The following is a 144,179-nucleotide window of genomic DNA, read 5'->3' as shown; positions in this document are numbered from 1 at the left end:
GTTATCATCTCTGATTAATAAGTAAGGGGTCAATGCTGATGTTGTTTTTCTCTATAAGCCACCTTTTTCATGTAAAACACATCGTGATCCTGAGACAAAAGAGGGCTGTTTGCAGTGGATTCTCATATGAAGAATGGAAAAATATTTTACTTAAAAAACAGGAGCTGCTCTTTCTATTTCCAAATGCTTGCTTTGTTTGTTAAAAGCAGCGCTGGTGCAGCGCAACAACAAAGACGTTCTTGAGCTACATTTACAGTCTTCATGGCATCGTTTTCTCTTGACTTTTAAAATGTTTTTACAGAAACTTAAAATGTGATCAGACGAGATGTTACTTGTTGCATTTGCTTACTCTGTGTCTTTCTCACACAAACACATGCACATCACATGCATATATATTCACATACAAAGCGTGGTCCATGCCCCGCACCCACACACACTATTATCAGCAGATATGCTCAGGCTTTTAGAGTCCTGCCCCCTCACTGAAACAAGGTAGAGGATTAGTGAGCACCATTTAGGGATTCCTTTCAGCCCTCCATTTCATTTCATTAGCTTGTGACCTCTCCAGTTAATTATTTTGATCTGGCCAAAGGCTCGGCCTGCTTTTGATTATCCTGACTGACTCACCGCCCCCATTAGAATGCACAATACTTAACACACCCATTGAGGGCAGGGAATAGCAGGAGTGAAAAGGAAAGAGGTGAGAAAAGAGAAAGATGGAAAGTGGCATTTACCAGTCACTGCCGGAGGCCGCATGGAAGGGAACCTGGTGATGGCTGGGTGGCTTAACACCCTCAGACTTTTTTGTCAGAATATGCTATTGTCCCTCAGTGATGGAGTGGCTCTTCTCTTTAAAAGACAAAATCATTGCAGAGTTTGACGCTGACTAGGAGAAAGGAGGAACTGAAAGAGGGAAAACACATTTCCTTCTTTAAAATAACAGATAGAAATAAAAGATATCTTCTTTCAAGCTGTTTTTAGGAAAATGTTTGCCTAAATAAACATTTTAATGTACTGTTAAAGGTTTCTTTGTGTTTAAGGACATTCAGAGGTTAGATGTACAGTATAGTTATTTAGATCCTCTCCTCTCCTCTCCTCTCCTCTCCTCTCCTCTCCTCTCCTCTCCTCTCCTCTCCTCTCCTCTCCTCTCCTCATCCACCTGCCCTGCTGTTGCTGCGCTGCACTAACTGCCTATATTTGTTCATCCTGTGGGTGTTTGCGAAGGGATAGCGTCCGTTTACCCATGGCCCCCCAGCTTCATATTGAATGCAAACACAATAAAATCCAAGCAGCTTGCACTATTTAATGCCTTACAAGTGTGCCATCCGATGCATTTCTCATTTCAACCAAACACGAAGGATGAAAAGTTTTGAAGGTGGAGCAAGCTGATGTTAGGGCTCGTCTTGTTTACCATTTTTTCCTTTTTTTAAATTTTTTTACTGCTCACTAAGTCTGTTTTGTGCCTTGTATGCCTCGCCTTCCTGGCAGCACTGCTGGCCAGTTTACTCTGTCTGGCTATGCATGTAAAGAGTGTCCCTGCTTTGTTCCAGCCCTGGGCCTGCAGCCAATCTCTCCCTTCAAGAACTTAAGCCATGCACACATGCACACTCGTGCACACAACACCCCGCTCACCCCTTTTTTCACTCTCTTAAACAACTCTCCCCCTCTCTGCTGTGCTGCCCTCAAATTGCTCATAACAAAAAAGGAGGACCGAACTGCACAGACAAGCATCACTTTAAAAAGCAGGTGTCCCCAACTTTTCAGTGCTTGCCGATTTCAAATGGAGACCCTTTAACCTTCGTGCTTTTCTGGCTGGTGGCTGAGGTAGCCAGTCAGAAGCCTAATCAGTCTTGTCTGACAATGCTGGGAGGTTGAGAGCTGTCAGTCCTGCTTTTTAAACAAGCCTCCAACGAAGCCGTGGAAGGGGAACCCCTGATTGATTAGCGCTTCTTTATTGGAGTGTGTGTGTGTGCGAGAGAGTGTGTGTGTGTCTATAGGGGCCCTGCCAGAAAGCTTTATTTAAATCCAGCCAGATAAAGTACTATGATTATGACTTTCTCTTTCTGCTGGCAGGTTAAAGCTGACAGAGAGGGTTCTTATGGCTCACTTCACCCTCTCAAACTCCTAAAGAGAGATTATTACTGCCCCTCAAAAGCCAGGACCAGTCAGGCTCATCAGAGTGGCTTTGTAGACCTGAAACACAGGACCAGGTCCAGAGCAGGACTCAGGCAGAAAACAAGGGTGGAGGACTGAGATGAAGACAAGTCACTCTGTAATCCCATTTCAGCCTTTATCAGTGATGCAAGAGGGCTGACTAGTTTGTGTGAAGCTGGGTTTTAAATATATATAATGAAACAGACTTCTAACAGAGAACACGGGTTAGTTCAAACCTATAAAAACACCTCCTATCACATAAATATATGCTAACTGAGGATCACACACGTTAGTAAACTGTGTTTGATCCTGTGTGGTCGTGTTTGTAGGAGGTCTTCCATCTCTCTTTTACTCACTCTATCTGTTTTTAACAGGTCAGCCACTATCAGTTTGTCTGCTGTCCTCTTAGCCAATGCTTTACCTCTATTGTTCAATGACACCTCCTATCTGCTGGCCATTTTTAGATGTGTGTGTATGTATGTGTACTCACCTGCTTTGTAGGAGGTTTAGCTCACAGTTGGAAGATTTCACTTAACAAATTACATTTGTAGATTTGATTTTATTGCCCTTGCTTTAAGATAAGAAGGTAAACACATTCAGGTTTGGGGAATAATGTTGGTGTCAAACATGGGTGAAGAAAGTAATTAGACTCAATTAGTGAATGGTTTAGAGTCACTAAAGAGAAAGTTCATTCATTGTAAAGTAGTAAATTGTGATATAGTCACCATAAGGGAGAGTGATTTGTTTTGACAGGCCTGTAAAAAACATGAATGACAGGAAGTGTCAGCACCAGCATGCCTTTAAAGTTGAAAGTAAACTCATTATTGCTTCCTTTACCTAAGTAGAATATTACGTTTGTATAGCAGTATCTATGTAAAGCCATATTTTTAAAAAATCATATTGATTTTACTTATTTATAAGCTTAATTTTCAGTAGCGCTCCCAGTAGAAAATGCCATTCCCAGTCATTGTTTGTGAAGTTCCCCTTGCACATACAGAGACTTTATGGGATGCAATGCTTGCTCCGGTGGATTTTTTTTCTCTCTTTTCTTGCTCTAGTTGCTACAAACGCAAACAAAGTCTTTCTACACATGCAGTTTTGAAGTGGAAGGTTTGTTAGTCAAAATTTCTCCCACAGATCTGCAGACAGATCAGTCCAGTACTTGTACCCTCTAATTTCTCAGCCGTGTTTCTGTAATGTCTGCAGAAAGTGGTTTTGTTTTTTTTTTTTTTTCATGACAAAAATCCATTGACTTACCTTAGTGCACAGAAATGTTTCAGATTTTTCTTCTTTTATTATCTGTGTTTTAGTGACTGTGTTGAGTCTGTTCAGGTAGAATCTGAACCATTAAAAAAACTATACTAACAGTTTACATGCTGAGGCCTAAGACACAGACATACCCCTCCAGGTTACCCTGCGGTCCTTGAACCACATGCTCTTGTGGTTTTACTGACAAAAGAGATCCCACTTACTGTCACTTTTAAAAACTTAGAGCTATTATCTGATCCTGCACAGTGCCTAAAGCTCTGAGTGATGTTTACTTGTACATCAATAATTCAGTGAGTATGTATTTTAATAGCATTTATGACTTTGCCAGTATTTTTTTTCATTTTTTTTCTTTAAACTCAGTCCAAATTTAAGTCAAGCATCTTCTGTCAGCTCGGTGTGAAACAGATTTGAGATGAAACTATCTGCATTGAAAGCCGTCATAGTCAACATAAAGACTCAGGTAGACCCACCTATAGAATAAATTTTTGTCTGCTTTCTGGGTTTTTGTTGCTGCGGGCTAACAGTTTTAGGATTTTGTTCATTGTGAGTGGACAAGACAGGCAGCCCTTGTCATCTGACTTTTCAGATTAAGTGAGAAAAAGAGTGTAATCCAAAGACTTTGAAGTGTGCAAGAGATTAGCGTCTCACATTGCACAGAACACTCAAAAATATCCATGATTGGTATTGAGCTATAGAGACTGTCGACCTATTTTCTTTTTATTCTTTCTATTTTCTTTCATTTCTTGAAAAGTTACAAAGACATAAAGGGCAGAATGACACAAAAGACCTGACTCACCACATTCATTCAATTATAATGATTCTTCAAAATAAGCATAAACAGGGTGTGAGTTTTCCTCTTTATGTCCCATCCAGGTTCATGGCCTGCTCAGATAGACAGGATTCACAGGCATCAATTTTAAACACCTCCACCTGCTTAAACATTAACCATGTCAACTATAAGTGAATAAATGCACAGGTCCTCACATATCCTATCAGTCAAACACACACACATGCACACGCACCTGTGGTTTGCATGACTTTTAGTTAGAGGGGAAAAATTCCAACATGAGCCCATTTATCAGGGGGAGAAGCTCAGCGATTAGATGTTGGTGATAAAGATTTTAAGTCAACATCCCACCAGGTGTCGAGTGTGTTTTTACTGCACAGAAGTTTCTCCACTCCCGGGCAATAAAAGACAAAACGAGTTTCTCTTCATCCCTCTTTCAACCCACATTCCTCCTCGCTGGACAGAGTTCAAGCCAGGCCACTACCTCAAATACTAATGCATTTAAATCAGCCCAGCAAGTGTTAAGGTGCCCTCTTATTATTTAATTTATTCATTGATCTTTATAAAGTTTGCATTAAGTAAGCAAGTTGCATTTGTTGAGCTACTTATTACAGTGCTGTAGTAAATTAAATCACTTGCCCTCATCAGTAGTAATATACAGAAAATAAAGTGCATCTTAGTGTTAAGACAGAAGCTGAAATAAGTAAAATGTGCATCAGTGGGGTTTAATCTGTAGGTTAAAGGTGGATCATTCACACCAAACAACGCTCAGTGATTCTTATTCAGCTGTTGTAACCTGATCTCATAAGAAAATTTGGCATACAGAAGCTGCATTGGTCCACAATGCAAAACATTGCATTTCACAAAGCCTCAAAAATTGAAACATTAATAAAAAGTTTATGGTGATATAAATATCTCATAAACCCATTTTCTAGTTCCCAATAGAACATAGAAAACACCTAAAATATTTTCTAATTTCTTTTTACAGACAGGTTTTGCAGGTTGCTGAGCCACTGAGAGACTTTGCCCCTCTAAGGTACTCTTTTATTATAGCCATTCATCTTACTGACTTGTTGCTTATTCCCCTGATAAGTTCCAGCATGTTCCTCCATCCGATGAGTTAAGATTTTGCTTGTGTATTTGGCTTTAAATGTTCATAAGGGCGTCAGAAAGGATGGTGGAAAACACTAACCTCTGGGTCTTTGTATCACGCCGACCTTCCTTGTGTAAGACAGTGCTGGTTTGAGATTCATCTTGCCTGCTATTTTCAAATATCACAGAACTGTATGTCCCCCTTCAGCTCACATTTTTCCACTGCACTTTTACCTGTAAATGGTTAAGGTGTCAAAAGAGTTAGGGTTGGAATTAGTGTACATGGTTATACATGTTACAAAATACATGTTTAGATGAGTCTTATTTCCATGAAAGCATTATAATGGTGTGGTATAAATAAGCTTACATTTATTTAGTTTGATCCTGTTTATGAAACAATTGAATAGACTGCCTCCATGTTTGTAAAAAATAAATGATGTGTGTGATTTTAAGGGTCATTTTATTTTCATGCTGCTTTCAGGCTGGTTAGCTCATAAAACCTGTGGAGGAGTTAAATGTTGAGGGAATGTGATGCCTCAGAGGAGCCTAGAAGCATACAGTGCTTCTCATGCTGTGACAGGTTCTAACTCAGACTCTATTACACATCCCTTACGATTTATAATGTTATTTAAACTTTGTTTAGATGTTGAGTTGCTAGTCGGCCTGGTTGTGATTGCTGAGGCAGATCTTTCTGGACCATTTTATAGAAATCAGTGTAGTAGCTCATCAAATGAGAGGTGATGTACTCCAGGGGTTGATGCAAACACGTGTGCCTGTTTGACCTGGAGGCATCTGGTATGACTTCAGTGATAAGTAATCTCCTTGTAGACACAGGAATGTGTGATGTGCTTTCACCTCAACTGGGGGGTCTACATTAACTCATGTCAAAGACAACAGCACAGAGCTACACCAGCAACAGTAGCATGTTTGCAACCCCCCGACATCAAGCTTCACGAGAGCCACCTACTGCAGCAAGCCACTCCATCAGACTTTGACAGGGATGAAGCCACAAGCTGTGGAAATTAACTAAGTTAGCCATTCAAATGCTATTCTTTGCAGAGGAAGCCAGGCAGAGAGAATCTGTTCCATTTGTTCCCTGATCAATCAAAGTCCATTCCTGGTCGTCTTTTGGTTTGACATCAAGGAATTAGGTTGGATTGTCTTCCGATTGATCCATTCCTGTGATAGTTTCATCTCAATAGACAACAAAAGAATACCAGTTGGTTTTCCTGCAGGGATTCTTTACTTTTTTTTAACAAATACAGATGGAGGGACAGCATGGATTTGAAGCTTTTGTTACATGGTAGGAAGGTTGTCTTGCATCTCTTGCCAACTGGGACCAGTAACGTCAAGAAAAGTCCAGCAGAAAATCTATTCATTTAGAATTAAACTTATGCTGTATGAAATGAGGAGCCATAAGTTATGGAGTTCATTATGGATGAGTTATCTTAGTCCTTTTGAATCACCTTGAGAAAAAACATAACATATAATGAAACTCTTGTTTTTCACCCAGATATCTTCTTTTCTTCCTCTTTGACTCCTGACCACATTTAAGTAAGAGTAGTAGAAAAAGCTAAACAAAACAAAATAAAACAAACACACACACAAAAAAAAACCACATAGAGACACATTCTATGTCTTGGTTCACTTGTAAATAGGAAAGATGCATTTTTAATAACCCCTTAAAGATAGCACAAGGTCAGCAGAGTAAACAGAAATATGATAAAGCAAAGAGGAACCAATAGTTGGTGGGTTGGCCTGGTGTGCTGCCACAGTTTGCTTAATGTTAAACCAATAAGATAATAGAGGGACCATGTTGTCTGGACTTGTTCCATTTGGAGATAGAGGTTGGACCAGTACTGTATGGCGTGTGGTCTCTCTTCCTGTATCAGTGGCTCTGATTTTCAGTTAGATAGTGGGGCCAGTGTGCGTGTGTGTGTGTGTCTGTGTGTGTGTGTGTGTATGTGTTTGCTTTGGGTTAAACGATTGTGATTACAGCCCCTGCTCATTGGCAGGTGCCACTTTCAAATTGCCTGGTGAACTTTGCTTCTCAGACTTTGGATGATCCTCCACACACACACACACAGACACACTTTGTTTCTCGAGACAGGTGAGGCCGTTTGGATGAAGATACAGCAAAAGAGGAAGGGTGGTGGAAAATAACTAAAATATACAAGTAGAAGACACTTAGAAGAAGATGAATGGTAATTCTAGTGGAAGAGAAAATGTTAAAATATGAAATTAGCAAAAAATTGAATTACTGTACTATCACCCTACCAACTCTTTCACTACTCATCTTCCCTTCCCGATGCCTCTGGCTGCTTTTTTCCACTGCATTTGTTGGCTTCGGGAAGCTTCTGTGTGGCTGAGCGAGTGGGGACTTGTTAATCTGTGACCAAGTGAAGGAAGAGGGATGACAGTCAGATCTGATGGAGAAATTTGGCACATGTCCACAGGGAGTAGAGTCAGTGGGCTTTCACAAATATGACACACAACCACAGGCTCAGGAAACAGGGCTGAATGAAGAAAAAGAAGAAGACAAGTGGAAATAAGGAGGATTTTTATTCTTGGCTGCTCCAAGAGCAGCTGAGGTTGTTTTACTGTAAATATAAGATAAATATTAAATATGAATTTGGCATATTGTGTGTTTGGTTTAGTAAATGTGTCAACATGCATAATAAAGGAAAGTTCAAACTTTCTCATTGGTCCAAGTGTGTTTTTTCATGCCCTGAACACCAGTTAGCTTACAAGGAGAAAAGAAATGAGCGACCCTAAGGCACTGGTGCACAAACACACACACACACAAACTCAAACACGCCCATGTTTTTCCTCAAACATGGTGGGATTTTACGTTGCTGTGCTTGCAAATTAAGATTCTCAAGTACTAAAACAATTTTCCGTTTGGAAGAAGGAACACAGGTCTTTGTTTATCCCCTGCTTCATTCAATTACCCCCTCTTTGGTTTGTTTAACATTTCATTCTCGTGATCTAATTTTTCATTTGGTTGCTCTTCAGATCTGTAAATTAATGCCTCAGCTGAGCACAGAGGCTGCATGTGGTGCAGAATTCATTAAGCCTGCTTGTCTTCTGCGCGTGTGTGCACACACATCGCATAACTACGGGATCCCCAGAAAGAAACTGCGTGAGTGTGTGTTTGCGTGCACGCAAGTGTGATGCTACGGGGAAAGGCACCATCTGTTCCATGTGACAGTAATGAAGTGAGAGGCATTGTGGTACAAAGCTTCAGACCCATTCATTACTGCTGTAGGCAGGCCAAGCATATTCCCTCTGTCTTATAGGGGATACCTCCACACACACATACACCCCCCCCCCCCCCCACACACACACACACTGCAACCCAAAACATAACCGTATGCTTCCATTGAGTGTTTGTCTGAATGATGCGTAAATGCAAACACTTGTAGAGCAGTTATTCTAAGCAACAAAAATGTGAGTAACAAGTGTTATCTCTGCATGAACCAGAGCACATTGCATTCTGACTGGGCTTTCATTTGCTTATTATCATCACAATATGCCGTTATATGACTCATGTACTTGCTGTACTGTAATGGAAACTCCTGCAGTTAGTTTGTGCTTATCTGAATTCACAATCTTGGGTCCCATGAAAGTAGAGGCTTGTAAATCATTTGGATAAAAACAAACTGTTGAAACACAGAGATAAAATTCCCCTTGCAAAACTAGTTTGATAATTATTTTCTCTCAGAGTGAGCTTTGTAATGTGTCTTTTGTTTTATTGCATTTTTATTAATATTAATTGCTTTTAGCACAGCTATTGTCTCTCTCCTTATAAGACCTTTGTTAAACTACACATCATAAAAAGTATCTTAGTTTTAGGTTACATAAAGATAAATTCAGAAGTGTTGTACAATTAAGTTAATATAAACATTATAGATAAACCCCACTCCATACAGAAAGACACATGAAGGAAAGTCTTGTCACTGTCAAATTTTTTTTTCTGTGTGTGTGTGTGTGTGTGTGTGTGTGTGTGTGTGTGTGTGTGTGTGTGTGTGCGTGTATGTGATATAAACAACACAACTGCAAAGAGCCAATCAATTCCATGACATTCCTGCATGGTAGCAGGATTTACACTATCCATTTATGAAGTTTGATTACTGCATGAAACTTGAGCATCTGCAAAAAGTGGATACACAAGTGTACATACACAATATGCAATATTTTCTTATAAAAAGTTATATTTATCACACACCTAATCATGTTTCATGTTATTGGCATGCCTTTAAGAGGAATACATCTAGCCCTCTGATTTTAACTTGACTTTAAGCATTTCGTGTGTTATTTTATTTTATTTATTTTGAAGAAAAATGTAATACAGTGCAAGGTAACTGCATACACACTCTGTTCTGCCACATATTTGGTAACTATAAAAAGTCCTGTTAAGAAAGCTAAGATCAGCACATTGAACTCAAAAAGGAAAAACTCTAAACATCGTCACTGTAGCCAGATTTTTTAAAGCTAAAAAGAAACTGGACAAAGTTCTGTTTACATGTGCATGACCGAATAGAAAAAATAGTTTTGCAAAAATATTCATGTTCGAGTGAACAAAACCTAAAACCTCAGATTTTTTAGATCCTGTCCTGACAGTCGGAAAGAACCTAATGAATGTTTTTGAACTTGCTTTGAAAAAAGAAAATCTTTAGCTGCTTGGTTGTTTGCCTGCTTTAGTTATCTTGAACCCCATTGAACTGGCTTTTGTTGGCTTGTCAACTTCTTCAGTACATGTTTGTCCATACAAACATACTGACATGGTTAAGAGAAATCATGCCAAGTCTGGAAGTGCCCTCAAACAAGCCTGGTCTCTCAGAAATCCATGACATGACAATGGCACCTTGACACCTTCTCCTTCATTGCCTTGGTAACCAGGATGGTGAGATGCACCCCAGACCGTGTTGGTAAAGTGACTGTTTCCAGAGATCTCTGAGAGCTTTTGGAATATAATTTAAGTTACCGAACCAAAATACAGTGTGAATTAATATTTTTCAGGTGAGACTGGATTGGCCAAACCACTGATGACACCAGGACACATAACACGTTGGGCAATAGATTTGATTAGAGATAACTTTGAGTTTATAAGAGGACAAATTCCAGTTTAAAAATTCATTATTTGGCTCTTGTCAAAGCAGATTAGGTAAATAATACAATTTTTAAAAAGTATTTTTTCTACTATTGGAAAAAAAAAATCTAGCTGATATCAGCTGTAACATGACTTTAACAGAAAACAGAACATTTCATTCATTCATGGATAACAAAGTCAATCTAGTCATTTTAAATAATAATACACTTTAGAAATAACGGATAGACTGTATGAGGTCGAGATCAGTTAATCAAAAAACCTAAACAGCAACATTATGAGAGAAATGTTCAGAACTGTGGATCAAATTTTACACAAAACACCACAAATGCTCAGCATAATGCAAACGTTTTCATTATGCTCCAGCCACTCAACAAACTTCTACATCTCAGCCACAGTGGAACCGCGGTGGAGTACTATCACTAACCTGCACAGGTACTCTATGTACTGGAGCTCAACCAAAACTGATTGTGTTTAGTTTTGTGCAACTTCGGCTCTGTAAAACACATCTGCAGCAGACAAAAACCTAACATAATAAAAATGTAATTGTGACTTACTACATTTAATAATGATGAGTCGAACCGAGTTTAATCCAGGTGCAGATGATCCAGAGGCAGAGGATGAGGCAGGACACATGCAGCAGCCGCAAGGTCTTCATTTCATCGATATTTCATTGCTCGAGAGAGAAGTTTTCACCAATGATGACAAAGCACATAGGAACTGATTACACTTGTGATGATTTCGTACCACTGTGAAAATAACAGTTGAATAATTATAAATGAAATTTGAAGATTTTAAAGATTTAGAAGTATATAAATTAAAATAAAAAGGCTAGATGGGAGAGCCTGACTTGTGAATGGGCAGGCCTTGCCCACTGGGCCTGTACTGGGCCTGGGCCAAATCATCTTTTCTTAAAATTAACTAGGACAGTTGCCTTAACCTAACAAAATGGCACCTGAAAATCAAAGTGTTGTAATGAGATAAAAAAACAAACAAACAAACAAAAAAAAACTTAACTACTGGTCCCTCATGGGAATCAAACTTTAATCTCCTGATTGAAGGTTTCTTAATAAGCAACACCACCACAAGCTGCGTATTGGCTTTCCACTGCCATTGTTTCAATGGCTCTGGCATTTATTGACAACAAAAGCATAAAGGATGTAGTAAATTCACAAACACTGACAGTCACTGGCAGATAAAGACGAAAAGAAAAATGTCCTAATAGCTGATTCAGAGAAGATCTACTTTATAATTCAACAATTCAGTTTGTTTCAATGCAGTCTCATACAGTAGTAATATTCCTTTGTCATTTTACATATTATTATTTCAAGGTACAGTAAAACAACAGTACTTGAAAGTTTCTTTTCTTTCTTTTTTAAAACTGATGTGCTCTTCAACTTACCGGAAAATGAGGCAATCATACAAAGAAATTCTCCTTTCATTGTCATTTAAATGATCGGTGCCATTCTAGATCCAACACTATAGTTCAAATCACAGGACTATTAACTTTAACCTTCAAAACATCAAACAGGTCAGAAATAACTTAACAGAGAGCACTGCAAAGATGTTCCTTCACTCTATGATCCTTTCTGTCTGATAAGCTGGTCACTTGTTCCACAACTCGCAAACCGATAGAAGGACTCAGTAAAAAGTATCCAAAGTACTCCATAATAAACCTCTTTCTTTTCATTATTGATATAGTCTTAGCAAAACACAAGTTACTAAACTTCCATAACACGATTTATTCAAAAACTATCTGTTTAATTTATGATTAATTTATAAAACATAACATCAGTTTAAAAAATCCTGAAAAAAAAAAAATGTGTGCTGCTTTTAGAAGTGAAGTTGCAATAACATACAGGCGTACCATGTTCGGTCAGATGCTCATGTCTGTCTGGGGTGGTAACCTATGGAACAGCCTAACACAAACACTGAGAGATGGCTCCACATACAACTGTTTTAAAGCTAAACTGACAAAAATAGCTGAGATCAAACCAAGATTGCACTCACTTAAAACTACTGGAATAAGGTTGTGATATAGTATGTAGATATGTGGATAAATATTTGTGAAGGTTGTACGTGAGTGTTTAGTATGTCACTGTGTATGTATGTATATAGGCAATTAAATAAAAATCAGATATAGTATTTTTATCTTTGTTATAGCCTGCTTCTAACAATGAATGGAAATTAGCCTTTGGTCATGGTGTTTATATAACATTCTTCCATGTAAAGTTCATTAACATTCACTGTCCCTTCCAAATAAACTTGAATAGTAATAGTGAAACAAGGATTGTAGAAATATGGCCTTTGGGTTAAAAAAACAAACAAACAAAAAAGTTCCTGTTGCTCAGTTTGCCTCAGGTTAGGACTTAATTGATCCAAGTAGATGTATAAATTACACCATCTGGGGTTAGACTACTGAATCTGAATCAAACCCATGTGAAATTTTAAAGATAATTTACACTATTTTAACAAGAGATTTTATCATTGCAATTTCTTTTAGGTTGACTAAAAAAATGAAGTCAAACCAAAACAATAATGAGATAAAATGTACTTTTTATTATCTTTAAATTAATGAAACAAATTGAATACCAAAGGTGCAACCTACTAAATAGGTGAGGTGTCTCTGCAACGCTGGCTCAAAGTGGCTGAGGAAGTTCTTTCTGTCCGATGTGTCCATTCACTTTTGCTCCTGGATGTAAGCAAGATGCATTTTTATCTGTACGTTTCATGCCTGAATAAACTGACAAAACAAAGTGTTGCACAATATCTATGGCCTGACTGCTGAAAATGTTGTGCAAGCTGGAGAAAACGCTATTCATTTGCATTACTTCATGTCTTATAAATTCAGTCACACAACTGGTGTCCCAGTCATACTGTCTAACCTTTTTATGTGAACATATTTTCTTAATGTTTATTCACTAAACACAATGTAATCCAAAGGTAAATGTAACACACCATTAATGCAGATCTGAGCCAGTTTTGAAATCTCAGCAGTCATCTATTCAATGATTGAAATATAGTTATTATTGTGTGAAAATTGTAGAAAATGATAGAGCTTAAAGTAAATGTTCAGCTAAATAACAGTGCCTCTGATTAATTAGGATATGTTTTTAGCACTTTTTAACCCACTGGTCTATTCAGAAAACTGCTCTTCTTTCATCCCCACACTGCCGTGGCTGATCTATTAGACAAACCAAGACAGGCCTCATCTCTGTGCAAATGATTAGAATCGTTGTTTAAACATTGACATCAGCTGGAACTGCTTCATTCCCAGAGCTGTTTAGACCAGGCAGGCTTTCCCCAATGCCACTAACACTAATATTGACTCTCATAGCCTAATCCCTCAACGTCTTGCCTTGTCTAAAAACTGAATGCTATCATTAAACAGCCCATTTATCATATTTTCAGACGCTCACTGGAGGTGTCTTCTGTGTGTAACCTACACTCCCGCCTGCCTCTGCCCGCTGATTGTTCAGTGACTGCACAGTCCAATGCCACTGCGCACTTTGAGCTTTGTTGTTTAGCTCTAGACACCCCCTCCCCGTCACCACCGCTGCCACCCCACCATGCTCAGCATCTCTCTAACGCACATACAATGAGGTTCATTCTCTCCACTTGTTGCCCTCTCCCTGCATGAGTTGCTTGTGTGTCCTCCATCTTTACACTATATCAACAAATGCTCTGTGCATAACTGCCCTCTATGACCCCCAGACTGAGGAAACTCCCTTCATCTGCCGCCCACACACAACAACACTCACATTTACATACTATTGTGACCACACATGATTGAGTTTGTGTTGCTGCTGCTTATGCTGTGTGTGTTTGTTTGGATGTGATGTATGAATGTGGGTTTCCCGTGTGGACTTTTTCTTTCCAAACTCACCGTGAAGTGTTGGTTGACTTGTTCTGTGCAGGTTGACCCCTCCCATCTTTTTAAATCCCCCTATTTGGGCTTGCTGAGCTTCCTTCCTATCAACAAGACCCATCTTTCTTGAACTGTGTGTAAAATTCCCACACCCTCAAAACTTGACATGCAAAATTACAGGAGTACAGTTTTAATGCCTCTGTTTACAGATGTTTTCCATGAAGCACTGTTTACCTGTTAAATGACACACAATAAAAACTTATAAACTCCTTTTGCATTCTCGCAGAGCATTGTTGCTCCTTGCAGCTTTACAAATTGCTGCTTGAATCTTTTAATTGTTCTTCTTTTTGGTCTGTTGGGAGCAAGTTTAATTCTTCTCTCCCCTCACTGCCCTTCTTCACTCCTCGGATCTCCCTATGCACCTCCTCCTTCTTATTTACTGGGTTGGTGGTGTGCCTCATGCTCTGTATAGGGCCCCACTTTGCATTTCCCTGCACTTGTGTGTATGTGTGTGTGTATCTATAGGACCCCCTCCCTTCTTTTGCGAGCTGAAAGCGTAGACAGCGTCCCTCCCCTTCAGTCCTGAGGATAAGTCTACTATCATGCTAATGCTCATGTTCTGAGACTAATAGGTCCTATTACACTGGAGGTTTTCATTCCTCTTGCCTCTCTAAAGGGTTTAGTGCCAAAGCCCTTTCTCTCCTTCCTAAACTTTTAAACAGGATAAATATTTCTGTGATTCCCCTGCCTGTGATGGGTTTGGAGACTGTTCTTTAAGTAATTGGCTCCAGAGACCTTGAAACAAGTTCTGTAAATACACCAAGAGAAATGCAAGAATTCACAACCAAAAAGGAGAAGGGGAGTAAAAATGGGTGGGTGGGTGAGGATTCACACCTGGCATGCAGCAGAAATATCTGTTTCCAGATTTTATTAATGGGTGTGATGTAAGTAATAACCTGACTGGTCTCATTTCTGCCTGTTTTGTATTTCATAATTACAAATGTATGATTACATACCTAAACTAGTAATAATAATATGTAACCCACATAAAATAAAAGCCAAGTAGCTGCAAAACCAATTAAACGAACTAAAGTCAGAGTGGAGAGGATTTGAGGTGAAGAGAAAGGGGGGAAAAATACAGGTCTGCACTTTTTTTGTTTGACTGTAAAACTGGTGTGAATATTTGATTTAAGTGAAATTGCCTGCAACTCAAGTGTGCAGCACTGTGAAGTTGATATATCAACCAGACTTTTAACTCTTTACTCAATGGAAATTAGTTCTCTCTCTCTCTCTCTCTCTCTCTTTTTGCTGTTACAAATCCTGACGCCTGTGTATTCAGGTTACGCGAGTAATGGCATTAAACCAAAAATGAAATATGTTTCGGACTCCTGAGTGAGCTGGGGTAGACTTGCAGAAATACATGAAGTGTACACAACCAACACATTTGTTTTAGTGGGACATAATGTGTTGAAACTACCTACAGGTACCATAGAAAGTGACAAGTTTCTTCTCCATACAGTGTTCTATGCATCATGAAATCATGTTCATTTCACATACACACATAAATGACCAATCTGTTTTGGTTACCAGTGTGATTAGCATCACCCCAGGCAGTGAGATTCATCCATTCAGAGCAGAAATAAAGTCGTATTGTCATTTTCCAGGTAACATCAGACTGCCTAATCCTGTTTTGCCTAATCCTTGTCTACTCTGTGCTCAACTCATGTTTTCCAACACAATTAAATTTTTTTTGACCACCATGCTAGATGGTAATCATGCTAAATGTTTATTTATGTTTGGACACATTGTGTGCCAGCATCTATCTGGATTGTAAAATACGAAGAATAGCTCCACTATTTTAGTGAGGTCAGGTTTATCCAACTTTATGTGCTGCAAACTCAAATCTCCAAACCAAGTTTTTTAACTCATTCCACTGCAAATTCTACCACATAAAGCAGTTTTTTCACTCAGTCATAAGGCATCATTGCTTTTGCTGGTACAAATCCAAAGAGAAGCTTCCAGCTTTGACACAATGGCAGTATTTGACATCCACGGAAAAAGATTGGTTGTGATCCTTGAAACAGCATGGCACGGTTTCATTGGCTTTCAAATGTTCTTGCTACAGAAGTGACCTCTCGAGCAGAGAAAAAAAAACCTGCTATATGACCAAGTATTGTTGAAACTTGGTCAGATTCTAGCAATGTTTGTATTGCTTCCAGACACGCCTGCCTACTCCAGGTAGAGCGGATTGCCTTCAGAGAACCTGAGCAGCATTCCACTGAAGACGATGAGCGTTGAACTGAGATGGGGGTATTGTTTTAGGTTTTTCTATCTTGTTATACAGTAAACAATGTGTTGGCAGAAGATGATCAAAGTGTGGGCCAACTGTCTTATCTTACTTAATGAAGCTTGCAAACCCCATAACACTGATTTGTAAAAGGAGCCAAGCAGTGTTTTTTATTTACACTAATCACGAAGGAGGCGTTAGCGTGTTGTTGTTGTGATGGGCCACTGCTGATGACTCAAGCCTGGTGACTAAACAAGAGTTCAGCTATAGCTTCCTCCTAAAATCTTCACTGAGGGAAGACTCCTGCCAGTTTTCTTCAAATCGATGTGTTTAGACAAAGCTTCTTCTCTTGGCTTCAGTCCATCTTCAAAATTCTGCACTAAGTAACAAGAGTCCATTAAATGAGTTATGAGTTTTATGTCATATTTATGGACAATTATTAAACTTTAAGGAATGTAGTTGTAAAACATGATTGATGTGACCCTTTGGCAGCGAGTTCATTTGCAGTTATATAAGGTATCTGATGCTGCTTTCCTCCTGATCTCTTTTACTCTCCTTGCATTTATTACAATCAGCTATAACAAGACATTAAATGTGTGTCTCTGCTGTCTTGTTTGTGTTTCTTTCCCTCTTGTACCATTTTGTGTGTGTGTGTGTGTGTGTGGTTCTTAATATCTTTTTGTGGTTATACATTTGCCCTTTCCTGACTCCAACACTCAACCTCATACAAAGCAGAAGGTCTCCAAACAGTTGCTAAGTGGCTGTTCAAGGGAAGTTATTGGGTTTCTCTCTAATATTGTGAGGTCAAAACATCCAGGCAAAAAGGGAAATGAACTGGTGGTAGTCATGGCTGAACCTGCTTATTGTGTGGCGTTTGCATGTGCTCTGCATAGAATTTTTGCAGTTTCGCACTAAAGTCCAGATATTTAACTGGCCATAAATCAGCATACATGGTTTGTTTCTTCTCTGCAATGAATTTTCTAGGGTGTTCCCTACTTTTTCCCATACAGTCATCTAGAAAGGCCTTGTTTTTGTTATCATCAGGACATGTAGGTTTTGTTAAGATAAAGTAATTAAATTAACTGATATAATGGTGGAAAAAGTAGTTTGTATATTGAAGAACACATTGCTCCACTTTAAGTAATCAGCATAAAGTTATTTGCATACACATATGAAAAATCCGTTGGCAGTTACATTCATTCTCTTGCTGTAATTTGGGATGTGACAGGCAGGTCTGTTCTTGTCTCATCATACAGCACAGACTGAAAGTCCCCCAGGGGAATGATGGACTCAGCTCTCTGAGCAAGCCAGTGTCAGAAGACAGAGCGGAGTGGACAAAACTCTAGTCTCATGGTAATGGCTTAGGATAACCTCCAGAAAGATTTAAAAACTTTACAGAACAAACGTTACCAGACCAAAGTGTCACACAAATCTTCTGTCCTGGTGTACAAAAAGAACCAGTATGAAGCTGAGATGTTTCCTGGGCTTCAAAAACAGTTTCCCACTCAACTGATTCACACTGTCAGATTGTGTATGTCTATGCTACCTTTCTACTCCTAAAAAATATTTGTCCTCAAGGATCAAGACACCTCTTTGGGTTCATCCTTCCATTCTCTGATGGAAGGGAACATGCCCTGCACCACCAAAGCACAGGGGACAATCCAATGCATTCTGACAGCTCCGTCAAGCACAAGAAATGGCTGCTGGCTGTCTCTCATCCTGCTGGGCTCCCAAACTTCTTCACACACTCAAGCAAGTAGACATACAAGAATGCATGCATTCTTGAAAATATTTAAGTTAATATAGATTAAATGAAGTGTAATAGTTCTTTAAGCTATTAGACATAAGATATTGATAATTGAATTTCTCTCATTTTTATCATGATCACTATATATTGTTTCTTGATGCACATATAAAAAGAAGTCAACTGAAGTGGAAGCCAGTAAAAATGTGCTTGTTAAATGTTAAGTACTCAAAATATATTTTAATTGGAGTGTTTAAAAATGTCTTAATTTGTAAAACAGAACTTATTTTGCATTAAATATCTAAGGGGCATAAAGTTCAAGAAGCAACTTAGAATTAATGTTTTCATTTTCCTGTCAGAGTTACAATATAAGTCAAGCAACAGTCTCATAGGAATTTAACCCTTTGATGCATAGTGTCCACTACAGTGGACACATATTTAAAGGCTGTTTTTAAATGTATGCATGGGTGTGGACCGTACATTAGCAACGTCATTGGACATTAGTGGGTCACCAATACTCTGCCACATATAAAGAATAACTACATTTTGTATAGTATATATACATACATTGTAATTACCAAGTTTGCCTCAGTAAAACAGGACAAGAAAGTGATCCAGGTGTTTTTATAGAAAATTTATATTATATTAATATGACAAGATATTATATTATAAATATTTTCATAGACCAAATAGAAAAATCAAAACACTGCATAAAAGTTAAAGTAAGATTAAAATACAGAAAAGCATTAATGTGCGTGTCTGTAGAAGTAAAATGTTTTATTTTAAAAAATGTGGTACTGTTTTGTAATAATTCATGCACCAGAAGGTTAAATATCCAAAGTTTAATTATGACGAGTAAATATGCATAGTTGCTGTCAGGAATTCCAACTTCTTAAAATGACCCAGTTTAGGTTCCCAGAGTTTATTGCAGTTTGGCAGTTTTGTTGAGGCTGACCTTAAAAAGTGGACTGTGAATGACAGGAGGAAAAATGAGAAGATGAATATCAGGAAATGAAGTGACCCTCCAGGCAATTTTTCTCCATTTTACCACTAAACGTTTTTCAAGGTGAAATATGCATCAGCATGGAAATGTGACAGATAACAGTGTCTTATTTGGATCTTTGACCTTTTTAACTTTCTCCTGTTAGCTTTAGGTCAAACAGAAATGCAAACAGAAATAACCAAAGAAAAACAATCAGTAAACAGAAGATTAGTTTGTTTACAATGAGAGATCAAGTGCTTTACATTTTGGGTGATTTTATGATTTTAATATAAACATTGCTGTATATGTGTGTATAACATACACATTAAGGTGATTGCTGTCTGTTGTTACATGCCATTATAGTGAGTGATATAATTAAGACTGTGTGAGCACTAATCCCTAGTTTACTCTGAAGCATTAAAGGCAGTCTCTTTGAGCTGTGTCATTCTGATTGGCAGCTTACCTGCAGGGAAGCGGTCCAGGTATGCGCATGACTCTTCCCTCCATCTCTACATGTGTGAACACCTGATATTTTGTGACAGGAACCCACACAACCCCGACTTTGTTCTCTCTTTGTGTTTGTTTTTTGAGTATAAGTGAGATTAAGCTGATCTATAAACACTGCAACAGCAAAATAAATTATCTATTAATCTTTATGTAGGAACATGGCAAACAGTAAAAGTAAAACGGTAAAAAAAACAAAGGGATTTAGCTAATGATTTCTCAACATACCTAGAATAGCTTTCGGGCATTGCTATCCTGATACCTTGTAGCAAACCGTTACCTCCCACTTGCCAATCTCCAAGAAGACACGAAAAAGTCTGCACACAACCTCAGACATCCTGACTGTACAAAAATAATGTGTGTATATAATTTGCTGTTTGCCTCCATGTGTCAACAGACAGTTGTCTCTAAGTCTGTTTATACTAAACATGAGTGCACACACACTACTGCGACCGTTAACTGCTTTGAGTGTATGGTTACTGAAGGGGAAAGATAGAAAAAGGAGTGAAGAAAATGACAAACATTTCTTTTTTATCTATGTTAATGAGATAGAAATGATAACACTTGAGTCTAAAATACAGGAGAACAGCAGCATCCATTTCAAAGCAAGGGAAACATTAAAGCTGCAAGTGGCGATGAAGACACTCACACCTTCAGCGCCTGTTTGGCATATACAGCAAAAGCATCCCCTGTCGATCTCCCTGCCACAGCCCTCTTCTGCTCGCCTGCAGCCGTGCACCTACTCGTCCAGGGGGTTCTCCACTTTAGATGGTCATTGTCTCTGTCGTGGGTACATTGGCATTACAGTATGCCCAATGTTGACATCTGATGCATTCATGACCTTGTTTTAGACATGTCGTGTTAAATCCATACACATGGGAGGATGCTTTTCACATCAGGGTAACATCATGTGTCCACTATGTGGCGCTTTAACTTTGGGTGGGTAGTCATGTGCAAACATGTTAAGGATGACACTTTTATGAAAACTGGATAATTGCCTAAGTCAACACAGTCCAAAGTTACAATAACTTCCTGTTTCATAGCGAAGGACTGAAAATCTGACAGGAAGCCACTTTAATCATGACGCTGCAAGAAGTCAGTTATGTTTTCAAGCCTGTCTTCAGCAAGGAGGAAATTTATGTGTTTGATTAGGTTGTTAAGATATATAAGGGTGAAAAATATAGGACTTCCTGTTTTCAGTGGGTGGGGCTATGGTGAAGAAAGCACACTGTAGATATTACTAGGAGGTCACTCACGTTAATTTTGATGGACATTGCATGGTGGGAAAGATAGAAACACTTCATGTTATAGCTTCTTTTACCCTCTCCATCAGAAGGCTCTCCTTTTGCCACATCTCACTGGTAAATATCAATTCTTAATCTGCCTGGCTTGGTTAAATAAAGGTTTGAAAAAATGTTAATGTCCACAGCAATAACAAAACCACAAAGACAACATGTGTCACTTAACTCAGGAAAATTGTTGACTTTTCAGTTAACTCCAAAAAATGAGCTAATCTCTCATTTGAGTTCCTACACTTGTGGAAGTATTCTCCCCAAACTTAACCGGCAAACATGAGAGGGGTAAAACAGTTGCATCAGTCCTGGTGATTGGCAACAGTTTCCCGAGGAACTTAATAAACTGAAGATACTGAAATCATTGCTCAGATATTTTAACAAGATTTAAAACTGGTGTTCCTACATGATCAGGCAGCAGTACAGACTTTTAAAGGACTGAATCCCTTTTATTAGCCCAACGCTTTTCTTGTTAAGTTTCCATCCATGGTGCCACTGGCAAGTTTAATCCAAGGTTGCTTCAGGTTCTCGAAGGTACAACACCCTGTCATACATGTCCTCTCTTTGTTAATCCCTTTTTTTAGGTATTTTTGTGGCTGGGGTAAAAAGCCCAAGGGGCCATATTTAGACCACGGGTGAAAGTTTTCCCATAATATATCAATAAAGGGTATATATCAAATGATAAGGGTACAGTTGTTCTGGTAGATTTGAGTTTAAATATGCTTTATGGCAAACAGCCAGCATTAACCGTCCACTTGAAAATTACCCATCAAAGAAAAATTGCATCGTTTTACACCACGCTAGCTGATAAGGAGTAATGTTTAACTTTTGCAATGGGTTTTTCCTCCACTTTGCGTTGCTTAACTAATCTTTTTTCCTGTGTATTATTTCTGCTTTCAGTTGTGTTAGTGGGACCTCAGTTGTGACCTGAGGCAAAAGCAAAATACTTTTTATTTCAGAAGAATAAAGTCACTCACCACAGTGTGGTCACAACTGTTTACTTTACACAATTTGTAGACCAATGTGATTCAGCTTGGTTTTCCCCGAGATGTGGACTTTGATAATGGGCCAACTTCAGTTGGTCTGAAATGGATGAAAAACAACTGCCACTCCTTACAAACACACCCCCCCTTTCTAAGAAGTAGGCAAATGAAATCCCAGGAAGGAGGACATATTTTTGTTCTTTGAAGTGGTCCTCAGGTTGACATATTGGGTCACTTTGATCTATTCATTTTGAGTAAAAAGTTGTCTGTGACAGATGATTACATCATAACACGTGTTCCAAGTTATTTGCAAAGAACATCAAATACTGAAAATGAGACATTTTAACATTTTATGAAAACTATAAGCTCTACTTCCAGTTAATGACAGCAACATTTTAAAAGTTGGCAAGGGTCATCTTTACCAGTGTTAGCATCCTCTCTTCTTTTAACAAGTCCATAACATCAGAAAACTAGAAACCAGTTGCTTGACCTGCTTCTAAAGTTGCTTTTAAACATGTTCTTGTGCAGCCTCTTTTGAAGAACAAAAACTTCAACCCAACTGTTCTCTCCAGCTACAGACCAATATCTAAACTACCTTTTCCCTCCAAAGTTTTGGTAGTAGTTTTAATCAACTCCAAAAGTTTCAAAAACAGATGATATTTGTGAGGTGTTTCGGTCAGGTTTTAGATCATGCCACAGCACAGAGACGGCCCTTAACATTCGTTAAACTGTAGACTCAGGGAATTTTTTTTAACTTATCAGCAGCCTTTGATAACATAGACTATTTTGTTATTCCGGTTAGAACACCTTGTTGGTATTAAAAGTACATCTCTGTCCTGGTTCAAATCATACCTCAAAGGCAGGAGCTTCTATGTCAATCTAGGGACTTTCTGTGTATTCAGTTACTACTCCACAAAGCTCGGTGATACTGTAAATCACTGATGCTGTTTGTTTGTTGATGAACTGTGTAAGAATAAGAGTAGAGATGTAAATGGTGAAGATCATGATAGAGTCTGATCTTTCATTCACTGCTTAGTTCTGATAACTTTATAATTATAGGAGCCTACAACAAATTGGAGACAAGAATGAGAGTGTTGTGCCCCTTCCTGCAATCTACAATTCCTTTTGACATCTGGATGAAAATTTACCAACTACCTGCTTGCTATTTGGACAGAGGGGCTGATTGGCCTGATAACTGAAACATGCACTGCTCCTTTACTGCTTAGGCACCAAGGGGCAATGTGTATTTTAAACACTTAAGGATGGAGGCACAATTTATGTCTCAGCTGTAACTACATTGCTTGCTCACTTCAAACCAGCAACAAACGTTGTAGTAGAGAGGCACAAGTTTAGACAAAGACTGCAGAGACTGCAAAGACTGTAGCTGAGTAATGAGGGCACTGAGCGAATTGGTAGCAACATGTGAGTTTGCTGGAAATACAAATGAGATGATATGTGACCAACTCATTGAGCATGGTAGCTGTTATGTGAGAAGCTGTTGGTGCAAATGGGAAAATCTTACACTGGACATGACAGTAAAAATTTGTGTCTGGTGGAAGCAGCAACCAGGCGTGAGCAGACTTGCACAATGCAGCCTCAGGCTCCCGTTCAAGTCGTTAAGGCGAAGCCAAAACACCCATTCAAAGCAAAAACAAGGAATAATAACCCTGCTGAGCCCACTGCAGCATCGAAATGGGACCGATGTTGTTTTAGATGTGGCTCATCAGCTCACTTGCAGACGCTCATGTGTAACCAGCTCAGTCTCTGTACTGGCTGGTCCAAGCAATCTTTAAACTCATTACTCTGCGTTGTGTGTATGAAAAAGAGGAGGGATGGCTGGCTTGTCATTCAGGCTGCTGTTTATTTTGAACGAAATAAAAATGCTGGACTAACCTTAACTCTCTCACAGGCAGTTGACATGCAGCACACCTGGGCGTGTCTGTCTCATCACTCAAAACAATTTATAAAACAAATGCATACAGAAAATATGTACCTGAACACACATGATTGGCTCTTACAGGTGGTTCACATGCAGCATACTCCAAAAAAAAAAAAAAAAAGAAAAAAGAAAAGAGGGAACCTCTTTTGCATGGGGAGGATAGCTAGCTTACATCACCACTAGGGCTTAGCATAAAAGTATAATTGAACCACTCATTATATATCTCAGTAGTAGTTACAAAATATACTAAACATCCATGTTCATTAAAAGGCACCCGTACAACTCATAATACAAAATAGTGCAGAGTGCTGCACCAAACGATCTACCCCAGGCATGTCTGTCTCATCACTGACAAAGTTCCACAGCCAGTGGCATGACCAGTGCTGAGAGAGGGCGTCCGACAGCCAACATGTCATATGAATAACATATTTCAATATCTCAGGTGACAAGTGGAATCATAGCACATTAAGTCTGCTACACCTGCACGCAAAGGAACCTGCCAAAACTGCAACAAAACAGGACACTTTGGCTGTGTATGCAAATCAATGCCCCAGTTCACAAAGTGGGATAAATGATCACAATACTGATGTTATGAGAAAGATTGTTAGATCACAAGATTACCTGTGCAGTGACCATAAATGCAAAGCTCCTGCCCTGCTGAACTAGTGGTGGATACAAGTTCTGCTGTGTCTATCATTCCTGAGCACCTCTGCAGAGAGCACCTCAGTAATGCACCTCTGGGTGAGCCACTTACAAGGTTAGTGACATACACTAAATCCAAAGTCCCAGTGCCAGGCTGCCTATCAGCTACAGTGAAGCATGCAAATACTACAGTACCAGCTAAATTATATGTTGTGAAAACAGGCACAGATCTGCTGGGATTGGACTTTACTGAACACAATGCTGTGCTTCCAGATGCAGCCTCCTCACCTGCAATTACCTCACCTGCAACTCCTCAAAGCTGGATCAGTGACTGGGGAGAATCTGGGTCTTGGTAAAGGTTTAATTCACAAAGTAAAAGTGAGAGAGGGTGTTAGCCTGGTCAACAAGTTATGAAGGCTCCCAGTCTCTGTTAGACATGCTGTTTCTGCTGAAATTGAGAGGCTGCTGGAAATAAATGAGATTGAGATGATTGATGCAATTTCGCAGATAAAATGAGGATGTTTGTGGACTATCTTGAGCCAAATAAGGCAATAATAATGGACAGTCACCCACTTCCCCATATGGATGGCATTTTCTTTGACACTGGTGGAGCCAGTCTTTTCTCTGCTATCAACTTAGCAAATGCTTATTATCAGGTGTTAGTGGAGGAAGGAAGCCGCGACATAACTGCATTTAAAAAGGTGTAACAGTTTGTTGTCTGCTGATGGTGTGGATTGAAGGGTTGTTTCCTTCTGTCTGTGATCTTTTTGTCTCCTTTCTTCTTTCCCTTTTGCTCTTTTTGCTATCTTCCATCTTTTTCTGTCTCCTCCGGTCAGGTCCAGCAAGATCACATAGATTCCGTGATTCAAAGTAAATAAATAAATAAATGAATCAGATTATCAAGAGGAGTCTTACCCATAGGCCTCCCCTTGGCAGAGCAAATTTGTTCAGCATGATACAGCAACCAGATGATCATTTTGCTTGCTATGATGCTGGACAGGACAAGCTAAAAAAAAAAAAAAAAACTGCATTTAAAACACATAAAGGAGTTCAGGTTCCACAGAGTTCCTTATTGACGGCATCTCCCTTGGAGTGAGTGTGAGTGGTTATTTGTCTCTATGTTGGCCCTCAATGGACTGGTGAACTGTCCATGATATACCTTGCCTGCTAATTGCTGGGATAGGCTCCAGATTCTCTGCGACCCTAAATTGGAATAAGCGGTGTAGAAAATGAATGAATAATGTTACACAGCGGATCTGTCATATTCAAATGAGTTACTTGTGTGTGCCACTCATGCTTTTAAAATGCTATTGAGATGACGTCAGGGCAGCAATGTTAATATATGGCACATTGGGGTGTACATTTCCTCTCTCCATTTCCCTCATAGGCTCTCCTACTCTTTGTGGTTGATTGAGATGATGTGAAAGTAGACAGATGGGGTTGGCAACCAGACAACAGCCTGTCATCCTCTGGGCTTCTTTCCTTTACTCCCCTGTGTCCTCATTGCTCTCACACTCTCTCTTTTGCAGCCTTCCCACTCTCAGGCTGCTCGCCCTATCTGTTTTTCTCACTCGACCAAAGCATTCATTGTCAACATGTGTCTCAAAATCTGTCCTGTTCCCCCTTTTTTATCCCTTTCAACTTTCACTATTCTTTTACTCAGTGCCATTATGGCCCCACGCTAACACAGGCCTTCATTAAATGTCAATTATACACCGGAGACCACACAGTGGAAGGAGAAGACACAATGATTTCTGACCCCAAAAGGTCAACACGCTTATGGGCATTCAGCTCTTGTTGGAGAACAGTCTGTATACTCTGAGATCTTAGATGTTAACTGAAGTTTGCATCACCAAGAGTTGGATAAAAACACAACCACACAACGTGTTTAAAATGATCTTTTCCTCTCTCAGGTAATGCAGTGCAGTAATGCAGAACTGTGGAGGAAAAAACAAACATTAATGACTGCAACTTTAGTTCAAAGAAAGATTGCGACTACAGTCAAATAAATGTTATTGATGGCAGTTTTTCTTGAGCCATTGTCAGATACAAAAAAATTAAATGACATTTCACTATTTTCATTACAAGCTCAACACATGCTAATAGAATTAGAGATGTAAAGGAGGAGAAAAAATGGGATTTGGTCAAATTAAGAAAAAAAAGTGTCTCCATATGTGCATAACCATGGGAATATCATGACTGCACATCTGTGCAGTCTCTGCTGTGTGACTTTCATACTGCAGAGAGGACCAGGCCAGATGGTGTGAATATGTGTGTGTGTGTGTGTGTGTATGTGGAAGGGGGGGAGGGATGTGCCACATGTTGTGAGTATCCATTCACGCAAGCTGTGCAGTGTGAACATACCCCCAGATCTAAATAAACCTGTGGCAGCACCCAGGGTGGAGTCTATAGCACCAAGAGCAGCAGATAGGAAGGGGAATGGTGAACATACAACAGAAGCCTGCTTGTTGTTTCGCTTGCATGGTGTGTGCTGTCACATATTTTGTCCTGAGCTCCATTTTGTTCTTTTATATAGTTTCAGTCTCATAGAAAACCATGGTGGCGTTCCACATCTTTGCACTTCTGCATAACTGCCTTCACCCTTTGACCCTAAGCGAGCTAAATCCCTCTTGTCTTTTGTGCATCCAAATTACATGAGATTATTTGCTCAAGATTTATGTCTGTGTGAGGGAGAAACATGGGGAAAGTGGTATGCATTTGCAGAAGCAGACTGGGAGACAATAAATGTGAAAGAGCGATACAAAGATGGAGAGCCATCTGGCAATTTTAGCTGGCCAAAGTGAAAAAAAGGGGGTAAAGACGGATTCCGTGCACAGCTCTTCAATGAGTGCAGAATATTTCTGAAAGAGGATAAACCACAGCAAGACTGACGTTTGCTTAATTTCTCCCAGAACAGGGTGCATATAGATAAAAGCACCTTCATCACTAGAAGCATGTACCACAGGGAGGTTTGTGAAGAAAGTTCTTGGGGCAAATGTAAACCCACAGGCGCAGCAGTTTTATCTTTTCCCCTTCTTTCCAGGGAAGTACTCCCAGATTACCAATGCATCTCCCTGTCAGAAAGGGCTGAAAATAGGTGAGTGCTGACCCATTTAATCAAACTTGTACTGACCCCTAACTAAGGTGAGAGCAAATGTTTGGTGTGGAGTTGCAGGATTGGCTCAGATCATATGTGTCCTGCAGCCTTTTATCTGGAAAACCAGCAATATGGAAATCACATGTAGCATTTGATGGGTTTGGTTGACTTTGGGATAATCTAGTGATTCAACACAAAGGTCATGGCATCCCTTTTACAACACTTTCCCACCCTCCCTGCTCGTTTATAGATAGAATTTCAGACCTGCAGCATGTTTGTTGAACTAACTAGTTTAGTAGTTTCTGAAAGGTGGAAAGAAGTGACACAGGAAAGATTCTCGTGGGAGACTGATGGTTAAGTTCAGCTAGCTCGTTGACCCATGTCTATCCCTTGTACTTCTCCCTCTGTCCATGTAGATGCCCCTCCTGGCCCCTGGTTTCCACCTCTGGCCTTCTGGCCCCTGATGTCCACCCCTAGTGTGCTCCTGTCCACCCACTGTGTACACTCAAAAAGCCCAAGGGTCAAAGCAGCAGCAGTGAAGGTGAAAATGCATCTCTTTCCTGCCCTATTTGTTCAAGCCTGCCATTATGCTGAGTGTGATCAAGCAACCAAGTTCAGCTCCAAGATAAACTAAACCCCTCACCACCAACACCCTCCCTTTTTTTCTGCATCCCCTGGGAGATGCACCCCCAGGCTGTGTCTTCTTTCTTCAAATGGCAGAGGACCCGCTCCCCGTTTATTCTCCTTTAAGTCCTTTCTTTTTTGTATCCCTTATTTTAGCTCATACGCTGTTTTGCCCAATATTTGTAACTTTATCATAACCCTACCACTTCAAGGGGTCTTCATGCTCCACCTTCCTCTTCTCTTTCTCACCCCTTCTTCATTCCTCTTTACACCCATCTTATCATTCTCCATCTCTTTTGTCTTTAATCTTCTGTCTCTCTATCCTCTCTATGATCTTCTTTCCTGCTTCCATCTCTTTTTCAGTGTGGCCTAGACACCCCATAGTCTGGAAACTGGTCCATCCCAGCCCTGCCCTTGAGGCCCTCCGTACAGCCCCGTGGGTAATGGGCATTGTGTATTCCTACTGATCCCTGACGGGGCCATATTGTGCCTCAGCGGGATGTCAGGAGCACAAAGCCAACCGGCCTGCCACATTGTCTCACACTCCAAATGAAGAAGTTCCTCCTCTGGCTCCCAAAACAGCCTTGAAATGTCAGAGAAGAGGGAGGAGGTGTGGTTGTGGTGTGCGTGAGGGTTGGCTTGCTGTTTTTTTTTTTTTTTTTTTGGCTTTTTTTTTTAAAGAGACCAAGCATGTGTGGGCTTTTTGTTAGAGTCGAGGGTTGTGTGTTACTCATTAATGCACCAACACTCAACTCATTTAGGTCCAAATCCTACGGGCCTCCAAAAGAAACACACAATTTTGGGAGCTTGCTCTCACGTAGTATATGGAGATGAACACACACACAAAGACACATGTTTGAACTGGATTCACTAGTCCACTGACAATCTGTCAGCTCAATCATGCTGATCGTCTGTGCTGTCACATCTACACAACATGACTATCAAAGGTATGATGCAGATGCTACTCGTGTGCGCCAGATAAACAGAGATAAGGAGCTTCACAGACAGGTTTTTGCCTTCACACATATCACGGAGCAGGAGTGATTGGGAAGAGACGTGCCATTCAGACGTTTCTGTCTGCTCTATCTAATAAAAGTCAATATTAACCTTTTTGAAGATAAACTGGTACTTTAACATGGCACCAGTGTCTAATTTTTAGTAGCTTCTTTTTCCTGGATCTGGATCTGGACCTAACTGATTCCAGACTGCTTTTAGCTTTATTCTTACAATTCACTACAAGTATAATAATAATAGTGATAACATAAACAGAATTTATATATAGCTTTTTCCTTCTTTTTGTTAGCCATGAAGGACTTCTTATTTCATGTAAACTAAGAGTGATTTTCAGCATGATGAGAAATTGTTGTTTATTACATTTGTAAACACAGGTGCAGGACTTGGGTACGTTCTCATCAGCCATCTTTGGATGGTGCTGAATAAATTACATATCTTCCATGAGGCAAGAGAAGTTAGCCTATTACAAACCTTTACAAAATACACTGCCTTGTCACGCACATTCTAATCTTTCGTTGGACCACCTTTAGCTTTGATTCCAGCAGCATTTGCTGTGGCATTGTTTCGATAAGTTTTTGCAATGTCACAAGATTTATTTCAATCCAGTGTTGCATTAATTTTTCACCAAGAACTTGTATTGATGATGGGAGAGTCCAACCACTGCGCAAAGCCTTCTCCAGCACATCCCAAATATTCTCAATGGTGTTCAGGTCTGGACTCTGTGGTGGCCACCCATGTGTGAAGATGAAATAGATGGAAGATGGAATAACCTGCTCATTCAGTATATTCAGGTAGTCAGCTGACCTCATGCTGCTGAACCTATATTTGACCAACTGCAGCAACCCCAGGCCAAAGCTGGGTTGTCGGAGTGCGCCCGGAGGAGGGACCAGGAATCTCGACACTGTTGTTTTTATTTTTATTTGATTTCACCTTTAAATGATCACAACGATTTAGCATTTTTTCCAACCACATCTCTTAAGATGATGGTTCCCCACTAGTTTAAATTGAACAGTTCTTAACCCAGTTTTAGTAGTTAGTATTCTGCATCTCCTAAGATGTTTTCTCTGCTTGATGCCAATGATTTAACCCTTAAATCCGACCACAGGATGTGTCTTTCCACATGGTTGTTCAAGAAATGAGAAGCTGCTCATTGTATCAGTTGGGGTTAAAGAATTTGTTGCCAGCTGAAAGATAATTGCCCATGAGTTAAATCCAAGTGGCAACTTCTTTTGTTTTTGACCAGGCAGTGTATTAATCACTCCTTTACCTGTTGACTATGTTGGATTATTTGCTTTGACTTTGACCGCAGACCGCTTCTGTGTATCTATCTATCTATCTATCTATCTATCTATCTATCTATCTATCTATCTATCTATCTATCTATCTATCTATCTATCTATCTATCTATCTATCTATCTATCTATCTATCTATCTATCTATCTATCTATCTATCTATCTATCTATCTATCTATCTATCTATCTATCTATCTATCTATCTATCTATCTATCTATCTATCTACTTCTTTATTAGCTTACTGACTCACTTATATTTTGGTGGGTACATCTAAATTTATTAGATGGTGGATTTATTAGAGTTATCTCTTTGAAAATCTGCTTGCATAAAGGCCTGTAGTCCACAAGAACATTTTCTCTCAACAACAGGAACAAGGGACACCTTGTCTTCAGTGTGCAATTGAGTGGGGTTTGTTGGTTTTTATATGCCTTGCATGATATGCTCTATACTGTAGATTTCCACACTTCCTTACCACTTTGGCTATGTACAGGCCTTAACTCAAACTTTAGTGTTTAAAGGACAGGCTGCAATTTCTTTGTGTGTGATTCTTTTCCTTTATACGTGTACTCTGTCCTTTGAATATAGATAGCACTTAATGCTGACCCCCATGTTCTATTAAAGCTTCCTGATGTTTCTCACTTGAGTGTTGCTTTGGATAAGAGTGTCTACTAAAAGTAAATCTACAGTTCAAGCTGCTAGATGTTACTACTTCCTGCTCACTGGACCTTTTTAAAGACAAGATCCATCTGATACTTATGATAGTGATAAGTCATATCTCAGTGGTTGGGAAGATTTTAGTTTTTTTTTTTTTTTAACCTTTTTCATAAGTCGAAACAGCACATGTGTCTTCACAGCCTTCAACTAGCCACTTAAAAAAGACTGTTTGTGCACACCGAAAGTGATGTGCACACATGTTTTGTTCCCCTTGCATTAACCAAGTATTGCACTATTTCCCTTGTAATTGAATAAAGCAGAGTTATTTGTGTATTTTTGTTTGTGTAGCCCCCCTTAACAATTTTACAGCAGAGTTACAAGAAGCCTAATGGTGGTTTGTTTGTGGGTGAATGGGCATTTTTTTTCCTGCCAGCTGGAGCAGCCAGGTCAATGGTATGTCTGAGGGTATTGCTTGCAAGTTGAGCAAACTGCACCCTGTGAATCCTGTGTGTGAGCTGTTGACACCGAGCACCGTTATTTTGTCAGTGGCAATAATACAGACATAGTCGGGCTCATGGGGCTTGCCTTGGGGTTGCGTGCCACTCTGGCCATTTGTTCAACATTCTCTGTAGGGAGGTTGTGTGCAATTGCCAGCTGAAGAGTGTTAATCCTTGTAGCAGTACCAGTGCCAGGGTCCACTAATGAAAGTTTTACAGAAAATGATGGAATTATTTTATTCTATACTCCACAGCATTCACCCCTCAAATCCTCTGAGCTTTAACATTTGTCTAAATGTCTGTGCTGTTTCATTTAGCGTTAGTGCTGCTGGAATTTGTCTTGGCTTGTTGGTTTAGAAAAATATTGCTCCCTCATGTCCTTGACTTGAGTTATGTTTCACTTTTCAGGAGAGTTGCTTCCTTGTCTGGATGCATAGATCTTCTCAACCCCTGTGTACCAATAAATGCTCAAAAGCTGTTTTATATGAGCAAGATGAAGAGCAACTGGAAGGTTTATTGATGTTCTTAACAGGTCAGTGTTCTGCCATGTTAGTCTTCAGAGAGCTGGCCATCATACCATCATATATCTATATCTTACCTCAAGGACATTTTACAAGGTAGTTGACTTTGGGGGTGCGCTTTTAGCTAATATAAATGAGTAAACCCATGCTTTGACAATACATTCATACATAATTAATAAAGTAATAATAACTTGTGTAATGATCAGGTCCAAGAGGATTAATTTTCTATACGTAATACTTTTAACACAAAAATGTTCAAACTTTTTCCTGTGTAAGAACTTCCATGAAGGACTTGAAGAAATAATTTTTACTCATCTTAAAAGCGTGATTTAAGGTTATGGTATTACAATTTTTAATCAACTAGAGGACTAAATATTTATTTCAAGTTTACTGTATTCAATCTTCCAAACAAACCTGGCTTTCATATTATGGGTGTGTGTCTGTTTTCTTTTCTTTTTTATGAATGGAAAAACATTTGTGAGTCTGAGGCATATGAATTTGCATGAATGGTGAAATTTGACTCTTGTATTCTGGAAGTGTCTGCATATGGTCAAATTCACACATTACATTTCAACTGTCTTATTCCTTGGAGTCTTTCTTTTTCTTGGTGTTTCTTCCTTCGTTTTCCTCTGACTTATCTTTCTATTCTGCAGTAATGAGCGTGCTGTAGCTGCAGGCCTGTCCGTGCTCTATGTTAATCCTTCCTTTCAGCTGGTGGGCCATTTAGAGCACAAGCACCCAGAGCCTGTTCCAGAATTTAATTAAACATTCTTGGTGTCGCTGTGTTACTTTGCACTTTCTTTTTCTTTCAGACATGCACACGCATGCATATTCATACACACATCAACACCTACCAAAAATCTCCACTCACACTTTTTCTTGCACATCATGTTTATCTTCAAACCTGTCAGTGGCTGTGTTTCTTATGTCTGCATGGCTGAGAAATTTGGTCATATAACAGTTTCAATTTTTTCAATAACAAATTAGCTAAAACAGAACAGAAAAATCTAATAACAGCCCAGTCAGAGATAAATCAGGACATCTGACAATGTCAGATGTTTTTTATTTACTCAGATGTTTATTTTACAGAGTTACACCTTACAGGTGCAGCTGAGAAAAATTTAAACACAAATAAGCTCTGACAAGATAAAGAGTTGCAAAATTATTGTGTTTTTTTAACTCCTTAGTGATTGGAGGAGGGCCGCTTTACCATGTGCTTGGCTAAGAAGAATTTGCTTCAGGTGAATTTGTAATCTCATATAGCTAATAAAGTCAGGACTCTATAAATCAAACCACTGTTTCACCACATCTCAACCAATGCTGGGTGGAAAAATACCCGAGAAAACACTGTTTTGTGTAAATTCATGTTTGAAAACCATGCAAGCTCCTTCTTTCCAGACTCTGAGCTCAAAGGTTAAACAAGATGTAGCAGTGGACTTCTTGTTTCTGTCATACAAAGAGCCATGTAGACATGCTCTTTGCACAGAAAAACACAGACCATAAAAGTTAACAGTTGGACAGGTGTATGACATGCACTGGCCAGCTATGCTCATCAGCCAATCAGGACAGTGATTTGGTGAAACATAAAAACGTTCTTCCCAATGAAATGATGCAGAGGGTCTGAATATACAGCTCTAGTTCCCCCTCACAGTGAGTGTGTGTTATCTTCCCTGGACTAACACAGACCTTCATTCATACTCAGGTCTTTATAACTGGCCAAAGAAAGACTAATTTGGGTGGAGTTTTTTTTTTTTTTTTTTTTTTCCTTTGGTGGAGGGGTCTGTATGGGGGAGCTGTATTGTTTGTCTAATCCGCAGTGACTGGGAAGTTGTACACTGTGCAAATAGTGCATATTTGAGCAGCTCTGCTCCAAAGTAAAGCCCCTTCTGCCCCAAACGCTGAGATAAGCATGAGGCTTGGTTTTATTCATAAAGCGTTGTCTTAACGGTCTTCTTTTAATGCCATTTTGTTTTCCATCAGTGCTGCATAAGTGATCAAAACATAGCATACTAAAGGATTTTGGTGTTTTTGCACACAGTTGTGGAATTCTTATCTCATAGCAGCTTAGCATATCAGGGCTTTTATCTGCAGAGAAGTGGCCTGAAAACAATTGTGACATTTTACTGGAGAACAGACAGAATGGTTAAAAGAGATAACAGTAGAATAATAGAAAAACCGTTGACACAAGACAGAGTTTTCTGTTACCATCGTGTCCTCTCTTCTTTTTAACTCTTTCCTCTTCCTTTTTCAAATCACCAGAGCTGCATTTTAAAAAAGGCTTTAAGATTAAAATGTTAAAAAACACCCTTATGATTTATTCAGTGTTTCCAAACTGTCATGTGTCTTTATATTTGCGTTGTTTAGTAAGACGATGAATGACATCTTTGAGTAGAGCTATCTGTCGGCAAGTCAGCATGCTGTCCATCAGTGATGTTACTGCTCACCCTAAACATTTACCTCTAAAACCAGCCAGTCGTTAGAGACAGGGATTTTTCAATGTGCAGAGCAGGTTAAGTGTTTGTGTGACAGTTTGTGAAATGCCTCAGTGAAGTACTTCACCTTGTTTAACGTGAAGAAGCCAAGCCTTGGGCTACTTGCATAGTGTTTTGACGATATGTTGGTGTAAATCTAGAAGTTCTGACGCACCAGCTTCACCACATCTTTGAGTTTTCTTTGACATGACTCGAGGCAAACTTGCTATCTGGCCCACTATTTGACTTTTAGATCAGTCAATCTATTACATTATCATAGCATGGCTTGGAGCACATAAGTCAAATAGAGTGCACCAAAAGGTTTGATAAGGAGTGTGGGACCAACAGCTAAATCCCCTGTTTATTCTATGGTTTTTTAAAGCTCAATAAATTCAGACAGCTGCAGCAGTTAGCGCCATTGTGCTACCTTTTGAATAATTGTGATAGATCTCTGTATCAGAACTTTAAAGGCTGTGTTCAGTCCAATCCTTTTTAATCTCTGTCATCTGCATAGAACTGCATAAAACTACAGCTCACAATAGCTGTGCAGATCAACGGCAACAAGGCTAACTTGTCCAACAAAGTACTGCTTTATTTCTGCCACCCTTTAAAACACACAAGCTATAATCTACGGGGGGGGGGGGGGGGGGGGGGGGGGGGTGTTTGGATTTGAGGTCTGAATCTTTCAAAAGCAGCACTCCCCTTTCTTCCCTTTTTTGCTGTATTGAGGAATTCCCTTATCTTGCCTCAGCAGTGGTGTAGCATAGAAAAGAGCAGGCAGCTTCATTGTCAACCCTTTAGAGTTCTAGGCTTGTTTGATAATATTTTCTGTGGGTCACTTGACATCCCCCCCTCCTTTTTTTCTTTCTTTTTTTTTTAACAACACCCCCCTATTCCCCCTCATTGTTTGCCTCCTCTATTATTCCTCTAACCAGATTCAGGGTGTTTTTGGGGTGTTTAGAGGGGGATGGGGTGATTTTTGAGAGGTGGTTTAAGGGAAGGATAAGGAAGTTTGTCTTTGGTTTGAAAAGTGAAAGGATTCTGCCTGCTAGCATCCAGCAAGGGTGAACCTAAATGCCACAGAACCATATGGAGCCCCCTGACAATTAAATTACTTTTCTCTCACTTTTTCTTCCTCCTCTTTGTCTTTTAGTTTCTTAAAGAAATTAGTTAGGACCTTTCCATTTTTCACCCGAAGGCAGAAAGGGCATGCCGAAGATGTGACTGAATTCCACATCCCTTAATAAGTTAATGAAATAATGAGACTATTCTGTGTCCATCACACCCTAAAGAATTCTGGGGAAAATGCCTTGCTCTAAAGCCGGAAACCTTTTAGGAGTCAAGTATTTCAGACTTCTAGAGATATTAAAAACTATTGTTGAGCACAACAAAAGTTATGTGTGTATAAAAATGCTTTGCATTCTACAAAACATGTATTTTAATCACAGTTAGATATAAATATGTATAATATTTTTACAATAAAAGGCTCCACTATTTTGCCAGTGTTAATTGTTCTGTTTATTAAGCCGTTTTTTCTAATAATTACCTGACCTGCGACTATTTGTTCAACAGAATATGATTCTCTTGTTACTGTTTTTTAAGCCCCTTGCACACTAGGATTATGCCAGAATTCTAGCTTAAATAGAGGATGGGTGTTTCTGCACCTGTGGAAAATATTTTCACCATCTCATTTAGGACCTGCTTCCATTTGCCATGGTTACAAGCTTCCTCCCTGTCATTTAAATAGCAAGGTGAGTGGAGAATAGCCAGGGGGTATTTCAAGGGACAGAGGGACATATACATGCTTTGGGGCAGAACTCACGCCAGAGTCGATGCCTGGGTGGCCAATTAGCAAAAAGGAAAGAAAGACCCTGTGCCATCAACCAATGACGGCTGGGGGAGGAAGAAGGGTGAAGTTTTTTGTCTGTTTTCCTCTCCCTTACCTCCCTCCCTCTGTTTCTCTTTTACTCTCTAGCTCTGTCTGTCAACTTGGTGTCCACCGCAAAACTCCGTCGGAATACCCAATGAGGATTACCAGACTGGAAGAAGTGGGATCTCTGGAGTTGTGTATGTGTGTTTGTGTGTCTATGTATGTATGCATGACTGTGTGTGTCTCACTTGTTTGTGGAACAAAAATGTCCTAGTGTGTCCCTAGACAGACATTTGGCTGTTTCTCATCGGCCATAGAGGATTACAAACCCTCTCTTTGCCTCTTCACACTGGTCTACAGTGCTCCAGTCCCCCTTGGCTAATGACCCAGTGAGACATTCATTCCTTCAAATAGACATCAGATCTTGGCTCATCTCCACACTGAACATTAAGCACCAGTGGCTGATTACCAGGAAAGCTAGATTTAACTTTTGTTCATTTATATGAATTAAATCTAGTAATATTAACAATTTCAGCATTTGGTTTCTGCCACTTGCTTCAGATTTTGGAAAGAAATTGCTAAAAAAAAAACCTGTTGGTTCTGATAAGCAACCACACAAATCATGCCATTCAATTATCTTTAAATCTGACAGAGACTGAAACTTATCTCAGAAATTAGCACCAACTACTGTTCATTCTGTGCAACTGGCTGCAAAAATATTTGAAGAGTTTGACAAGGAGGTGGTTGAAGCTCTGTTAGCTTTGTTTTTTCCCAGGCCTGTATATTAATAACTCAGGAGGAGATGGGGTGTAAGAGAGACCTGTGGGAGCCTGTCTTCTACTATCCTTTACTTCAACCTTCATCTCCTCACTCTGCCCCCCAGATATTCTCAACTGATCATCTTCCCAGACGCCAAGCCAATACATGAATATGTTGCCTCCAGCAATATGACCTATTTATACTAATGAAGGCTGAATGGAAAGTTAAAAATGATGGGAACGTGTGGAAAAAGAGTTTGAATATGAAGAAAATAAACTTTTAAAATTCCTATCAACATTTGACATTGTCATTAATTGTTACTAAAACAGCTGGTGGCTTAATGCTCATGTTTTACTTATATTTACTGAATTTACTGCTAAGATCTTGTGACATTGTTTTGTCCTGTATTGCTTCACATGCAAAACTATTATTAGCTGCCTTGCAATATCCAAATTAACCTTTCCAACAAAACCGCTGTAAATCATCAAAAGTACTGCTGCTTGTGTTTGCTTATAAGTGCAGCATGTGCATGTGTGTGTTGGAATGTGTGTGTTAGTGCTTTCCTCAAGCAGCCTGTTTTAATGACTGCAGGCCTGTTGAAATTGAGAATAACTAATGAGTGTGTGCCGGTGGCTGTGCATACAGTTGTGTGTAAGCATGCAGTTCTGTGTGTGTCTGCGTGTTTGGGTGTGTGTTGAGGAGCGTAGGCCTGGAGTGGGCTCCTGCTACTGCTTTTGGGTCTTTGTGGCTCTCTGTGAAGCGGGGTCGACCTTGTGGGGCTCTCCTCTGGGGCCCAGACAAAGCCAGTGCAGGATTATCCACCCCAGGACAAAGTGTGTGATTACCATGAGAAAACAGCCAGCTCCAGCCTCATAGCCAAGGACTGCCAGGCCTGCTGGAGAGGTGGGCCGCCACTCATTAGCTGCAGGGAGAGGCTGAATGCAGGCACACACTCACTACCCTACATGCAGAAGAGAAAACACAATGACACAGACACACGTAATGACTTGCATGCTCAGGCTGTTGCTCGTGTATATATGTGCATGTGCAAATGTTGTTTGTGGATGAATGCAAAGGTTAAAGTAATAACTTTTTGAAAGTATTGATTGTAATAAATGCACATGAACTCATCCTTATAACAGCTCTGTCTAAAAAAACGGATCTGTTGAAACTCAAGGCAGTCACAACATGCCAAGACAGCATACATTTATTCAAGCTTTAAACAAATGCATGAATGCTATGATAAGAAATTACCCTTCTGTGCTCATTCTGACTGATATACACCAGTATTATGTTGATGGTTTCATGGTTATAAAGTATTAACAATAGCTTGCATATAATATGATCTTATTAGGCTATAAGAGTGGATTAGATAATTTAACAATTTAACATTTAGATTAAACATAATTTAGATTTTCTTTAGTCTTTGTTGCATATAGTCATTATATTGTAATGTGTATTAATGCTGAAAAAATACTGAAAGTGATTCTTATATTTGCATTTGTATTTACACGATGCCTGCCATCTCTATGAAACAAGAATGGCCTGCACTTTGTTTGCGTCTGAGCACTACAATGCACAGACGAACAATGTCCTGGCCTGCTGTGATAACCCCAACAACAGCTACAGGTCTTTTGTAGAGTTTGCATCTTAAGCTCCTGATCAGTGGATCTCCCACCTCTTCACTGAAGAGTCTCTCTGTCTACTCTGGATTAAAGGGATGAGCTGATACTCTTCTATCTCCTCATCTGTTGCTCTTTCTCCTAGTAGGAGGATGAGAGAAAGATGTCTTTTGTTGGTGGGAAGCAGCCCACTTGAGTTGAGCTGGAGAGGGTATGTGATGGAGGAGGTTTGGGGTAGGAGAGGTACAGAAGGAGGGCAGATGAGAGACATGATTATTGATGAAGGAGATGTTTTTCAAAGATGCCTACCAGGAGGTACCTCATTGCACAGGCACTAGAAGACACAGTGACACGTAATGACTAAGAGAGAAAGAGGGGAACTGAGTGTATTGTTTTAATTGGGTAGCAGCTCCCGGTCACTGGGGAGGTCAAGAGTTCGGGCCTCTGTCACTTTGACCCCTCACTGTTACAGCACTTTTTTGTCTGCAGCCACTCTTAGTTTTCTCTGTCTTTTACTACTTTGTGCTATTTTACAGCTGCTTTGTTCCCTCATTGTTGAGAGAGGTATGAGAAGGATAGACTGATCTGTAGAAGAAAGCAATTGCAATGACGTGTGCTGGAGAAACTTTCTTCACTTGCTTAATTTTTTTGTTATTTTTCCAGTCCAGTTGCAATGATTTTTTTATTTTTTTTGTCTTTTTACATTTTCTACCACTGTTATTTGGTTATGCTCCGGTACGTCCGGTATTTATCTCATCCTTTCACTTCTTTCTTTTCCTTCCTGTCCTTCTTTCACTCTGGGTTGGGAGACAGGTCACAGCTTTAGGGTGATGTCAAACCTGTCATGTGTTGCTTTGTTTTGGTTTTCATCAGAACACACCGCTACAAGTTAACCTGGCAATACCCCACCCCCACCCCACACACACACACACACACAACTGTAAAATGGAGAAATTGTATCATTCCTCCCCAGGCCAGCATTCTCTAGTGACTCCACAAAAGGTCACTTTGACTTTTAATTTCCATCCTCTGGGTATGATTCATGATTTGCTCTTCTACATGGATGTGTTGATGTTTATATTTGACTTTCAGAAGAGCTAAAATAAATTAAAATCTGATTGGACACTCTATTTATCTACCTGGAGATGTCTGCCAAGGTACTATTCGCTGAGATGGGAATTAGTGAATGTCACGAGAGAGAAATGAATCCTGGTTTGCAGCTCTATAAATATTTGACTCTCCTTCCTCGAGCCCTCACTGTGGAAGGAGGCTCTTGCCTAGTCCTGCTCTCCTTACCAGAGGGAACGGGGTGGCAAGTTGTCTGATTAATAGACTTACAGTGAACATAGATCATGTTTTTGGGAGACCTAGAAAAAGTTTGGGCCTATCCTCAGTACCCTACAAAACATCTTATTCAGCAGTAAATTTGCCTGTTTTCAGTGAAACATTGCAGCAGAAAAGCATGCCCTGCTTCTTCCTGCATTCCTTTGCTGATGCTTGAAAATTGTTCTCTCAATGCCACGTCTTCATCTTTTGAGTTCCTATTCTTAGCAACTCAAAAGACAGAAATTTCATGTCTTTCAGACTGTGTGGAATTCGTTCCAGCAGTGGGTTGGCCAAACTCAGATCAGATTCTTTTTAGAAATGTGAATCTGTTGCTAGTTATTCTAGATTGGTTATTTGGCAAGTTCCACTGGGATGATGCTTTAGTGTTAACAGTGAAGTAATGCCTCTATTAGCTTTCTCTTGTCAGATAACAGCAGTTGATCTTAAGAACTTATTGTGGTGCATAAGTCCTTCCTTGTTTGTGTTCCACTTGATCGTACAAAAATTTTGCAGCTATGCAGATGCCAGTTTCTAGAGCTGTCTGCTTCCTCCTCTACAGCAGGGTGATGAATGCAACTTAGTGACATGCAGTTTTTCTTTTTAAAAAGGGCTAAGAGTTGATTTAAACTTAAAGGCATTTGCAATGTTTCTTTGCCAAGATGTTTCCTTGTATAATGTGGTTTTCATTTGAACATGTGTGCTGTTGTGCATCACATCATCTGAGAGTATCACAGATGGCCCAAGGCCCCTCTTTTGACATGACTCTCATTTATAACCATCAGGGGTGGACGCAACACCCCTTCTCTCTCTCTGCCATGCTCATTCTCCTTCTCTCTGTCTCTACACTAGTCTCTTATACAAATGCTTGCATGCACCAGCAAATACATACAAACTAGTTTCTACCTAGCAATGCTGAGAAGTGAAATTACACAACTTTGTGGTTATACTCTGCAGTCAGGAGATTCAGTAGGTGGTAGTTTCTTGTTGATCTGATTTCTGTCCACAAATGGGACTGAGTTTCTTTGCTGATCAGTATTATCATCATAACAGATATCCAACAGATATCTGGCTCATAGTGAAAACATTCAGTTGTTAATTACAACACAGATTTTTTTCATGGTGTTATTTTCAACACTGTATCTCTCTTTTTATTCAACAGTTATTCTATTCAAATTCCCTGAGTAAGGGAACTCAACAAGCTGTTACTTCCCCCATATCCCCTAAACCCACCACCCACCCACTCCACCATCCTATCCATCAACACAGCAACCAGTGATCACTGAAGAAAAGGGATCAGCTCCTTCTGGTGTGTTCCCTCGGCCCTTTTAGCATAGGTCCCCACCCCGGGGCCTTTGGGCATGGCTCTGTGCCCTGACAGAGGAGTCTGGGGGAATGCACACCCTGCTGAATGCTTTCTAATGGCTCAGAATCATCTTTAATGAGCCTGAGGATGCAGTGCTCCGTATGGCGTTGTTCACCTGGGAAAATCACAATCTGTGCATCTGAAGACTGGACACAGGCCACACACACACACACACAAAAAATAAGAAACACACATTGAACTGGCTTTTTGCAGCCTCAGCACACTATTGTCCTTATAGTGAATGGAGCTGGAGCATGGTCAGTCACGGTTCCATTACGGTGGTGTGAATTGGAGGTCTGCTTGTGTTACTGTGTCCAATTTTTGCACTCATTGTCTCCATTCTTGCTGTAATTCTCTTGACTTTATTTCATCCCTTGAGTCTAAAATCTTCACAGAATAAATTTTGTATTTAACTGAAAACAATTGCTGCTGGCTTACTAACATACAGAGTATTCCTTATATCATTAACAGTTATGGTTTCCATTCTTCAGCCATCTAGCCCTTCTCATGCCACCAGTCTGCTGTCTCCCTTATGAGTCTCTTGGGTCTCATAAAGCAGCATTCTAAATTTAGACAATCTAACATGAGCGATTCACTGACTGGGGCTTCTTCCTCATTTATAATTTCTTTTGTAAGATTTTCTGCATATTGCTGACTTTCTCTCCTGAGTTTCATTAACCTGTTGGTTGAGCTTTTTCATATCCTTTATCAACACCTGCTTCTTCACAGATTTCTGGTCAACCTTGCTCTGCTATGGCAGAACACAGGACTTTGGTAAGATGATATAGTGATGTTTGGTGTGCAGATGCAGTCAGGAATGATGGACAGTGTTTGGTAGGTGTTGATTTTCTAATTGTGGGACTTCAACCCCATTTTTGCCAAGAGAATTCACCTGCATGTTTGTTGCTGCATTTTTCCATTCTTCCAGAAGCAAATTTAAATTTAAGTGCTGAGAAAATCTCAAGAGCTCATCAGCTGTCATATAACAATTTATTTAATTATTTCTTTAATTATTATTGTATTTTGGACATGATTATGGTCAGTTGTTTTGTTGCAGAAAGAAAGCCTAATTTATTTTGTGCTGTTTGATAACAAATATATTAAATTATGAATCTGAAGTTGGTAACATCCATCCAGCTAATATTATAAAAAGGGTGGACCTCTTTTCTTCCTTGGACCACAAAGCCAGGATTTGCCATCAAGAGAAGACCATCAGCTGAAAGGCACCTGCTGTTGTTTGCGTTTAATGGACAGTGGCCATTCATGGATATGCTGCCCTCTTCTGTCTTCTGTCTTCTTTTCAATCAGCTCACACTCAGCTACGAAAAATGGTTTCTCTTTCTTTCATCCTCATTTTCTTCTATTAGTAATGAAATCTGAGCTTCAGCTGAATGCACATCACATGCAACGTTTAATGTAAACCAACATTAATCCTTGACTTTATTCATCTCTTTAAAAGTTCCCTGCAGATGTCCTCTCAATCCCCCTCTCACACCTGAGTTTTACTGTTCTACTTCACAGGGTGTCAGTGGTAAGGTCAGCAGAGCATGGTGAGCCTCGGCTTGGAGGCCCCTGACTCAGAGGTTCAGGGCCCTTCCTGCCCCCCGGAGGGTGTGCCTGTGGACGCAAGGGGAGGGACAGGGCAGCCCCCTTTGACAGCTCAACACACAAGGTCTGCTGGTGACCAAGGGGCCATCTAGGGGGCCTTAACTATACTGCTTTAGATGGCACCACACCCCGGTTCCATCCCCCAAGTCTCTGGGCTGTTGTTCCCTTGGAGAGGAGGGTGTGTTTGCAAGAGAGACCAGGCGAAGACAGGCACATCCCGAGACAAAAGGCGGTCCTTTGGCCAGCACTGTTCTGCATGGTAGCGGCTGTATTCTTCTCCCCTTTTTTGCCTTTTCTTTTCTTTAGGTTAGCTGCCTTTGTGGGACCATGATAGAAACTAGGGGGCAGATATGATGGATGGAACTCGGGGGGCAAAAACGAGCTGAGGGGGGAGGCACATGGGTAGATCGGGATAGAGGGGCCCAGTGTCGTGCTCCCTGTCTGAGAGGAACGTGCGAGGCATGGGGTGGCCTTGGGGACTTAGCAGCCTGGGGGTGTATGGTCTCTATGCGTGTGTTTCATTTAGAAAAAGTAGAGCTGGAAATTGGGGGAAGGGTGCAAGTGCTGGTGTGAAGGAGTGTGGTAAGGGGGTGCAGAGGTCGATAAAGGGCCTATACTCATCCTCGTCCATGGGATGAGGGTGTACTTGCAGGAAGTTGCTATGGATGGGGAGTTATTACAGAAGATGGTATATATTGTGGAAAAAAGGAGCCCATTTCTTGGCATTGTGGGGGGTTTAGTCCCCAGATGAATTGGCAAGAAAAGTCCTTTGCAAGCAGATTTTTTAAAGTTGAAAAATAATAGCCACCAATGAAGGAGAGGTGGGAAAGATCATAGTTTCATGGTACATAAATCAATATTAGCACAGATCTGTACTTATCTGACAGTTGAAAATGAATCTGCTGAATGAAATTTGTTAAAAACAAAGACTAGAGACTTGTGTGTTGCACTGCCTACTGCACATGTAATGAGTGTATGTGTGCACAAGTAGTGGGTGCTGCTGTATGTAGAGCTCAGTTCTCTGGGGGTGAAAAGATAGATGAGGGTGCAGAGTTGGGATGAAGTCACAATATTTCATCACAGACAGTATAGGACCAGGGCTGGATAAATTGTTTAAAATAATCATCATATGACTATCCATTGGCCAACATCATATAATGCCACACACATGGCACATGAAGTTGTGATCAATTCAGAAGCTTCACTTTGGTCTCCAATTGCTCACGCTTTTTGTAATCTGATTGTCTTTATTGTCTTGTTTGTTTCATTGCATCATAAGAATAAAAAAGAAGAATCTCAGGGGATTAACCTCCCCTGCCATGCCTCCTTGCTGCACCTTGCACTGTGGAATGTTCTTTCAGCAAATCTATGACAGCCTTTTCCTTGAGCTGCTTCCCTCTCCCACTGTCCACCTTGCAAAATGGAATGTCCTAATCCGCAGAGATAGTTCTTATAACCCTAGGAACACCTTTCAACAATTTGCATTAAAAAGACCCCCCTCTTCTCCTAGCACTACTCAAATAAAGAATGTCTTGCTTGTTGTTGCAAAAACAAGCTTAATGTTTTAGCATGTTTATGCAGTGGTTGCTGCTCCTTTTGTTTTTACCTTGTAATCAAATATTTAATTTAAAAGCTTGTTTGAAATGCTTTAGATTGTTGTCGAGATCTTTGAATAAAGCTTTAGGTCTATTAGTAAATTTAGGAACCTCATAGCATTCCTACTGTAGTCCATCAGATTAACTAGAGCTCTTTGTTGACCCATGCAGACCACCTGCTGCATGACAAAACGCCCCTACGTCACACTTTCACTTTCCTCTGACTGAGAAAGATTGCTAACCTCCTCCTGTTGTACCAGAGACAGGACACAAAACAAAAAAAATCAGAACAGACGCCAATCTTCTGCCCATCACATACCAGTCAGGACCTGGCAACCTGCTGGCATCCCAATGGAGGCTGGAGATGAGTGTCTGGCAGCATGCTGGTTGTCCAAAGCAGGCAGGCTGGTGGCTGTCACCCAGTGCCCAGAGAGAGACATCCTCTTAGGGCTGGGACAAAGGTGGCTGGTCCTCAGGGATTAACCATTAGCATGCTAGTTTGTGTGTTTAACACTGGCCTGAATGGAAAGGACAAGAGCCAACACCCCAGTCTATTCTTAGGCGGGGAAGTGTTACTGTTTCAGCTGCTAATGCTGGTTTGACTTATGCATATATGCATACGTGCATTTATATAGGAGGGATTTTTCTTTCTATCGGTATGCTGACTGAAGTCGGTCAAAATTATATTTTAGAAATTATTAACTTTATCGATATGTTTTTAATGTAGGCCCCAAAAAGGCTGCTTAACATTATCTTTAGGTTAATCTTGTGAACGTACCTCCAACTTTTCACTAAATATTACAGTTTATAATGATGGTTTCATGACAGCGCCATTCTTTAAAGTCACTGGCCTGTTTGTAATGATTACAGTCTTACATTCACAAGCACTTTTTTTTCTTTTTTTTTTTTTTTTTTTTTGCTATCAGATGTGATAAATATGCATAATTTATGTTTCCAACAGGAAAAATGATTGTTCAACTTATTGGCAATCAAGCCAAACCCATACACCAAAATCTGCTTAGCTCTGGAAATCATGTTAACATGCAAACAGGACTAAAATAAAGAAATTTGAAGCCAGATGGTTGTGAAGAAGCCAGTTTTAGAATATTGATTTTTTTTTTTTTTTTTTTAGCTATCTGCTCCCTGAACATGGTCCTACTTTTCCGTTTGTGTGTTGGCTTAATGATGTGGAAAGACGCCTGTTTGGAAATCTGAATTTGTGATTGTGTTTTTGTATGTATATCCATGATTGTGTGAAATGCCCCTTTTTCCTTCTGCTGCTGTGTGTGTGATTATGTGCTCAGCCTTGCTGGCTGGTGGCTGATAATAACACAAGAGACCGTGTGTTTGTGAATCTCTTAGTTGAGGAGATTCCCACCGTGCTCAGCGTGTCTGGGCTCTGTGTGTTTTTGGGGTTGCACGCGTGACTTCGCCAGCTGTTCTATTCTCCTGTTGGCCCCCTCAACCCTACGCAGCCCTTGTCCCTCGCCGACCCCTCCTTCCCACAGAGGCCTGCTCTTCATCTGATAAGGGCTGCACTGGCCAAAACCCTCAGCAGAGCTCCTCAGAGCTGCTCCATGCTAACAATACACACTCCTTCCCCTCCATCCTCACACCATTTACATGTGAAAACACTGGGTCTTATCTTGAGTCCACTGGAGCAATGGCACAACAGCCAAGAGAGAGTGAGTGTTGGTATATTATATATGTCTGTGAGGGGCCTTAAGAGAACTGCATGAGTCAAATCAAACCGCGAACATCTACACTTCTGTGCCAAAGACTGTATTTCTATTTCTATTACCCCCTTTTTTCCAGCTGAAAAGGTACATGAACAAATTAAATATACAATAACCTCAAGAGTCTCAGTGAACACTAGTTAATAAGAATTAAAGGTTTCATTGTTAGTGGGATATTAGCAAGCTTTATCACACTTGCACCATATCCAATAGCTAGCGGCTATGATAATGCATAATCAAAGACTCCCAAGAGAGGAAAAGTAGTCCCTCTCTTCCATATCCTTGGATCGTAGCCATGGTGGCTGTTAGCAATAATTCTAATCTACACGAATGTTAATGGCAGCACTCTCCTCACTATCCAAACTGCCAACTGAACTACCACTATTACTCCTTACCTCATCATTGTTTGCATTTTAGTCTAGCAATGTTACATATTTTAACAGCAATAAAACACAACAAATAAATTAACATACAATGTTGCAGTGTGCATAGAAATTTTGTTCTGCCCGTTCACCAGCTGCCATGCAGAAAAGAGACCAGGACAGACAGTACGAGAAGTGTGCAGGCTTTTAATTAAAGTCTGTGTGGTTAAGGGCCGAGGCTACGCAAACATGGGCCTCCAGCAGCAGAGTTTAAGATGAGGTAAAGGAGAGTGGGGTGTCAAGAGAAAAGCGGCTAAAATTGGAAGGAGGAGGGGATGTGAGGGGAATGAAAATGAGCGATGTGTTAGGGTGGGAAGATAAAAGATGAGCAGAGTGGGATCCGAAGTGATGAGCAGGTAAAAGTGATGGCAAGGACAGAAGAGGGGATGGGCGAGAGCTGTCCAAGATGGTATCTTGTTATCTGATGTGTCATAATGTGATACGGATATTGGGGTGGAACAGCAGGATGAGAAGCGGGGCTCTAGGGGGGATATTATAATGAAAACGGGGGCAGCTGTTGAGATAATATTTATGTATTCACTAAGTTGTTTCTGAGACATGTAGATAGTTGCCATGAATCCAAAGTATATGGTGATATAAGTTTGAAATGAAATGTGCTTATAAAAAGTGCACTGATGTATGTTTGCCACGACAAAATGAATAAATAATACAAAATAAATAAATAAATAAAAAGACGTGTACAATACAAAAATACAAGCTGACAAAACAGATAACGGTCTTAAATCAAGCTTTGCTGAACTTGCGCTCAGTGGCGAGACAGTGACATCTACTGCTGGAATTGTGTCTCAGTTCAGCAGCTAAACTACAGTTCCAAGCAAAGTAAGGACATTCAGAAACTTTGACTATCTGACATCAACACAGTTAATTGTAATTTTGTACTAAAGACAGTTTATTCTCATTAATGCTTGTGTACTTCATGCCAACAGTTGAAATCTTGTACTGTTAATGCCACTTGGTATTATGGAATTTATGTAATTTTGCTGGACCTGACCAGAGGGGACAGAAAAAATATTTACAAAGATACAGTGGATAGACGCATCGACCCTTCAATCCAGCCCAAAACACCAGATAACCAACCAGTAATTTTTAATTTAAATCCAGCATCATCATCCAGTGTTTTTGGAGGATTATTAGCAGTTTAGCATCTGGGGAAAGATTTTCTGCTTGAAGTTCTGAAACTTTTGTTATCCATCTAAGGGTCATAACTGTTAAAATAAAGCTTGAGTACATTTATCTCACACAGTCTCTATTTCCTCATGTAGTTATGCTGTTGCCTATATTCTTTTATTGGTTTATACACATCTGTACTTAGTTTCGACCAGGTGCAACGTGGAGCAGTTGAGAAGATATAAACTTTATCTATTAGAAATATCACAATGTCACAATTATTTAAGGAGATTAAAAAAGGTTGTATTCCAACTTTATGGATAACAGTGTATTTGAATGACCTGAATGACTGCAACATGTTATACTTATTACTTTGCGACATTTTTTCTACTAAAGGATTTGAACATTGTTCCCATTTTTAGCAGCAGTATGAACTTCGATGGCTTTTGTCGACCTATTCTGTCTTGTATTTTCGTTTACATATTAACACACTGCACGGCCTTAAGTTTTTTTTTCTGCATAATTTTCTTGGATTTTTGTTGCAATTTTGTAAGTTTGTATCTAAATTTACTTTTTTTTCTTTTTGATTTAGTTATTTCCTGACATAATTAGTGAGGGCAAGTTGAAATCAAAATCGTCCTTTGGGACTTTCTGCTTGTAAACTTAGTAGAAAAAGAAAGTAAATTTGCATTAAGTGGATTATTTCTCCCTTTTAATACCAATTAAGTGTTGTCTTATACATCACTGGAGAGCTTCATTAATCACCTTTACAATTATGTATAACCTGTAAGGATCATGCTTCTGTGGAGTGAGCATCATAGCTACATGTGTAGGTAGTGTACAACTAAAAACCCCTGTTGCTATTCATTTTTGTTTTGCATTACTTGTTGGATTTGATAATCACACTCCACCACAGTAATAAGGGGAAAAAACAACACTTATTGGCAGTTTTTACACTTCATTCATGTTATGCTGTTGGATGACTGTTTATGATTTATTTGCAGACACAACAGCTTAGCAATCCTCATGCTGATCACCAGCCTGGTCACATTTTTACTGAAGAATGGCACCTCGTTCCTCAACCAGGAGCTGTTGAAGGTCAACCAACGTGTTTTTGTTGGTCAGATACGTCTGTCTATCAGCCAGGAGCCAGTCATACATTTGTGACTGACGCACACCTGGCAGCATTTCAATCTCAAAACAAGAATGAATACCAAGAGGAAAATGTTGCTGGGGATTTTTGCAGATTTTTGTGGGGCACTTCCAACATATTTGGCTGTTTCTCATTCCACAGAAGAATAATTCATACAAGTCATTCCTCTTTGTAAAGGAGACTATCCAATGATGCATAAAACATCACCAAATAGTATTATTAAAAGATTATTTCCTTTTTCTGAGCTAGGTTTACTTTTTCATCTGCCTGAGATACAGACGTTCAGGTCAACCACACGCTTTGCAATAAATGACAACAAAAAATGGTGATAAAGTGTCTTACCAGGTCTACAGGAAAAGTCATGCACACAATATCTGAGTCAGAAATTTATATAACTTCAAATGTACAGGGAATACAGGGAATAGAAATATGACCATGGACAACTTCACAAATATGACAGAATAAGTCAGAACAAAAAACAAACAAACAAAAACTTGACACTGATTGTTTTTCAAATTACAACCAAGATATCAACACTGGTGTAATGTTGTCCTGAGAAACGTTTTCCAGTTTTACTGCAAGTAGCATAACTCAAACATTTGCTTGTTTATAAAAGGAAGCAACAGACACAATTTTTCCTTTGGAAGGTAAAATCTTGGGGAAGGGTTAATGATGATTTTCTTTGGTTTGGTTATGACTAGTATTACTTTTGGACCAGCATTATCACCGCTTTCTCCAGAAAACAACAAAAAAAAGAACAAACAAACAAACAAAAAAAAAAAAATAAGATTGAAATCACAACTACATCTCATTTCTCTTTAAACTCTGAGTAGTATCCTACTTTAAATAGATTTCTTTGCCTGTCTAAGTCCTATGTACAGTGCACAAATCCTTCAGATATGTATTTTGTCGTTCTAATACTACTATGGATCATTTTTTCTGTTTTATATACATTAATTTAAACATTGACTATGAACTTCCTGTTTAATCTCACATCAGGCTGCTGTTCTTGGTGCCTTTAAAAAGAATATTTGTGCCCGTTTACATATAACATACAAAGGCACTAACAGAGAATAAGGCCTCTACAAAATCCTTTCTATCTGTTTGTTTTCTCTCTCTTTTTTCCCAAAAGTAGTTTTGGTCTTCAAACATTTAAAAAAGTGATTTTCAGCCAACAGATGTGGATCTTTAAAGGAATGATTTACCATGTTAAAGGTAGAAATTTACCCTGCATAATTCCAATAAATCTCAGTGGTCCTTTTCATGTGTGATGTGGGAAAAACAGTGAATAACAGAAACAGCCTCATTATCTGTTGTTTAAAGTCTAATTTAAAAAGCTGCAGCACATTTAGTTTGTCTCACATTATCATACGTTTATTTTCACATAAACACTGTCAACAGTTTAAAAAAAATCACTACTGTTTCGCTTCATGTTTTTCGATATATTCTTTAGAAATACTGTAACAGTAAATCAAGTTTGGATTTGATCTGGTATTTGGATCATTTTGCACTTCAAAAAACAAACAAAAAAACAAAAAAAAGAAACAAAAAAAAAACCATAATGAGTTATGGAAAATCTTGTTGATGCAAAAAAAAAAAAAAAAAAAAAAAAAACCTAATTAGGGGGCGTTACAAAATGCTGCTAGCCTTCAGCTCTTCAAGTGCTGCGATAGTGTTTCTCAAACACACAAAAATATCACAACTTCTATTACGGTTAGAAGAAGCTATTAATTCTGATTGAGTAACTGATTACCATCTCCTTTTCTGGAGACGCAGGTTGTGGTTGTATGCTATTTTTTCAAAAGGGGCTACAAGTCAACTTAATTGAAGAAATACCAATTTAACTGACAGTATAGTAACTAACAAAAGTGTAATGCAGCAGTTATGCCAGCAGGGGGCACCATCACATAAGCAGAGTCTACCAGGAGGCGCTGGGCTCAGTCCGGTGCTTCAGCAAACTGATGTGCAGGCAGCCAGTTGAGGACCGTGTTAAGCCTTTCACCTCTTGTTGAATCTCCTCAACCAGGATTTAGTCCTGGACTGTCCTGTAGTTTCACACAGCCCAGCAGCCTGATCCTTGACTCTTGCAGGCTTGCAGTCCAAAGTGCTATCAGCTTGCAGGAGAGTAGCTACAGCTGGTCTGACTCTTCTGTGGGGATGAAACTCTGCTGTGTGTCTGAGGTCACAGTTCTGGATGTGGAGGGTGCAGAGGGATGAGGTGTGGGGGAACTCAAAGGGTCCTGTGGACCATTGTATTGAGGAAGCTCGCCTTCAGAAGGAAGTTCTACATCTGGGAGATAAGGAGGCGGAGGGAGATCGAACCAGGGAGGCCGACTAAAGAAAAAGAAAAAGGTATAAAGTCATAAGATGCTACATGTAGATTACCTTACTTGTACCAAGAGCAAGCAAGGACCCTAGATGTAGTCATGCTTTAGAAAGTCATGCAATTGAGTAAGTTATCTAAGAAAAGTTTAAGATTGTTTTTGCTTCCTCTTATTAATATTTATTACAACACCAACAAACTGCTACAAATGAAACATTAGAAATGTCCACACAGGAGGAGTCATTATCTCTTTCACCTGACATCCAGAACAGCTTCTGAGTACGATGGAGGTGAGTCCATGGAGAGTGTGGAGGGATACAGGGTCCCAGATAGGAGCTGCAGTGCCTGAGGGACTGAGCTGTACTGGCCTGCTACAGTGGAGGAGCTGGGGGAGAGACCCGGACTTCTGGCATGTACGTGACCCCGGTCCAGTATGACCAGCCGGGACAGCAGAAGGGGCTGGTGGTGATGGTGGGAGTTCCCTCTTACACCTCTGGGTAAGAGAATGCTCCGTTTCCTCTGGTGATGCAGCACCAAAGCCAGCAAGGCCACCACCAGGACGAAGATGACAGCGCTGCCGATGACTGCGTAGGTGATGCTCGGGTAGTAGCGAAGACGATAGTCGAGTGTCACAAAGTCCTGGCCAGGAGCTTCTGTGGGACAGGAGGCAGATGAAGAGCAAATTGAAGATGGATCATGGATTTATAAAAGGAGGCCGAGGACACATGAAGATGAATGTTGCAGAACAGAGTGAAAGAGAGAGGCATGAATTTCAATCTGTAAATGGTTTTCAGGTCAATTTGAAAATGTATTCTGTGTGATTCAATATCAGCGGCCTCTCTTGCAGATAAGAGCGGTGCATAACAAGCATAGCAGTAGCAAGACTCACCATGAGAGCTCCATGAGATCAGGAGAACAGAAACTACTTCTGAACCCTGAGTTGAAAAAAAGTTACTTAACTCTTTAAAATAGAGAGGGAAAAAAGATTAAATGTTCCTTTGTGAAGGTGTAACAGCTTACACCTTACCAAGATAAAATATGTCTCTTGTTGCTTTACATTAAAGATGAAAGAAGAGAAAAGAGCACCAGGAGCTGTCACACATTACCATGTTTGTCACAGTAAAAAAGGAGTGTACAGAGAGAGCTCGGGCTTGCAGTAACAAACGGAAACAAGCAAACGTAATGCCTGAAGTGAGGAAAAGGACGCCTGTAATGCCAGAGAGCACTGCAGCTTATTCCAGATAGGATGACGGAGAAGCACTTAAACATTTCTGCTGACTGATATTACAGTGAGAGAATTTCAATCAGGCACTTGGGATGGGCTCATGTAAATGGTGTTTGGGCTTATCAGCTGACAACACTGTTTAAGTGGAGAGGAAGAGAGAAAGGAAGGAATCCTATTACTGAACTGGAGAAAGAATGTGCTAATGAGGAACGAGCTACATAAAAGTATTTTACTGTCGCAGTTTCAGTTCAAATTACATTTATGCCTCAGGGGACTGTAAACATCAAACGTCTGTGTGCCTCACAAAAAACCTTAAAACACTCAAGTTAATACTTTCTGTGTTCTGTATTCCAGGATTCCATGTTGCTGTTTATAAAATCACATTTATTAAAACCCAATCTCCTCACAAGTACACCATCTATGTCCACTAGCCATCAAGCAGACAGTTGAGGATATTACCCAGAAAGCTTGCCAGGGAATGACCATTACCAGATATCTCGAGGTTGAATCAATAGACCGAAAATGCTTCCATCTGTAAGGATTAGATCCGAGGAAACAGCAATGCAGGGAGGCCATTTTTGAAGTATTCCAGGCTTATATAGACTTAGAGCTCAAGGGGGATATGATGTTCTGCCAAGCGTAGACGCCCCTCAACCACATTTACAAGTAGAGCCTCAGAGAAACAAGCAGAGGATTACACCAAATTTCATTAAGGATGTGGAAATTGGAATAAGTTACCTTTTTTTTCCCCATTTTCTACAAATACAAATTTGAAATATTAATGTTTGCAAAAATGCTTCCAAGCGTTGGCACAGTTGGATTTAAACGCATCATATTTTCTATTAACAACTGCTGTGTTTGAAAGGTGAGGAGACCAAATATCTGTATTATATTTTATTATTAAAATATCTTTATTAAATCAAATCACATAACAAACATGATGCCAGCAAATCTAATTTAATGTTTAACATTTAGTCAGATTTTTAGTTATTAGATCACACTCATTTTCCAGGCTTTTTTTTTTTGCCTTGTGTTGACTTTCTTTTTTGAATGTACAAACATCCACATTTTCACTGAATAATCCCCAAAACTTCTTTTCTCACCCATATTTTTACTTCCAAGGGATGCCTACAAGACATTGATGTGGACTTTATTTTGGTCTGTTGTGGTGAAGCTGAGCAAAAAGCCGAAGCTCTTCATTTACCGGTCACTCTACGTTCCTACCCTCACCTATGGTCACAAGCTGTGGGTAGTAACCGAAAGAACGAGATCACAAATACAAGCAGCCAAAATGAGTTTCCTCCGCAGGGTGAACGGGAGATAAGCGTGGTCATCTGAGATGGGCTCAGAATAGAGTCACTGCTCTTCCGCATCGAGAGGAGCCAGATGAGGTTGTTCTGGGATCTGGTCAGAATGCCTCCTGGACGTCTCCTTGGTGAGGTGTCCGAGAGGCATGTCCCACTGGAAAATGAGCCTGTGTTAAAAAACCCAGGTAACACTGGAGGGACTACGTCTCTCGGATGGCCTGGGAATACCTCGGGATCCCTGCAGACGAGCCAGAAGAAATGGGCAGGGAAAGGGCAGTCTGGGCTTCTCTGCTTAGGCTGCTGCCCCCAGCGACCCGACCCCGGGATAGATGAATGGATGGATTGTTATTACCATAAAAACTGTGCAAATTTAAAAAAAAAAAACAAAAAAAAACGATGAACAAAAAACAAAAACAAAACATTAATCCAAGAAGGTAAATGATGATTTTTTGTAATTAGAAATGATAAAAATGATAATTTATAATCAATCATGCAAATTCAAGTTCGTGTTCTGCAGGGTTCTGACTGTTGGGGACGACTTCCTGAATCATTTGTTACTGTCCTGAAGAAGCCTCTCTCTGAACACACTCCCCTGTCTCTTCACTATGTTGGGAAGAGTGTGTTAAAAATAGTCCTTTATGCTCAGCAGCTTTTGCAGCATTCTTCTCTATACAATCACCTCCTGCAGCTCCTGTTACCCCCAGCTCAGAACCAGCCTTAATAACCAGTTTGTTCACTTTCTCTAAGTCTCTGGCTCTGATGCTGCTGCTCCAGACGGCTGCAAAGCATGATTTCCCTTTCCACAACAGACTTAATAGAAAGTCTGAAAGGTAGGTTAACCTTAACCTCTGTGTTTGGCCAGATTGGCTTCAGTAGCATCCTTTGTGAATCCAAACCTCATTTTGGATTTAGTTCTCATTAAAATATTTCTTTGACACTGAATCAGCTTAACAACAGAGCTGTTACATGCCCTTGACAATGCAGATACCCATCACTCATAATTCCTTTGATAAGTACGCATGAAAACTGGCGAAAGAAATTTAAATTTCTTTCAGAAGAATGCTCAAATGGCCAGTAAAATTAAACCAAAGTGTTTATTGTGCAGTGGGACATGGTTTAACAACTCTGCTCCAGTTTATGATGATGAACATGCTTGCACTGCATGCTGATTGTTAATCTGTTGTTAACGTTGTAAAAAGTGAAAATATCTGCAGATTCACCTGTTCAAAATTAATTTTTAGTCTACCCCCAATTTCATAAAATGCACAAGTACTTGTCCATTTAACACACCTGTGTGTAACAGCAGTGTCTGTTGTAGTCATCATAAAACAGACTAAAAAATGCAGTAAAGGTGTTATTAATTTATATATGTACAAATTAAACTTTGACAAACTATGTACTGAAAACTCTGTTCATTCTATGTGATCTTTGGCTTATCTTTAGGAAGACCAGGACACCTGGTTGGTAACCACCAATTTAAATGACATGCAAATCATCTTATTCTGTTTTTATATTTAAACATTTAAACATTATTTTAAGTTTTGTCCAGTTAGTTTAGTAAAACATGAAAATCTAGAAACAGTGATAGATGGCAATAAAGCATGTCAAAATAACAGGCTCATGTGTCTCGCAGTGAGTATTTCTTAGTCAAGTGCAGGGACTTCTTTAAGTATATATGGTGGAGACGCCTTAAATCACTGCACCTGATCAAGAAACACTGACACAACACCTGTTACGCTGCAACATGTGGTTTCTGCATGCTGGATTAAGAACTGTTATGGGAGCTTGTTGTTTGCTTTTCACTTCATAGTCAAGCTAGCTGCTTCCAGCCACTGATTTCAGCTAAACAAACTGGATGCTAGTTGTAGTCATCAGACTGATATAAGTTTAAATATATGGAGTCATATGGTTGTGGTATGTGCCCGGTCTGCCCTGATCTGGATGTTTTCCCGTGGTGACGACCTACGTGGTTGTGGGTGGGGCGTCTCTTGATGATGGATGGACCCTAGGTTATAGTCTACTTACCTTGTTTATCTGTACAGAGACATATGTCTATTTATATGGTTATTTGTCTTAGTAAGAGACAGTTTGTTTTAGAGTGGGGTTGAGGGTGGGGGGGCTCTATGTCTGATTTGCATAGACGGCTTCAGGCTGACAAGCCTGGGGCCGTAACAGTTTGTGTGTGTGTGAGAGAGGGTATGATTAGGTGTGTGTGTGCGCTTTGATCTGCTTTGTAATGAACTTGGGTGTGTGATTTTTATTATGTAAAGCACTTTGTGCTGCTGTGATGCATGAAAGGTGCTTTATAAATAAAGTTTGATTTGATATCTGATAACTATTAAACCAAAATTTAAGAAAAGGTATCAAATCCCAATTTTTAGGAGACTATTGTGTGTGTGTATGAAAAAAAGAGCTATCTTTAGAGTTCTTTTCATTTTAAACTTGTTTTCCTTTTTCTTGACACCATGCTGCCTGCTTCCTCTACCTGACCTTGGAGGCCTGTGGGAGCTTCTGCACCGTTTGTGTGTGTGTGTGCGTGTGTGTGTGTGTGCTCATAATGTTGAATTCTGAACAACAACCAGCCTGGCATATAGCTTATTTATTTACCAGTGTGTAGTCAGGGGCCCCATGCTTTGCCTTAATTAAATCTAATTTAATTCAGATGCTCCACCCGCCTGCTGCCCCTACCAGGCACCAGCCAATAAAACAAGCCCCTCCCTTGTGATTTAAAATTGCCCAGTCCTTCACGCTACCAATTATTATGGATCGGACTTTCAGCAAAGAAAGACAAAAACAAAGAAGAGTTATTTCCATAATTGCCTTGAAAAAAAGAAAATAAAAACAATATAAGAGATCCTACCACTGCCAACCTATGCAGGCTACTGGGTTTCAATGCAGTCCTCTGGGAGCAGGAAAAAAAAAAGACACATCCAAAAGAAAGCAGTGCTTAAACATGAACAATGGGAGCGTCTACAGAGCATTCCTGATGGAGCCCTGAAAGGCTGCTGCAAATCACACAGGAGATGAAAAGACAGTGAGTAAAAAAGGAGGTAGACTGAAGCAGCATCCGTTTCTGTCCGGGGAGAATGGGCTCGTACATTTCTGTTGTGTGTGTGACTGAGTTCTGGGTTCAGTGTTCCACCACATTTTTTGCTGGCAGAAGAAAAGTAGGCACATTGTATGCAAACACAAAGTTTATGCTGATGTTTCAAAAAAAATCCAAATGTTATGGAAGTCAAGTGTTTGCTCACAATTTTATCGTGAGTCATGTCTTTTTGTCTTGTTTCTGCTTCCATTCCTACTGTCATATCCTCAGTATTCACAGTTTGTACCTTGGTTAGTTAGCTCAAATCTTTTTGCTCTAATTACATATTCATCTATTTTTTGTTTTCTTCCACATGCACACTTTATTTTTTTTATGTGTCATCATTAGAAAATTCTTTAAACTTTTTTAAAGAATTTTTTTTCTTTAAACTGATGTTCAGTGTCCTGATCTTAAGCTGTCTCTTTGAACCAAAACTCACATTAGAAAGTCAAGCCCATTCATAGCAACACTCAGCATTCAACTTTTCAAAGTTATTAACAACATGCAAGTTCCCTTTTTGCAAAGACTGACCGCCACACATCACAGAAAGATGAGCTGATCTAAAAGGTTGTGTTTGAGGTACAAGAAAAAATACAGAAAAAGCTATAAACTAAACTCTGGCACAAATCAATGTTTTGGCACCTTTAGATGTTCAGATTTAAAAAAAAAAAAAAAGCCTGTGTCTTTCTTAATTAAACTCTGTCTTCAACATTAGCACCTCTGATGCTTGAACTGAAGTTAGTAGGAGCAGCATCTTGATTGTTAATTCATTTGATAGAAATGAGCTGCTCTTGGGCTGCACAGTGGTGTGATGGTTAGCACTGCGGCCTAACAGCAAGAAGGTTGCTGGTTTGAGCCTCGGCTGGGGTTCAAACAGCGCCCTTTCTGTGTGGAATTCGCATTTTCTCTCCGGGTACTCCAGCTTCCTCCCACTGTCAGGTTAATTGGTGACTCTAAATTCTCCCCTAGTGAGTGTGAGGTGTGTTGGACCTGCGATGTACCTGTCCAGACTGTCCCTGCTAAATGCTGGGTTAGCTTTCCCGTGACCCTTAATGGATGAAGCGGTAGAGATAATGGGTGGATGGATGAATGGATGGGACACAGGAGCTTGTCATAACAACTCCTGTGCCCCATCCATTCATCTATTATCTATACCACTAACACCACCGCACTTAAGCCAAAAGCCTCAGGGACATTTGTGCTTGTCATACTACAGCAGGAGTGTCCAGCTCTGGTCCTCGAGGGCTGCAGTCCTGCATGTCTCTGGGCGTTTTCCCACTCTGAAATACTTAAATGGCTCTCCTGAACAGCTTGTTGTCAGGTGATGCCCAAGCATGTTGACCCATTAATCTGATTCGGGTGTGCTGCAGCATAAAACATCCAAAACCAAAACCAACCAAAACAGTATTCCTCGACGGAATTTGGACACCCCTGTCTTACAGCAAAGCTGTTCTGGACTCCCCTGACCAAATCCAAGATAAAGAGATTTCCCAATTTAGCCTCATAGCTCTGTGTGGCATCCTAAATACTACTGTTCTAAAAGCTGTTCTACATGGCTTGCTTTCAGTCAAAAATAAATCAGCCATGTCCAAAAAGGAGTACATAAAACCAGGAGGAAGCTCTGCAGTTGCCAGATGATAAATACTTATTGAGCAAGTTTACACAGTTAACAGCTAAAATATCTATCTCAAGGTTAAAAGTACATTATGTATAACTGGAAAAAACATTACAGGCAAATTATTCATCCAAAAGTAATATATAAAGAGGTAAAATATGACAGATAAGTAGTTTAAACATTCAGATTCTTCCACTCCAAGTGCATGTTTAAATGGGGCTGCAAAGATTCCCTTCCATTTCACATTAATAACCTCTCTGCAGCTCTCTCAGTGGCTCTGGCACCTCTCACATATACCTCTATACTGTATGCATAAACTCATAAACCTTCCACATATGGGCTTAGGGAGAGGAGCAGGATGCAGCCTTTCAAATAGACCACTTTAATTATATCAGAGTGCCTTCTCCCCATATTTCTCTCCATCTCATACTCTACCCAGTCCTCCCCTCACACACCCACTCCACCTCACCCAGTGCATTTTATTTCTCTTTCTTGTTTCTCTCTTCGATCCCTGCCCTAAGGTTTGTGCTTTCCATAGTTCCCCTGTTTCTCTATGCTCTATTCATGTCAGTAAATTACTGTCATGGGATGACATCCAGCTTACCTTCATGATATACAGTAGCTGCACTCAATGTGGATTAAGCTCCCACCAGAATTCTTATCAACGGCACAAAAAAAAAAAAAAGCAAAAAAAAAAAAAGACAACAACAAAACAGATCCAATCTGTCTCCAAATCCTTCTCCACTTTGTCTAGTAGTTTTCTTTTTAACTACCCTACCCTCTCTTCATGCCTACTCTCAGCAATAGTTTACTTCTTTCTGTTTAGCATTTCATTATCAACCACTTGGATAATTTTTTATAACCCCAGTTTGAAAAAGAAGAATTATAGGGGCATACAGCGGTCACGGACAGCGTGACAGTTGGAATAGGATAGAAAGAGAGAGACAGAGAGGTGAAAAAAACAGACATGTATTAAGGAAGAGGGAGGAAAGATAAGCATAAGTATAGTGTCAGTTGAAGTATTATGTGCACACATTTTCCTGAAACTTCAAGTAACCCAGAGCAATGCCGTTTCCAGTATTAGGAACATTCCTTTCAGCCTGCATATCTGTGTGCTGTCCTTACAAAACCTGGGACATACTTCTTTTTCTTTCCTACTTTTTTGTGGAAAAAAAGGAACAAAAAAAGCACAGCCATCTTTGTGATGACTCAGTCATACATATATATATATATATATATATATATATATATATATATATATAACCTTACCTCTCAGACATTTACCAGCTGTTAAAAGAAAAGCAGGATTAACTACAATGGTACATAATCACCCTGTTCCAACCTGAAATGTTTTGCTGCCATCAAATTCAAAATGAGCTATTATTTCCCACAAAATGGTAAAATGTCTCAGTTCAACATCTAATATGTTTTATTCGCAAATAAATATGGGTTTATGAAATTTGCAAATCATTGCAATCTGTTTTTATTTACACAGCGTCCCTTTTCTTGGAATTCAGCTTGTGTATACTAAAGCCATTTATTTTACTTTTAAAACACTGTTAGTACAGATTCAAAACTATTAAATATTTCGGACTGCATGACAAACCTATTACTTCATTTTCATCTGATAAAAACAAAACAAAACAAAATAAACAAAAAATCAACAAAAAAGATCAACTCAAACTTAAAATAGTAATATAATCTAATTTCTCATTAAAAAAAAAGGTGCACATGAGTACACATCCACACTCACTTTTGTGTGGCAGTATGGTTCATTCTATATCAGAAAAGTGACACACACACACACACACAACAAAAAACACAATATAATGTTTCACAGCCTGTGAGCAAGAAACAAGAACGCTTCCACATCAAAATCTCCTAAATAAGCATCAGCTAGAATTTAATGAAGGTAAATTTATTTGTGTAGCACAATTCAACAACAGGCTGACTCAAAGTGCTTTACAGAAACTTTGAAACATCAGAAAATAAGGAGCATAATTTAAAATTAAAAACAAAAGGAAAAAGAAAGAACATTGCATGAAAACATGATCATGTGTAAAAAGAAGGCAGAAATCCACTGAGAGATGCTATAGCTAAAGATGAGACAGAATATTGGTGCAAACGTACATGCCCACAAACACAGAAAACTGTTTGTAGCTACTGAAGCAAAGTGAGGGCTGCTGTTGGTGCACAATGGGCTATTGAGCATGCAGTGATTAATACACGCTCCGAGGCACTCTTTTGTCTGTCTTAATCAAACTATGCTGCAGATCAACAGCAGACCAGCCGTTGGGTTGCTGAGATACAAGCTCTTTTTTGTTAATGGGGCCAATTCTTTTGTCCTGATTGGCTACCTGCCACTGAATATGCTAACTAACCACTGTCAGACTACGCTCATTCAAAGATAAACGAGCAAAATAAAATGAAAAGAAATCGGGGCAATAAAAGACCCCACATATCTTAATTGCCACACTTAAAACTCCTCTGAATAAAGGGAATGGAGATATCTCTCCCTCCCACCGTGCTTATTCCGTGGAGAAGAGATAGGGGCTGAACAGATGTGCTGTACTTTCCCTTTGCATTGAACACTCATTTTACATTCTCAAAGTCTCTGCTTTAAAGAGTCTGGAGTAGGATGAGGGTGGGGAAGTAATCTTCCTCTGGCTACAGCATTCCAGGGTTTGCTACTGCAGGTTAAGTTGAGCTTCATTCAGTAGCTAAAGTGTTTTCCTTATCTGATGCTAACTGATGTGGGGCTGTTGGCTAATTTGACAGTAACATTAACACAGTTAAACCCATGATGATGGGATGTCTAAAATAAGGTAAGGAACAAGTGACAAGCATGGCTGCATTATAACTTTGGGCATGTCTGAGTGTGAATTAAGGCAAAGGATAAGAGAAGAGAACCACCAGGGGGCAGGCAGATCACATTTTTTACAGATAAGAGGACTGGGTGGGCCAGAGCAGTGGGAGGGCGTGCAGTGGGTGGAAGAGTGTGTGCAGGGCAGCATGCCATCTGGCTTCAAACATACCCACAAACAGATGCACACTTGTGGGATTAAAGTACAGTCCCTCATGCTTGCTACAAAAGAGAATGAATCCACAAGCGTACCTGACTGTAATTTAATCAGAAACAAAAGTTCAATCACAATCCCACACACTCATATGAGTAAAAACAGCAGTACGAACCCAGCAACCCCTTCATCCTGATCCAAAGTGAGCTAACTAAACCATCCCACATGGTAGAGAAATTCTGATCAGAAATGTGGAGGGAACTATTAACAGAAACTTGTGGGTTGTTTGGCACACTCATGCTGTTATCCTCTTCAGGCTCCACTTACACTACAGTGGCATCTAGAGGGTGAAAAACAAACCCTCAAAGTGACTGTGCTGCATTCAGTCTCCATAAACAGCTAAAAAAAAGCATCATAAAAATGAAAATGTCCTGCTTTTTTACTCCAAGTCTGACCCACTTTACACTTGCAATCAAACCGAACCGTATCTAAAATACAACACAATCACAATGTTGGATTTATGATGAGAATTGGTTTCTCTATGACCTGGTTTGTCAAAGAAGCAGGAGGACAGGATGTTTTTCTGTTATTAACAGAAACATGCAGGTGAAGAAGTAATTTTGTGCATGTTCTTCCTTTACAGAAGGCATCTGCAAATAGTTTTTCAATTACTTTGAGGTGATGAATGGCTTAGTAGTACAGCAAGGCCTGGAGTGGTTTTATTTCTATCTTATAGAAATATCTAGTGGATTCCAATCCCTCTCCAATTAAAATCATCTCCAGCAGTGGTCTGGGTGATTTAGTTACACGATGCCCTCACACATTTCATTAAGATACAATTTCCTTTATCTAGATAAGACATCAAGATCAAAGTTTTTAATTCTACGCAACAATGAATTTCATGCTTTATCTTCATGCCCACTAAGATGTATTTAGATGCATAGTGTTTGTTTGTGTGTTGTATCCTACAGAGGAGATGTGTCCACCCAGGCATCACTGATAAATGGCTGTGGGTGCAGGTGTTTTACAGGAAACTGTGAAACACTAAAGTATATTTCATCTAGCAGATACCGTTGATGTATGTCTTCCTTAGTAGTTGCTGGCCACAAAGTATTTGCAGAACATTAAATACGTGATTACTCCAACCTACTCCAACAAAGCCTTTTGTAAAGCTGCCTTAATGCCTGATTAAACCAAAAAAAGGAGCTTTTTAGTTTATTTATTTGGTTTTCTGTAAAGACACATTAACTTGTGGATTTCAGGGCAAATGCTCAAACTTTTTATCAGTTTAAAGTAAATATTAAACAATTCACAAACCTCACTTATCAATTTCCTATATGTTATCTGATGAGATAATGCATACAAACACATTAGGAAAAGTGGAAATAATGAGCAGGTATAAGGTGGTTGGGTGAGAAATCTGACTGACACTCTCTGGATTGAGAGCTAACATGGAAACACAACAAACAAGAGAAACCACGTGACATTTTTCCAGCAGGAAAAGGATGAAAAACACAAATGTTGCTGCCAAACAGAGGACCAATGTACAAATGATGTCAAAGCTTCATTCCAACTTAGAAAGTGTGAATCAGATTAAAAACTATCACAAATCTTATTGTCAAAGATTTGCATCCAATCCATCTTGGAGCCAGGGCTTTTGCACAAGAGCCAAGGTATGCATCGGATTGTCAGAGCATCTAACTTGCTCTAAACAGCTGAATATATGACTCACTGTAAGCAAGATTTTATTTTATTTTGCGAGTGATTAAAAATATTCTGAAACAGCAAGTATATGTTGCTAATGGTTACATTTTTTAACAACTACTGATAATGGATTTTATTATAATTTTATTTTATTAATTAAACACTTTCAAGGCATTGAAAGTGATGGATTGAATCCATTTTTCATTCACTTCACATTCACACACTGGGGGAGTGGCTAAGTGGGTAGAGTGGTCGTCTTGTAACCTGAGAGTTGCCGGTTCGATGCTCGACCATGTCGAGGTGTCCCTGAGCAAGACACCGAATCCCACCGAACCCGGTCATGGCAGCTTCCACCATCAGTGTGTGGATGTGTGTGAATGGGTGACTGTGATGTATCATTCCAGGTACAGTAAAGCGCTATATAAATACAGACCATTCACTGTAGCTGATAAGCTACATGTGTCACCACAGCTGGAGCAGAAGGAAACATGGCACCCACGCCAATGGCCTTCACATTCATACACCAATGTTGGTAACATTGACACAATGTGGGTGTGGGTGAAATGCCTTGCTCATGGACACATACATTGACTGGGGATGAAACATGATTTGAACCATCAGGATGATCAGTTCTAACCTCTGAGCCACTGCTGCCCTTTAAATATTGGTTCTTTGCAATGACAGGAAATATGTTGGAGGATGTAATTTTTCAGGGGATACATACATACATCCATCCAATTTTAAAACCTGCTTTCTCGAGATCTTTTGGGTAAAATTGGAGCAGTGCAGGAAACTCGGCTGCATTGTCTTTACATGCCTCTGTACAGAAGAATCCATTACATCCCTAAACACTAAAGGATGTTGTGTTATCCTCTGCGCATGCGTTTCACTTCAGGGCCACATACCATTCACACATTAACGTGATGAAGATTAAAATGATCACATGAAAGAACACGCAAAAAAAAAAAGAAAAAAAAAAAAAAAAAATCTGATTTGAGCATTAAGACCTGCAGTGTGAACGCAGCCACTGACCTCTGCTAGGTATAAATGTTTTCATAAACCTTTGCTACCAACAAACTTACCTCTGTTGGAACATTAAACACTGAGTGATTGAAAGCTGTGGTGGCAGACCAATCTACAAAGAAAAACATGCTAACATCACTGCAACAGCACTTTTCCAGATCCCTTAGCCAGAGCATGATTAATATTCACGCTACATGTTGTCACCCTGTTCCTTTTGCTATGGCCTGTCATGTCTGTTCTCTGTATGTCTATTCTCATTAGCTTGCACTGAAAAAGAAGGAATTAATGTGCAGGCTGGGCGTGTATGTGTCTGTATTACTTGTCCAAAACCTTGTTCATGTCTTAATGGTTTATTGGAAAAAAAAGCTGTGAAAAATACCTCAGAACTTACACTGGATGTGTTTGCATGTGTTTTTGTTTGTCTGTGTCCATTTTTTTCCCTATCTGTCTGTATATTTTCTCATATGTGTGCTTGTGTGTGTAAGTGGAGCTTTAGGGAAAGGAAGGTTTTCATGCTTCATCGAGCCTCTATTTGCCTGTCCTGTAATAACTTGTTCGCTCCATTGCCTGCCACTATCAGACCCCCACCATAACACTCAGTCACAGCTTACTGTGGGTGGCAAGAGGAGTGGAAAGAAGATGGGTTGGAGTTAATGGACGACTTTAACATCAGGAGAACTCCCACAGAGGAGGAGAAAGACAAAGAAGAGTATAAAGGCTTCCTTCTAGAGCAAAAAAAAAAAAAGATAGATGTGTTGTGGTCATTGACAAGAAAGCATACAACACCCCCAGAGCAAGCATCCAGCAGAGAAAGTAGAGATGTCAGCAGAGACCAGGTAGAGACTTCAACAACACTAGAAATTCAGAGAAATGTAGGCTACAAAAGCAAAAGCATGTGGCAAATACTAGGTTGCCAAACTAGCTTAACACATTTCATGCTTACTTTGATCTTTCAAACAGCGAGTTACCAGTGGAGTCTATTCCACCTCCAGCTGACCTCCTACTATCAGAATCCACAGTGGATGTGAGAAGAGTCCTGCTGCGTGTAAATGCACGCAAATCTGCAGAGCCTGCTAACATCCCTAAAATCATGTACCAATGAGCATGCTGATGTCACTGCCAAGGTTTCTAACATATCACATGCACACAAGATTGCTAATGCATGCTCCAATACGGCCACTATCATCATCTTAACACCTAAATAATGTGCAGTGTGCAGTTTAAGCGACTATAACAACTCCCACATAAAAATGTCACTGGCTGATTTCAGATGAGTATCAGCAACTGAACAGTTGGCTTGACTAACAAAACAGTGGATTAATTAAAGGTCAGTTTGCCATTACTGGATGCAGGATGCAAAGAATTTAATGTTGCTCATGAAGAGGGAAAAGGTAGAGCAGTAAGACGTGGGATGGAAGGGTAGCCTGTGTAGCTTAGCAGAGTAAGACTGAGGTGTGATCATGATTAAAAGGCTGTAGGTGTTTATGGGGGAGAAAAAAAGCAACGTTTTTTTTCCTGATGTTTCATACATTCTTCTTTGGGTCTAGTGCTGCATGCTTCAGCTGAGACACACACAAGGGAGTTTCATGTTTTTCTCCTTTTTTGGGGGGGAAACCTTTTAGTAGAGCAGTGCTTGTGAAGGGTAGGTTATTTTTTTCCTGGAGCATAAGAAAGAATGGGGGTGGGGTGGGGGTGGAGGGGTGAGAGGTTGTTTAGGATTGCTGAGGGGCTTTGACTACAAGCCCATTCCACCAAACCTGCTGGGCAAAATCTCCATGGCAACTGTTCTAAGGCACCAAAAGGTGACTAAAGAATGAGTGGAAGGGTGGTGGGTAGCCTCACAATGAACAAAAACAGAGCTGCCAAACAGAGCACATATCTACAATGCCTTGCTGTGTTTTAGATTACCGATAAGGCTACAGAGGATCCTGCTAGGGCCCATGTACACGTGTAATGATGAATCCTGCAGAGTTGTGACCAAGCCCTGCAGGAGGGTCAGGACACTATCATAAATTGTAGCCTGCAGATTTAACTGTCAGAACAGCCAACAGGGAGGACATGTAGGACACAGAGAAGACACTGACTCATCTAACAGCCACAGTGACAAGATGCTGATATGGAATAAGGTCACTTAGAAAGAGAAATAAGATGTTCAACGAGCTTGTTTTGTCTGGTGTTGTTTTTCTATATGGGTGAATTCATCAGATGTCAGACAATAGCTAACCAAAATAGTGAATCTACCTTAAAAAAAGAAGAAGAAAAAAAAAAAAAAAAAAAACAGGATGAAAGGCATTATTTGATGCATTGGTGGAGTGGTAAAGGTTATTTTGAAAATGACTTATTTTTGAGGAACAAAGCAAAGGACACAGGCTTTTTAAATGAAGGCACAATTACTACAGGTGTAATGTGTGTTTGTCATGTTGTTGGACTGATTCTCTATTATCTGTATCTTCTCTTCATTAATATCTGTGATGCTGACAATCCATTTTGTGCCTTTTGGTATCTCTAAGCTTTTGTTCTTTCAGCTCCTCAAAGCTTTCAGAGGTTTCTGTGTCATCAGGAACGTTGAATGCAGTGACTTTCTTTCCAGGCGATGTGACTGAAATGGGTTTCCTGTTTGCTTAATATTTTATTGTATTTTTTGTGCTTACACTGTTTTGAGATTTCTATTTTCTTTTCATAAATGAAAGGAAACTATTTCGCATTAATAACATATTACTGGGTAGTAGGGGTAAAGAGAATTGTCTGGATGAAAATCCTGGAAATAGAGTAAAGATGCATTTCTTCCATTAAAACCTTTCAGCCAAATTTTACAAATTTCCTTCATAGGAACATTTAATACACTGACAGGCAAAATCCTTAATTTGATCTTAAATTAATCTAATTATTATGCAGGAAAAGCCTATAAAAGGTTAAAAAATTGCCAGTGTTTTAATAAAAAAATTCTGTAAAGTTATCCACAGTAGCTGTCACACTTGTGCCAGTGTCCTTGTGTAACAGCCTGCAGTTAAGATGGCTAGTCTCATTTAGCTCTCCGGTGGGAGCTGTCCCCACATCCACACACCGCAGTGATCAGACCAGTGAATGGTTATAACTACTTGTTTTAAGTGGAGCAAGTTTCCAGGGTAAATGCCACTTATATCGATCGCATGGGTGGCACTTTAGCCATCAGTCTTTTCCAGGCTGCCACTCCGCAGGTTCACCTGATCCGTTTGTCCCACAGAGCCCTGGTGGCTGGCAGTACTACAGCTGATTTAGGAAGGTTAAATAGCTGCTGTCGTGCAGCTTTATATTTTAAACCTTGGCAAAAATGATGGTATACAGTCTATTTTTTCTTTTTTTGCTTTTGGGCACTAATCTGTACAGTGTTTGATTTTCTGGAAACAAGCCAGTCTATTAATTTAACTTGTTAAATACTTTTTCCTGGTTGAATAAAGGGTGGAAGACTTACTATAAACTGATGCAATCACATTGCTGTATGTGTCGCCAGCTGACATGTTCACTCTCAGGACAAAGATTGAAGCGACAGACATGATTATTTAAGGTGTGCAGTTTTCTGTAGTACTGGGTGTCCTCTGGAAGTCACACAGCTGATGAATTTAGGTTAAAATACTATGCATGTCCTTTCATACAGAGCTGCACTACATTTGTTTCATTATGGTCTCTTTTAACTTGCTCAGGTTGTGATATATGCACCTTCATGCCTGAGTAGCAAAGCTCTGACAACATTAATGGTGTGGGTTGCTACACTGACTCAGATTCCCATGTTGGCACAGATGAATAAATATAAATGTTACACTTCATCTAAAAAAAATGCTGGTTAGAGGAACAGGAGTCAGTCTACTGAGAAAACACAATTTAAGGAAAATTTTATTTATAGCATGACGACTCACTGCCTGCCCATTTTAAAGTCATTATTAGTGCTATGCGCTCTTTTTTCTTACAAAGTCACTGGAATTAAAACATCTAATTGCTTAAATTGTTAGTGCATGTGGGGATTTATAGAAATTAAATTTTAAAGTAGCTAATTTTATTAACCTTTGCAACAAGCTGTTAAGACACAAAATAACATTAAATCCAATTAATGTAAAATAATAGTTATCATTATAATTCACAGTTCTGGGAAAGGTTGTTTAAAATGTAAATTATGTTCACCATTGCAATTCTCAAGTAAGCTTACCAGTCAGAGATAAAGTGAAGTATAGACAGACTGCTCAATATTGTTAAAGGTACAGTATAAAGCTGGTCCTCTTCCACCCACGGCATGGGTCCTATTTATCTTGGCAGGCCATTCTACAATAAGTCTGAGCTCAGAAAACAAGCAGAAGTGCAGAGCAGTTAAACCAGGATCTGGATTTAGATCGAAGGGGATAAAAACGTACCAATACACACACATTCGCACTGTATACACAGAGAAAAGAATTGGAAATACAGACACACAAACATGGACACACTACTATCGTCTTCCGCATGCACACGCTCATAAAACATCTGAGCCTGCATACAATACTCGCCCCTCCCTTGGTTTCAGTTGTGCTATATTCTTCTCCTGGTTAAGAAACAGAGCAAGAGCTCTGGTGTCTATGTCTACATCTAATCCCTTCTCCTTTAACAATAGGTCTGGTCAGGCGAGTGGAGGAGTAAGGAGGCCCAGCGTGTTTTTATCAAAGTCAAACAACAGAGGAACACAGCCCATAGCTGAAGGTCTGTGGCTCCTACTCATATCTCTGTTCAGCTAGAGGGGAATCAATGGCCTTTGTCTGAGTGATAAGAAGTCAAGCGCGATGGTCAGTTGTGCAGCTCCTACACAATCACCGGTTAGGTGGTTAGGCTTGAGGAAGCATGGTATGATTGGAGGTCAGTGTCTAAGGGATGCTGGCACTTGGAAGCTGAAGATAAGACTGGTCCCAGAGCATTCTCTGCTAAGTGATTAACCTTTTAAGTTTGGGAAACAGAGGTCGAGCTAAAATATGAAGGCAAGTCATGCACACTATGTGATCGGTATGAACAATGAGGAGAAGTGCTGATAAAAATGAGGCAGTGACAGAGAGTAAGAAACCCCATCAGAAATTGATTAGCCCTTACCAAAGGGTACAAGAACTATGTCACCATCTCTCTGAATTTCTTTTCTTTTAAAACTCTTCATTACTGCATCTCAGCTGCCTCCCTTTTCTCTACCTGAACATGCATTTACATCAAGTAAAGAGCACAGGGGAAGATAGCCGACTAATATTTCCTTGAAGACTAAAACGTCTAAAAGCAATGGTCGAGGAGTTGCACAGACATGATGAGTAATATTCTTTGGAACATCATATCCTGGCTGTTCACATCACTGCCTCAACAATTAAGACAGTCACAGAGATAAATCACTGAAGGGAAAAGACACAATACTTTAAATTAGGATCAACACATAAAATCTAGTGCAATACAACACAGTGTATAAAGATATGAAAAACACAATGTGGCATCTCTGTGTAAGTGAAGCAGGATAACTCCGTAAGTTTAACCTTTACAGTATAAGAGAGAACAAGGATATTAGGGCAAGTATTCACCTGTGGCTTTTTCAATTATTTACAATGAGGAAAGAGCTCAGAGAGAGAGAGCTCATATGGCTGCCTATAGTAAAACTGCTCCATTCAACATCTTTTTCTTTTTTTCAGAGTGCTCCCCTGCCACTCCAAGCCCTTTAAGTTGAAAATCTGTTTTTCAGAAAGGTGCTGATGTCATCGTTGTTGCTACTAACCAAGAAAATGAAGAAGTAGTTATAAGTATCATCAGCCTATCCTGCCTATAGACAGATAGAATTTACAGGATGCTAAATGCAACTGTTAAACACTGCACTTCTATCACTGTATGAAAACAAGAAAATAATATTATATATAAAACAAAAAATACACATACAAACACAATCTTACAGTCAGCAGAAGTTTGTAAAAAAAATTCTTAAAAATTTCCTGGAAATAAAGAAAAACATACAAAAATAAACCAAATTTGTCTGCATGCAACTAATGACACTTATTTTTTAAGTTATGTTTAAAAAAAATTCCTTAAATCAGTTTAGTATATCAGACTTACATCTTATATGTGGAAATTTAGTAGAGTTTGACTTTTCTTTTACTCCTACACATCAAATCTATATTTTGGAGCAACCATTCCAATTGCAGACATTTTCCCACAATTTTAAGATCTTTGATGTCCACAGTTTCTCACCATGTTTGCACCAGTAAAATGATTCAGTTATTTCAGAGTTGCATAAACTGTAAACTTCATGCTCTTGGACACTAGTTGCCATTTCTCTGCAAACAGGTTTCTACTACTCAAGGATTAGGTCCTCTAACTGTACCAGTAGTTAAATTGTGTTAATCATTGCAATTTTCTTCTGCTTTTAAAATTGATGTAAAAAGGTTTGTGTGATGTGACAAAGGCAGATTTGTTTTGTGTGTGTGTTTTTATATCTTCAGATATTCTGTCAGTACTCAAGCTGTTGTTGGCTGTAAGACTGCAGAATGAGGCCTGGTCATAATTGATGGGAGCAATATTTATCATCACACCAGCCAGTTTTTTTTATTTTTTATTTTTTGTTATGTAAGGGCTCAATTCGTGCTTAGGCATGTCTTTTCTGGCTTGCTTCAGACTGTCAGCTGTGTGTTCTGTATTCAGCCCCCAACGCCATAAGCACACCTCCTCTGATTTGGTTATGTACTGCATAGTAATGGACATGAAGGCGCCTGCTCTTCTGTTAGTCCACAGATCAGATGTGCAGGCACTGAGTGGGTCTTATCTCAGATATGCTGCGTTATGAGTTTTCTAGTTTCAGAGTAGATTTTGGGTATTTTTATACTCATGGAAAAAAGGAAATTTCTCTTTGGTGGCTGGTATCTGGGGATGAACTATTCAAGCATTTGCTGGAATCCAAGCTTTACCACTGTGTAAATGGGAACCTGATTTATGCATATGAATTCCGCCATCTAAAGTTTCCTGGCTTCATGGGAAGTTTTGTCCTATTTTCAGTGCCTCTAAAAGCTTCGGATGTGAATGGCTGGGTCTGTTTGTCTACTTTGTGCTTTTCTCTTCTGCTCAACATCCTCCTCATGCTGATGCAGTGAAAAGACAATTAGGAAGATTCAGTTATCAGGTGTAGTTCCACAAAAACCACACAGACTGCTGCACCCTGCTATGTGTTGACAGGCTGAACAATAACAGAGGTACAAACATTATTAGCTGCACACAGCTCACATTATGAGCTTTTGCTGTGTTAGCCTAAATAAGCAATGGTTATCCTTTGTAAACATTATGTGTGCAGAAGCAGCCGTCTTCATTCAGTTAACAACTGAAACTCTCTGTGCGGCTCTAAATCGAAGTATTTCAGGTACTTAGACTTTGTGTTGCTTCATCATTTTGTACCATTTTCTCCACAATGCTCTTTGATAACTTATCAGAGCTCCACAATATGGGTATGATTAGTATTTTGTAATCATTCTTTGAGGCTGTGCAACTAGATTTTGTGTTTTATTTTTTTTTATTCATCATTCTATAACCAGTAAAACGGCATGAGGGAACAAGGCCATGATTAGAAATGTTGTAAAGAAAGTAATACCACAACTTTCTTGTACCACCCTCTGTGTGGTCCAATATTCTTCTATACTTGAAGAGCACTATCAAACTGTCCAAGCACAGACGCTGGTGGAACCGCAGCACATCCGTCAGCAGCATCTTTAAAGGCTGGAATATAATCATCGCTCTGCAGAAGGCAGAGAGACAAAAAAAAGTGCTAAAGAAGTTGGTGTCTCTTCTGTTCAACCGAATGTTTGATTTCACACTGTAAGGCTTTTCATTTCATATAGAAAAGGGCAGCTTGGTATTTCTTTAAATAGTTTATCACAAACGCTTTTAAAAGAAACACAGGTAAGGTGAAGAAAATATGAACAAGCTGCACTGTAGTCCTGAAAAAGATCCGAAGCAGCAGTGCTACAGGGGAATGGGAGCCTGCGTTTATCCTCTTGGTTATCAATAACTTAGCCCTGACCTTCTGACTCGAATGTAAAATATAATTGAAATATAAATGTAATTTTTTTTTTTGTCAGGCATCTTCAGAAAACAGGTTTTGAAGATGTGGACAAACAAGTGACCAAATTGAACCAATAAGTTTTAAACTGTGCAGTCAACTCTAATTATGTATATTCTTAAGCTCTAAACCTTACCATGTACATTTATTCTAGCCCTAGCCATGCTTTTAACTTCCAGGACAAAGGGAGGGGGTATAGTAATCAAGTATGTCAAATTTTCTGCCCCTCCTGCAGTTGTCAGCACTACTCCATGATATTTTACATGTTGTATTTTAAAGAGGCACTGTGTAACTTTCTGACGCTAAAAATGTGTTTCTGACTTCTTTTGATGGCACATTCACATTTATTATGTAGATTCCTGGAGCTGTTGTTGCCCAGAAGTGCCCAGATGCTGAGAAATCTCACTTTGTGTACCAGCCTGGAACATCACGTTACAGCTGAGTTTCGCTTTACACACTGCGTCACACGGCAACAACTTGATATCAATAGACTGGCCTTTTTAATGCAAACCGTGGCTGATTCATCAAAGAACTGCAAGAGGACATTATTGGAGAAAGAGGAAGAGAAAGAGAAAAAGTACAAAGCAGTGGATAAAACAAGAGTCAACATCAGACTGACTTTTACTGGCTAGAATGAGCTCGGTATATAGGTTGGATGCAAGATGGATGCTGTTTAGTAGTAGTGCAGTAACACTGAACCTGGCCCATTCATGCCCAACTTTCAACGACCCCTCTCCCCCCATAAATGGCTAAACAAAAAGTGGACTTTGAAAACAGAGAATTTGTTTGCAGATGTAAAGGACAACGCTGTCTTCTGTGTGGAGACGGTGTGGATGCAATGAAAGAAAGCACTGTAAGAAGACTAGGGCTGCAACTAATGACTATTCTGATAGTTGATTAGTCACCGACTAAAAACGAGTCGACCAATCGTATTATGTACCTCATAATTATTAAATGGATCTTATTTCACTTTCAGCTTTGAAATCTTGCATGAGGTTGTCATGTAAGTCCGACGTGCCTCCTCTTTAAATGTTCGAGCATTGCAAACGTACTTCCATGGTACGAAAGGTCCGCTTTACAAATCTCACATGTATTTAATTTATTTTTTAAGCTTAACGTGAAGTTATTTTAGACTTTTGACGTCCTCTGCCACCATTTTGTTCCCTAGTTGGCCGCCATATTTTTCCCTTGGCGGACTTTATTGTGCACGTGCAACTCTCAGTAGAGATAGGAAAAGAAGACGATGTCTCACTCTGTAGGGTTTTTTTTTTGTCCGCCGACAATAGTCGACGGGTAATTTAGTTGCCGACTAATCGTTGCAGCCCTAAAGAAGACAGTTTAAAACAAAGCATCATGACAGATACAAGCATCTGGACAGGAAACAAAGGCTCCAAAAGGTAGAAGAGTTTTTAACCATTTAGGCACCAGAGTTTTTAAAGTTTTTAAGCCATACTTTAAGTGAGAAAAAAATGTTGAACTTGTACCAGAGTTTATGATGGCAGTAAAATTACTCCTCTAATTTCATATTGTGGCATTACAGGATGGCAGCCATGTTAGATTCCATAACCTTCACTATGAACTATGATGTTATGTATATATGTATATATATATATATATATATATGCTGTCAAATATAACTAATTTTATGTTATTAATTGCGTTAAAATTTTTAATGCATGTGCAGCACCCTTCATCAATGACAGCAAGACATGGAGGAGTCTAGAGGCGATTTGGGAAAAGTGAGTTGACTGGCTCTATGCAGGATTTAAGGGCATCACAACTGTGGGAAATGAGGATGTTTTAACACCCTGGTAGAAAGAATTTATACTTCAGATATGCAGGAGAGGGTGTACAAAAGTTTAGATGGGGGCCAGGCAGGGGCACTGACCAGGAAAAGGGAGGCACAAATGAGATATACTTTTTTAAGGTCTTGATTTTATGTAATATTGAATTGATTGTTACAATTAAAGTGATCATCTAATGTAAAACAAGTGAAGAAAAACCCAGGTAAGCACTGGTTTGCTCTTTCTGTTGATACGATGCTGTAAAAACGGGCATATTTCAGGCATAGTCGTGAATGGTGATTAATCATGATAAATTCATTTGTAAGCTGTGATTAATCTGATTAAAAATTTCAATCACTTGACAGGCCTAATTTATACACACAAACTGGTTTATATACCTAATTGTAAACAGGTTTTGAAATAATACACCAGGCTTTTGAGTCTTTGGCATATGATCCAGAGACTAGTGGGAATCACAGAGTAGCAAACTGACCCTTTTTTTCTTGCTATTACAGGACATTTGATTTTTCAAATGAGGAAATGTTTTTTGGCCATTGTGTAGAAAAATGTTTTCACTTGAAATTACTCGGAAAAATTTGCATATAGGGCCATAAGAAATAAATGCAACAGTTTTTTATTTTATTTTATTTAATGATTAATGTTGTTTTATGGGCAATGACTTATAGACTGTGATAGTTCCAGGTTCAATATGTGCAATAGAGTAATTTTAATGACTTTTTAATAAACACAGAAACCAGTCCAGAGCCTTAACTTGTTTTAAGTTTTTCCATTTTGGCCCACTGTGTTTTGAGTTTGACACCCCTGCTTTAGGAGCTTTAGTTGAGTTAGACATCCACATTAATGGTTGCTGCAAAACAACAACTGCAGTATTTAGTAAGGAATACAGCTGCATTAACGTAATCAATCCTACTTCATGTGATCACACATACTTTTGTTTCATCTCTGTAATTAAGGCTTTTGAAATAGCACCCATTCACTGAGGATCCCATCCATCAGCACAAAGCCCAGGCATGCATGGTCTTATTCGATAACACAGAAACACAATCTCTCACCCACAGCACCACAGCTGAGACAGACCACACGTCAAGTTGTGGTGTACAGCAAAAGTGACTCAGCTTTATGCCCATCCAATTAATAATGCAGCTTCTAGCTCTGCATCGTCCATAGCCAAAGGGAGTCATAGGATACTTTGTTAGGTAGAGTGATCATAAAGCATTTTCTGGATGGTTTGTGTGTTGCAGAAACAACCTGCAGAGATGCAGTAACATGCACACAATATAGAAACATTAAAGCTGTGCCCCAGTTCCATATGTACAGAAAATGCTTGTCTAGAGAAAATAAATGAAGATGAGTGCTTGTAGGCATCAGCCAGTTCGAGACTTTGGATAACTGATGCCAAAGTCTTTTCTCAAATATTTTCTCATTTATTTTTGACTTTCAAGATTTCCCTCAAGCTTGCTCACTAATGTCATTAAGTTCCTTCCCATAGTAATTAGCTTCTTTTCCATTTTGCATACAGTTTGTTGCATTGCAGTTTGTTTTAGTACGAGAAAACTGGCAGCATAATGGAATATATAACACTCTCAAAACCCTGTGAGAATTAGTGCCTCGTACGAAAGAATACAGGTACACTTTAATTATTAAAGTTACATATTATGTTATTTTTCACCTCTAAATTTTAATTCTGGGACTTCCCTCAAGTCATGAATTTCTCTTCAAACCTCCGCATTTAGCTTTTAGCTCTGTGTTCCTTAATTTCATAGCTCACATCAACTGGTTCAAGGCTCTTTGAGAAAGCCACAGCCCCGTGATTGGCCAGCTTCTGGAAGCTGGAGGGGCAGCATTCAGTATTTGCAAGGACACTTGTCAAAGTCAATGTTACAAACTGTAAACTCACAAACAATTTCTAATTTTTTATTGTGGCAACATCTTTACTCCATCTGTACCTGTTCTACTCCATATTCTATCTTCAATATTCAGATTTGAAATACAATTATTATTTTGTAATCTGTGCCAAGATATACTTGGAGCTGTATGCAAACTAGTTCCTATTGAGAATTTGCACAGACATTCTTCAGGAGAAAATACAACTAAATAAAAGGAAAATTAATGGTCCAAGTTGAAGAGATATCTACATTGCATACGGTTAAACAGCAGACTGATAGAGAGGTTAAATTAGGCTAATAATACTAAAAAATCTCAAAACCATCTTGCAGTTAAATAACCATCCACAGTCTACAAAGATATGCCCACTGGTTCAGAATGTACCAAATAAACAAATCATTTATAATTAATAACTCACTAATCATTAATAACTAATTTCTCAGTGTGGGCAGATATTTCTGTGATTCCTGGAAGAGGTCACATGCACTTGTTTAGCATCTTTCCTGCAAGATGCTTCAAAACTACTGCCACGGTAAATGACTTCTAACCAGAAATAGCAGGTAACGTCTATAAGAGTGGGCAAGACTTAAAGTGCACAGCTTTGGTATGGCCTCAGCAAAGTACAAAGTATAAACACAGAGAGGGACTGCGACAAAGATAAAAGTACAAAAAACTAATGCTTATTCTCATTTTTAGTTATTTATGTTATCTGTACAGCACAAATGACTGTGCATCATATAAAAGAGGCAAACTAAAATGAATGAGTCATGCTTTGCTGCATGTTTCAAGATTTGAGCTTATCTAACTTGGAAAAGCTTGTGATATAGTCTCGAGATAAGGAACTATTTTATTTTAAAGAATCTCAACTTCATTGTTTTGTCTGTGAAACCTTTTACACAGCACTGTTAAAAAGGAGAAGGCATTTGTGATCATAACCACGATAACGCCAGAAATAAGCATGCAGAGCGCCGTCTGCTCCTGCATATTGTCTGGACCGACCCTTTTCACCAAACAGCCATTAGCAGAAGAATAGTTGGTCAAGGTTACTGAAGCATTAAAGTCAAAATATACAGAGAAGATCATGCTTGTGCATTCACATAGAGTAAAGTGTTGGAAAAACAAAGCAATCATGTAAGAGGGGCCAAATATGTATTAATGACATATACTATATCACTTCCAATTGGACCCATTTCATCATATATTTGATTTTTCAATCTTGTATTTTAGTTAAAAAAAATTAATGGTGACCTGGTGAATCTTTATTTAAGCTGCTGCAGCCATATACTGTAATTCTACTCATCCAGCAGATTACATACATTATGTATATACACAGATTTGCATACACATTTGTCCTGCAGACACATTTGTGCTCCCTTTTCCACATTCTCTCTATCACACAAAGCTGCTTAAGATGAGCACCGAAGGTGAAACACAACGTAAAATGTGTTTTTGTTTCTCCTGATATCCATTGCTCCCTTTGTCTTCCCTCCCCAGGCTCTCTGAAAACCCAGTGTGGTTTCAGCATGCCTCTGGCATGTGGGTGTCCTTATGGCAGTATCAAACAATGAAAACAACATAAAAAGAACAATGGATGAGGGAGAAAAAAAAGAAAACATAAGATAAGAAGGTTTTTAGAGGGATGCATCACCAAGTCAAGCTTTCCTTTCAAGACGTGCGGATCTCAAAGTGACTGGAGTCTGACAGCATGAGCATGACCGGCGAATAGTGGCATGAAAAGCAAGTCCAGGATGAGGGGAGCTGGAACAGAGGGGCAACAGGAGGTAAAATTTAAAAGAAAAAGTGATGAGAAAAAGTTAGAGACATGAGCCAAATGCTGCAACTGACAAAAGCTGATTGGAGGCCAATGGTACATGAGCTAAGTGAGTCAGACAAAAAGAAAAAGAACAAAATTGAGAAAGATAGTGCAGACTCACAGTAATTGCCATAAATGAGATCAGTGTTGCATAAAGGGACAAATCTAGCCCCCTAGTCAGCCTGTGTTTCAAATATGACCCTTTTAAAAATGACTCTCTCTCCTTCCTTTCCTCCCCACGACTCTCCTGCTATCATTCAAACTGCTATTTTTTCCATTTCATGTTGTTTTCATCCTTACCTTCTCACCACTTTTTGTCTAAACTGCTTTGTTTCATTCCCACCTTACCACTCTGGCTCATCTTCAATCCACTGATCCTGATCAGTGGATTTCCCCGGTGATTCCATTTTTACCTTCACTTTATGCATCTGCCTCTCAGCTTTCTGTCTGCTCCTTCTCATTTCTTGTTTGCAGCTTGTTTTATCATCTTTTCCCCTCAGTTCCTCTTCTTACGCTCCTTGGTGCTTTCCCCCCCTTATTTTCTCTCTCTTACCAGCATCTAGGACCCCCATGTACCATTTTTACTTTGTTTATTTTCACTTTGTCGGATTTTCCCACCTCTACATGCAATACATTTTCATCACATCCCTTCTCATTCTCCATCACTCCCCCTTGTGCCACCCCCCCCACCCCTCTTCACACCCATGTTATAACTAAATTTTTTTTAGCTCATATTCTATCCCCTCACCTCCTCTTATGGTGGTTGTGTACTCATGTCTATTTCTCACATTCTCTAGCATGTTTTCTGTCATTCTGGGGCACTCTTCTATTTCTCCTGTTCCATTTAAGCCTTCTCCCTTCATTTGGTATTTCCTTGATGGATACATCCAAGTCAAACACATCCATGAATCCTCAAATCTATTAAACCACATCGAGGCTACTGCAATTTGAAACCCTTCTGCTTTATATCACACCTCTGTAATTACTGGGGACACCTTTAAGGCAGCTATATAACAGGAGAATACACACTGACAGTCATGGCTGGATCTTTTTACAGTGAGAACTGGCTGTTGCTTTTTTTACCCATGATAGCTGCAAAATGGATAATGGTGCCACTTTGTAATTAACACTGTCACATTAACTAACAAATCAACGCAAATCGTGGAGTTGTGGGCAATATAGCACCTGCAAATGATTTTAATGATCCATATAATACCTCTTAACTAGATGTCAGCTGGTAGAGGCCAACCAGCTCACGTCCAGCTCTATTCTTACTGTTGTCAAAAAGAACAACCTCCCAGCTATAAACCTACACTACATATGCAAAGCTTTGATGGAAATTTGGATCGTGCAGAGACAAGTTTGTCCCATTCATTTGATGAATGGCTGAAAAGGATTTACAGGGTACGTTTACAACTGCAGATCTAACACAGTTGTTGCATGTGTACACAACAGCATTGTGAAAACATTTTATCCAATAAAAGAGTTTTTCAGCAATTCTGTCCCAACATAAAATATTATCATATTTATCAGTATATACATTTATATATATATATATATATATTTATATATATAAATGGCTATGGGTAGAAAGTTTTGAGGTAAGAAAAAACAAAAAAATGTTTTGGAGGATATACATGTAAGGAAAAGCCTTGAATGGGTGCAAAACTCACAAGAGCAGATGAAGACAATAATGTGGAAATAACTTATTTCTCCAACTATAATAATATCTAACATATGACTCAAATAAATACCATAATCAGAATAATACCTTATTTAGAATAAGCTAAGTAGTCTGAATATTACTATATATTGTGCTCACATAGCACTTTTCAGCACTGCCACAGCACTGTGGAAGGGTCCCCAGCACCCAGACAAGCAATCAGTTTGATTTCGTAGCCTAAATGAGCATAAATGAGTAAATTAGAAAGCTATTTCTTTTGATAACATGCACTGAAACACCAGATGACAATGTTAATTACTCCATTACATTCCATTTTATTTATACAGCACCAAATCACAACATCAGTCATTTTAGAAAAAATGGGTCAAGACCTTACTGCTCAAATTCATAATTCAGTTCTAGCTATTTTCCTTGTCTCTCCATCTGCCATTGTTTCCAGGCACTGATGTGTTTTATATCTTCTTTTCTTGGATATGACTTATGTACAATAATTCTCTCAAAATCCAATAATTTTAAGTTTCTGGTACAATTTCCCATCTAAAAATGCTGAGTGCAGCAGACTGCAGATATAATGCAACCGACTGACTCTCCTCCTGTATGGATGGTTGCATTAGACATGCTCGAAGAAAAGATAATACGCTCATAAAACTAGGGTGGCGGAAGTTACATTGAGTTTTGGGCACATAACCGCCTTTGAACATTACTATGTCCAAATTTCTCAAACGTTCATCAAAGCTATTCTATTCATAGAACCTTTGTACTCTAGTTTAATTTTTTTTCCATTTTCATCTATAACTAAGACAGTTTGAAGATGCAAAAACAGCCTTAGCCCGTATCATTGAGACACACAGTGAATATACAGAAATACAAATGATCATAAGGAATTAAAAAAAACAAAAAAAACATTTAACCTTAAAAAACTGAGATCCACCTGCCGGGAGGCTTTGATACAGATGGTGCCAAACTGTGCTTAAATGGCCATTTTGCAGATCTACTTCTACTTCACTTTTATCAGAGTTGGCCTTTGCAGACATAATGTTCACATGTTGCACTAGGATTTGATAGATTTAGAGCTACAGCTGCATCATTCCAAAGGGATAATCATATTTATCCTGGAAGTGTTTGAAACTGCTTTTATTTGTTCCATGTGTCATCTTCATTTATTCTTCACCAGTAACACAGATACTGATAATTATACATCTAATCAAATCTCACTTCACTGTGACTCCAAATGTGCTCAAATAGACCTTGTGGTTGCAGAGATATTTCATTATGGGTGTGCAATTTTCAAACAGAGGTGTAAAAATAAGCTCAGAGGGTTGATGACAAAATCAAAACAAACTGAAGGCCGTTTCCAAAAGTTTCCCTCTATTGCACAATTAACTTATTATGGACTCCATTAATCAGGTTGTAACTTAAAACTAACCAAGGTTTCCTGCTAATGTAGAGCAATCACAATGAACTGTCCATGTCAGGTATTAACGTGACCTCTTCATATATGCATGTGTGAGAAAGAATATATGTGTGTGAGAATGAATTATGGCCTATACAGTCTCTCATACCTTCACCTCTTCGCCTTTATTCTTTTTGTGTGATATTATGCACAAATGCTAGTGGAGTAGAGACAAAGCAGACCAGGCAGACAGATTTCTAAAAAGTGTCAAGTGAAAGGTAAAGCAGATGAATAAAAAAAGAATCAAATGCAGAGATGGAGGGGTGGGGCTTCATCTAAAATCAGAACACTTCAAATGTTGATCTTAGCTCCTTTAAGCTGTCAGCAAACCCATGACCGTGCAATGTGGGGCCAGGAAATGACACGTCTTTCAAATAAAGTATGGATGAAGCCTCAGCTGCTGCAGAGCCCAGGTTTAATACACTGTAAAGCAAATGAGATATCCATAAAGCCATTAATCAATGAGATCATGAGAATGTTTTTGTCCTGGTTCAGGTTTTTCAGCTTATAGTGCCACTTAGGTATTCTAATGGTATAGAATTATATAAGAAATAAGGCAAATTTCTAAACTTCAATCAAATCTACATATTATCTTTATAATAAAAAAAAATAAGAGGGGATATATTTGCGCTATTCATCTTATTGTTACAGTATAATTATCTTTTGTGTTGTAGGATTGCATCATACAACAAGTAAACCTCTACTCAACAGCAACAGTGGAGCTATTGTTCAGAATTAAATTCTTCCACTAGTCTGTGGGAGCTGGTAATCACTTGACCAGCATCACCATGGTGACTGAAGGGGGATAATTTAGGAGGGAAAGGTTGTTAATTTACAGGAGCCTGAACAGCGACAGCGGACTGGTTCAGATTCAAGGACGTAGATGAATCATGTGGACTCTACTCCCCAGAGTGAACGTCCTGCAGTCACAGCCAATGGCAACAAAGCCTTTAAAAAACAGCAGCTCTTAAAGAACTGACACCTAGCCTTGGTAAGAAGGAAGGCAGGGGAACAGACAAAAGATGTAACATAAGCACATGTTTTATCAGTTAAAGCACAGAAAACACACCCTTTCTACAAACAGGATACACATTTGAAATCATACATATAATCTTACTTGATCATATAAGAACTAAGTCAAATTAATGAAGCATTGAAATCAATCTACAATCTAAATAAAAAACAAAACACCTCCTCAGTTCACCACTGCCAGCAGCATCTTGCCAACTGATGGACCTCGTCTCTGAACATGCCTCAGGCCACTAAAAGCTAAGACCTGAAACTCTTCCAGAGTTTAAATCCATGGGTGTTGACATGTGTAACCCCATCCCAACCCACACATATATTTGTGCCTGTCAAGTGTGCGTTGGCTTTGATAAACTGGCACTATTACATTCCACTCCCACACCCCAGTCTCCAGCCATTATATTCCCTTATACTATTTCACACTCCTTCCCACACTTTGAGAGCCGCTGACAAGGGCATGAACAGATCAACATCTTAGCATCACACACATCTCTGCTACAAATATCACACATGGATTAATTTGTCACTCTCATCTGCAGCACCTATATTATTTGTCTGTAATCAAGTGGGGAGGATGCGGCTTGGTGAGCAGCTATTAGCGAGCTAAAAGGAAAATAATAATACAGGCAGAGAGACTTTAATCACTCTGACATTCTTTGTTCTTTATATATTAGACTGACACTATATATTAATGTCTAGTTACTGGAAGCATTAATGGAGAGGAAGGAATTACTGCTCGGTGTCAGCACACATTCACTGTAGATCCAGCTTTCTCTGAATTACTGGTGTTTATTGACCCTGTAAATGGCAACGCTGTGAAGGCAGGTTGTTGACTGCAAAGTACTTATGCAAAATAGTAGATGCAGAGTTAGTGAATCTATCGTGGAGTTCTTACAGTGCCTTAGGAGGATAAAGCAAATAAAAAGCTGCAGATTACTCTGCAAGAGGGGGGCCATCCCTGGAGTTTTAAATGAGGGATTTGACGTCTCTGAGTGTACACACTGCACAAACCAGAGGTTAAAAGTGCTTATTGCACTGTTGGTGGGGATAGAAAGGGTTTATGGATTTGTGCCTATGGTGGGCACATGCAGCTTATTAGCATATACTGTTTTAGGTGGAAAGTCACTGTTTAAATTCACTAAATTCCCCTGACAAGCGCCGTGGAAACAAATCATTTTTGCTGAAAGGCTTATCAAAATGTACTAAAGAAACTGGCAGGTTTAATTATACAGTCATGTTCTCACAAAAAAAAAAAAAGTCATACCAGTTAATTTTGCTGATACTGGACAATTTGTAGTTGGAGAGTTAATTTTCTCAAGACTCATCAGTGTCAGGCGACGTCAGCTGGCAGTGTTTGATATATATGTGTATACTACTGTATTTAATCTCATGTGCGTTATTTTGATTTGACAGTTTCAATCTTTGCTTTCACGTTCAGATTAGGCCTGTCGCGATAAGCAATAAGTCAATTAATTGAACGATAAGAAAATAAGAGCACGATAAGTTTGCCGGCCGCGATAATTTTTATTAGTCCCCCCTTTACCATAAACTGTGTATGACAATAGGTTTCACTATGGCGTATTTCGACTCAACGCTCTGGTTTGTTGCGGAGTGATCTCTCTGGTGTCATACTTGACTGCAGCATGTTGCAGCACGAGCCGGTAAGCCGCATTTGTTTTGCAGGGCTGCCAACACGCAATGGCCGTGAGACTTGCGCATTTAAGTGGTTTCTCACGCTCTCGCGCTAAACCTCCGATTCTCATGCTGAAATATGTAAATAAGTCGAATGGAGAAATAATAGATGCAAGCACCTCCTCTTTTATCATTTCGCTGCTCCCCACATGTAAGCAGAACACACACATCTAGCTTACGACGTCAGTACAAAGCCCCCACTTCCTGGTCTACCGTAATAACCCCTGTAATCCGCAGGCACATTACGCAAATAGAGTCAGCCTATATACTAGTGTTGTGCGATGTGTCTAACTTTGTGTGTGCGATCCAGCAGCTCAGTGCGCGTGAGAGTGAGCGTGAGCGCAGAGGGAGGAGAAGAAGAGCTTATGAGGAACGAGAGTAGCAGAAGAAGAAAAGGTGTGAAGAGAAGAGACGGAGCGGTTAGGCAGAACAGTCAGGAAAAACAATAACGGTGCGTTATAATAAAGCCGTTTCTCAGCACAACCGCTGTTTCCTTTTTTTTATGGTGCTCCACGCCGTGAGCGGCGAGAGAAGAGAGTAATTGGGAGTTAACCCCGAAGCCAACTCCACTTCGGCCCTGGAGAGGACGGATCTCCCCCGTGTCCTCCGACTACTATCGGCGGATAAGAAGCGGGAATGGTTAACACTAGCGTATTTGACAAAATACACATTAAGAGCAATGCCGGCTAATCGAGAGGTTTGGGAGGATTCCCAGTGGGCTGCATTACTTTTGGGCCGGCGTCCCGGCTTATGTGAAAAAGGCGCTTTTATTTATTTAGTTTATTGATCTTTGAAAATGTGTACTTGCATTATTATTATTATATTAGTTGAGAATGGTCTCAAAATGACACATTAGAGCTTTGCGCAATATTATCGTTTATCGCGATAATTTCTGAGAAAATTTATCGTACAGCTAAATTGGTTATCGTGACAGGCCTAGTTCAGATATTGCACAGGTCTTGTTCAAAGATCTGCTCCGATGCTCAAATGGTCTTCGCTTCGCCGCACCTCATAAAGTCCGTCTTCACTTCTGTGCAATTTCAGTTATACAACTATCCTGCAATTCTTCTCTGCGCTTGGAAATATTCAGCTTGGATTTTTGCTTTCTGCTCTTCTTCTGCTGTGAAACGACCTCGTGGAAATTTCCCTTACTCACAGAGCACCAGATGTCACACTGGCAACTACAGATTAACTGGGTTTAGCAGAAAACCTGTGAACATGGATCACCCAAGCAAGTACAGTAGCCATATTGTCATGACAATATTACTGTATTTGGAAGTATAGATAGTTTACATCTTTGTCCAGATGTTTAATATAATAGATTTATCATACTTATCTCTCCCATAGATGGTGTCACAAGTAAATACTGAATGAAAGAAAATAAATAAATAAAAACATGTAACGGCATGTTTGCAAAATGACAAACAGTATTACATATAGGAAAATAGACATTATAAATAAATAATGAGGCTGTGTGAAAACAAAGGCAAAGCCCAAATGATCATAACTATCTTTGTTTACAATGCATTGAAATCTAAAGCATGTGTAAATGGTTTGAACCAGCAAATAATGTAAATCTCTTCTACGAATTGTTCTGCTTGTCAACTTTTCTGAACCATTTGCTGAATTGATGTGGCCCCTTTTGCGTAAAGAATGAGCTCCACTGACGCTGCGAGAATTTTAAAGTGGTTTTAAATTACAGCCTGTGCTCTTGAAAGGTTTATTCGACTTTTACTCTTTCGGTAATTACACTGATATTAAAACAAATGGAGTCTAGAGGAGATGCAGAAGTGAGAACATAAATCTTACCTCATCGGGAGCAAAGCTGTGGTCCATCATGAAACTTTTGAGTTTTGCTACCTCAACTTTATCAAGTTTCTATGTGTAAAACCATAAAAACAAAACAAGCCTTTGATGCTCATGACTATACAAAGGATCCCTTATCTTCAAAATGCACAAAGCTAGCTGAGAGCTTTTGAAGCCCTCACATCATCCTCTGGCCCTCTGTTCTTACCTTCACATCATTTACACTTTCCCTCACTGTTACTTTTTCTCACTTCAAAGCTTCACTTAAGTACCAAGATGAAGCTTTTTTGAGATGGAGGAGGTGTGAGCATTAATCACTATCGCGATCTCCCACAGTCATCGCACCATCTGATACTGTTTGTCTCCCTGCGTTAATGAATGCATAACGAGAGACGCTGATGTGGGCATTTTGAATCAATTACTTTGCTGAAAAAAGCTCTAACTCACGTCTGCTCTGCTGATGTCTTTTGATCCCTAAACTTGCCAGTGCTTTGACCTTCAGCAAGTTTTATCTGGAGATTAAAGTATATCTCTTGCAGGTAAATATGCAGAACAATCACTGTCAGATGCACTCACAATCTTTCGGTATATGACTCTGTTAGCATGCATTCATGCACCCATGCAGATGCTTCTTTGGTTACGGAGTGAGGCGCAGAGAATCCTGTGAGCCCTTTGGTGGTTTTCAATAACAATTACATGCAGGCGTAAACAGTCTCATCCGCACTGCGATCTCTATCCCTTCTTGTACGACAACCAGAAGAGCAAGAAGAGCTAAGAGAAGCTCGGCTTTGCAAAAAAGAAAAAAACCCTAGCTAACACTCTGGTCCTGTTTCCAAAGCTACACCGCTCGGCCTCAGGGCTCGGCTTGAGATGGATGCAACCCTCATCCTCTCCAGCTTATCGCTATCCCTCACTAACTTCTATCCAAATCCCTGCCTTTTCTCTGCCAAATCACCTGTTTCTCTTTGCTTACCTCCATCTTCCTGCCCATTGCTATTCATTGCTTCCTTCAACTCAATCCCGCGGTTCACTATGTTATGTTTATGTGGCGCTCCTTCCATTTCTTTATCTCAGATATCCATTACAGTTGCTCCATCCTGCTCTGTCTATCTCACTTTGCGATGATTGCACCGATGCATTTATAGGAGATTGTGAATTGTTACATTGCTCTGTCCGCTACTTTGCCACTTCTCTGCTATTTCAAAAATCAATTACCCATCAAATAAAACAATAAACAGAGACAGCAGCTCTTTTCAGCTCTGTCTGTGCAACATTGTTGAAGTTACTGTGACCGGAAGTGAAGAATACATTCAGGGCATATTGGGGAAAAGAAAGGAAAAAAAAAAAAAAAAAAAAGACAGAATGGTGCTGCCTCTGTAGATTTCACTGCCTGACACCTCCAGGGCAGGATAAACAAATCCATCATATTCTAAATACCAGGATGATCTGTCCACTGGCGGCCTGCGAGCTGAGCTCTCACTAGACCCAGTAAATAGCAAAGCAAATGAGGAGAAACTGAAGCACATAATTGTGAATATGAAAAAAAGAGAAGTTGAAAAGACAAAAAGAGGCAGAGGAGAAAGTGAGGAAGATGCTTTGCTCAGGTGGCTTAGAGCGAATATAGTAAGCCTTATCTGTCACCTGCAGGTCTGCGCTTATTATAGAAAGTCAGACCAGAATGTGAGGCGAGAGAGTGTGTGTGTGTGCAAATACAAACTGTAGTGATGCCTTCACTTTGTCAGTAGCACAGAATGTGATAATAAAGATAAATAAATAATAAAAACCAACACTGCCTTGCCTTGATGTGTTCTAAAGGCCACAAGAAGATGGAACTAGCAACACTTGATGTTTGTACTTTAAGGATTGCTACAGAAGTTTTCAGCAGCACAAATAAGCAGGAGAACATCTGGGTCATTTGCACACTATACATGCAGATTCTACTATAAAATCTGTGCTGACAGGCACTCTTTAGGAATATGACAAAAACACACTGAACCCCTCTCAGGAAAAATGCAGGTGCACTGACACATTTCTGTGCAAACTCCTTAAAACATGCAAACAACTCAGCTTGCTAGTTAAAATTAATCTGCTCCAATGATAAGCTGGGACTTCTGTAACCTAGAGACGTTATACAGATGGAATAAAACCTTTCCATAAAACTGCTTCAAGGCAGCACACTTTCTTTTTGTAGGAAATGGAGTTATATAGATGTACTCAGATCTAACAATATATAACAAGAGTGGATCTTAGCTGAAGCCACACTAGGGTGCATGAGCACTTCATGAGATAATGCATCAGAGAATTGAAGAAGGCTGATAATATTTCCCTGCCAAGAGCGGAGGCACTGGTGTATTGTCAGGAAATCTTGCTTGCCTGGATGCTACTAGAAATCTGTAAAACTACAGGCTGAATTTTATGCAACTTGATGGAGAGGTGAAACAAGGGCAAGGAAAGAATCTGTTAAATTCTGCAGAGGCTCCCAATCAATTTCTTTAAAAAATTCAAAATTTGCCTTGGTCTATGTCAAGCTCAACTTTTTATTCAAAAAAACTGTATTTAACAGAAACAACCTTCATCAAATTCATCCAGGGTCATTTTTTATCCTGCCAGCAGTCAGCTGTTTGATCTTTTCACTGCTCTGTATAGCATCCAGCGTTGGCTGCAAGGGCTGATCTCTGAGATCCAATTCCCCTGGATGCTGCAGTTTAAAGATTCACAGCAACATTCTGGAGTCAGTATTGTTCACTTGTCAACAAGGAAATGGAGTGCAGTGGACTCAGATATCAATCAATATTTATGCATCACAATAAAGCTTTGTTCAGCGTTATGTGTCTTTGCATTGAGCTCCGAGGCCTGACAGGATGGGCTAGTAATTAAAGATTGACTCCATTTTTTTCCCTCTAAGCCTCAAACACAGAAGAAAAAAGTTCAATAATTCAGCCTTTACCAATTAGACTGATTGAAAAAAGGTCAATTAACTACAGCATATTAACTTTTTGGCTTGAAAGGTAATACATTACTAGAGAATTTTAAACAGAGTAATTTGCACACTGTAAGCATGATATAATTTACATTTTGTTAGTGCGCCTGACCCACTGAAGTTATTTTACTTTAGGAATAAGTGCCATATAAAACTAAAACTTTTCACTGAGATATGATTTATACATAGCCTAGTTTCTTATTTTTGTTTTTGCAAAATCCTTTTCTTGAAGCAAAGATGAAAGTGACAGCAGTGCCATGACAGAGAGATACGGACACAGAGATTCTGTTTAAAGGGCCACATTTGGATGCCTGGGGTTGTATGTGCACCAGGGTTGGACTGCTGGCAGAAATTACTGGCTTGCCAATAAAAGTACAGCAGAAGCGTTGACAGAAGGCGACTGCTGTGCTGGTATGCATGCCAGAGAGAAGAAGTGCCAGCCAGGAAGAAAAAAAGAGAAAACATTCTATATCAGGAGGCATCAGACTCATTATCAGATTACTGCTACATACATAACAATACAAGTCAGAGCAGCTTCATCAAACATGGTGAGTTTTCAGTGTGCTACTCTTTATAATCATATTTTACTCACATCTTCTTTGGCATGAAGTTTAAGTGACTTTGGAGTATCTCTTTGAAGAACAGACTGCAGAGGACATTTCCTATATGATGTTTCCACGAGCATCAGAGGATGCGACGTACTGAGTGACAGAATGCTCCAACTCCACAGTCGTGATTTTGTCCAATTTAATACAGAATCTACAAGCTCTGCTCTGATAATTCAGTCAATCTTGGTCAAAGTGAATTTTCAAACAAAGATGGAGACGACCCTTGTTACCATCCTTTGAATCTGTGATGTCGACAATGTGCTTATACGGTGATTAATTTAGAACCTATTGCCGATTTGAAGACTTTAAATTTCAAGAGAAAACTCATTCAGAGTAACCTATTTCTGACCCACCAAATCTGTGTGTGGTGAGGTTTCTGGAGCAGCTTTACTGATCTCTGTCATTTAATGTAAACTGCAGCCATGGCACCTGTGCATGTAAAACTGATACAAAGTTAATCACAACAAATTACTGGGGATAAGTTATTAAATTTAGTCTAATGTGCTTGTTTTCCATCGTTTAATTGAAGCTGGTTAATCATTAAGTAAATTTTACAACATTAAGATGATGACCAACAGATTCTCATTTGCACATATTAGTTTTAGGCGTCTCTGACATATACTAAATGTCTCCATCAAACTTTATAAACATTTACTGTCCTGTAATGTGTGTAGTGTCCTAATATATATTTTTATGCATGATATCTCCAATGCATTCGCTATGCATGTAGATGTTCTGAATTTTCTGTTTCATGCGAACCTTTTCATTGGCTTAATGACTTACCCGCTGTGGTCAGGCAAAGCTCCTCATCACTGTTATCCTGACAGTTATCTTCTCCGTTGCATAGGAAGCTGCGGTCTACACATCGCCCATTTCGGCACTCGAAACGAGCCTCAGAGCACACCAGTGGGTTGCCGACTATAGTGGAATAAGGGCAGAGGGCAACAGTTAGCTCACACAGGTTTACAGAGAGTTGCTCAGAGTTACTGTGTCAGAGAAACAGGATATAACTTAGAAAAACTGTGCAGAAGTAAATCATTTAAAAGTAGATTTAAACTAATATTGTGTATAGTTTTGTTTGTGGAAGTCACTGCAGGTTAAGTCTGCGTCTAAATAAAAGGAGTTATTAAAGATTGATGGGCATTTTCTGACAGTAAACAAAACATTAAAGACTATGTGAACTCATAAAGTTTTTGATTTGTGAAGTCTGATAAAACTACAGTTCAAAAGGTTTAAAAAAAAACACTCCATATCCTGCAGAGCACCAGTCCTTTTTTTCTGCATACGTTATGGTTTTTGTTTCTGCTCTGGCTTGTGCAAAATGAGGCATAATTATCTTGTGAGAAGATCCAGACAGTCACAGTGGTGACGCAGAATGTGCTGTGAGCATGGAGCAAAGCTCCATTTAAATGGCGAAATTAGATTTGTGAGCATGGGCCCAGCAGGCAAAGAACACTGTTTCTGATGATGGCGAGTGATTGGCCCTGATCCATATTCCCCGTTGGGGAAACAGCAAAGGGGGTGTGTGTGTGCAAACTATAGGCATAGCCAAGTTTGAACAAGTTAATATGGCTCCAACATTTAAATAGATTTTTTACTGTTTTATGCCAGTTATAGCCTTGCACTGCAATTATTATCAGTTCTAAGATAGGATAAAAGATTAGGCATTGGAAGAAGAGACAGTAACTGCAGTCATTTTATATTTAACAGGAGGATTTTATGTGTCTCAAATGAGAGACATGAATGAATTTATAGAATTTGAAAATATAAGCAGACATATCGTCACCAACAGCTCAAAGCTAACCCTTAGCAAAGTAATTCTTACAAAATGGTGCAGCATATGTTTAATGAAAAAAAACACATTAAAAAAAACCCGTCCAACTCCCAAAAAAAAAATGTTTGGACCTCGGTCAGTTTTGGTAAGCAGAAATTTTTCTATTTACTTATGACAGTGAAATGATTTTACATTAAATGAGCAGGGTGGTAAAAAAGGAAAGAGTTTCAGCATTTTTTGGTTTGTTACACCAAAAAATGTATAAAACTTCAAGGAAGTTTTCATAATATCTTTAAAAATGTCAGCATATCTGATGAACACAAGAAATTAAGCTGAAATAAACATAATGGCCAAAATCTTCAGGCTCTTTGCCGTCAGTGTTATTAAAAACAGACACGTCCAGTGTTAAATCTGCTGCATGAGCTGTTCAACACTTCTAAAAGTCAGAGGTTATCACCATATCCACAAGATAAAAATTCCAAAAATTACATATAGATAATGCATAAACACTTCCTTCTCTGAAGCTGACCTCATTTAAGGTGGACTGAGGTAAAGACATCCTCCAGACAGAGACGGATGATCTGACTTGTTATCAGCTTCTACTTTGAGAACCAACATCTGAGATGATTTAGAGGTGCTTTAGTACACCTGGCAAAAGCAACTCAGGTAGTTAAGGCACTTTTATTACCAAACCCTATACACAGGGGGGATATATTTCCATTAAAAATATGTCTTTTCCCAGGAAGGAACAGCTAGTATCTGTAGTTAAAGAGTTTGGGTGCTAAGCCTCAATCCAGACCTGTCACTCATAGATAACATTTCAAGTGTTATGCACTGAAAAATATGACAAAATGTTGAGCAGCTGAGTTCCTGCAATGATAAAGAATAATAAAAAAAAGGGTTTTCTTTTGAAACTGCATTTAGGCTCCTCAGTTTCCAAACAAAATTTCCAGAGAGTGGTTAAAGGAAGAAGTGATGCAACACAGGGGTAAACATGTTCCTGCTCAGAATCGTTTTAACTCAATTGCTGAAATCAAAAACAAAATAAACTGTTATTTTCAGAAAACTATTTTATTTCTCTTTCTACATTTTGGTTTGAGAGGACTACCACTTTAATACAGAGCTCAGCTTTTGCAGGAAAACTACTCTAATATGTCTCGTCAGGAAGCAACATTTGCTGTACTCCTCCGTATACAAAACTGTTCTGACTGGAGGACAGTGCATCATGGAACGGGCTATTACTTCTTGTGACTATAACCTGCAGCATACAGGTGCTTCGGAATCTGAGACTCACTGCAGTCTTCCTCGTCACTCCCGTCTGGACAATCGCTGAAGCCATTACAGCGAAATCTCCCGATGATGCAGTGGACGCCATTAGCACAGGGGAAGAATGTAGGAGCACACTTTGACTTGACCTTAGCTGGGGGGACAGATGACAGAAGGGGGGGTAAACAATAGATTAGTTTGTGGAAGATGGGAAAAGGGAACAGCCACTTTCAAAGCACTACATTGTGTTTTATGATGGTATTAGCCTTGGCAGTGATGCACAAAGGCAGGAAGAAACCCACCAATAATGCCAGCTGGGTTTTTTTCCTGTAAGTTTTCTGGTTATTATCCAGCTGACACTATAGAGAATCAATACTCACACCTAAAACAGTGGAACAGTTGCACTGTTAGAGAAATTAATATTCAGCTTGTATTTTTCTTTAAGACTTTTCTTAAATTTCTACCAACTATGGCAATGAAACAGTAAGATTCTAAGCACAAAGTACTGGTAAGGGAAAACAGCTTAACGACAAAGACAAAGTGAGCAAATTGCGTGGAAGAGTGTTTGTATGGATTCAGTCATTGATCAGCCTAAGCCGGCCATGGGTCTTATCTCGAAGGACAGGCCTGAGACTGACTGACGAGCCTGTAGCAACATCAATGCCTGCTGTACTCAGTTTAGTGCTAACCCAATAGCTTTTAGCTCCACTTGATCTTCTCTGGCAGAAAGAGAAAATAAGATAACAGGTACACACAAGCACATACATGAGAAAAAAAAGGCTTTGCCCAAGTTGGAGAGCTGTGACACTAGAATATTAAAGCAAGGAAATATAAACAAATGGCACCACATTAGAGATACTGCTGCTGCTTTTACACAGTTTCATCTCTCCGAGCTCCTTTTTCTCAACTCCGGTCTTTGTTAAACAGCTTATGTATTATTCCCTTTCAGTTACATGCATTGTAATGCAAAAGCGTAACCTCATAAATCTGACTTTGCAGGAGTAGTTACTGGAGATAAAAAAAGGAATAAAAGCTACAAATTACAGCTAAGGCACAGATATAATAAAACAACATTTTAAATATGGCAAAAAGGAACAAAATCAAAGGACAGAAGATCCTACGGTTGCACAAAGGAAGAGGAATAGTGAGTGGGCACCCTACAGATCTCAAAACAAGCCACAAATATTATTTCCTCCCTCTGGAATACAAAAGCGTGGAATTGTCTTACTCATAGTTTGGCATTGGGCTGTCTCAAATGCCAGGGGTGCACATTTTTCCCCTGACAATATATTGTAGAAGGCTGATTTATGAGCTCTTTCAAGCTGTGGTGATTATGTGTTGCAAGTGGGGAGGGCAAGGCATAACAACCATGTTGGTTTGGAGCACCAATCTCTGGGATAAACATAATCTGCTGGAGGAAGCCGGGATAGCACCCAGTCTATGCGCATGTAGTTTAGTGAGCCTTTGTTTACCTGGAGAGCTGAAACTCTAAATACTGGATCACATTATGCACGGTATATCACTTTTAATCCAGCCCAGACAGAAAAACAGGCTTTGAGCTGTATCATGAGACAAAAACAAACATAACCGAAGCTGCTGTGGAAGGGTGACATGAGATTAATCTAGCCACAAACAAAAGAAACAATCTATTTCACTTTTTATTATTATTATTTTCTTCCTTTTTTTTTATTATATTTTTGTACACCCTTACCAAATGATGAAAAATTTCTTCCACGTGTCTCTCTCCCCTCCCCAAATTGATCTATTTTTGTGCTCTGTAAGTTTGGCAAAAAGGGCGGCTGAGCTGCTGCTGAGACTCCTCAGTCACTTCCTCCCTCATCTGACTCCTCATTACCACTTCTGTTGCTGGCTACGATTCATCTGACTCAATGTTTTTTAGTTAAATTACCTAAAAGTCACATGAAGGACGGATTTATGAGGGGAAAATTGTGAGTGGGAGAAGACAGAGTTGGTTGGAAGGACAGAGTTAATGTGATTAGCTGTATTTTGGGGGGGAGCATGACCCGTTATAGCCTGAGCCGAGCAGTTTTCAGAGCTGGAAGACGAAAAAATTAATTAAATGGAGAGAAGTGAGGGTTGGCGAAGATGTTAAAAACATATATTACGCTTCCACTGATAATCACACTTCTGTTGATTGAGGTATTGCTGATGCATTTGAGCTCATCTGCTTTACTCTTCAACCTGTAGTTGCCTATTTTCATCCCATCTTCATGACTTCTGTCATCACTCTGCTTCTGCTTTACTTCTGTGCCAGATTTTCTTCCTCTCTTCTCTCAACCTTTGTGGAAGTTGTTTACTAAAAGCAGGAACGGTGTTGGATGGCTTCCAAACTTAGTTCCAGTGTTCAGCTAAGCAGCACAAATGAAAACGAATGAGGTTGGGAGTTGAGCTGATTCCTTGAGGTAAGACTATCACTAGCAGAAAAACACTGCTGGTTCACATTGAAACACAGGCTGGAGGGCACACAAACAGCGGCAAGAAAGCAAACGGGTTTACTTTCTCCTGTAGTTCAAAGCTTCAAACACTGTAGGCTTAAACTGAATGCAAAGTTAAGCCCGGCTTCAGTATTATGACAGGTAGGTAAGCAGGGTAGCATGCTTTCCCTTTACCCATGTACCTCCATGCATACTTCATCCCCTTTGTTTCCCCCTCCTTGGCTGCTCTGTTCAGGTAAGCTCAGTCACAATGGGCATGCATGATTGACAGAGTAAGGAGAAGGTCTGGAGGAAGAAACTAACGAGAAAGGAATATGTGGAGAGCAGGCAGGAGAGAATAGAGGGCAGGAATGACTAGAGACAGCCGGGGACTTCAAAGGTTTCTCTGACCTTGCAGAGCATTTCTGAGGGGAAGAAATCAATAGGTAATGGAGTTGCGGTGTAAGCAAGAAGGGCATGGGTAGTTTCACTCTAGTGGGCCTGAGGATCAAAATAATCACTCTGTGCATTTCACTGTCTAAGCCCTGCACACTTGTAGTACAATACAAAAGCCTTCTGTAAGAAGAATTTCATTATACAGCTTCCTTCATCTCAAGGGGTAAGCATTTATAAGTCAGTGCTTGGCAAATGGTAGATGAGACAGCAAGTTTGGATTGTGTACCACACAGAAAGTCTATGTGTGGGGAAAAAATTAAAGATCATAATTATAGTGCTATTTCATTCATTTCTGTCAAAACAGGAAGCAACAAGAGGGCAGCGGGTGAAAACGTAGCTCATGAGCTTATAAATAATAACACTGCTACAATATTCATCATAGAAAGCAAAGCCAGGCTGGAATTTCTTCGTTTGATTTGCTATGGCCCCAAAAAGATTTTTTTTCTTTTAATGGCAACACAGCATTTTTACATTCCTTTAAAAACTTCAAAGAAAACATTTTTGTCTAATTTGTGACCATAATGATCCAAGTATAGAAGAGAGGAGGGAAAAAAAAGACTTAATCAGAGCGACTGTGTGTGTGACACTAATTAATATTTTATTCATGTCCAATAGCATTAATTACACCAGCTTATCAATCAATCCACCATTAGGCTCATGCTACACACCAGATATAATCCAATAAACCTTTCTATTCTTTCCTTTTCTACTTGTGATGCTCCACATTTTCTTTATCTTATTTGCTTTTTCTTTTGTTTTGGATTTGCTGTTTTTGTTCCAGTCCAAGAATTATAAATCACAACTCCTAATGACCATTTAGTTTCTGTTTTAACCCAAACACTTTAAAAAACAAACATAAGCTCACATTTTGTTAAGGAATCTAATGAGACAGCCTGAAACTCCTGCAGGAGGATAATAAAAACAAAATGTCTGCTGATTAAAAAGAAAAAAAAAACATTCAAAGTTAAAAATGATTAACTTTGTTGCTTTAAAAACCTGCATTCTTTAGATAAGTACTGAGATTAGTGGTGTATCTGAGTAAGTGCTACTTTTAAACATGCAAATCTCTTATCTTTAAAATAGCCTGCTCCAGAGCTATGCAGTTTCCACTATAAGTTACCATGGTGATGCACCTCATGTACAAAATCAAGATCAGTACAAAATCTGTGCTGGGAGCACAATAGAAGAGTCAAGATTGAGGCAGCACAATTTATTCGACAGAATGAATAGAAACGTTGCTGGTTCCTGGTAGACGACTGGCTTTAGTGAGCCAGCAGTAGGTTGTTGGGTACAAGAAATATGACCAATGTCAGCCTGTTACCTACAACGGTTTATCATTGACCAGATCAGTACCTGGTTTCAGCAAGGACACAGTCACTGCCAGCCTCAGTGTAGGTAATTTAGTCCTTTTTTACTGTTCAACTTTTTTTTCAACCACAAGAACAACACTGCGCCCTAACAAGGAGAGAGGGGTGCAATACTGTCCTGGAAGCTGATCGGTTTCTTTTTAAATGACTCAAATTACAAACTTAAAACCTACCAAAAAAAAAAAACAAATATCTGTATTGTGAATAATCTGTTTCACTCACCAAAAAGGTACAACAAATGCAGTAGAAACACACACAAGAAAATGGGAGTGGGTTCGTTAACTGCATTAGTCACAGAACTGCTTCCCGTCACATGAGGAGTCTGGTAATAACCTGGCATTGTTCAAGCCTTGACATCTAAATGTTAAATAAACTGGCTCAAGCATTTGTAACTCCTGCTGATGACGGGAGCTTTGCTGTTGCTTAGCATTTATAGGCCATGTCAATAGTACACTGGAGGTCATTGTGGAGGAGTATTTAAAAAAAAGGCTCCACTGATGTTGCTTCAGGCTTTTCTAGCTTTAGAGCGTAATTATTTTAAAATGATATAGTAATCTGAGTAATCCACTAAACAGAGGAATTTATTTACCAGCTTGTTACATACAGATAGGCTTTGTCATGGACTGCTGCCAAACTCAGACATACAAACTATATAACCAACTGTATGCCATAAAAAAGTATGCTTACTAAACAATAGGTACAGTAAACAGATTTCAGCTTCATAAAATCTGTGTGTTGTATAACATGTACATCACAGGTTAATAAATAAAATGTCATAAAATGAAGTGCTGCACTGCTGTGAGCAAAGCAACTTTCACGTGTCCCCTTTCCATATCATATCCTATATCCTCCATCTGTGACTGGTGTGAAGTTTAGATAAATAGATTTTCCTCCTCAAATGGTTTGGTTTTAATCGGTCTTCTTCTGAATAGTACTAGTGGCCAAAATGCAGGTATAACAGCTTGAGTAGAAAACCAAGGCATGAGCAGCCTCTTGTCACAGTCAATGTGTTCTGATCTTTGGTCTGTGAATGCAACTGTCCCCGCTATCGGTCCCTTTAGTTCAAAGCTGAAGGTTTACAGACATTTGTGAGCGTAGAATACTGAGCACATGGATTCTCACAAACAGAGAGAGGCCACAACCTCAGGCTGCACGACTGCTAGTTTGGAACAACTGTTGCTTTGAAAACCACCTCTCTGACTTCTCTATCTCTCTGAGACACATTGCTGCACAGGTCTCAGTCTCTGGCTTCACTCCTCTTGCTTTATGCATCACATCAACTCCCCCCTGCTTTCCGGCCTACCATTTTTTTTGCTCTCTTGCCTGCTCGCGCCTTGTCTAAGGATGCTCAGACAAGGGCAAAGAGGCTAATCCTGGCTCTGAGGCCCTCTAAGCTCAACCAGCTCTCTTCCCTCTCTTGTCTGTCAGCAACCATTTCGTCTAACGCTATCCCAGCCTGGCGTTATGGACACCAGAGAAAAGGACAGTACTTCTGACCTCTTTATGTGAGGAATAATTCAGCACCCTGCCTCTGAACCTCCGCCTCAGGCCGTTTTGAAGAACAAGCCACCTTGCTTGTTTATTTCTTTTTCATTGTACCATTATAAAAAACTCAGAAGAATGATGCAAAACTATGCACAAGGTGTATAAATCATTGGACACAGTCATGTGCATGAATTACAATCACAAGCACTGTTTATAAGCCGAGTACAGATTTACATGCAGCCCTTTTTCTCATGAGCTGACAGGAGGTTAGATCCCACACAATTCTGGAAAAAACTGACTTGATGCTTGTTGCTAACTCACAGTGGATTGATCACTCAACACACACAGGTAAAGCTTTCTGCATTGTGAGTCATAGTATTTCCAAACAGGGTGGTGATGATACACAGCTGATGCCGCCTACATTGAAGAGAAGCAGAGGAAAGTAAACACAGGCTGAGCCGAGTTGAGCCAAGCCATGCAATACACTGCATCTGCTACACAGATGCTACTCATGAGGAACAGATATTCTGGATTAAAACTACAAACAACTTTAATTTAAGTCAATAAAAGGTTATAACAAAAAAAAAAAAAAAAGAAGAAGAAGAAGAAGAAATGAGTTGGATAAAAGCAATTTCGAACAGGCCCTGACCTCACACTGCATATTTACATTATGCATTTTATCTTTTAATGCAATCAGACTGAGTTTAGGTGATATTGCTTCTCCTTCCGCAGCATGAACTGTAAAAAGCAAGCAAAAAGTATTTACATGACTCAAGCTGACCCTTGTGCTAGAGGCAAGCAGCATAACAAACAAACAGAAAAGGAGTGGTGGGGTTAGGAGGAAGATAGAAACTAGCTTTTTCTTGGTGTATAAACATTCTTGACCATTCGAGAGACTTCCTAGCAGGCTGGCTTGTCAGGCAGAGCAGGGTGGGATGCACCTGCAATAAATAATGGATTTATAGGGGCATATTCAGACTATGAATTTCATGATTCTCTTCAAAACCCCCTCATTTTTGGAAAGCACTGAAACACAATACAGTCGGGTGGACAAGAAGGCACAGAAGTGTTTATTTTTTTAAGCAAACCAACCAACTCCTATAAAAACATAAGAATCTTCCAGAAAATGTCATCCAAAGTTCACGTGTGGGCGGAACCAATACCCTCCATCATTTGTGTCTCCATGTCAACCTCTTGGTTTTCAAAAACAAGATTTTTATTAATGAGACAACAGGGAGATGTCACCACATATGACCTTTACTTCAGACACCAAATGAGCATTTCTTGGATCAGAAACATCCGCATCAGCACAATCTTCTGGCTAATGGGCTTAAAGCGGATCTATTACAGCTGTCTTCTGGTGCAAATGCATGTGATAAAAATAGTCGCTGATCAGGGGCAAGAAATGTTCCAGAGAATTTCATATGTTGACACATTCAGATTATAACTATGTGTTTGTGGACACACACAAAGTACAAACAGTTGATGCCTTATGAGTACACATAGAGAAAATCTTATTTTCTTTAATAAAACTTTTAAATTTGACTAACTTGAGTTAAATTAAAGAACAAAAATAATCTAAACATTCACATTGGCATACAGTTAAAGCTCATATTTTTGGAAACTACATGACAGAAGGGATCTGCTCGTGTTACAGATGAGGGGAAATTTTATATCCTGCAGTGGTCAACGCTGCACAGCCTCCTTAGCAACAGCTGTGATTCCAAAGGACAGCAGATGCAAAACAAAAAGGCACTCTGTGTGATTTATGGTGATATAATACTGATGAAAGTCAGTCTGGCAGCAATATATCACTGCAAGTTAACGGGATTTTTTCCTTCTTTGAGACATCTGCATTGGGACACAATATTCATGTAGCTCACAGGCAGACACAGGGGGAGCAAAGTCAACAAACTGTCATCAAGATAGCAGAAATACATCCATATTCAAGTATTTGTGTGTGTTTTCTTAGTGGGGGGTGACTAATTATAATTCTACTTGCAGAAAATTGAATGCTGTAGCCTCAAAGTTTCAAGGCACTGCATTCTCTTTGGATAGTAAACACCCTGACAGAATTTCTGCTCAAGCCACCATAATGAGTCCTTCCTTTACTCCCTTGCTTCCCATGCTTGCATCTGTCTTTCTGTCTGTCTGCCTGCTGGTCTCTGCAGAGGTCCTGATGGAGACACAATCTTGTCTGGGGGATTTTTGTGCAACCATTGCCTGACAACTAGCCATCTATTTGGGGATAATAAGGCCCACTTATGCCAGAGGCAGTAATGTGGATGTCTTCAACAAGCATAAATAGTCCTCCGATAGCCAAGGCAGGCTGCGGGTGATGCTAAAGGCAGCTTTTATCTTTTGCAAGGATATGCTACATGTAGTGTCAGTGAGAAAAGAAAAAAAAAATTCTTGTTTTCAAAAGCACCAGCAATAAGTCAGACTTATGAAGATTAAATGTCCTTACACAAGTTGAACAATGTAAACTAAAAGAAAAGGTTAGTTTACCAAAAGATTTTCTGTAACAGAAGTACTACAAACTACTGTAAAATGACTGATCACAGCAGAGTTTAGTTTTATTGGTTGTGTGTCTGCCGCCATGTGTGCCGATATGCCATGGGACACAAAATTCTCAAGAGTTGTCTGTCTGTTCCCCGAGTTGCCAACGAGACACAACAGTGAGAGAAGTGACTGCTCGAGGGGGAAAAAATGAGGAAAAATGACACAATAGAAGACAAACCTTATGTGACTTTTCCAGGAGAGAATAAAACAGGTCAGAGTAATGCATAAAAACTGCTGCAAGAGGAGATTCCTGCTTTTTTAAGAAAAAAAAAAACAAACAACCACGAAGCAAATTACAAGCCAAAAATCATCAGAAGAGATAAACTGGGAAGGAGATTGGAGAAGTGAAAACAGGAGTGTGGGACTTTCAGACGGATGAATATAGTAGGTGAAGGGGGTTTCAATACGGCGTGGCAGAACCTCAAAGTCACTCTTCATCATCAGTCCCATCCCTGTGTGGAGCTCTGGCTGAGATGGGAGAGAGAAAGGGAGGGGCAGCAGACCAGGAAGATCAAAGCCAACTAAATGCGAGGATCAAAATGAACTATTACTCTGGTCTCACAATAGAATTATGTATGTGGCGCTATTCCTGCACACAGAAGTAATCGCTCTTTGCTTTGATGGTATTAAAATTTTTCCTGGTGTTAAAGTGGCACAGAGAGGATGAAGGAAAAGAGGAAGGGTGAATACAGAGGGGAGAGTTATTTGAGAACTGAGGAGGGGGTTCATCTAAGTTGGCAGAAAATTAGCTTTAACTGGCCCTTGTAGCTCTGTGGACAAGGGAGAAGAACTAAATCTGCAACACTGTATAGTAAGAGGAGTTCAAGAGTTGAGAGAACATGACATGACTCTAAATAGGCAATCTGGCTTCATTGCTTTAAGAGAGAGCTTGAGGGCCTAAAATGAGATTTGATAATAGAGTTCGGACTTGAACTTACGACAGCCTTTCTCGTCGCTCTTGTCAAAGCAGTCGGGTAATCCGTCACACTGCCAGCCGCCTGGTACACACTTCCCATCTCCACACATGAAGTTTCCAGGGATGTTGCACTCCGTGGTGAAGTTATTCCCAGGAAGCAGCTGGCCCTCTGATTGACGAGGACAGGAAAGGAAACAGAAAAACACTATTACAATCTCCTCACCCCGTCCAGAATTCACGGTTAAGATATCTCATTAAAGTGATACTCATCACCACAATGAAAATGGACCTCTAATCTTTAAAGAAAATAAAATAATAAAGGGAGTGGTCCTATTTAACAAGCAACATCATTCTTTGAGCAGAAAGAGGACAATCTCAGTCTCATGACTACTAAAACTGAGTAGGCCATTCAGCACTAACAGCTTTGTGGGCGAAATCACCAGTTAAAGGCAAGGCAATATCATAATAGGAAAGATAAGGACACAAACACCAAGGAATGCTCATATAAAAACAAAGCACATATTTACACCTCAAACATAGATCATGTCTGCACACACACACACATGCATAACGAGGTTGAGGCAAATCCAATTGACGCTCTGCAGCTGCAAAATAATGGGCTGGAATGTGAATCATGGCCTTTTGGCTGAGGTTTGACACTATGTGGTGAGCGGTTTAGCTCGTAAACAAAACTATGTGGCAGTAATGAGGATTCCTGGCTGGACTAGAGAGCACTTTCATTCTGTTGTGTTCAGACTAAGTTCAGCTGGTGGGGCCACTTCACTTGAAAGGACCCAGAAAGTGCACCTGCCTTCACAAGGTTTTTGGATCTGATCACCTTCAATGATGGTGAGGTTGAGCAGAACAAAGACTGACTGGTTCACTCAACAAACCATTTCTCAGTCCTTCCAGGAATTCACAGTGTTGTGATCACAATTCAAATTCAACAAAACCTTGTGAAATTAACACCTTCTAACTGAACACAGAGAATATTGTTGAGGTAAGCATTTGTTGGTTGACAAAATTGTTTAAATCCCTTTAGTCCATTTCTGCATGCTAACTGCTAGCTTGACAATGGTATTTTCCATAGATGTTAGCCTCAAGCTAACTTATTGGTTTTATCAATTTTCATGTATAATGTTACATGATTTCTCTGAGACAATGAATGTATTTCCGGTGAGATACTGATGTATTTGCTGTGAGTTTACTTAGTTTTACAGTTTTCCTAAGTGAAGGTTTCAAAATGGATTCAGCCACGGCTCTGCAGATCTATTGCAGCAGTTAGATCTCACTACACATGCATTGGCGGCAGAATACATATATTACATTTTTATAATTGATTATACTTTGCTGCTGAATCGATGCAGAATTGCCCACGTCCGCATCACGATGCATTGAAGAAACAATTATATTCAACACCCCTGATTGTAGATGGTGGAATCTTCAGTCTTCACAATTTAAATTTGACATTTTTCTGAAACTGTTCTATAATTTTTAGATGCAGTTTGTAGCTTACTGATTAACCTCTGCCCATGAGGACAACTTCCTGCCATTCATGAAGTTTAAATGCCACCCATCAAGCTCTACAAATTATCTCAGTGCTGACCCCTGCAGCACTGAATTATAAAAAATCCTGATGTGCAGTTTAACTAGCTACCAAATGTCCATGCTAAACTTTCAACACAGGCTAGTGCATATGCCAGTCACTACATAAACCCTCTATTGTCTTCATAATCTTCCTTCACTTGCAGAAAATTAGCTGGTTAAAGCAGTACTACGGACTTTTGGCAGATTTTTGCTCTTTGGCCCCACCTAATGAAAACTAATTTGGCATCAGTCTTTCACCCCCTCTCTTCTCTGAGCTTTCTCTCCAACCAGTAAAAGCCAATCCTATGTTTACTCTTCGCTTATTTCTTAGTTACTCTCTCTTTCTTTAACTTGCTTCTTCCAATTATGTCCTCTTGGTTATCTTTGCTGAATCAGCCATGGCGCACGTCCAAAACAGCCAGTGTGTTGATCCAGTTGCTGGCGTGTGACACGCTGCCATAAAGCAAAATGCAACTGTCACATGGTGCCCCGAGCTGGAACACACTGCAACGATGGGCACAGGAATGTGCATAATGAATGTCAGCATGTCATCAAAATGAGGGAGAAACACAAGAGTTTTAAGAGTCTTATGTAGAGCTACTATAAAACTAACAAGCTTCAGCAGTATTTTCATATTTTTAATGATTGCAATGTCTTTCTTTACTATGGTTTAACGGCACTTGCTGTTTACCACAAGCTAATGACTTTCTAATATTCTACCACTAATATTTCAATATGAAGTAGTTCAATAATTGATTATTGATTGTAATGAAACTGAAAGCTCATAGTCATGATATACTGAGCTGCAAAGATATTAAATGTACTACTGTATACTACTACTTCCAAACAAATCAATGAAGATAGAAAGCTTTGACATTTGAGCTTACACTGTCACCTCAGTGAGTTGATATTCACTTAACAGAAAACGCCAGCTCCAGAACACAGCCGAGTCACTGCCAAGATGAAATAATCAGTTTTTACATCATTCCACCCCTGCCGTCCTGCTCCCACAGCAGGTTCTGGAAACCATGTATAGATCCTATCTTAAATGAGACAGCACGACCCTTCACATCCTCTGAGGGGATGATGCAAAGCCCTATTTTGTCTCTTGCAATACAGAAACAAGACAGTGAGCGGATACAGAGAAAAGCCTCTTGTAATCTATGAAGGCAGAAAAGCATTCCAATTATGATTTTTGTCTTTGTTCACTTATCTCTTTCAACTGTGATATTAACTTCAGCTTTCACAAAACTATAAGACAAAGTAGACTAATTGTGCTTGCTTTTAAGTATTTTCACCTGTGTGGTATGATGTCTCAGTTAAAAAGGCACCATTCACATATTATGTTGCAGACCATTTCATGTAGACAGTATCTTAATGGGATATTTTACAAAAATGGGTGAAAAAATAGTTTCAGGAAAACAAACAAACAACGTCTGAATGGCTTACAACAGCTTGAATACTTTTGATTTTCAAAAAAAACTGCATGTATAGTTCTGTTTGCTATTTGTTTTCTATTAATCCTGCCTTTTGGAAAAGACAGAAGTCAATTTGGAAAAACTGGAGCTTTGTAGTAGGGCTGAGCGATATGGCCTAAAAATAAAATCTCCAATTTTTTATAACCAAATCCAATTTCCGATTTCAATCAATTTTTTTCTTTTCTTTTACAAAACCTAAACAAACTTATTAAAAACATTTATTTGTTTATATAGATGAATGCCAGCAAAAATAAAGCATATAATGTCATAGCTTCTCCACCATATAAACAACTTCATATCTTACATAGAAATATGCGACACAATGCATCCGTGATCTCCCTCCATCTGAAACCTTATCATACAGGATCCACTGCAGAAATAATTCCCCTGATGGAAGCTGTCTCTTAACGAGAGTTTGTGGGTTATGTTGAGAGCAGTATTTCTCACTGCAGTTATACGCACAGCTAAATCCCAGGCGCGAGTAAAGGGTCACTTCACTGAAAATCTGTCAGACCAACACCGTTCTGGTGTGGAGGGAGGGCCAAGTCTGCTGCTAACTAACTATGAAAAAAAATCATGATTTTCATAAAAATAAATCTCTAGAAACGGAAAATGTGATTTATCGATTTTATTGATTAACTGCCCTACTTTGTAGTAAAGTGAAGGTTCCAAGATTCAAATTCTGATCTTTTTTTTTTTTTTTTTGTCAAATGCATTGTACACCAGCATAAATCTTTTGTTATATGTGGGAAAAACGATGCTACTATGAGTCACACATTAAAGTTTCTTTTAATTGAGAATTATTTAAATTAGGAATTATAACCAGTACCAATTTTAGGCTCATAAATTCAATACTCACACCCCTAACAAGCAGCTATTTAGGGATTAAATGTTTTATAAGTTCAACAGTGTCAACTTTTTATATCTTTTTAAGAAAACACAGTCATCTTTTAGCCCCCCCCAGCTTCTCCCTCTGATATCTCTGTGTTCCCATCCTTCTGACTAAAGGATTAACAAAAACTTGCACAGAGTGAAAAGAAATCAATGTGCAGGGGGACACTGACATAATATTCAAGGCTGTGAGCCAGAAAAAGCAGTAGTTCACAACAAGATTAAAAAAATCTTGTTAAAAAATGTGAAGTATATTTGAATAAAGGATTATTTTTTAAAAAAGTTCTTGAAGCATTTACTGTATCAGTGAAAACTTATTTCATTACAAGGCTGAATCACAAGTTATTTTCGCAACTTTTAGATACGAGCTCTTCATTTTGCACTGATAGGGATGAAGTTCATGTCACATTAAATGTGTAAATCGTACCTACACTTATGTTTATCTCTTAATTCCTCATAGTAAATCTCTCAAGCATACATCTCTTACATTTAGTGTATTTCAGAGCACTCAATGGCCCTCATGACTTTTCACAGACCAACTAATGTACCCAAACAGAGTATGCTTAGGGTCTCTTAGGGTTGGCAGTGCTACAGAATAGAATTGCACCAGAAATGTCCATTCAGAGATACGCAGAACAAATCTAGGAGAGAACCAAGTAAAATGACTTCAAAGAGCTGGTGTAGAGAGACGGCGGGTTAATTGGAAAGTTGCTTTAAGGGATTGAATGGATGGTGAAGTGACTGTGTGTGTTATATATGTGACTGACAGACAGCAAAAAAAAGAGGGAAAAAAGTAGAAAAGGGAAGAAGGAAAAAAGAAAAAGAGATAAGATTGAAAGACAGCTCATCTTTTCAAATGCATCTCAAGCACTGCCCATAGCAAACCTTTGGCAGGCAGATTGTGAGCCCATTTTTTTGGCAAGCAAACACATCCTATTCCAACACCCTTGTTATTATATGGACACAGTAATGAGCCTGAGTATTTCAGTGGTTTACTGCTGAGGTAACAAACAATTCTACCTCATTACTAGTGTAAATGTAGCAAGCTCATTATAGACGGTCTATAACATTAATGCTATTCTCTTTAGGCGTCACAACACTCCCAAGGTGATTCAGACTATTTTAATGGGCATGGCTGTCTGCGTGCATTGTGCTTAAATCCATCTATCTTATATGTGTTTCACTATAATGTTGCAGATAGCTGGAGGCATTAAGCACAACAGCACAATCCTGTTGTGTACAACTATGGTCACACGGTGGGTGTGTGAGGGAAAACAGAAGGAGATAAGAGGGGGTGACGCTGGACAGCTTTGTATTTTGCTGAAGGAAGTGGAGACCAATTACTCAGAGTAAATATTGACTACACTATCTTTGCTTCTCCAGAACCATAGCTTCCCTCCCCTCCGTCCATCCTTTCCAGTCTTTCACTGTGTCCAAAAAGGTTCCATTTATATGGCAAAACATAAAAGATTAACATGTGCTTACTACTTCTTAAATCAACATTTACCTGCACATTTTCAATTTTTACTTTATCATGAAGCTTCAGATGATTATGACGGGTAAAATATTTCCTCATCATCACTGTGGACTCATCAGACCACATGACTTCCCATTGCTCCAGAGCCAATCTTTATGCTCCCTCGCAAATTGAAGCCTTCTCTGGTTAGCCTCATTGATTAGTGGTTTTCTTATGGCTACACAGCTGCTCAGTCCCAGTTCCTTAAGTTCCCATCACAGTGTGTGTGTGAAAATGCTCTTACTTTTACTATTAAGCATAACCCTGAGTTCAAGATGAGTGGGTAGAAAACTTCTCAGCAGAATTTGCAAACACTGTAATCTTAAAGTTTCATATGCATCATGGTGTGGTACCCTGTGGAGAATTTGACCACTCTGAGGTCTTCATCAGCAGTAATGAGGATGAAAAACACATCCCTGGTGTAGGTTCAACACTATTCTAACCCTTTACTCTTCTTTGCAGAAACAGACAAAGAACAGCCTCTTTTACAGTGCCTGTTCAAGACAGGACTGTTGCACCTCACCATTGTCTCTACAATGGTACCACGGTCAAGAGGTTAAATATATATATATATATATATATATATATATATATATATATATGTATATCATAAACCAATATTTTATTCCCAATAGAACACAAACACATTATGTTTGCCACTGCGTAGCATCCCCTCTTCTTTTAACAACCGCTGTAAACATCTTGGAGAATCATGCAGGATTCTTGTTAATCAACAGTCCTGGGCATTCCTTGCCAGGTTTTTATTTTCATGATCTGCCAAAAGATTTCTATTGGCAAAAGGTTTGGACTGCAGGCAGACCAGTTGATTACAGGGACCCGTTTCCTGCAAAGCTATTATGTTGTGACGGATGCAGTATGTGGCTGAAATATGCAAGGCCTTCTCTAAATGACCCTGGAATGTAGCAGATGTTGCTCTTTAACCTCTATGTACTTCATGTGTAAGAGCACAGAGATTCCTCCTGATTCTTTGAATCCTTTGATATTATACACTGTAAATCAGGGTTTCTTAATCCAGTTCTTCAGGACCTACTGCCCTGCATGTCTTAGACAAGCTCCTACTCCAACAGACCTGATTCAGATTAATGAACTTCCTCATCAAGTTCTTTGCAAGCTTGTTAATGAGCCATTCATTTCGTTCAGGTGTGTTAAAGTAAAGTTACCTCTAAAACATGCAGGGCGGTGGGTCCTGAGGACCAGGACTGAGAGACACTGCTGTAGATGGTGGGATCATCAGTGTTTTCACAATTTTAGATTGAGTAACATCTTTCTACTGTGTTCCACAACATTGAGACGCAGTTTATTGCAGATTTGGGAACCTCTACTCATCTTTACATCTAAGAGGCTCTACCTCTCTGAAATGCTCCTTTTATACTACATCTTGTTAATGACTTGTTGCCAGTTAACCTAAGTAGTTGTCAAATAGTCCTGCAATTTTATTTTTTTTTGCATTCTGTTTTTATTTACAGTTTACACAGCCTTTTAACTTTTTTTGGAATTGAGGTGGTACATAAACATGGCATCTACATGCTGATAAAACTGATGAAATTAAACATTTGTGTGTTATAAATTAGCAAACACTTGTAGGTACTAAGTTCTAAATGATTCTGTACCTTTGACAACTGCTGTCAATTTGAACAAGCAAAAATCAAGCCAGTGCACAAATGGCAAGCTTCCAGCTTTCATTCAAAGTTTTTCCACCGTTAAACCTCATCCACAGTGATTCTCTAAATGGCAGCCTAGAGACTTTGGGGTACCCTAAGCAGTTCTCTGAATATGCAAAGACACATCCAGCCACCCACATGTGCCACTCCCTTATAGGTCTTATGAATATTTTCATATGAAATGTCAGTATGCTGCTCCAACGCTGGACGGTCAATTTGGTAATAAAATCTATATTAATTCTGACAGAAGCTACTGAAATTTTAATAAATCTTAAAAGTATGTAGTTGGCATTCCTTCCCCTTCAAGGCCTTTTTGGACATGTCTATCCATCAGGTTCTGCTACTGGATGCCCAACAGCAAGTGTTGCTGCAAAACTCAACAGGGAGATAAAGAAAAGTACTACAGAGGGGAGGCAGAATAATTTAATAAACACCACAGGATCTATCATTTAAAGGCTGCCCCTGCACTAAAGGAAGGTGGAGAAAAAGAAGGGTAAAAAAAAACAAAGTTTGTAAGAAAACAAGTGGACATAAGTAACTTGGAAAATCATGGAAGAAAATGGGCAAGGGTGAAAAAACAAGAGGTGCACTGTAATATTATTTTCTGCCCTTGAATCCCTAGTTATAGCCACCTTAAGCAAGTTCCATTCGCCGTGCTCTGCAGAAGAAATGTCGGTGATATGAATCTAAATCTGAGGTGCCTGTTGGCTGGACGGTTACCGCTGTAACCCATGTTCCTTAGTGAGCTCAGAAGGCTCTGACCCTCATTGATTAGCCCTGGATAAAAGGTTCAGTCTCAGAGTAAAACAGCACCAGAGAATTGATTTAAGCTGACTTTGTTTATTTTGTGGGATAGACTAGTAGTGAAAGTAACACCAAGTGAGAATCACAATAAAATGTTTATAAAAGAAAGTTGCTGAACTTTTCCTGAGCAAAACAATAAAATGTTCTGCCCTCTGAATGAATCCCATTTCCTCATTAGCCACTCCTAAATGTACGCTTCATGCCTCCAGCAATACACCGAGCTGTCTAAAAACATCTCAGGTGAATTATATGAAATTGTGTTTGAGCCTACAAAAGAGCATGGCAAGTTACATTCCAGGCTGGTAATATTAGTACAAACATGGACAGCAAGGTCTGCTACAGCTGGAGGATAAGGGAGGAGTGAATCAATACACCCCAGCTCTGAATAAAAACTAGCTTTTCAGGTTCAAGGATAGAAACCTATTTTTCAATTACACATGACTCTTAAAGGGATGGCTATACCAGCTGGAGGCTCTGAGGCGCAGCAGGGGGTGGAAGTCATTTGGTTGTCTTTTTTTTTTTTTTTTTTACAATCTAAGCCACACAAAGACACATTTTGTATGAGTCTGTGTGTGGCAGAGAGAAAACGAGAGGGGGAAAGATTCTCCACCCTGTTCCTTTGGCTCAACAAAGTATCCAGGAAAAAAAGCCCACGTGTAAAGAACCAGGTTTGCATCAATTAAAGCTACCCTAGGAGGACAGGAAGGGTAGCATAAGCACCAAGCAACAGAGTAAGCAAGGCCTTAATGGGGAGTGATAGAGAAGAAGGGCAGTCATGCATGGAAATGGACAGCATGGCAGAATAATATGAAACCAGCCTCCATCTCTTTCAGCTGCTGCTTTTTTTTTGCCTCAAGGAGGGTCTCTTCTGTAAATCCATTTGTTTTGGGGGAGGTATCACTGCTTCTATAACCTACTATGTGTTAATGTCACTAGGCAATAAAAGCTAAATGAGCTATTGACTATAAAGTTTAATTGAGCAAGACCCACAGTTCATTTTTAAATTAATTAGATTTTACTGTGAGAAGAAAGCAGGACAAGTTACACAAATATTCACATTAACACATGCTCACACATACCAATCAGAAAATGATGACAAATTAAAAAGCAAAAACAGCCACTGAATACAGTTCAGCTTAAAACAGGCCAATCAAAAGTTGTTCAGTGGATCTTAAATCCTTTGTGGCAAATATTGCCTGCTTGACTCACTCAAACACAAGAAGAAAAAGCCTTTTGTAATTGTAGATGGGATCATTATTAAGCATTCATAGACACAAATATCAAGGATGTCTCATCAACAACTCATTAAAGTCCCACTTACATAACCCTGTTAATATGCTTAAAACATGAGAAATATCAGCTGTAAGTGGGAGTAAATTTCTACTTTGAATCTGCAGAGCAGCATCTACATCCTCTGAAAGGTGAGATCAGACCACCTGTATGTTGCAGACAGAATACTGAAGGAAGCATTCCTGACTACTTGCTGGGTAGGGCTTAACAGCTTATTTGCATGCACTGTCAGGAACTAATTGTGAAGCTGGATTAAGCTACAAGGAGAAGCTAGCAGAAGCTAGGTGGACAAGGAGGGGGGGGATTCATGCAAGCAAGGAGGAGAAGCTACTTGGTGAGTTTTGCTTTTGTCAAAATAACAGACCTGTTTATGGCGTTGATAGTGCTAAATAGGCTAGGTTCACACTGCTCAATCCTGATTTTTTTTGTAAAATCCGATTTTTTTTTAAAAGTCCGTTCACATTTCCAATCGGTCTGTGTCAGCTGACGTCACACTTTGGCTGGCCGCAGCCATGTTGGTTGCATCCTCGTAAACAGCTGTGCATCGTCTTTGCCTGCGTTATAATCTTTGATAAAATGGGAGTCTTGTGTTGTGTGAAAGACTGCCATACTAAGTCACATGATTAAAAAAGGTAGAAAAGTAGGTCACAACGTTAGATTTTTTAAAAGAGGCTTTGGACAGCAGGTTGAGGATGTAACTGAGGCGTCGGATGGCGCGGCTGCAGTGGTGAGACAGAAAGACATCTCTTTCAACACCATTCATGCGTGTTTGCTGTGGGCATTTTCATTAAGGCAAGTAGGAGAGTTTTTTGTTGTTGCTGTTGTTTTTATTGTGTAAGTATTGTTAATGAATAAGCTTTATTTGGCTTTTTAAAGTCACTATATTCACACAGGCTAACTTCACTTGTAAACTAGAGGGAAAGAGGGAGGGAAATATCGTTCTCACAATATCTTACAAAATTTCACAAAATATAAGAATAACAAACAATCAAAATATGTACCTATATAAAATCTACTATACAAGACTAAAAACTTATAGGAAAAATATAGATAAAAAAGGATAAACCTGAGCAGTCAGTGCAAATTCTAGTAAATGTTTTTGATAGAACTCCAAACTTCCAAACAATACTCTCTGCCCATAGATGCTTCAAATGAATGGAGCGTGTTGGACATCAGACTTCTATGATGTCACAAATGTTATTTACTTTATTTTCATTTTACTCAACTGTACTACTTCTTATTTACATATTTATTAATTTATTTATTCATTCAGTCATTTTTAGATGGGGCTCTTGGTGGGTGTGTGTGCGACAGTGTGAAAGATTTCATTGAGTGTTTTTATTCTTACGTAATTCTACTTTGGTGTTTGTAAGAGCTTGTTTTTTTTGTTTTTTTTATGAGATATGCATAAATGTTTTTAATGTAAAGAACTTTGTGTTGCCTATGACATGAAAAGCGCTTTATAAAGTTTGATTTGATGAAGGCAGTGTCAAAAATTTGTATATAAAAAAATGGCTCACAAATAAACAGCTCACAGCTGTGAATCGGTTTCCATCGTTCATTTAAGAGTCGTTCAAAAGAATCGATTCGTTCCTAAACGTCACATCTCTACAGGTCAACCAGCTTAAGAAATGATGGAGACAGGCTCAGACTGGGCACCATCCCTGCTTCTAGGACACACATCAGTTACACCCTGCACAAAGAAGAAGACGAAGAAGACGGATCAGCTGAGGAAAGAGACACTGCAAGCAGCAGAGATGGAGGTCCACCAGGATGCAGACACTGGAGAGCTAAAGTCAGAGTTCATTATTACACAGGTACAGTAAAGTAACACATTCTGATAGCTATCAGAAATGTGTTTTCAATAAAAGTGTTCAAGACTTTGCTCGTCTTCTAAGACGTACAGAAAAATGTACACTATCACCCACCTGTGGACACACATTCTGATGGATCCCAGATTTTGGTGTATCTATCTTTGTAATTATGTTTCAGTAAACTTGTAAAACTGTTTTGGTAAACTTGTAAAACTGTTTTGGTAAACTTGTCAAAATGTTTTGGTAAACGTGTTAAAGTGTTTCACTCGATGTAAATTTGAGTGGTGAAAATGTAAAAGAGTTTCACTGGATGTAAAGTTGTTTTGCAATTCCCAGCCACCGTAGTAAACTGATTAGTTTGACTGGTGTGTCGCTCTCAGTCAGAATTCTTGCGCTCTGGCGGTGAAGTCTCTAAGGACATGGCCACCTTTCACATCTCTAACAAAGTCACCCAACTTCACCCAGGCAGGTGCCATGAAATTACCACTGAGTCATTTCATTGGAATCAAGCTATGGTTCAGACGTGCATAAAACTGGTGGTTGTGTAGCATAAAAGAGTTTAAGCAGACAAGGTAAACTTTTAAGTTTTCTGTTGGCAGGTGGTGATGTGGGCAAGACCTTATTTTTATATTCAGAAATGAACATTTTACAGAATGAGGAAAAAAGGTTTAAAATCTAACCTAAGTTTCTAAGGCAGTGATAGTTTTTTTGTTTGTTTTGTTTGTTTTGTTGCAGAAAAAAATCTATTTTGCAGCTACACCCCCACAGCAGTAACGTGGTATAAAATAAATGTATAATGTAGTTTCTCAATGAATAACTTTAAATTGGAAAAGTGGGTTAGTTTGCATTCAAAAACAAAATCCCCTGTCTTATGTTCTTTTTCATTCATCTGTTGCTGAATTTCTATGTTCTTCTTCGTTAATGGCTTTGTGTATCTGTTTTCTGTGTAACTGGTTAACATAACAATAAGGTCATGTCTTTATTTAAGCTTCTAATGTGCAGCACATTTCCAAAAATAAGACTTCCTGACAAGAGAGAAATAGGCCAATGGATGTGGCTCAGTCTTCCTGCAGCAGCCTCTGATGTTTTCAGAGAAGCAGAAGATCTAAGAGGTCCAGAAAGCAAACATCCCTCCTGTCCCAGAATCACCTGATCATACACCTGAAATGTGCAACAGAAACCAGGAAGGAAACATAACTTTGATTTCTTCTTTTGCAAAACTTTAAGATTTTTTAACTTTCTTATTTATTAATCATAATTTTCTAAATGTATTTTGATATTTGAATATATTTTAAAATATATATATTTTCACCGGTATGACCATTCAATCACATTCATTTGAAGCTCGATTGACATTGATACTTAAAGCTCAACAACAAAACCCAACAGGGTGTGTGGCACGAGTAATCCTACAACCACACAACTTTTGAACAAAACCAAGATTTACTCAGTGGGAGAATGCAACTATATGGAGGGGAAAACAAAAACACAAACACATGAAACATGTACAGATTTAAAAACTCTGCTAAAACGTTAAAGTGAGCAGAGATACAATAAGAAATGTGGTCCAAAAGCAACCCATGAGCATGCCGTCTATGATGCATGTCTAATAAAAACAATAAACTGGGCTGTTTGTTCTTGGCTAAGTTGCAGAGCTCACAACTTTTGCAACAAGGGTACAGAATTGTCCTTGTACAAAGTGCACTTTAACACTGCAGAAACTTTATAACTCCCAGAGGAAATATCTTTTTTGTGTGTCCACACAGCAGGAACTACAGTGGCTGAAAGAACTTGATTTGTGGGGCCTTTTAAGTTTCTATTTCAGAGCATGTAAAAGCCTTACATATGTGCAACAATCATTGCAGCATCTCAGTAAATGGTCCAGGTTAAACAAGTGGACAATAAGGAATTACAGGCTGATTTCGACATTTCAACCAACCACTGTAGAACTGTTCTAAGTTATTGGTTTCATTTCTAACCAGTCAGGCTTGGACTCTGTGACTCCCTCTACTCTTTCTTTCTGGCTTCCCTGTATCTGTCTAATAAAAAACAACATGTTGGAAACCTTATGACGTTTTATCCCATCATCATCATCATCATCATCACTTGCTTTACTGATGATGCAAAGACAGCCACAGTACAGATGTTAACTGCGCTGTTCTCTGATGCAATTCACAAATAATATTTCATATGCAGGTCAGGCTTGGATGTCTACAACTTATCTGAAGACAGGTGAGGTAATTATGACGAAAAAAGAAGATCAGAAGATAAGTGAGTTTAATCTTTACAGAACATGTTTCACAAAATCAGTTCCAGCGTCAAACCTCAAGAACTGAGCTTTAGAAGAAGCTTGATACAATATGTGCACAATTTGGAGGGTGACAAGCCACATGGGGAGTGCTGATGCAATGAGAGTGTAACAACACTGATAAACAACTTCTACCAGTTTCAGTAAGCAATATTGCAACTCATTTAGGGATTTATAAGCAGGAAGGTTCACCGTATCAAAATTCAAACCTTTCCTGTCTGAGGTTTCTATCCTCACTGAACCATCAGGATTATTATTATTTTATTTTTTTTTGTATTTTGTCGTAATACACTGCACATATATACATTTCTGCTCTGTGTGACTTAGAACACATTCACACTTTCCAACCATTTAATATCCAACAGGGTAAATTCATACACACACACAGCCCAGGGAGATATACACAAAGCAAAGGAGGCATACTGAGTGAGAAGTTAAATACAAGCAGCGTGGTTTCTGCTGGAGAGAAAAATTATGTTTAAGAATCCTCCGACATCAGTAGTCAGTGTTGGAATATTCTGCTTTCCTCATTTCATGTGGCATTCAAATAATTCATTTCACAAAACAGCGTTGTCCTTTCTGAGTCAGACACACGTTTATCTGTACAACTAATGATATGAAAATGTCAGCGCATATGCCAGCATCCTGGGAAAAAGGCTTAATGAAAATAGGACTCTCTCAGCCCACTTACACTACTGAATTTAATGCTAAAAAGTAATAAAATTGCAGACCGAATGTAACACATATGCATATAAACAGCAGATAAATTTAAGCCTTTGAAATAAAAAGAAATGTGGATTTGAGAAGCTGTGCTAAGGCTGAAGTGTGATCAGACCACCAACATTGCAGCTGTGGGTGTGATGCACCGTGCCACTGAGCCGGGAGGCATCTTCAGATTTGCATATTCATAAAGTTTGGAATATTTAATGAGAAACATGGAGCACAAGCACTTTTAATCCTTTCTGTTAGTTTATAAGACATGTGTTTGTGTGGAACCCATATTAGAAAAAAATATTATTTATTGAAGACTTTTTTGGGGGGGTGGGGGGGTTGTATCCATGTGGGGAATTTTAAGAAAAGTTTAACTCATCATATTCCATCTGTGATGTGGCCACGGTGAAACCAGTCAGGATGCAACAAGAAGCAAGTTGAGGACTGTAAACACACAATATCTTTGATAATCTCTCAACCCACTTCTAACATTTTTCCATACAATAAACAAGGAAAATAAGCAACAGTAAACAGTCATGCTCTCACAGTGTGCATTATATACAACTTATTTTCTGAATGGCATCTTTGATCTTGTTTGAATCACTTTATCTGAATGAATGTAAGTTTTCTGACCACATTTACTTGAAAGACAGGCTTTTTTTTTACACAAAAAACAGACATCATGCATTTATTTTCAACACATGCGCATACACTACACAAAACAAAGCAGACTAGATCACGTGGGTTTTGGCTCACAAGATCTCAGACAGTCCGGCATGAGGATGTCACAAGCCATCCAGCAAAATGTAGGCAAAATATGTTCGATAGAATAAGAACACAGACTGAAGGATCATTTCCAGCATCTGCACACAGTGTTGATTCTTTACATCCTTTGCAACCCAGTGTTAATAGCATTTTCAACATTTGCGAGCAACCGCTTTAGAATAGGGATGTGTACGATGAATCGATTAGTTGAAGTGGAGTGCAAAGTCGATGACTAAAAGTTGATGTTTTGTAATGTCTCATTGTGCAAAGACATGGTGCTGTTGACAGTGTTGTGTTACACACGTGGACAAAACTGTTGGTACCCTTCGGTTAATGAAAGAAAAACTCACTATGGTGTTTTGGGTCATTGTCCTGCAAGACCCATGACCTGCGACTGAGACCAAGCTTTCTGACACTGGCCAGCACATTTCTCTCTAGAATCCCTTGATAATCTTGAGATTTCATTGTACCTGCACAAATTCAAGACACCCTGTGCCAGATGCAGCAAAGCAGCCCCAGAACAAAACAGAATCTCCTCCATGTTCCACAGTAGGGACGGTGTTCTTTTCTTCATATGCTTCATTTTTCCGTCTGTAAACATAGAGCTGATGTACTTTGGTAAAAAGTTCCATTTTTGTCTCATCTGTCCATAAGACATTCTCCCAGAAGCTTTGTGGCTTGTCAACATGTAGTTTGGACTTTTTATGATTTGTTTCCAACAATGGTTCCTCCTTGGTCGTCTCCCATTAAGTCCACTTTGACTCAAACAACGACGGATGGTGCGATCTGACACTGATGTTCCTTGAGCTTGAAGTTCACCTTTAATCTCTTTGGAGGTTTTTCTGGGTTCTTTTGTTACCATCCGTATTATCCGTCTCTTTGATTTGTCATCAATTTTCCTCCTGTGGCCACGTCCAGGGAGGTTGGCTACAGTCCCATGGATCTTACATTTCTTAATAATATGTGCGACTGTAGTCACAGGAACATCAAGCTGCTTGGAGATGGTCTTGTAGCCTTTACCTTTAACATGCTTGTCTATAATTTTCTTTCTATCGTATCAGAGGAAGTCGCTGTGAGAAACCTTGTGTTTAGCGGCGAATGTTTTGCTACCAGCTTTAACAATAAACAACACAATGCTCTTCTAGTTCTAGCAGAGTCCCGTTGCTGGGTAAAGATAAGGGAACTAATCCTACAGCTAGCTGCAGTTTCACCCAGGAGTAATCCCCTCTCCTCCACCTCCTGACCTCGATGTGGAAGAGGAAAGTTTAGCAGCTGTTTCTGTCAGAGTTTTCACAGATAGTAAAGTCAACAGACCAGATCAGCATAGTTTCTAAACCCTCATAGAAATGCTGCTTCAGAGTAAAAAGACAAGATGGAAAGACGTTTTTTTGTTGCTGAACTATCTCACGTAGCGTAGCAGGTGGCTCCGTCTTCCTGACCCACTTTCTCATCTACCTGCTGAACAATAAAGGACACTTGAGCCCACACAATGTTAAAAATACAATGTAAAAAACACTTGTTAATGGAACACCCACAATATACAAATAACATTTCATAGACGTTTTAGAATTCCCATTTGGAGATAAAGTATGTTTTTTATTTCATTATTGATGATGTCATGATAACATCACGACTAATCAACTAATTGTTTTGGACAGGTCTGATTAGTCGACTTCAAAAGTCACCTAAAATGCCCAACCCTACTTTAGAAAAGACATAAGTAAAGTTGGTCACCGCCATCAGGTAATGCATGGATGGTCACTACTTTGAAAGTGTTACACAAAATACCTTTACTGTGCACACATACACACTCACACTCTGCTTTATCAAAAGAAATCAGTGTCCAGGCCATTGACAAGACAGTTGAATGATTACTGTTGGCGGGATGTGGAATCATCAGGGAAATATGTAGCGCTCTTGGCACTAAATCTTCAGTTTATCAGGTAAAGATTAGGGCTGAATATCACCACTAATTTCCTGAATAGGAGAATGGGAGAAAGAGAAATACTCCAGCTACTCCTCACTGGAGCAAGATTGTTTCCATGTTCACCTCCCTGGGAGAATTTAAAAACTTATGTATTTTTGTCTGATTTTTAGCTAGCTGACATGTTTTCCGACGTGCATGCTCGAATTGAAACCTTTTCCAGGGGAAATGTGACGTTAAATACCTCCTGCTGTGACTTGGCGGGGCGCCCGTATCAGATTTATTTTGAAGTACATACGTGTATGCAGACGTCACTTCCCGTTGCTGATCCAGGCGGAGCTCACAGTGTTAGTGTTAGCTGCTATTGTGAGTAGCTAACCTAGAGCTTAACCCAGCTCTAGTAAAGATATTGCAAACAAATCACTGAAACTGATCTATCGCAATATCAGCATGCGTAATATCAACATTGCATATTTTGACTTGAAACAGGACACAAAGTGGTGTATTAATGAGAGCTGCAGAAGTGAAGTACAGCCCTTCTTAAAAAAGCTGTGACTCGCAACAGTATTTGTTTTTATGTTTCAAATCATAACATAATCTGAATATTCAACGATAATATCATATATCACGTCATTATACAATCATGCATTCATAACTTGCTGGATTAATTTCCTTCACTCGAACATCAACATGAAGCATGAACCGTGCAGAAACAGATGTGCTGATGGGCTGCAGTGGCTCTGCAGCAGGTGCAGAGTCACCTTAAAGGCAAAAATTAACTAAATTCTAGATCCAAACACTTTGGGGAAAAAAATATCCCTGCTGTATACAAAATACAGAGATTAATACCCAGAGTGGTGTTTGCAGTACCAATGATGTGTCATTGAATACATCCAATTAATTTCTGTTCTACTGTCACATCTTTATTGATGAATGCTTTGTTAATAAATAGTTTAACCCACAGAAACACTAAACTGACATCTTAATATCAAGGGATTTATTAATTTGACTTCTGTGTAAAAAATAAATAAGATTTATCTGCTGGTTTTGCTTTCATATAATATTGTATCTTCATCATTTCTGTAAATCGTCTAGTTATGACTAAACCATCTATTCAAAAGAAATTATTTCAAGATGAAAACAATATGAGTACTGCATTGAAGTCCATTTGACTTTTGTTCTTGAATTTTCAATTGAGGAGCACCAGTGCTGCACTAGACACAGACTGGAGCTGTTTATTAAGAACATTTTATGATCATTTTTAATCACTGTAGTATTTAAAATGGTATCCAGTATCAGTGTGAAGATAGAAATTCTATCCTCATGACAACCTAACCATTTACCACATTTAAACTTTCTCCATTAGCCTGACAACTATTGCAGAAATCACAGTGGGGACTTACAAAGTGACTGAATTATGTTACTCTAACTGACCAGGCAGCTGCATATCAGTATTATTGCATTTAATTTTAAAACAGTGTTCATGTCCTTGAATATTTACACCACTTCCTGACTCAGTAAAGAAAATATAACAGAAAGTCGCACACAGTTCTCTGGCTGCAAGAGCACAACAAAAATTCTTTCATTAGCCTTTGTGTTATTATTATGTATTAATGTGAAAGCCAATTCTTTATATAATGAATGAATAAATAAAAAGCCTTGCTTCCAATGGCTTACATTCTCTTTGAATCATTAGAAATTTTACTGGCTAAATTAGGCTGGCTTGGCTAAATGAAGCTCCATTAATCACACACTGTTCTCCAGTTAATGTGGGATCACAGATCACACTGAGCCTATAATCCCATAGCAATGGTTTACCCTTGTTGTATATGAGTCCATCTGTGACCAGATTAAAAAGGAAGATCAGAACATAAATGCATTCTAACAACATCTCAGTGCTAAAGACTTCAAATGCAGCTGCAGCATAAGGCACTTTCAGAAAAGTGGGTTTATTGCAATTTTCTTTTAACCGCTTGCGTATCAGAGAGGCAATTGTCCATCTAATCCTCTAAGAGATGAGAGTGGCAGTATAAACAGAATCCCAACCTATTAACTTCACCTTAGGATTACCTTCACAAAGAGGAGGAGATGGAGAGGAGGAAGGATGTGGAAAACGAGGACTGCAATGAGATTTTGATGGAAAGCTGTTAACAGTCATAAATAGGGACAAAAATAAAAAAAAGCTCTTTGACACCAGGGCAAAAAAAAGAAGAAAAAAAAAAAAAAACAGTAACCACAGTAATGCACAAATATGAGCAAGAAGATTATGCAAAAGTACCCACAATGTCAGCGGGGCAAAAATCTTATAAATCTGCATTTCCTCAAGTCTGGGAGAGAAGTTTCCTCTGACAAACAAACATCTATTCCATTCACAAAACTAAATGTCAACACTCCCCTGCGTCTCTTTAATCAAGCAGTCGACTGTGGCAGAACACACTGGTAAACAGGACATAACCTTCATCCATCATTATGCTGCGAGACCCCTTACTAAGCAAACTGGCGTTTCAGCAGAACCAGCTAGATGGAGAGAAATGATGCAGACAGTGTGACAGAGGGAATCTGCCAGAACTGACCAAATGTTACACCTGCGACTCGCAAATTATCTTCTATGCTTGCCTTCAAAAATGCACCACAGGTTAAGGAACATTTCAGTTTGTAAAATATGAAAATGAACCAATCACTACAACTGAGAGTGTATCTAATAAATGAATAAATAAGACAGAATGAAAGAAACAATGCTTAAGATATGGAAATTGAACTATTATTTTCTTTTAGCACACACAGGCTTATTATGCACAATGAAGAAGACGCACTGTAGGCTACAATGAGAGGAATGGGAAGGAAGAAGAAGAGAAATTGCACCCTTTTGCTTAAAAGTGCCTCAGGAGGAAGAGAGATAAAATGATGGAAGTGAGCAAGGCAAAACAAAAAAGGCTCAAACTGCCTTTGTCTGTCTTCTGCTCTGTGTATTAGCAAGTAATGAGCCCCTAATTGTGTAGCCGGGCCATGGAGTCACTGCTGGGGTTGAAAAACAGTGTGAATTAACTATAACTGCCAAACGTGTGAGGGCAAAAAGCGTGATAGAGGAACAGAAATGGAGAGCACAAGGTGAGTGAGAGAAGAAATAAAGGGATGTGAGATAGAGACACTTCATTAAGATGGAGGGGTAAGAGGAAAATGATGGGGGCATTACAGTGAAAATGTTTATTGCAACAGAATGTAAATGAGGGGAAGTGTGCGCCAGTGGCCTTTTAGTGTACTCCATCTCATTTCTAATATCTGTCTCTTATTTCGCTGTCTCCCTGCATACTACATCATCTACTCAATGGTAAATGAGTCAAAATGCTAATAAGGTAAATGGATGGCCTGAGTTTAAAATGCATACGGTGCACACTATGAGCAGCAGTAATTAAAGGTCATTCCAATAAGATTTTAGTCAAAGTTCTGTCTGTAAAAGGCCAACTTTGACAGAGCAAAATGACAGAAGACTTGACTGATGATGACAAAAGGTCACAACTTCTAGAGAAACCTGCTGAGGATGAAAGTCTGGGTGATGTTCATTTGTGTGTTTTCCTGTGTCTTTATCTGTGTTACTGTGTACTTAAACAGGTGTTGCTACCCCATTTGTTCATCTCACTCATCCCAAACATTTTTCCATTCTTCTCCTCAGAGTGAGCCTGCTGCCTTTGGCTTCACTTTCCCTGAATTACTCAGAGCTGTTATTCTACACACAGCTGTAGACCTCTATGTTGTCATGGTAATGGCTAAAAAGTAACCTCTCGCCACAGTGGGAAAAAGCTTCTTAAGGCTCATGTTAGGAAAGGTGAACATTTATTTTTCACCACGTAACACGTCTGAGCTCCTGCTGCTCAACATTTACGTGCACAGTGACGTCCAGACAGCGAGTCTACACTGCCTTGATACCTCAGTAACACCTGCTGCTATGACATTATTCCACATTAGCCAGTTTCCTGTGGCCTTTCCTCTACATCCTTTACCTTTAGCAGCTTGGTGACCAGGAGACTGATCAGTCTGCACCAGCAATTAGTGCCTTCCACCTCATTTCTCTTCACTGCTGCTTGCCACTAGCAGCATATGTGATCACAGAATGAAAGGTGGTGGTTTGGGGTGGAGGAGGGGACAGACACACTGTTCAAAGTGCTCTGCACGGCACCAAACCAAATGAAAACAAATAGCCTGCTGTGAAGCAGCTCCTCCTCTTTGGGAATGGTTTTAGGTTTTTTTTTTCATTTCTTTTTTTCTTTTCCTCTCCCATGGGTTTACGTGGCTTTGTGAGTTTGTGGGGAGTTAATTAGGTTCAAGAATCTTCCTGCCTGAGCTTACCTGCATTTGCATAAAAATGGCACTGCATTGTTTTAACAGGGGACTACACACTTACATAAGGGCATTAAACTGACTTTGTTGCTGTAAAGTAAATTACCTTAAAACATCTTAGTCAGGCGTCTGCAAAGTGTAAACATTATAAACTTTTATGTGTGGTTTCTGTGTCTGAAATTGCAAGAATTTGGGATTGGCTGCAGAGGTCAGTCAGGGTGGAACCTATCATAAGCCATCATAATCAGCTGCTGTGCGGTTTCTTTGGGACAGATGAGCTCCTGACCCATGGCAGCCACTGTGAAGATGAGAATCACATGAGGGTGAAATGTGATGTTTACCATCTTCACTGCTTTCTGTATTAGATATTTTTAACTTAGTGGAAGCAGGTCAAAGTTGTTCCAAAGTTTCTATCCTTTAAGGCAACTCTGGAAATTTTATTCTACTTTCATCCTAATAAATGCACATTTGTTATTGTGGAAATGTCCCCCCTGGAAAACATCATGAGAAAAATATAAATAATGGACACATTATGACCTGTTCATTAAGACTAAGTAAACACTGTAAACAAAATATGTTTGTTTATTATAAAGTTTATAGAGTGTTTCTTGGGCTAGGGACCATTTCATTTTTAGTGCTCAGCTCTTTATGTCCTGGCAAGAAGATTTGTTGGTTTTCAAGTGTCCAAGTATTTTAATAAAAAATTTATTTATTTTTTTAAGATAAAACACTGTCCCATTAGGATGCAACCACCAAACGACTAACAGGCATCTAGATGGGAGCGGCTTTGACAGACCCTCTTAAAAGCCTCAGCCTCGTTTAAAAGGCTGCATTACTGATAGTGCATCTGTGGGCTGAAATAGCACCAGAGCGAGTGGAGTGAGACATGGGGATAAATAACGTCAGAACCTTTTCTGAAGGGGCTATACATAAGAATGACCAAGAAACAGAAATTACATGCATGATTAGAAACATGAACTCTACATTTATGCTTGAAAAACGAACATTTTAAACTGAACATTGGGTGTACTGTTTCACCCTCAAACAAACCCAAAAAAAGGAAAAACATATGAATGTAAAATGTTTTTTTTATTTATAAACTGCAGCATCAGGACATCACAAGCCTTGAAATACCAGTATAGATATTCTGTCAGACCACTTTAACTATGATGTAAATCAATATCAAGCTACATCAAAGTCTTTGTAAATCCGTCATTAAGTATCCTGAGTCATTAAGCGCAGGATAGCTGGTCTGACGCATCGTCTTGGGCACAGAAGAAATGAGTCAAATCCTCGGCCTGCAGCTTCTCATCAGAGCAAGCTGTACAAGGACAAACTCAATTACCATCCCTAACACACTGGACCCTGGCAAGACTAATAGTTCTTGTCTAATGACGAATTTCTCTCTCTCTGCTCTCCTTCATTCCAGCTTCCCCTTTCATTTGCCCTTCCATGCTCTCATTCTGACCTTCTAAATTTAAAAAAAAATATTTGTTGCTTGTTTTTGCTGAGGAGAAGAAGACACTCCTTTGTCTTTGTATTTACTGAACATTTTTTTTATTGAACATTTTTTATTTATTGAACAATTGAAGTAGTTCATTCATTTTGTGACCTGTGGGTCCACTGGGGTGCTGCAAATCCATGCTTGACAGGGAAGCAGCATTAAGGCAATTAGCATGGGCTTTGCATTTGGTTTTGGCTGGCAAGACTGCTTCTGTACACAACAAGTGGGATTGGGTGATTAGTTTCTGTGAAGATGAGCGCTTCGCCTCCTCTGGTACCTGTCCAACAGAGGATTACCCTTTACACATATTGCACACACACCCCACACTTTTCACATATACTCACACACATTTACTTGCTTAAAAGGAATCATGGCTGCAAGAGAAGAAAGACAACAGTGGGGAAGTCAAAGAGTGTGTACACCCGCAGGTGATGATGACTCAAGGGGTTAAACCATGTTTGTAAAATGGCAGAGATGGAATAATATCTGTTCCACACATTAACTTCTAGCTTCTGCATCACTTCACCTTTATGGGCTCAGTCAGACGGGAAAATGATCTGTGCTGTCTTTACTCTTATCATCCATTTCACAAAGAGACTCATTGCATTCAGCTCCATTTAATGAGCAGGTTTTCAGGTATGTAATAACGGGAAGTTAAATATCAATATCAAGTGGTCCTGAGTCAAGGCTTTGAAATTAATTGTGACAAATAGGCAATTCTTTAGTCGGGCGAATTGAGACTGAGCTTATTTGTTCATGCAAGCACTTCCCTGTAAAAGTGGCTTGAAGTCCATTATATCATTTATGTTTGTAGACAGGAATTTTACCTAAGAGGCTGCTAAATCAAATGTGGGTCCATGTCAATGAGCCTGCAGGGCACCAGGCTAACTTCTTTTACAAGGAGCACAGTGGCCCCTAACTTAAATTTTTAGGAGTGCAAGCTGAAAATTTAGGGGCGCACATTGAAATCTTCTTGCATAGCAAATATTCACATTTCCTCCCATTTTCACTGTATTAGCGATAAATACTTGAACAATAAATTCAGAAATTACAATGTTTACAATTCACATTTTTTGTGCAGCAGTTGACATAACATGAAAAGAAAAAATCTTACTGGTCGCACAAATACAAAACAAGCAGACATAGAACTTGCCAAATCAAATCAAATCAGATTTGATTATTTGATATGATTTTTACTTTATAGTTGAAGCAGAACGGCATCTTTGTCGCCATCATCCCCCATAGGGTATGGTATGACTGGTCCATGTAGTTCCTGGCAATAAACAGCTTCAGGGACTGATACTCCACTCCAGCCACTGTTCCCAACTCCTCAGTAAGAAAAGTAGCTATTGGCTGTCCTGAAAGTCACTAGATGTCCCTAATTAGCATTAGGGCTGAACGATAAATTGCATTTGCGATAATATTGCGATAAGACAAAATGAGCGGCAAAGGCTGCGATCTGAACGGCCGCGAGATCTGGCCACGTGACTTGCGAGTGGAGAGCAGCGTGTACTACATGCCGTGTAGGCAGAAAGAGAAGTCAACGCTGCAACCTGTTGCACAATGGCCTTAGGCTCGACAGAAGTTGACACTGCACAAAGTTTAGTACCAAAGAGGAACAGTACATAAGTTGTGTGGAATTATTTTGGCTTTAAAAAAGAAGATGCTGCGCAACGTCAGGTATTGTGCAGAACCTGCCTTTCTACTGTTGCTACCTCAAGAGGTAACACTACAAACCTTTATCAACACTTGAAAAACCATCATAAAGCCATGTATGATAGTTGCATGACTAAAACGCCATCGACCAGTGCTTCTACTTCAAGTAAGCCAAGTACAAGCCGACAGGGATCACTGACCGAATTGTTTGAAAGTGTTACTCCTTACAAACATAATTCAAAGCGGCACGCGGAAATAACTCTGGCAATAACGGAGTTCATAGCTAAAGACATAATGCGTATTAGCACGGTGACCAAGCCTGGGTTTACGGCTTTGATCAACACAATGGATAAGCGGTACAGAATTCCGTCACGCACACATTTTAGCCAGGTTGCCATACCTGAGCTATATAAGAAATGCAGACAGAAAGTTGCAGCGGAACTGAAAACAGTGGAGTTTTTTGCAACAACAACTGATCTGTGGTCAAGCCGTACAGCGGAGCCATACCAGAGTCTAACAGTGCTTTACATTGACAAAGACTTAAATCTCAGAGCTCGTTGCCTTCAAGCATCCTACTTCCCGGACGACCACACGGGAGAAAACATTGCAGCCGGTCCGAGAGATGGGCTTGCTAGCTGGGATCTACAAGAAGAAAACCACGTTTGCATAGCGACGGACAACGCATCGAATATGATGATGGCAGCACAGCTAAATGAATGGACAAGACTCCAGTGTTTTGGGCACCGATTGCATCTTGCCATCGGTACGTAAATTAGTAATGTGACTTATATACTGAATGCGCGCGTGTGAGTGATTGTGTGTGAGCAGAGAGGCGGTGTGTCTATGTGTGAGTGATAGATAGATAGAATAATTAATAGATAAATTGTGGTACTTGTACAGTTTACAAGAAATAAAAAAAAATAGCAGAGAACTGAATAATGAATAGAAGAGTTGGAGGGAGGGAATGTGAGTGTGTTTAAATTGATAACATTGTATCACACAACTTTATAAATTGTACTGTTCTTGTATTTTTTTTTATTACAGGACATGCGCTGAAAGATGACAGAGTGTCAAGAGCAACAGGTCTCTGCAAAAGGCTGGTGGGGCACTTCTCCCACAGTTGGAAGAAGAAGGCAGCAATGACTGAAGCACAGAAGGAGCTCATACTTCCTGAGCACAGCCTCATCGCTGAATGCCCAACAAGATGGGGATCCAAGGCAAGGATGATCGCCAGGGTGCTAGAGCAGCTCAAAGCCATATCTCACGTATTGTCAGGTGACCGATATGCACGCTCCCTCATCCCAACATGGCAGGATATTAGGTGTTGGAGTCTGTTCACAAGGCACTGCATCCTCTCCAGGACTTTACAGATGCTCTCTCTGGAGAGAAGTATGTGAACCTCTCCTACCTCAAACCAGTTCTTCACCTTCTGGCCACATCAGTCCTGGCTGAAGATCAAGAGGACACTGACCTGACTAGGTCAATCAAAACCAAGGTCCTGGCATACCTTAATGACAAGTACAATGACTCCTTGACCCAGGAGCTTTTGGATGTTGCATCCTTCCTGGACCCCAGGTTCACAACCCAGTATATCACCACAGAAAACATTCCTGCCATTAAGACCCGACTCAAGACTGAAATGCTGGAATCAGCAAGGCGTGCACATAACCAGGTTAGTAATAATTGTTAATTTTGTGTTCATTGGGACTTTGATTTATCTAAAAGAAAATGTGTCCAGAACATATTCAAGAACGTTTAAGAACATATTTGCTTTAGCTTTATTTTTTTATATATATATATATTTTATATATAATTTTTATTTATTTATTTATTTATTTATTTATATATATATATATATATATATATATATATATATACACACACACACATATATATATATACACACACACACACTATATATATATATATATAACACAGATATACAGTACAGATTGATTTATTACTTGTGTTTGTTGAAAAGTACATAAGAGGACGTTGAAAAGTAATCACAAATGAAATCGCAATTGCAATATTGAGGGGAAAAATTATAATTAGATTATTTTCCAAAATGGTTCAGCCCTAATTAGCATAATCAGCCTACTACATATAGTTGCAACAGAGATGCTGGAAAAGATGCTGCCATAAAGAGGGATGTAGTGAGAAAGCAAAAATTGATTAAAAATTCAAAAAAAAAGTTTAGAACAGCAATAATTAAAAAAAATTAAATTAAATAATAATTCTGTCAAAATTTTCTTTATTTTTAGTTCAGTTTTTTTTAAGTGTATTTTGTTTTTTATTTAGGAGTCTGGAAAATGTCACAACACTTTTAACTTTTTAAATATTTTTGTCCACACTCTTCAATAACAGCTTGGTACTAGGGATGCACCGAAATGAAAATTCTTGGCCGAAACCGAAAACCGAAAATAAGGAAACCAAGGCCGAAAACCGAAACACCGAAAGAAAAAATTACGCCAATTATTAGTACCTTTGTATTCATGGCTATGAATGTGTACTAACCTCATTAAAGTCCAGGCATTGCAATTATATAAATTAATATAACTGTTTCAAAGAATAAATAAATTACAAAATTATGAAAATATTTATTTAGCACATTCCAAGAATGTACAATAATAAAATAATCTAAAATAAAATTAAGAATAAAATACTATTTTCTCTGTAGGACTACTAGAACAAAGTGCATTCAGAACAAGTGCAGCTGCTGAAAGATATAACTGTATAGAAAAAAGAAAAGTGCCTGGAGTGCTGCTTGGATGTAAAAAATGGTGGTATTCCTCTGGTCCTCTTCAGTTATGGGATCAAGTTGAACTCATGAAAAGATTACTGAGGCACTCAAGAAGGTAGAAGATAAAAAGCCTTTATTATCTCATGGCTAATGTATTCAAAAACATATCAACGCCAACGCATTTCAGCCTAAGGGGCCTTCATCAGGGCGAGTGGCAAAATGTTTGTCTGGCAGCTTAATTCATGCATACATAGGCTATCACCAGCAGCTGCTCTGTGTGGGCAGGTAGATGGTCACATGGTACCCGTGACCTGCCAAAGACAATCATAGTCAGAGACTCTTTAAACAAAAAACAGGTTAACATAGCATAATATAACAAGATTCAACAGATATGTACAGAAACATCAATGATCATACGTATATCTACTAAAAAATAAATAGATATTGCTCATTACTTCTTCAAGGAACCACAGATTAATCAGTTACATTACAGAACCATTACAAAAAAGGAGAAAAATCCAGTTCCCCATTCAAACCTGGTACTGTGTCGCTTTTAGTGTGTAGATCCAAAATGCTTTCTTTGTAAGAGTTTTTTAAGTCTGTCTCCACCTCTAATTGGGTTTTCTGTATGCTCTGTTCCAGATACCTTCAATGAATTACAATTACCATGGTTAGCATCAAGCTGGTGAACAGCCATAGGATATTGTAGGTTACCAGTTCTAACTGCATGTTTATGTTATATGTAGTATACAGACTAGAATGTCCATGTGGTTGCTTCTACATCGGAAGAACAAAGCTCGATCATCCTACGAAATTCCACATCTTCTACGACAGAGAACGGCTGATCATCTAAGGCAATGAATTCCATAATCTTTTGTGTAATCCCTTTTGCCTTGGCACTGTCACTGGGAAACTTCTTTGCCTTTTCAAAAACTTCCGCCACAGATGGAGTGGGCGTGCTCGGAGGAATTTTCCTTTTCTGTACCACATTCCTCTCATACTCATAGCAGCAGGATGTTTGGATTTCAGGTGATAAATTAAACCGTGGAGAAATTCTTTGCAGATGCACCTCCTCTTGAAATTTCACCATTACACGTTTTGCAAATCGCTATCCGTGGGTCTTTTTCAGATATACTGAAATACTTCCACGCTGCAGACATGTTGGCCCTTCCAGAAAAGACTATGTTGGCTGCGTTTTTTGCTTCCTGTTTCGGTTGTGTTGTTTCGGTGATAAAACTCTTTTATTTTTCTAGTTTTTAGTCTTTTTTTTCCCGTCAGCCGAATATTTGGTGCATCCCTACTTTGTACGTTTCATTTTCAACCTGGTCATGAAACAGAGGTCATGTCGTCTGCTCTGAATACAGCTGTGAGCTCCCCTGTGAACAGGGAGGGCTCTACACAGCACCCACTCCTCATTGGGAACAGTAAACTACGTTTATTCACGTCAGTCTCCAAAAGTCTTCAATAATACCAGAAAAATTAGCAAGATTTGTCGTTAGTCACTTTTTGAAAAGTTGCTAGAGGGGTCTAAAAACTCGCTAAATATAGCAACAAATTTGTTAAGTTGGCAACACTGAGGAATAATAAATTCCCCCAAGACCCGCCTCTTTCCACACATAAGCCAATCACAGTGATCGTTTGTCACACACATCACTCGTCACACACATTGGCTGTCACCTTCTTCGTTGGTATTCGTCTCCTTTTCTCCTATTAAGTTAGTTTGAGTCTGCAAACCAGCAGCTAATTTGCGCATTACTGTGAACTACTGGGTTGAAGAGGGGAGCAGAAGTTTGTTAGCGACTAAATAAATTTAATAATAATTACTACATGAAAAAGACAGGCAAATGTCTTGGTCGCCATTGCGCGAGTAGGTGAAAAATTTACTCGCACTGTCTCACATTTTAGTCGCAAAATGCGACCGTTTGGTCGCAGTCTGGAGCTCTGGCTTGGAGTAATAGCTCACTGACACGTGAGTCATAACTGCGGGTAGCAACCGTCCCTTGTGCTTTTCCCCAAACAGACGAGGATTCAGAGAGATTAAGATTAAACTGTCATTTCCCCTAACTTCATCATTCCTGGCCATACATGCTCCCACAAGCATGATACCGATATGTAAAGCCATGTGCTGATCTTTGTGATGTAAATATGGTGCATAAGGGTGTACACACATCTGCATGACTTAAAGATGGCACATAATCCTCTCACTTGAGTCTGGAAAAAGAAACTGTCACATCGATATCAATAAGGCATACACTTATAGATCCATGGGGGAAACAGAATTTCAGCTCACTTCACACTAAATTTCACACTCCACAGCACCCCGAACATACTTGTGATGCTTATTTCAGCAAAGGGCTTATTTCATAAGCCAGCATTGCTTTCATGGTAGTCCCAGGGTTACAGTCTACCCCTGACCTACTGAACAATCCAAACTTACTGGTTTTATAATAGAAAGAATAAAGATTTCCACTGCTGGTTTCCATAATCCCACAGATTATTTCCAATGCTACAGACGAATGCAATAACATACAGTAAGATATGCTTCTAATAGGGTTTCACTAAGATGCTATTCAGCCCATTTTTACACTTTATGTTAAACATGGAAGAGAAAACATCTCAGTCCACATCTATTCAAAATAACTGACTTCCTGATGATTACATGTTTGGAAAAGAATAAAAGAAATCCACCTGATTACAGATGCACCATCCAAATCTGGAGGATGAAACTGAGACAATCAACTAGATAATTAAACTGCTTGAGATAAATAAGGATTGCAAAACAACTATGTACGAGGCTTAAGGTGCTTTCAAACAAAGATTTAGTTCTGCATAATTACCACCACAGGAATTTGGCTGCTGTTATGTACAGTTCCCAGAAACACCATTTTCATTCAGACTTTTTTGTAGGCTTGTTTCATTTGTGGCTATAAACAAAGAAGTGATAAATACATTTGTGGAACTCCCTTCATTACTTTACTCTTCACTGTTAACACAGAAAAACAGCAATGGAAAATAATTTCGTTGTAGTTTTAAGTCATTAATGGAATAATAAGAAGATTTTTAACAAACTGTTCTTTTTAAGGACTAAATGTGAAAAAGTAACAGCCTAAAATAAACTCACTTTTCACATTAGGCTAACAAAAAGACATGTAGAGAAAGATATGGTCCAATCTGTAATCTGTATGCTCTACCAAATAACTAAACTAAGGAATAATGAGAAAGTTAGTATATAAAATTATTTCCCGAGTTAATTTTTTGTGGTTAAGTTGCAAGCACTGGATTCAGTTTTAAGCTATCTCAGGATTATGAGTGTAACATCAAAGTAGAAAATATATAAAACAATGGTCACACCACACATAATTTTAGCCAGTTCTCCTAACAAACTGTGAAGGCAGCAGCCCTGATATACTATCCATGTTCCTCTCTGGGTTTTTGTTGACCTTTAAGGTAGCGTTTGTTTGGACTGACAGAGGGATGCTGGAATTTCAGTCCAAAATAGCCTGTCGGTGTCCACACTGGCTGCCATGATGACTGCGAGACACAGTGCAGCAAATGACTGCTAACCACAGGGGACAGTAGGGGAGCCAGCTGTCAGCATGCCAGGGTCCATTCCCAGTCTGATGGCAGGCAAAGAAAGACAGCAGGTCGCTCTCTTCTCAGAGGGGGCACCTTGGATGAGGATTAAAGGGGGAAATGAAGGTGCCTGACCACACTGAGCCAATGCCATGGTAGCTCCTGATAAAAAACTATAGCTCAGCTCTGTTGAGAGTTTGGCTTACTTTACTGTGCAAGCTGCATTTCCAGATTAAATACCTTATGACAGGTGAACACTGTGAAAAAAAACACTTTTTTAAGAGTCAGAAAAGATTTGGCCAAAAGCCAGACAACAGAACAACAAACAACACTGCTGCTAATGTGTGAGTCTTGTATTGTAAGGCCTACAAAACAAGCCTGGAGAAGTTTCTACCAACTATAAAAACCAACAACATAACAACTTAATAGTTGATCTGCAGTAAGTGCTCTGTTAATTGAGCCATTTGCTGTTTGTTCATGTTTTTAAAGGGGCAAAATGTGAAATTGTTTCACTGCAAGGTTTACTGTTGTGGCTGCATGTAGCTGAAAACAAAATGCTGAATTTCAGTAAAACTGCAAAAGTATTTTAGCAATCCACCCCTTTCATCTGCATGAAACCAGGGATTAGCCTCCATGAAACTGATCATGTCTGAAACCAGGTACCAAGGTGGTAGGTTTGAGACCTCTACCGTCTGTGGTATTGTGTGGGCAGTGTAACCGCACCACTACAGGATATGATGTCAGTGTGATGAACGCACGCCAAACACAACAATAATGGCGTCCATGGACAACTGTGTTGTGGTGCTGCTCCAGACAGTCCTGGCTTGTGTACAGCTTTAGCACCAAAATGCACTGCTTTTACAACACAGTATTGCATTACTGTACCATCAACAGCGGGAGCAACGGATATCATTATCTGTGCATGCACTACATCTTGTTCCAGCTCTGGAGTGTTACTCTTTAATCATCGTAGCGCCCCCTCACAGCCTTGTAGTATGTACTACAGTGGTTTCGTGGGGATGTTGAAGACTTTCTCCTAGTTTTTGCACTGCTTTCACACCTGAACCGACTTTGCTTGTGTGTGGACATAGCTAAAACGTGTCATGAGCTACACCTGCATCTACCTCCTCCCTCATCCAGAGAGATGTGTGTGATGGCATGCTACGCTCCTGATGAAATTACACCTCTAGTCATTCACATAGCCATTTTTTAATTTCTTTAATCTAGAAATTATGTTTTCAAACGTTATCTGAAATGTCTTTTGTTGCTCATCTTTTCCAAGTTCATTATCTGTATGATCTGTTTTAAATAATTGCACCATTGTAGAAGAGGTTCTTACCTCAATTGGTCTGAAAGCCTGGTAAAAAAAAAAAAAAAAAAAAAAAAAAAAGGTCAGACAAAAAGATATGGGGAAAAAACTGTCAATTTACCTTGATATTTAAAAAAAATAAACTCAGCTTATCTTAAAGTGTAACTCTGTTTATGTCAGTGTACAGAGGCCAAACTACTTATTACTGATCTCTATGAGGGGGCTGTTAGGATGTAGAAGTGAACTGCACTTCACAAATTAAACACTTAATTTCATCTTACGCTATCTATAGTGTACTAGAGCAGTGGTTCCCAACCTGGGGGTCCCGATGCATATATGTGGCAAGAAGCTAGCTAACAAGAGCATGAAGCCATGCAAAATAAAACAACACCAGGAATCAAAACACAGTGAAACTATTGGTGACAGTCGGGAGTTCTTTGAACAGAAAAAGCAGTTGGGACAATCTAAAAGATCTATAGACATTAGAAAAGTATTTGTAAGAGCAGGCAGTGATCTGAACAAAGCCACAGAGGCGTCCTTTGGGTGTTAATTATTAACGGCTATAGCTAAAAGCCCCACAGTATCGGAGAGCAGCTGATCAAACCTGCCTGCATGAAAATTGTGGAGAGACTGTGTGGATCTCAGGTGGTGAAGAAAGTGGAAACAGTCCCACTCTCTGACAAAGCAGTCAAAGACAGAATTGATAAAAATTGCTGTCAACCTGTCAAAAGCAGCTGCATGAGAAAGTCAGGAAAGTTCCCTTTACAATTCAGTCGAATGAAACGAAGACTGTGTTGGACGAATCTGTGCTTCTCGTTTACATTCAATATGCTGACGGTTACAGCTTGAAACAAGACATTCTCATGTCCACCAATCTAGTCACAACAACAACAGGCTGAGATATTTTATGGCTGCGGACTCTTATTTGTCATCCAACAACATGCCTTATGAACATATTGTTGCATGCAGCAATGATAGGCAAAACCCGGGGATTTAACAGCCAGCTCAAGTAAAAGGCTCAAGAATGTGCAATTTTCCACTGCACGATACATCGGAAAGCACTGGCCGGTGAAAAACTTTCGGAAAACCTCAGTAACACCTTGACAGCTGTTGTTAAAATGGTCAATTTCAATAAAGCCCGCTCCTTTAAAAAGAATCTGTTCACCCAGCTGTGCATGGATGAGGAGGGATTAAACCAGCATATCTTGGGAAACCTTCGCTGTCTACAATGAGACAAACAAGCGGATGAAAGGTCTGTTGTCAAACTTTCTCCAGTGCAAAGAAGCCCTTGACGCTTTCATTCGCAAACTGGATTAAAGAGTTGCCAAAATATCAAAAGGGGAACTAAAACAGTTTCCACTGCTGATGAAATAGATGCACAGAGTTCACTCACATGAACATGCTTCGGGAAGAAATTAAGCCCCACTTTGCCAATTTTGATGCAAACTTATCAAAACGAATCGTGGGTCATGGACCCATGCGCTTCCAGCTTTGAGGACATGGAATACCTCAGCTGTGAAGATGAGCTTGCAGACCTTCAAGCTGATTTAGTATCGAGGAAATATTTAGAGGAAAACAAATACTTTAAGTTTTGGATTGTCACAGGACGCTCTTTGCGACCAAGCTGGCCAAACACACAATTATGAAAGTAATCTTCCATTTAGTACGACATAGCTGTCGTAGGTAGCCTTTAGCAGCTTTTTAACAATAAAAAACTAAAGATCTAACAGGCTGAATGTCCACAACGACTTTAGACTGACTGTCACCAACATCACCCCTGACATTAGGCCCAAGGTGGACATTAGTGATTTCATGGACAAAAAGTTGTTCTTGTGTTATATTAATATAGTATTACTTTATAACCTGTGTATCACTGTGTGCACAACACATGTAAAACAACGTCCCGTTTCAGTGAACCTGCCTTTTCTGGACGGAGCTATTTGTATACTGGCTGATCAAGCTCTTCCTACTAATCATAGATTATCTTTTGGGTAAAAGATGTGCCAGCTCTGTTACCTATTATAGAAAAAAACTGTTCAGCTCAGCATTGAGATCTTTTAGTAAGTTAAATTTATCAAAGGTAAAACAGATCAAATCAGTACTTTTTTTATGACGATATTGTGGTTTAGTCCCTGGCTTTTTGATAGTTGCATTAAGGGCCCTCAAGGAAAAAAGTTGGGAACCAATGTACTAGAGCATAGTGAGCAATGTACTTGGCTTCATACAAGGTTGGATCTAAACACCAAGGCTAGTTAATATGAGGTAACCATCTGGGAATCACAAAACCCCCGCATCACTGCATGGTAATCTATTCAAGATCAATCCCTAATCAATATGTAATGAGCTGTCTGCCAACTTTTCCAGTACAGTTTTCCAGTTTGGCCTTTGATCTGCATATACTGGGGTCCATGAAATATTTAACATCATGACTTATTGATCAGAAATGCTAAATAAGACTGATCAGAGTACATACACAGAGTGGTCAAGAATCCCACTGTGTACAAATATTTTATTTGTGAAAGCTATTAAACATACATAATGTGCAGTAATGCTAGACTGATCAATGATGATGCATTAAACATGCAATATCCGCTTATAGTAGTTAAAGCTGCTCTGAAACGTGACTCCAGTCATGTGGCTTTGTTTAACTATGGGAACTAAAGCCACATTGGCCCACCTCAATGCCTCTCCTTCTCAATAACATGCAACTATGGCTGGAAGCCCATTAGCCTGAGCAAAAACCCAGCATCTCCTTTTCTTTCTATTTTTTTTAGAGACATGCAAACATGAACACAAACACAAAGAGGTAGATTGGTCCAACTGGCTTGTCTCACTAAAGCCACAAAGCAGAAATAAAAAGCTCAATAAGCAGAACACAATGTGACTGTTATCCTGTTCACTGTGAGAAATGACCTTAAAAGTCTGTGTCTGGTTGTGTATGAAATTATCTGACCATCTGGCCTGTGTGTGTGGCCATAATGAAGGGCAAGTATAGGAGCGAAGGTTACATTTAAGTGATGATATTTGACAAATATCTTGACAATCACTGGTCTGATCCTCTGCTCCAGTGTGGGGTTTAGAAAATCACTGACCAAGAAACTGTCCTCAACAAGCTCAATGCTAAGTTCTGTGTGAGCATGAATGGGTGAATGAAAAATGCACCGTAAAGCTATTTGGAAAACTCAGATTAGGTTAAATAGGCTCTGTGGTCTATTCAGTTGAACTCATTAACGCCGTCGCTCTGTATGTTCATAACAGTAGCATGTAAAACAGTGAGGTTGATGATGATGATGAAAATAATTTAAGTGATGTAAAAACTTTAGTCCCAAATTATCAATACTGTGAGGAAAATAAAAGTCTACAAGTGCAACCATATATGTTAAAAAGAAGTTGGACTGCATCCAGGAAAATTTACATCCACCAAATGCATGTTAAAATTCAATTTGGCAGAAATAAAAAAAAAACTTCCGAAGCACTCTGGTGGGTGATTTTTTTAGGTAGTGTCGACTCCCATCAGGGAAAACCAAATCTTCTACATTTCAGCTTATCATCAGACTTTAGTTTGATGTGCACATGCTGCCAATCACATGCGAGGACAGACTGGGATCATACCATTATGTAAAAGAAGGAAAGGGGTCAGACAATCTGAAGCCAGTGATTGTAGTGTTACAGACTTGGTACAGGGTGACGGAGGTTTAACTGGAAGCATGTCAGGAAAAAGTGAAGAATTTTTAATATGTTTAAAGAATGATGCTGGTTAGTTACTGGTTTATAAGTCACTTTGTTCCTTGATGGAAAAGAGAATGTTTTTGTTTGGCATTTCATTTAAAAATTTCAATAAAAAAAACTATTTGAATAAAAGTTTTTGATTAAATGCATTCAGTTGACTTTATAATCTGATTTTCCCTGAAAAAAAATGGTTAGTGGAAACTGGGGTTGGCTGGAATCAATAAACCACGTTAAATGAGCCCTGACTCTATAACATAGTTATACTACTGCATATTACAAAGTTTGGCATGTTATTGGACACCAATTTAACTGGTATGTTCTGGGAACAAATTAAAATGAGTCAGTTGTCTTATTGTTTGTGTTAACACAATGTTGTGGTCAAAATAAAAGACAACTAATAAAACTAAAAGTGATGCTTAATTCTAACTCATAAACTGACCTGAAAAACATGGCAACACAAACTAACAAACACATATACACAATCTAGATAATATCTAGTGGATATTATTACCACACTCAAATTATGAGCTAATAAAGCACCAAAGCAGTTTATCCAAAGCTAACAATACATGTAATATTAAAGAAAACACACTACAGTTATAATTACATTCTACAATTTCACAGAAAATTTCCCTAACAGGAAATCACAGGTGATGCTAATCCCATTACTGCTCAGGTTTTTTTTTAAAGATTCCCAGTCAGCCATGCCAGTATATGATGATAGCGCTAACAGACTTTCATCCACCGGAGCTGGGTGATTAACCAGCCTGGTGCAACAGTTCTTATCTTTGATATTTAGAAACTGACTTACAAATAAAAGTAAGTCTTAGCTGTAACTAATGTTTGTGTGTGGACAGTAACAGTGCATCTTTGATGCATCAACATATGAGAGTCACCACTAAAATCATTTCAGGTGAGCCATGCAGTTGCTGAGTCCTACTTAGGTTTTAATCAACAAAAGGTAAGGTTAATAGGTTTTTTTCCATGCATATAAAGAGCTCAGCTTAACACCCTATCTCTGAAAGAACAATCAGGTGCATTTAATAGCTTTTTTCATGAGCAATGGTTGGTGAAATCAAGGTGGCATGTCCACCATCAAGCCTTCACAACAATCCAGGCATTAAACCATGTTGACCACACACACATCAGCGATGGTCTGATTGCTGAGTATGAAACACTGGCTTTAAAAATGTAAACAAGTTGATGATGGAGCCTTTTACATCTAGATTGTGTGTATTATTCCTGCACAAATGTAATGTATAAATGTATAAAACACTGTTTTTATCACAGCAGCAACTGTAAATTATAATTTGTCAGTCACAAATAAGGCTGGGCAAATAATGCATCAGGTTTGTTAAAATGTACACAATTTTCCCTCTTTTTTTCTCAGTAATTTGCATTTTCTAATCAAAAATCATGTTGACATTTCAACCATAATCCCAGTTTTTTGTTTTTCTGTCAGAACTGATTAATCCCATTTAGACTGGATTCTTATAATACTTAACTTTGCAAGTTTACTTTCCAAATTTTTATTCAAAAACAAAAACCAGTGTCTTTAAGTAGAAATCTGTGGCCATTAGCCCATTCTGCATCATCATCATCATCTTCCACGTGGATACATGTTATTTCTGATTCATTGACTGAGACACGTTAATATATAAACTATAGTTTGATAGCCTGATATGCTCAGCTTAACGGTCAACCAGTGGAAAAATGCTCCTTATAAACAGCAGCTCGGATGTTTGCATGTTTAGAAAGAGTTAAATTCCAGCTGGCTAAGTTGCTCCTGTACAATGTTCTTCACCGGGTCCCTGCTGCCATGACAGGGCTGGAGAACAGACATGTCAACACCCTCCCCTGTCAGCAATCTCTCGGTCCTAAAGTCGCGTTGGAGAATACAGCCTCATCCCAAAACACAGCATGGAGGGTGTCTCCAGCAAAAATATTCACACTCCAAGGTGAAGGGGAGGGACACACACACATACACACCTAGTTCAATGCATTCGACATGCACGGAAAACTCTGAAAGTGCTGGCCCCGGCTGCGAACATTGTCAATTTGCAGACAAAAAAAAGCCAATTCACTCGATGGAAGTAGAAGGTCTGATCACTTATTTTCACAGATGTGGCTCCAAAAAGTCTGAGCCAATTCGTCGAAGTAAAAAACGGGGGGGAAAGCAGAACACAGAGAAATTCTTCAGCAGATTTAACGTCGCCCCCTTCTTTCCCACCCGTACTGAAGCGTGTCTGCGCCGTGATAACATTACTTTTCCCTCTGCTTTTGTAAAACTTACCTACAGTTCTTGAGCCTGACCCCGAACCAAGCAGAAGGTACCAGATCCACATCATACGGTCGCCTTTATCAACGTTTCCCTCCCGGCCTGCTCTTGTTGTCCTGCCCCAGCACGGGGCCAAAAAGTGGGGGTAAAAAAGAGAAAAAGTTCTCCGATGCAGCCGTTCTTGTCAATTGCACTTCTTAAAGTCTGACTTTGTTTTATTTTCCAGCAAAAGGAGGAGTGTGAGTGGCTCGAGAGGAGTGGGTTCGCGTCAGGTCCAGGTTGTGGTGGGGGACAGGGGAACGTTTACAAGCTGGAGGGGCTTCGGGGTGGCGGGCGGACAGGCTCTGGTGTCGGTCGCTCGTGTGTTGGAGCTGAGAGGGAGGCGGAGCCGGAGGCAGAGAACCGGAGAGCAGAGGTCGGCTAGACCAGTGCAGAAGCACTAAGTAAGTTTAATTTATATAGCGCTTTTCACTGATAATACCTCAAATTGCTTTCCAATAAAACAAACAAAACACAAAAGCAGAGAATTAAAATGATTTAAAACATACTTCAGATGAATACATCCAAATAAATAAAATTCAAATAGAGAAGTAAAGAGGAACTCTCATAACACTAGTTTACCCATAGGCTATTCTAACAAGTGTAGTTTGCTGGGATGTAAAGCTGTCCACACTATCTCCACATCTAATGCTGGAGGGGCTAACTTCCAAAGCTTGGGGACAATGGAAACACAACCTATCCCCCATTCCCAAATTTCCCTGAGGACTCTCCAAAGGGATTAATAAAGTATTTCTATTCTATTCTATGTCTTCAGGCAAGTGCATTGTACAAATATGCAGGTTATGGTTATTAGATCTGAGGTGGCTAGGTGGTGTGGACGTGGATGAGGTCTGTAGGTATGCAGGGTTGTAGGTAGGGCACTGAGATGTTGAGTATTTTGAACTGTGGGGGGTAGAGGACCATCTTATTGAGAACAGAGCATTGCAATACAAACAGGATGAGACAACAGCATTTCCATATCTGCATAGGAGACAATAGTCCTCAGCTTACTGATGTTAGATAGGTGGAAAATACAGATGTGTGTGTTGAATGATGGTGATCAAATAAAACTCCTAAGTTTTTTAAAGCTTGAGCATACTCTTGGTGCCAAGGACTGAAGATTCTGCTTTATTTCAGGAAACATGGAGCTATGATGAGGACCTCAATCTTGTCAGGATTTAACCAAAAGAAGTGATCAGCTACCCATTCTTTTAATGCCTCTGCACAGTCAAGAAGTGTTGACATGTCTCTTTTTTTAATGTGAAGTGAAGCTGTATGTCATCCACGTAATATATGACATAATATCAAAAGTGCATATAACATTTTCCAAAGGAAGTATATATACAGGATAAATAATATTTGTCCCAGTACGGACCCCCGTGTAACGTCACCGGTCAGAGGTGAGGGATTAGAGAGAAAGCCGATGAGAGAAACTTGAGGTAAAAATCCTTGAGGTAGGACATAAACCAGCTTAAGATCACACCTGATGTGCCCCCCTGCTCATGTAACGTATTTACCAGGATGTGGTGGTCAACTGTGTCAAAGGTGGTACTAAATTCAGACTGTATCAAATAGCTAAAATCTCATGATTTGCAACAACCTTTTCTTAAAGTTTTGATACTAATGGTTGAATTGAAATGGGTCCATACATTGGTGGACACTGATGGGTTCAAGTCAGGCTTTTACAGTAGGTTGAATAATGGCATGTTTACTTGTAGTAAAATAGGAGTTTATAATTGCAACTATGGCAGCACCAGGGACCATGAACTGTCAAGGAATAGTCACTTTTGCTTGATAGGAGCTTTTAAACCATCAACAGATCCTGTTAGGAGAGTGACATATTATTCATAGTTAGGTAATGTATTTTTATTTCTCTGGAGTTAATGTTCATCCAAATATTTTCATTGAGCTCTTTCCCTAACAACAAAACTAAATGGAAACACCAGATGGCACAGTGGAAAACTATTTGGATCCATCTCATAACAGATGGTTGGTCTTGATGAAAGTTAAAAGAGGAAACTACTTGAGGAAAATCAAAGCATGGAAGAATCTGTGATGTTGGCACAAAAGCTGAGCAAAACAATTGTAGAAAGAGATTTTTTTCCCCCCATTGTATCTCTGGTGTTCCTGTTGAAACTTGGCTCGAACTTCTACTCATTTTGAGTGGAAGTTAGATCTGTGTCTGCCAGTGCACTGTGCAGACACAGATCAGAGCTGTATATAATATATACTTTCTATTATATGCAGGCCCAACTCAGACACGCAAGGCAGAAAGTCTTTAAACTGTAATTGTGTTTGCATGCAATTTAAAGTTGGATTCAATTAGAGGGAGACAGGAGGAGGGATGGAAGGATAGGAAGCTTTGCCTATCAAACCTCTCTCCTGTCTTTTATCATAGAACTGCAGCTGTGTGCAGGCACACAACCTTGCTTCAAACAAACCCCTCCTTTTGATAGCACGCTAACCTGGAGGCATATGATTGGGATGAGTCCCAATATCTTACTCCTCCAGCTCACTTTGTATTCATCCTCAGACTCCCTTATCAACCGAAAGCCTTTGCGCAGGCTCAAACTCCAAGGGAAGGGTCTTGGCATGTCAGCTGGATCTGCTGAAACTCTGTCAAAGATCCCAGTTTGATACCTTCTGCAGGAGCCTGTTGTCCTCCTTTCCTCCCATTGTTGCCTGCTGGGCATTATGTATTTCATTCTGTTGGGATGAGTGCTGATGCTAGATGGAAGTGCTTATGCACTGTTTAACCACTCTTGAGAAGTCTTACAGTTGGCAGACATGAATATTTTAATGATTACCACAGTTAACAAAAGCAGACACAAGTCTCCTCTGCACAAATCCTGGATACAATCAACAGTAATAAAACTAAATGCCTGCTGAGGAGAAAGAAGATTTGTCAGTCAATGTTAAATGGATTTTATTCTGGTCCCCTGGAGTTATCATTAATGTTAATGCTGAGCTGTCTCAGAAATTATAAAGCCTGATCCATGAACCAGAACAGTATAATCTGTTTTTGGGTGGGGTGGAGGGATGAGAGGTCTGCATAAGACAGCTGCAAGCTAAAAGCAGAAATATGCTCAAATACATTACAGATTGACACAAAGTGTTCAAGCAATCGCCATCAAATAGTTAGGCTATCTATAAACAGCACAGACCTAATTAGCCACTGGCTAACAAATGGACTCATTAAGGGACACTGAACTCTGATATGAATGGTGTTATTGAGTTAATAGCAGGAGAAACCCAATTAGTGGCCAAATTTGGAAAATTACTCAGGGGCTGTGTGATGTTCTGATTGGTGAAAATGGGGAGGTGGAGCACAGCAACCTGGGATGACTTTGCCTGCGGGAGAGGGGTGGCACTGAAAGACTGAACATCAGATTAAATGAGTGCACAACCAGGAAAACACAAAGAGAGTCTTTCTGTGTGTGGACTTGATGTTGAGAGACAACAGTGCTTTCAGAGTTTCAGGTAAAGACTATGTGAGGAGCAGGGAAAGTATTAGGGGGTGGATAAAGAAAGTGAGATGGAGACAACGTGACAATAAAGGTTTTGCAATGTAGCAGAATAAAAATCCGAAAGGAGACAGAGAATAAAAGAAGTGTACTTGACTGAAATTGAAAGACATTGCCTCTACAAAGAATTAAATGCAAGCCACAGGCTATTTCAGAAAGAAAATACACTTAAACTTTGCCAGCAAGGAAAGACAAGCCCCCTGATGTTGAGAGGTTTGCTAATAATATATAATTTTATCTAATGGGAATATGAGCTGAGTGCAAGGGAGCAATTATACAGCTCATGTGAGCTTGGTGATGGCACATCCTTGTCATTCCAGAAGGCTGTCAAGGTAGCTGTGAAATGCCAAGGCCCCTCAAGGACTGGCAAAGGCAGGTTCATTCTCTAGCGTGAGCCTCTTGAAATTCATCATCTAATTGCCAGCGTATCAATGAGATGGGTGTTTTTGTTTGTTAGTAAGTGTATGAGTCATGACAAGAGACAGGCCATACTGCAGAACACTGAGCTAATGATTTCTGTAAATTCTTCTTTGCCCTTTAAAAAGTTGATTAAACTGGTAAATATTAGAGCAAAACAAACTGACACACACACACACACACATGAAATATGCACATATACATCATAGAATGCTTGATGAAAGGATTCTCGCCAGTGCTCATCACAGAGTTATCATCTTTTTATGCGATCAATGAGACATTCCTTTGACGTCATTTAACACGGATTTCGTGCCTTTAGGTGCCTGCCTCCCTCAGCAGCTGAATCACAGAGAACACACAAGGTAGGTTATGCGTGTGTGTTTGCATGCAGTTGTCAATCTTTAAAGTGCAGGCAGAGAATCAAATAAGGAACAAATATTGATCTAAGATTTCAAATGCAGGGGCCAACAACAGATTGTGTGATGAAAGCCTGAAGCATTGATAATTACAAGATTAATT

The 144,179-nt window shown here is 39.4% G+C and overlaps 1 protein-coding gene across 1 annotated transcript; it reads right to left on the bottom strand.

The window, feature by feature from the left end:
* Positions 1-49,782: 49,782 nt before the first annotated feature.
* ldlrad3 (low density lipoprotein receptor class A domain containing 3) lies at positions 49,783-140,035 on the bottom strand. The gene is made up of 6 exons (XM_041997850.1): positions 139,696-140,035; positions 101,806-101,952; positions 92,591-92,716; positions 90,306-90,440; positions 51,987-52,383; positions 49,783-51,741 (listed from the first exon to the last, which is right to left on the bottom strand). The coding sequence occupies exons 1-6, from the start codon at positions 139,748-139,750 to the stop codon at positions 51,537-51,539; spliced, it is 1,065 nt and encodes a 354-aa protein (XP_041853784.1). The 5' UTR covers positions 139,751-140,035; the 3' UTR covers positions 49,783-51,536.
* Between the last annotated feature and the right edge of the window lie 4,144 nt (positions 140,036-144,179).

This window comes from Melanotaenia boesemani, chromosome 10 (genome assembly GCF_017639745.1).
Source record: "Melanotaenia boesemani isolate fMelBoe1 chromosome 10, fMelBoe1.pri, whole genome shotgun sequence".
In the NCBI taxonomy this organism is placed as follows: Eukaryota; Metazoa; Chordata; class Actinopteri; order Atheriniformes; family Melanotaeniidae; genus Melanotaenia; species Melanotaenia boesemani.
The sequence above is the reverse complement of the archived record's forward strand: the minus strand, read 5'-3'. Positions and strand labels throughout refer to the sequence as shown.

What these genes read in the sequence shown, in the direction of transcription:
- ldlrad3 (XM_041997850.1), bottom strand. Translation starts at nt 139,750, where the DNA reads ATGATGTGGATCTGGTACCTTCTGCTTGGTTCGGGGTCAGGCTCAAGA. An exon ending in GAGCGACGAGAAAGGCTGTC is followed by an intron (nt 92,717 to 101,805) that starts GTAAGTTCAAGT and finishes CTGTCCCCCCAG; the next exon opens with CTAAGGTCAAGTCAAAGTGT. An exon ending in GAGTGACGAGGAAGACTGCA is followed by an intron (nt 90,441 to 92,590) that starts GTGAGTCTCAGA and finishes ATTCCACTATAG; the next exon opens with TCGGCAACCCACTGGTGTGC.